This window comes from Manis pentadactyla, chromosome 6 (assembly GCF_030020395.1).
Source record: "Manis pentadactyla isolate mManPen7 chromosome 6, mManPen7.hap1, whole genome shotgun sequence".
NCBI lineage: Eukaryota > Metazoa > Chordata > Mammalia > Pholidota > Manidae > Manis > Manis pentadactyla.
This window is the reverse complement of record NC_080024.1, coordinates 98,896,205-99,025,408: the sequence shown is the minus strand read 5'-3', so window position 1 is coordinate 99,025,408 and position 129,204 is coordinate 98,896,205. Positions and strand designations below refer to the sequence as shown.

At 39.6% G+C, this 129,204-nt stretch overlaps 2 protein-coding genes and 2 long non-coding RNA genes across 8 annotated transcripts; 1 reads left to right on the top strand and 3 right to left on the bottom strand.

The window, feature by feature from the left end:
* Window positions 1-14,661: 14,661 nt before the first annotated feature.
* On the bottom strand, window positions 14,662-45,618 carry DSC2 (desmocollin 2). 4 transcript variants are annotated; one of them, XM_036885895.2, is made up of 17 exons: window positions 45,303-45,616; window positions 37,981-38,065; window positions 36,899-37,098; window positions 35,899-36,018; window positions 35,246-35,401; window positions 33,844-33,988; window positions 32,783-32,949; window positions 29,601-29,735; window positions 29,166-29,351; window positions 27,570-27,826; window positions 27,300-27,442; window positions 22,225-22,452; window positions 19,413-19,649; window positions 18,914-19,038; window positions 17,475-17,732; window positions 16,886-16,931; window positions 16,579-16,796 (listed from the first exon to the last, which is right to left on the bottom strand). In XM_036885895.2, exons 1-16 carry the CDS (start codon window positions 45,354-45,356, stop codon window positions 16,896-16,898), a joined length of 2,532 nt encoding a protein of 843 aa, XP_036741790.2. In that variant the 5' UTR covers window positions 45,357-45,616; the 3' UTR covers window positions 16,579-16,796; window positions 16,886-16,895. The 4 variants fall into 4 exon arrangements, with proteins under 4 accessions (XP_036741798.2, XP_036741783.2, XP_036741790.2 ...); XM_036885888.2 differs by lacking the exon at window positions 16,886-16,931 and having other exon boundaries at window positions 14,663-16,796; window positions 45,303-45,617; XM_036885909.2 differs by lacking the exon at window positions 17,475-17,732 and having other exon boundaries at window positions 45,303-45,615.
* Window positions 45,619-54,894: 9,276 nt separating this feature from the next.
* DSC1 (desmocollin 1) lies at window positions 54,895-83,310 on the bottom strand. 2 transcript variants are annotated; one of them, XM_036885869.2, is made up of 17 exons: window positions 82,974-83,308; window positions 80,423-80,507; window positions 79,000-79,202; window positions 77,694-77,813; window positions 76,701-76,856; window positions 71,941-72,085; window positions 70,569-70,735; window positions 69,992-70,126; window positions 68,357-68,542; window positions 66,647-66,906; window positions 66,361-66,503; window positions 60,796-61,008; window positions 60,125-60,367; window positions 58,997-59,115; window positions 58,040-58,294; window positions 57,245-57,290; window positions 54,895-57,163 (listed from the first exon to the last, which is right to left on the bottom strand). In XM_036885869.2, exons 1-16 carry the CDS (start codon window positions 83,034-83,036, stop codon window positions 57,255-57,257), a joined length of 2,529 nt encoding a protein of 842 aa, XP_036741764.2. In that variant the 5' UTR covers window positions 83,037-83,308; the 3' UTR covers window positions 54,895-57,163; window positions 57,245-57,254. The 2 variants fall into 2 exon arrangements, with proteins under 2 accessions (XP_036741764.2, XP_036741761.2); XM_036885866.2 differs by lacking the exon at window positions 57,245-57,290 and having other exon boundaries at window positions 82,974-83,310.
* A 480-nt stretch (window positions 83,311-83,790) lies between these two features.
* Window positions 83,791-89,347, bottom strand: LOC118912579 (uncharacterized). Its single transcript, XR_005024841.2, has 4 exons — window positions 89,205-89,347; window positions 87,649-87,840; window positions 84,433-84,504; window positions 83,791-84,095 (listed from the first exon to the last, which is right to left on the bottom strand). It is a non-coding gene; the product is annotated as an uncharacterized LOC118912579 (long non-coding RNA).
* Window positions 89,348-92,583: 3,236 nt separating this feature from the next.
* Window positions 92,584-105,866, top strand: LOC130684240 (uncharacterized). Its single transcript, XR_008998430.1, has 3 exons — window positions 92,584-92,646; window positions 98,257-98,358; window positions 105,560-105,866. It is a non-coding gene; the product is annotated as an uncharacterized LOC130684240 (long non-coding RNA).
* Window positions 105,867-129,204: the final 23,338 nt, after the last annotated feature.

Below are 129,204 nucleotides of genomic sequence, written 5' to 3'. Positions count from 1 at the left end.
AACAGTATTCACTTTGGGTGAGTTAAGGAGCTCATTAATCTCATTAATGAACCTGTTTGTGCCTTGATATAGCTTTCTCTTAATACTTAGGGAATACATCTTTGAACTGTTTTTCTTTATTCTAAGTAGGCCTGTAAGATAGCTATCATCTGGCTGTTCCCTTTGTGTTGTGTGACAGATCCTTAACCTCTGGCTGTATACTGGTTACTCTGAGCTTCCATTTTTAGCTTCTACAAAATAAAAGTTAGAGACAACTATCTATTCCAGAAATCCTGTAGGAGAGTATACTGGGGATATTTTTTTATTTGTATTGCAAAATTCTAAGTGCAATAGGAATACTGAATGGTAACTGGAAATAGTTTTAGTAACTATGTGGAAATTTCCTGTTTTGCTATATAGCATGTATTTCTCCATCAGGAGTAATAAAAAGTAATACATTTTATAATTTAGAGAAGAATGGTCATGGCAGTTGTTATAACAGAAATATGACTTGGAGGTGAATTAAAATTGCTTTTATTTTTCCCAAGTAAATTATAATATAAAATGAGTTTGTTGAAAGTTTGTTTAAAATACAAGCTTTGGTTAGAATATAGTTTGAACTGGATGCCTTCTGTAATAAAGTTGTTTAAGTCTTCATAAGACTCCATAAAGCATAAAGAGTGATTCTAAAATATCTTTATTTTAATAACTACCCCCCAAACTGCCAAGTCATTTGGGAGTCATTACTAAAGGGATGATGTACAAGAATGGGAAAGAAACTTAATGTTTTACCTTGTCATTTTCTTAGTTTGAAGGGCAGCAATAATAAATGATCAAAAACAGAAAGCAATTGTAAACTGAAGTACAAAAGTTCACAAATCAGGTAAATTGCAAACTTTTCAGTAGAAACCCAATTTATGATTATTAAGAAGATTTCTCTGTACCTACAGGAATCTCTGACCACAGAAAGGTTAATGGCCATAGGAGGTGAGAACTGCCTTCCGGCCCACTGAGATGGCTGCCTTGCACAACTCAGAGCCAGCAGCTACTGGTCTCACATACCTCCCTGGCTTACTGGGCAGTGACATGGCCTATAAATTACAACCAGAGCCACTGTATGACACTCAGAGCAGATCTGCTAGTGAGGAAAAAGAAATTCCTGAAAAGATGCTTAAGTTAAAACCAAGTAAAAGATTAGTTTTGAATAGTCTTTCTTCAGAAACAAAACAAATCTGCCATGAGTTGTTAGCTCAGAAGGACTTTTAGAATATTATTGAGGATACATAATCGCACAATTCCTTGTTGAACACCAGTAACAAACACTCTGCAAATATGCACTCCAAGGCCAGGAGCCATCCCAGACTGTATTCTTAGAAATTAGCTTCCCTGACATATCCACCTACTCTTTTAGGGAAGGCGCTTCCCTCAGTTTTGGAGACCAGGCAGTCATAGTCCCCCACCCTGCTACTGCCACTGGGGCCCCGGGAGACCACGCTGCTTCTCTTGTAGCGCCTTTCCCCAGGTGCGACGAGAGGCTCTCAGCTCATCTCCTACAGCACCACGGATAGCAGCCTTGACTTTCTGGTCATTTCAAAAGGCTTCTGGAGACTTGGGAATGATAGAGCTTTGAGAAGGGGATTGAGGGGTATTATGTTTAGTACACATGGTATGGAGGATCACAGGGAGAACAGTGTAGCACAGAGAAGGCACATAGTGGTTCTGTGGCATCTTACTGCACTGATGGACAGTGACTGCATTGGGGTATGGGTGGGGACTTGATAATATGGGTAAATGTAGTAACCACATTGTTTTTTCATGTGAAACTTTCCTAAGAGTGTATATCAATCATACCTTAATAAAAAAAATAGAGCTTTGAAGCAGAGAGTGACCTGTAACCTATAACACTGCATGGCTGCCCAGACGAGCACCACCCCAGAGCCTACCTTCCCCTCTTCTCCTGTCCTCCCTTGGCCAGCAGCCTCCCCCCTCCCCACGCCAGCACTTCCACCTAGTAGAGAACCTTCAGGCAGCCAAGAGACTGTCAAGCCTAGACCCAAATTCCCGTGGTCTAACAGGGAAGAGAGGTTTCCCCTTCCCCTGCTCTGTGTTGGGTATGCAGATTCTCAGGTCTCGTTTTACGATTCATTTCTATCCAGAGTGATTGACCGGGGCTGTCCATTCCCCTGAGGAGAAAACTCACTCCATCCACAGATCTGTGGTCTTTCACTGTAACATTGGTAACAATCATACAAAATTCAGACAGCTGTATGTTTCTCAAATTCAGAGGTGTCCAGTTTCAATCCAGATAGACTCAGAAAAGTTTCCATTCAGTCTCTCCTTATTAATTAACAATTCAAGAACTGTTAACAATGGTTTCCCTCTCCTCCCCTGAAATCTTCAGATGCCCTTACAAATACCTTCTTCTGAAAACAGGTTTATTTAAGGAGCAGGGGGTGGTTTCCTAATAACTTCTCACCAGGCTGAAAGGGATGATTTCCTCAGAGGAACAAAACCCCATTGTGTGAGTGATAACTTTTTGCAGTACCTCGGCAATAGTAGCGTAACAAAGCCCTGACAGGGTGAAATCTTAGTCCCTCCCACCTTGGAATAATCCCAATCCTTCACTTCGGTCTCCCCAGAGTGGAAATGTTCTGCCACTACGAGGCTGTAGTTTCCCCGGATGTTCTCATGTCCCCAGGAGTTCACTGTGTGTATCTGCCTGGTTGACGGGCGTTGCTCAAGCATGCAGATCCCAGGTGTGAGTGGGCTGACGGCCAGGTCCCATGTGTCATTCATCCCCACGTCATCCTCTGATTCACTGCCCCATCAGCCTTCTTTCCCACAGGTGGAGAAGGACCGTCCCCGACATCAGCCGGGAAAGGTGTATCCCCCGGCTCAAAGGCGTCAGTAGCTCAGAGATAGAAAAGCAGATTTTCCCACCAGTTCCCTATGGGCACTCGATTATTTAATTCAACATGTATTCATTTAGTGTTGTGAATGTGTTCTTTTTCTGTCTATTAGTTACCTATTTGTTATCTGTATTTATTCAAGACTTGTTGACCATGCTCGGTCTTTTCTTTTCAGCCCACCCAGGTTCCCAAGCCCTGTCGCTAGGTGAGGAGTTCTCCCCCCACTGGCTGCTCAGGGCTCCCTAGACAGCCTTGCACTCAACAATACCTGGTTCTCTTCTCGCGTTGTCTTCAGGCATCGTATTTGGGTGCGCTTTTAAGGGTTATAATAAGCTACACACTTTCCTAACTGATAAACTCTAGTCTTAACTTGCACACATATGTGTAAGGTTATACCAGATCCCAGCCTCTGAGACACAACCTTAAGGCAGGGGTCCTGCCTGAACTTAAAAAAAAAACAAAAACAAAACTAAGGAGCTAATAATAGTCCTAATAGGCACATGCCTGAAAAGTAGTTCCATTGCCACTTCCTACTTCATTTGCAGTGTTCTTTACATGTGTCTCCCAGGTTCCAAGTTCTGTTTAGATGGTGATCAGAGAATTTCCTAATCATCACTATAATACTTCACTTTGAAAATGAGAATCTCTGACCAAAATCTCCCTGCCAGGACCTAAGGTAATAAATAGGTGTTTGTTTGCTTTGTAAGTAAGTCTCAGAATCATTCCAAACTCAGAGACATCTATCAGAATCTCTTTATTTCCTACTCTGGATAACATTAAGCAGTGATCAGATCTGGAACAGCCTCTCAGCCACCTAATGATGTATTATTTCAACTCACTCTGAATTGTTCCAAACATTTAAGTAGAAACTGAAAGCCACTGCCTCCCCCCACTCCCCTCAGTCCTAGTTGGGTGGACAAAACGTGGTGGGGTACAGACAAGCACCGTGGGTACTGGCTATGACACCCTTTCTGCGTATGGTGCCCTGCCTTGCTGCACTGTTCCCAGGGCACCTGATGTGCAGTCATCCGGTCTCAACTTGTCCTCCCTCATTTGGCTCCCTGAGAGTCGGGTTTTCTCTCTCCGGAGAGAGAGTGGAGAGTGACAGGCACACACAAGCTCTTAGGAGATAATGCAGGACAACAACACTCTTCTGCCACATTAATATGCTATTCCCTGAGAGTAAGGCAGTCTGGGCTTGCTCTACCAGGCTCCCTCCGTGGTCACTTTCCAAATTCATCTGTTCACCAAGGAAGCCACTGTTTTAGGCAATGGGCCAGGAATACGCCAGTTTTTTTTCATCCTACCCTCAATTCCTTCTTGTAATTTTGAATAAATAGGGCAGTGCTCTTTAGTTCGAAACAAATCTTTGTCCTTAGCCTTTGTTGAGGTAAAAAGCAAAGATTATTTTGGCAACAACATCATACTAGGAAAACTAAGCGGTCTGCGCCCCAAGGAACAAGGACTGATTCAGCCGGACCCGCTCCTCCAGCCCCATCTGTTTGTTCAGACTCTACCTGAAGGGTTTAGATTGTCCGCTAAGGTGTGTGACATAACTGCCCTGGAGCAGGTCCATGTAGCTTTCAAATCTCTGGCTGTTCTACCTTGAAAAAATATACAATTTTGGAAATGATTTTTCCTTTTCCATTCGATTCAATCGCAGTGATCTGTACATCTGAGCATATCCTAATTTACCTCACCCAGGTGGTTAAACAGTGATGCTCCTGTATCTTTTTTTCCCTTTATTGAGGTATGATTTGCACAGAGTGAAATTCATAGACCTTAAGTGTGCACTCCCCTGAGCTTCAGCAGACATATTCATTGGTGTTACCATCATTCACATCAAGGTGTGCAACATTTCCTTCACCCAGGTGAATACCCATCCCCATCCTGCAGCCCCGTTGCCTTCGTGCTCACTACTACAGCACCATACCTTATTAATCAGGGGCTTAGCCAGTCTTGAAACATAACCCATCTTCCCTTTAAGAGAGCTCTGTTCATCTCTACTGAAGGTTATGGGTTTTGTTTCTGCTTTGTTTTCTGTAAACTTCTTCCTGTAGCTCATTCTTTGCCTTCCATTTTGTCTTTCCATCCTGCACTCTCAGTTGGGACAGTAAAACTGTTCGCAGGCCATAACTGACTTTGATGAAAGCATGTTTCCCGAAATCTCGACCTTCTCTGCCACCCAACCCCCTTCAAATGGCCGGGTAGGTGCCTGTTGCACTGAGGCGACCCGGGGAAGACCTACCGAGGGGACCTGTACTGACTGACAGGAGGGACCAGCGGCCCTGCGGGGGAGCAGGCCAGCCTGAGAACTGCTGGTACAGAGCCCGGGCAGTCAGGCGCGGCACAGGCACAGAGAGAAGCCAGCAGGTCCAGAGCGGAGTGAAGGCTGCTGTCGCGTGGTGGGGGAAAGGAGCAGCAAAGAAGGGGAAAGAACTCCTAACTCCGGATGCAGAGTTAGTTTTTGTTTTAATCTCACCTGTTCCGAAGAAGCCGTTGGATGACTCTGGAGCAGATGGGTAGGCATGGTCTGAATTATTTGTTTTATAAATTCCTTCAACTGCTGCCAGAAAACAGACTGTAGAGGGCAGTGCGGGCAGACACAGGGCCCAGGGCAGGGGTAGCGGTAGTTTGCGCCGTGAAGGCAGCGCTGGTGCCAGTGACTACCTGTGCCGTAGCTCAGAACTGGCTGATAGGGCGGGGAAGGCATGTGAGACAATGAGAAGATTCAAGAGTGCCTGCCGCAGGCTTTGCACTGAGCAGCAGGGTGAAGTGAATGAATGAATGCGGAATATTGGGGGAGGAACTGATTTGGGTTAAGATATCCAGAGTTTTTATTTGGACATGTAAAGTTAGAGATGTCTGTTATATATCCAAATTAAGAAACAAGAACAATTGTAACAAATTGTAAGCAAGAAGGACGTTGGGGGAGGGGGACACGTGACCTCTGACCCTGCTCAGCTGTGGGTGAAGCTGGGCCCTGAGGAACTCTGACGCCTCTGACTGCCAGCTGCACCCACACGGGGGTAGAGATGCTGCCACCGGGCTGGAGGTGAGCCGCCGGCAGCTGCACGCACCCGGTGGCCTCGGCCCTGCTGCAGTCAGGAGCAGAAGGCTGTGGCGTGAGGCTCCCCAGGCCTCTGCTGTGGCACCGCCTAGGCCTCTGTCACACAGGTTTCTCCATAAAGAAGACCAGAGCAAATGGGGCAATGGCTCAATGAGTTTAGGTCAGCAAGGTGCACAGTGACTGTGAATGTGGACCCCGAAGTCAGACTGTCCAGTTCAAATCCTGATGCCATCACATCCTAGGACCGTGGCCCCGAGCTCTTCATTTAACATCTCTGTGCCTCAGTTTCCTCATCCATAATCGAAGACTAATTCCTAATTTGAATGAGGATGAAAAGAATTAACATATTAAAGTTTTTACAACACGTTATGGCATATGATAACTATATGTGTTAAGTATTACTTTTATCAAACATTTGTTTATTCCAGAGAATGATAAGAGGCAAGAGCGAATAACTGATGATGCAACAGACATGTTTTATTTCATGCACAGAGATCATGAGAAAACAAAAAAGGCCGTGGGAACCAGTGTAGCAATGGACTGGTTGCCTTAAAGGGAAGCAGAGAAAGTTCAACCATGAAAAAGGACAGAATTCAGAGCCTGTGGTGCAGGTGCTGGAGGCCCAGGAGAGCTGGTGGAAAGATGAGGGAGTTAGTTCTCTTCTGCTTCTGGTTTTGTTATTGAAATGGACGGAAGGTTTTCTGCTAAGTGAGGAAGGTGGTTTGAGGAGGGTGTCTAGGTATAAAATAGAAAATGACTGGGTCAACAAATTGAATTACTTATGAATAAGAAACATTTTTAAGATATAAATATAAGAAATATTTTTATATTGAAATATTTTTAAGACTATAAACTCGTATACAATTCACATACATATAATCTGGAACAAACATTTCACAAACATTATTTACTATTCTCGTGTGGAACACACTCTAACAATTTCTGTTCTCTTCTAATTCATTAATAATGCAGGTTGCCGCCCCTCAAATTAATTATGTGCCCCAACAATGGGCTGTATCTCCCAGTTCCAAAAACCTTGAACTTAGGTAACAGAATTATGGGTCAAGACTGAGAGTCAACATGGTTGAATGCTCTTCTTTAAGCCATGTTCCGGGGTTCAGGTGAGTCATGAGCAGGTGGAGAGTCTTGCCAAGTGGTTGTAAAGAAGAGAGGGGAAAGGGATGTGAGGGATATGGGGCAATGGATAAAAGCAATGAATAAATAAATCAACTTAAGCTGACAAAGGAAAAGAAGGGTGAGATCAATGAGACTAAGAAAGTGGTAGGGTGCTTGAGTTTTATTGAATATTCAGATTAGAAATACTAGTGTAAAGGCATTAGAAAGCTAAAAGGAGGTGCTCAGAAATCATGCAATTTACATTTTGGGTGTGGTATAGTTAAAGGTTATGACAAAATCAAAAGTTCAGCCATGAGAACGGGTAACTGAAGAGGGATTGTACAAAAGGTCATGGGAGTTAAGCCACCAGAGAATTTGGGTGGTTACATTTTGAAGAAAAGCAGAGGACTGGTGGATTAAACCAAAAAGGTGAGCAAGCTGCTAAAGTACTTAACAACTAAGGAGTGTCTAGCATTGAACGGATGCCGGATGCCGGCAGGAAGGTATGACGGATGATGCGGTCCAGTGACTCCCGCACTGAAGAATCTGAGATTCGTGCTGGGAAGGAGGGAGGAGGACGGTCCCATGGCCAGTGACAGCGATGGGGAAGGAGGACGTCTGCCCCTCTCAGGAGGTGGGACAGAAAAGCCAGCAGTCGAACTTTGGACAGACCACACATGGGATGGCCTGGAGGGTCCCTTTCCAGAGTAAGAGTAACAGGGTGAAGGAAATGTGCACCTGGATTAAAGATCTAGGGTGGTAATTTTGTTCAGACAATGAATTCCCAAGGACAGAATGGAAGCATTCATGGGACAGAGAGTGGCAGAGGATTGGACCATGGGTCTCATTTTATGCTGGACAGTCTGGGTTTATTAATGTGATCCCAGGTTATTTGTTTCTTAGAAGTGACCCTTCCGTTCTAAAAGTTTTCTACTTTGGAAGATAAGTTATCTCATCACACTACCTGAGAGGATACGAGTGTTCGAGGTAATAGATAATCTGGGAACTTTAGACTTTGGTGGTGAAGGGCCTGGCGTGGGGAACCTGCAGATCCCTTAGGAAGCTTGAGGGTAATGTGTTCGAATTCCAGTTTCCTCCTTGGGACAGGCCTCCTGCGCAGCTGTGGCGTGTTCTCCCTGCTCCTTCCTTAAGTCCTACAGTGTCGAAGCTCTGGAGGGAACATCTGTGGGTTCTCTCTAGCTGTGGTTCTCTCTAGCTGTGTGGTCTCCTGCATTTCCTACTCTAATCCTAGCAATTAGAATATTGACTTGCATTACGTAAAATATAGAAGTGTCACACACAGGTGTTAGAATATTAGTTTTATTCTTGTATCTTTGCTGGTTTGTATTAGCAGAATAAAAAAGAGTTGATAACAAGAATGGACTAACAGGTACCAAAGGGAAAGGGACTGGGGAGGATGGGTGGGTAGGGAGGGATAAGGGGGGCGAGAAGTAGGGGGGTATTAAGATTAGCATGCATGGGGGGGTAGGAGAAAAGGGAGGGCTGTACAACACAGAGAAGGCAAGTAGTGATTCTACAACATTTTGCTATGCTGACGGACAGTGACTGTAAAGGGGTTTATAGGGGGGACCTGGTATAGGGGAGAGCCTAGTAAACATAATATTCATCATGTAAGTGTAGATTAGTGATACAAAAAAAAAAAAGGCAGTTCCTGTGTGGAGACCTCCAATGAGTTCTACACAAGGGTATAAAGGGCATATAAAAGTGTAGGCAAAGGGTCTGTTTGTGTTTATACAGAGGATCAAAGCCTAATTTGGCTACCCCGAAAATGAACTAAGATACGATATGAAAAAGAACTTCCAACATCAGCACTCTCTGGAAGACTCATGCCAGAAGATGATCAGCAAAAAACCCCAACAAAGATCCACGCACTGCTACAGCTGTAGATGCACTCATCCCACCAGCTCCTGGACTTGCCATGGGAATGAAGGAGATATCTAAGCTGGCCTGTGCATACAGTAAAACAACAAATTTGACTGGATCTATACTGTCAGAACTCAATCAAGAATTAGGAGATGTGCAAATTGTAGCGCTCCAAAATCTTACAACTACAGACTATTTACTGTTAAAAGAACATAAGGGATGTGAACATTCCCCAGGAATGGGTTGTTTTAATTTGTCTGATTTCTCTCAGACTGTTCAAGTTCAGTTGGACAATATCCACCATATCATAGATAAGTTTTCACAAATGCCTAAGGTGCCTAACTGGTTTTCTTGGTTTCACTGGAGATGGCTGGTAATTACAGGTATGCTTTGGTTATGTAACTATACTCCTATTATGTTAATGTGTGTGCACAATTTAAGTAGTAGCTTAAAACCTATACATGCTGAAGTTACTCTACAAGAAGATATGTCAAAGAAATAATCAATCTTCCCATGTTTTCTTCCGCCTGCTACTTCTATAGCTTTTCTTCTTCCTTCCTAATTACAACCCTTAAATAGAATTCGTGCCTCATATCAAATTTACCGAGTATCATAATTCTTCCAAGTGGTAAAGACACCTCAAGACAAATGCTGGGCATAGAAGCCACAGGGCATAAATCTGCAAAGAAGTAAAAAGCTAACCTTTTCAAACAATAAGGCTTCTCTCTCACTTACCAACTTTACATTTCCCTGTATGGCCCCGGAAGATGACTGGTTAGCCAGAGACGGGTAAGATTCCTCAAGGAAGGAACAACCTAAGACAGGCACAGTCGCAGGGGGGCCATCAGGTGAGAAATTGGGGATCAACAGAGGTGAGGCTTAGAACCTCACCCCCCCGTTCTGAGAGAAATCTTCTGTATACGTGGATGTTTTATTGCCCTTGTCTAGCTTGGATTAACACATAGTCTACAGGCACACACCTGATCATCTACATTTGCTCTCTTACAACACTAAACTATGTTTTCTACCTTTATCTTGTATCTACCTACCACTTCAGCATTTTATTAAAAATAATAATAATAAAGAGAGAAATGTGGTATTCACATATAAATCAAGTATAAAAATCAAATGAATATTCATATTTGAACTGACTGTTTATAGTTCATAATGCATGAGCAAAACCGAAAGTTTCTGTGATGACTGCCCTTGTACTGTTCACCATGTAACTTATTCATTATGTAAGAATTTGTTCTCCATGTAAGAACTTGTTTGTTTTGCCTCAGAAGTTTGGAGACTGATGAAAATTAGGCTTGGGCTGGATTAATGATTGTGCATTGAGCATTGACTCCCCTATACAGAATTTTATTGTTTTTAACAACCATTTGATCAATAAATATGAGAGATGCCCTCACAAAAAAAAAAAAGTACACACTTCCAATTTTAAAATAAATAAGTAACTGGGATGTAATGTATAGCATAAGGAATATAGTCAAAATATTGTAACAACTTGGTATGGTGATAGCTGGTACCTAGAATTATCATGTATATAAACATTGAATCACTGTGTTGTACACCTGAAACTAATGTAATGTAATACTGTGTGTCAACTACCCTTCAATAAAAAATAATTATCTACAAAAAAAAAATAGTTGATAAACATTTTGTGTATTTATTTTATGTCCTACTTTTTAAAAAGAAAGCTTACCAAGTTAAATTATATAAAGCACATTTTTGAAATAGGGAGTGGAGATGAATTAGTTACTACCAGTGAGTCCTGAATTCTGCTTTAAGTTCCTGGAGATTCAGGCAAGTAACATACTTTTAGTTTTAGAGTTACATATACAGTTCTCATTGTGCAATAATGAAAATATGGAGGTTCCTCTACAGTGTTAAACATTTTAGTATTGTTTTAGCACTCTAAGAGAACCAGTGAGAGTAACATAACAAATCTGGTTTTCAAATATGTTTTTCAAAAGCTTTGGAACACTGAGTGTGGTGTTCCAGTACTGCACATCATTAAATGCAGAGGGCTTTTACCCATAACCTCTGTTCCATGTCAAGTAGGGTGACCTTTGAGTGTGGGGCCACCTGCCCTACAGTACATCCGTTAGCATGGGAAGCTCTGGATTACATCTGATCTGCTGGAAAACCAATCGGTTCCTCCTTTCTGAGTATAATCAGCTTTGCAAGTCTTCACAGAACTTGGGTCCTTTACACTCTTTAAAGGAAAAATGGTAAAATGATTAAATAACATGATAGAATATTGCCATTTTAAATTTCCCATAAAAATGCCAAGATTCAAGTGAGGTACCTCATATAAATTACAAGAGGATAAAAATTACCAAAGATAATATTGGCAATTTTATTAAAGGAACTCAAAACTAACACAGCAAAAAGGAGCTTCCTAAGTCATTTAGTTTCAGGTGAGTATCCAGACAGGTAACATAAACCAAAGCGTCAGGAGAATCCTGGATTCCAGACAGACTATCTGTCAAAGACGTGTTCTCAGGGCCACTCACCGGCTTCAAGCAGACAGGGAGCTAACACCAAACTATAACCCTTTGACCCTTGACATTCAGCCCCACATACTACAGACATATGAAATGCAGTCTGATTTGGCAGAAGTCTGCAAATCAAGGTTTCACCAACACTGAACTGCCACTCACTCATATTTAATTAACAGAGAATCATAGAAACTTATAGTTGAGAATGACTATATAATTTGGTCTAACTCATTTTTTGAAGAAACAAAAACCCAAAGAACTTAGAGTCATGTGACACTTAAAGATGCAGAGCTGAGTTCCAGGAAGGTTGGGACAAAATCCCAGAATTTTAGACCCTAGTCCTTTCTCTGAAAAAAATCTTATGGAGATAAATGAATCTGTTAATCAAAACTAAAATGGCTGTGACCAAAAAAAGTTTTTGTCTTTTTCTTTCTGTTTAACCCTAAACTGCATTGGCAGGGTTTAAATTATTATTCTGGAACAAACAGTACACCCAATTATAACTGTAGAATACTGTATCTTACAAGTTAAATCCTGTCCTGATTTCTAGGAAACTATCCAAATTCTATCACTGTCCTAGAACTTACTTTCTGAAGTCTTATTAATAATCAATGAGCCACATGGAGAGTTTTATAAATATTTTATTATGTAAAAGGTTTTTAAAATTATATTTATTCTCAGATTTCTATATATGCTATGCAAAAAAATAGGATTTAAATTAACTGATGTTTCTATTAAAACTTTGAGACAAGGTAAACATTAAAATAATTAGAAAATGACTGCTACTTTTCATCAAGAAAAATAAAGACATTCCCAGCTCCAGACCAGACCACAACGATGGTGTTAAACACTAAGGGAGACTTAGCACGGTATTCAGGGAAGTAGATCTTCAGAACAGTCTGTTTTACAGAGACACAGTGGGTGGCGAGTACAGACACTACCAAAGGCAGGGGCACTGAGAGAGACAGAGACAGAGACAGAGGGAGAGGGAGAGACAGAGACAGAGAGGAAGGATGTGGGGGGGTGGGTACAGGGACATTGGTATTTGGATCTGATTTTGCATCTCAGATTTATTCTCTGAAACTATGGAAGGTCTAAGGGCAGCAGAATGCCACGATTTCTCTTGTTTTTGATGGCAGCTGGAAGGAGGGAAGAGGGAAGAGTGGAGGCACACCCTCATCGGAGCTGGGGGATGCTGAGGGTTTGAACTGGGGTACCAGAGCAAGGAACACACGAGAGAGGACCGGGGGCAGCAGGAGGCACTGTTCATGCGCGTGAACACGTGGCTGGGGCGCAGGAGGAGCACTACTCCCTCACAAGAACAGCACAGGTTTTCTGCATCACCTGTATTCCTTTTCACATGTATCAAGCACACCCTATGTGCCGTGTGTCACGCGATGTCATACAGGCATGGACCAGTCCCTACTCAGACCCACTCCGGACCACTGTCTAGTCTCGTACTGCAGTGTGTGTGTGTGTACGTGTGCATGCAGGGGGGCGGGAGTAGCTGGCTCTTGCACCTCCTCACACCGGCACAGTCTATTAGGAAGGTCTTACAGGCTCTACTGGTAGAGCATTAAATGACTATATGCCAAAAAGTGAATGGATGAATGAAGTTGTATTTAAAATTCTCAGAAAGTTTGGTGGTTTTGGGCAACAAAAAGGGTGTGCTATGCAAACAAGAGAAAGGGATGAGGATTCTTGATTTCAAGTCTAAGTAATTATTTACATAGGAAACCCAGAAGAACTTGATTTGATGTTTGCATAATAAGTTTAAAGTACTAGAAGGACAACAAGGATATGTAGAAAAGCTGAGTAAGAGCTGTGGCTCTGCACAGGTGTCATGTAACCTCAAAGTGACTGAAAATATGATGGCTGGAGACACACGGAAAGCAAAGTGCTGTAATCTCAGTATGTTACTGTCTAAGGGGTTGGCCAGGGCAAAGCCTGGTGTCCAGACTTCAATGTGGAGCCCAGGAAGACTGGAGATAGAGACTAAAGAGGAAGCCTGTAGTCCAAGTCAGATTTTGCACAAGAGCTGGGAACCAAGATAAAAACTAGTCTTAAGATAAGGGATAAAAAAAAAAAAGCAAAAAACGATTACAAGGTAAGTCCAAATACAGACCATACTGAACTAACAGCAGAGCCCCGTTGCCTTCCTCCTTCTGAGAAGCACTTTGCATTTGTTAGAAGAAAACCCTCGAGAGGGCAAAATACAGCTGATTGTGGCTGATTAGGGATTTCATCTGCTTTTCATTTAAGTCTCAAGATTTATCACACTGAGATGTGGGCCATGAGTTTAAGATATAGCTCCGTGAATAGCAAGAATGAGAGACCTGGAAACAACATGAGCTACGAAGTTCCCAAAGGCCGTCACAGGCCGGTGATGGTCAGGCTTCTGGGAAAGACGGATGGACAGAAGTCCATAGCAAGATGTCAGCTGCAAAGCACAGTGGAGACAGGGGCTATGACTACTCCCAGCTGAGGTGTTCTCTTCTCATGCGGTAAGAATAGCACCTGCAGTCTGAGTGCTAGCTCTGTGACAACTCTTTTCATGAATTAACCCTTTCAACTCTGACAACAAAACTATGAATTGAACTCCTACAACCCCCCTGAATATAGGTTATACAAGCGAGGAAATGAGACTCAGTGTTTAAGTGACTTCAGAAATCCCACAGCTAGTAAGGTGCAGCACGGATTTGCTTTAAAGACTCTCTCTGGAGTCTTTGCATTTACGGTTACCATGGAGACTGCCAAAGAGCCTTCAACTCCCAAGCAAGCAACTGCTTGCCTCTGCGGCAAGGCAGCTGGGAGAGAAGGCAAGGGAGGCTGAACAGGGCAGCGAGAAAGCATACATGATCACTATAAGGCTTTTGAGTTCATGCCCATTTTAAGAAGTGGATGTTCTGCTTTCCATCCAATTTGAACCACATGGTTTTGTAGTATTTCAAATGAGGCAGTCCTTTATAGGTGCATCAGCAATCTTTGACTTTGCAATATATGTTCTAAACCACTGGATATGTAAGGTAAGACCCAGTCATCAGGGAGTCTGTATTACCAAGACATATCCTCAATTGACAAACTATTCTAAAGTAGAAACAAACGAGCAAATAAAAACCTTTCAATTATCCTATTTTTTTAATTGACTTGTTACTATGAAATGGGTTGCACATGCAACTTATTTTAAATCATTTAGCATTTAAATGTGCCTTTTAGGTGGACCACGCTGTATGACTTTCATGCTTAAAAACCATTTTTTATTCAAATGTCTTAGAGCCACCCAGGAAAGGACCTCTACTAATACCCCCATGTTATGCTAAAAAAAGATAAATCATGCAACTTAACCAGTATTCCATCGAATAACAGTCTTTAGATTAGCAAGATTATGTAAATATGTGATAATGGACCAGCAACAACTCAAAATCAAACTCTAAAATTCTAAAAAATGTAGAATAAGACTCTAAAGAGACACACTTCTTTAAGTAAGACAAATACAATCTTACAAACTCCTATAAAACACATGATTAACAAACACACTGATTTTTTTAAAACTACTTGATTTACTTCATCATAAGTAGCAATATAGAAGACTTTTGTACATCTTTTTTAAAAAACAGCTTTGAGAAATGGTATTTTTCACTGAGCAGTAATGAAACTATTGGAAAGATAAATTGATTATTGAATAACTACCCAGTGTCAATCCTTAAAAACAATTGTTTTAAACCAATCTTGTGAATCAAAGGTACACACATGAACAATCATAAATATTAGAAATATGTTTAAACTGTCCATATGGTCAGCATAACAGAGAACAGTCATGAAACCTGGTCTGGAATTCGGTTGCTGTTAAGTTTAATGTTGCCTTATTGTTCCAAAATTTAAATAGTTTGGACCATTTCCATAGTCATTGAAAACTGTAGTCTCAAAATATTAAAAAAATAACTTTATAAACACATAGATATGTTTAGCCATTTCACCTAAAAAGTTATACAATAGTTATCTACAGAGCTTTCAGAAAGTCTGTATTTCAAAGCTTATTTCAAAAACCACCACTATTTTGCATTTATCAACCATATGTTTGCCTTAGAGATAAAAAGTATAAAAATGCTATTGTCTGAGAAATATCCACCTCCCTGTTTTAATTACACTATCATTTTTTTGTGACATAGAATGTTGTATCTTAGAAAAGTATGACATATTTCTACAGCTTCGATGATAAAATTATAGGTTCTTTCTTGAGGAGATAATGAAGCAACCAAGATATTTGCAACAATAAAGTCAACATATCATTGCTTTTAAGAAATAAAGAGCATATACACATACAGCAGAGTAACTCACTTTATAAGAGAAGGAAAGAGAGACTTTTTTAAAGTATTTTTAAATTCTCCAACCAAGTAGGAATTTTTAAAATAAAGTGGAGAGAGAGAGAGAGAGAGATCATAGACCAAACCCTGAAAGAGTTAAAAAATACATTATTAAAGCATTTTTTAAACTTAAACTTCACTCATAACGTAAGTAACAGAGGAAATGTAGTATCAGCACAATATTTTATATCGAATAAAACCTGGCAACAAAACTCCAGAAAATGGAATTGTAGTTACAGGCAATGCCTGGTTTTGGGGACTCTCCCTTGGCACTTGGAGGAAAGGCCATGTCATATGAACAAAACACTACCAAGAGTGCAATGTACACATTTTATAATGTTTAGCAGACAACAGTTTTCTAGCACCACACAAATAATTAATTGAAACGGAAGATGATACTAAAGCAAGGTTTCTCCAGTTTTCTATTAGGTTATACTTCAAGGAGTCTACCACACAGACTCGCATTAAAAACATTTTACTGCACTATAAAGTGGCTGTTGTCATTACATCCAAATGTAAACAATAATGTAGACTTCCCTAATTTTCCTATCTGTGGGTCTCCTTGGATGGATGATAAGTAATTCAAAACTATGTGAAAACTGGAAAGTTGTATACGCATTTACAGCATTTCTCTGTAAATATGCATTTGGCTAAAGAGATCCCATCAAAATAAAGGTGGAAAAGCCCAAACATAGCATCTTCTATTTTAAAAAATCTTGGCATGTAATTTAAAACAAAAGGTGATAAAGCCAGTTGTGGACTTAGAACACATTCATCTCTTTAAGCATGCATCTGCGAGTGTCCTAAATTTGGGTTCCAAATGATCCAAAAATTCCAGCCCATCTTCTTCCTGTCGTTCACTGCAACAGCCTACAGAACCAGCCGCTGATCCTCCTCCTTCATAGCTGTACGGAAGGATGTAGTCTCGTGCATGCTGATGGCTGTCATCCTGATTACACAACTGAACCTTCTGCCGAGTAGAAGAAACACAACATATTTTATTATTATTATTTTTAAACACCAAAACTTACTAACATAAAAATAATTGCTTTTATTTACCTTTCATTGTTTAATTTTTAATCAGAGTGTGTCCTCTAATGGATTCCTACATATAAAAAATGCACATGATTGGTCTGTATCATAAATCACACTATGAATTCACTGTAGAGCATGTTTCTAAAAGTCACACATTTGGCAGCAAATACTTAAGTGTTCATTTTGCATAATCAATTCCTTTCCCTTTCTGAAGTGTGGCTACAGCGAATTGTACCCACGACCTTAACCCAAACTGGTGTGGGCTCGGATTCTTCCAGGCAGGCACAGTAGCTGTGCAGGCTGCAACTGCCTGAGGCCACACTTGTGGTTTTAAGACATGACTGGTCAGATGGGAAATATGAACACAAAGTTATGAGAAAAGTAATTTAAATATCATCACATTATTTCAGTAAGAATTAAAAACCAAACAAAATACATGGAAAAGTAAATTTCCAACTCAGTATCTGAACACAACTAAATCAAGGTTAAGGAGAAACAACTTTTCAATTAGTAAATTAATAGCTGAAAACAAAGATCAGGTCACTAAATTGTGATCATTTAGAAAGTTGAAAAGACATCAAAATAGATTTGTGGGGCCCTGCAGGGAACTCACTTCACCGAGTCGGGTCTGAGTGAAATTGTGCCACTCCGAGTACGAGTATTTACAGCCGTCCACCTCCACGTGCCTTCCCCTGCAGGAGTCCAGCGGGGGCTGCTGCCCGGCCCCATGGCACGAGCCCAAGGTCTGGTGCCCTCCCTTCACCATCTCGATGGTCTCCTGCCCTCCGTTCTTCACTCCCGATCCCAGCGTGCCACAGATTCCCTGAGCTGAGCCACCCACAGCGTGGCTCATGAAGCCGTTCGTGGAATACTGAAATGAGAGGAAATGAACAAACTGTGCAGACAATGCCATGACTTTCTGGGCTAGAAGGTTAGTTCTCTGAGGCAGGCACTAAATCTGTTTGGCAGTCTTAATAGTTAACCACTGTGACCCCAGCATGTCATGGAACATCCAATCTAAGAAGCAAATAGCAGACATCAATGGGTCTGTACTTTGGAAGTCAGAAAGCTTAATGTATATTCCTTCTTTAAAAACTTCTTAAGATACTGTGCAACTTCATTTGTTAAATCCTTCCAGCACTTCACACCACAAAATCAAGATTCCATACTACTGTCTCACATGTATTTAACCCTGCTTAGTTTAAATTCATTCCCTTCCCCTGACTAGAGCAGGAACAGAAATAATGATCAGTATTTTTTGTTCAGTGTCTAACCTAGTTCCCCTTCAACTAAAACAAAAAGAATAGGAAAAAAGTGGCCATAAAAATCCTGGCTGTAATAAGTCTCTGTGATGGACAGAAATAAAAACAAGTTGGGGAGATAAGAACACCAAAGCTTTGGCTCTGTTGTGTTTTTGCAGGCAACTTGAAGTTTGATTTTTTTCTAATACCTTCCTAGATGCCAACATCTTATTGTTTCCTGAATCTTTAGTACTCTAATCATCACTTATGCTTTTTGTGGGGAATTGATTTGTTCCTCAACCACATCCTAGGCTAGAAATCAAAGCTAGATCCCTATTGTCACTTGCTAGCATTCTTTCTACTTCAGATAATAGACCTCAGGCTCCTTTCTAACCTATATTAGAGCCAGAAAGACTCCATTAAATTTCTTCCCACGTGGATCAAAGCTTGCAGTCATTTTACTGCTGTTACCAGAAAAAAAAATTAAGACAATTATGATGATCTGTGAATAATTAAATGAAATATTTTTATAGCACTAACAGCAGTTTCAATATACTTAAAAAGAATTTAAAATCATGAAATATTTGAAGTAGTAAGTAATAATGACATGTTGAAAGATCTTTACTAGTAAGTAACACTATATGGCCAAATTAAAATGCCATATATTACTTACCATGGGTGTCAACATCATTTTATCTGTTCCATGGAACCAATGACCTTTTAAATATTAAACTTAGTTCCAAAAAAATAATTATAGGTGGTCAGACCACTTTATCCTTTGTATTCATTTACAAAAAGACAAGCTGCTCACCACTTTGTCATCTCCCGGAGCTTCTGTGTTTGACACAATGAGGTTCTGCTGGGCTAAGTCATCAGGAAATACTTTTGGCTGTTTAGCAGCTCCAGATACCCCACAGATTAAAGTAAACAGGATGCCTGGAGGATGAGAGAGACTCCTTCAGCTTATCATAAAACAGTGTGAAGTGTGAATTAGGATGATAATGCAAAAGCAACTTTCCGGAAAAGGCACGTATGACGGCCGTGTCCAAACAGTGCACAACAGAAGTCTGTTCTAACCACATCCCACCAGACACACTAAATGCAGTACTAAAAATGTTGACATTTATGTCTATGCTAATATCTAGAACTATATATGAATGCTCTTTCAAGATAGGAGTCAAATCTGTGTGTGTCAAATATAAATGCGGCTTTATATACAAGTGAACAGCTATTGATAACGGGGTGGGTTCTAAGAATGCGTCTTGAACGTTATTGTAAAGGCTATTATTTCCAGTCACAAGGGGACTTACAAAATAGCAACGCTATGCCCAACAGTATTGCGAGGATGGCCCACTTCCCGAGGGCTACTCCTCCGCTGCCCATCCTTGGAGCGACAGGAAGCACACAGCCATTCTCAGTGACACAGTCACACAGCACAACGTTTAATGGAGTGACAAGTGACTCTCCCAGTCGGTCAGTGACCCTGACAGGCACCCTGTAGGACCCAAACGAAAGGTCGTTCTCATAGAACAGACGTGCTGCTGTGTCTGAAAGAGAAAAAAACCATGTTCCAGAATGCCCCTGATTTCCCCCAGAGTGTAAGTAACTCCAGAGGATATTCACTGGTTCCCCTGCGCAGGGGTGCTCCTGATGCCGCGGGGCCTGCGGCCAACTGCGTCGTCCTGACCATGGCACCCTCGGATGCGCCTCCTCGGGCAGTGGGTGTGCGGCCTTCTGTACAATCGTCTCTTGGCTTTTTTAATAATATATTTTGTCTCTATATACACAAAGCCTTCCTGTCACAAGCAATAGACTTGTTAAGCAACTGGTTTTATCACATCCTTAAAATTTTTAATCTAGCCATTCAGTGTAGATTTTCTTGTATCCATGATTCAACAGAGAGTAATAATCTGAAATTCTGGGTGTTTCTCCTTACTTTGTCTTCATATACCGTGCCACAAAGGCATAAACAACTGTGACTGGGTGTCAGAGACCGATTCTGACACCCCGGGACATCGCTGACCCCAGTCCGACCAGCAGGCCAGAGTCCTGCTGAGGCAGCCTCGTCGCCAGGTCCTCTGGGACACTGGCACTAATGGTGCATTTGGGGTTTTGATGCACTTTTTTTTAGGTCCAGGGTAGAATATATCTAGGCCAAAACCCAATCCAGTCTTTGGTACAGAGCCAAAGATATAACACTGCTCTGAATGTAGATGCCACATGCCTGTGCCGGAAATATCCCTCCCACTTACCTGGCCCAGGGTGACGTGCTCATTTATTTTTATGATATTTGAAGCTCTAAACACAAATGTGTATGTCTAAGTAAAGAAGTTGTTGGATTAACTCAATTTTAAATGAAAGCATGATCAACCTGGTTAAGTCTGTGGGTTAGAAATAAAAAGACTAACAAAACGAAAATTTGTCATTCATAATCCCAACTAATCCCATTTTACACGAGTAAACTGATACTCAGAGGAACAAACCACATGGCCAAGTTTACAGAACCAGTGAGCGGTGGAGCCGGCATCCGACACTGAGCCTATCATTTCAGAGCCTCTTCAGGGCACACTCTTAACTTGGTGTTTCTCAGACCTTTGAATTATTCAGCAGAGTGGTAAAACTTTAAAATGACAATTTTTTTTTGTTTGTTTTCTTTTCTTTTCTTTTCTTTTTAAAATGACAATGTTCTGACCAACATAATGCTGCTGCAAATGTTTTATTGTACTAAGTAGGAATATTTTTAAAAACTACTACCTCCTTCAACACTGTATTAAAAGACATGATACTGTGACACAAAATAAGAAGGAAGGACAAAATCTAAAGTTAAGGTTAGTTCTTCCCAGGAAAGAACAGAAGATACCTTACACGCAGACACCCCCACTGCCTCCCCTCCCCCAGATATTGCTGCTAAAAGATCTGAAAGCGCTATCAGTTCCCGGCAGGATTTGGGGCGCAGAGCCTTAACTTGCCACTAAAACTTCCCTGTGCCCTGTTTTCCTTGCCTGCCCTGCTCCCTTTCCGACCTTTCCTTTCCAATTTGTTGTTGGGAAATTGTGGAATGTTCATTGGAAGCACGGGGTTGAAAACCGTCCAAGGGCATTTGAAGGCAAACCCCGTTCTGTTCACACGGGGTCCTGAGTCCTGGAAGTCAGGTGGTGAGGGAGACCAGGGCATCGGGGCCCACAGGTGGGACCCTAAGGAGATGAGGAAAGGGCTGGCGGGTGAAGGGCTGATGGGGGGAGTGAGCAGTGGTAGTATGGAGCAAGGTCCCTATCATCTTTGCTATTCCTGCCACCCCAGATTCTGCCATGGGAAAGTCAGGGGTGCTGACCAGGAGCCAGGCAGGAGAGCCCCAAGTGGAAGGCACACGCAAGAAGTGGCCAGACACCAGGGCAGTCCGAAGAGAAGTGGCAGGAGGCGGACGCTGTGGGGCACACCCCGGAGCTCTACAACCAGTGGTGCACCATCACACCTTTGGGGGCTGCCCGCACCTCCCGAGATGGGGCCTTCCTGCTGAAGGGTCACCCCGGGGCAGCCAAGCCCACTGACTGAGCAACGACAGAGTGCAAGGCTCCACGTGGGGCCACGTCAAAGGGCCACTGAGCTCAGACCCCCACTGGGTTAGCTATGGCTGACCTTGGCCTCTGCAAGTTGACTGCAGAGTTGACTTCTTTTTGCCCAATTCTGATCTTCCTTTCCTACGTAATAATGCCAAGCAAACTCCTTAATAAACATTCTGCCCGCGAAACTGCCTTAGAGTCTCCTTCCCAGGGAACAGACCCGCAATGCATGGGGCTTCCCTCATGACCTAGGAACCGTTCACGTGCAAAGAAGCCATGTAGGTGGGAGGTGCACAACTCAGGAAGGGCTTCTAGTAGACCCAGCCTCAGTGGGTGTGTGTGCTGTGGGAATGAGCATTCACACAAAACCTGGGGAATCTCGGCACAGGACTGACTGAAGACAGGCGCTAGGGAGGCCCACTTCCCACTTCACCAAAACTGAGAAGCTAACCTCTTATTGGTGGTTCAAACACAGTGAATTATTCTTCTATTTCACCAAGGAAAAAAATATTTTAGACATCCTGATGTTGAAGAGGACAAAATAATGTTTCGAAATACATACCATTAATTGTTGTCAATCTCCACATTCTCTGCATGTCTGAATCAGAGACAGTCTCCAAACTGAAGTCAAAAGGTGGCCCGTGTGTGGGTTCATCGGGATCAACCGCAACTATCTCGGCAGATGACCTGACAGCTTTGCAGATTATCACTGTCGTTCTAGGTATGAATGGGCCGTTATCGTTAACATCTTCCAGTATAATTCCCAGTGTCCCAGTACATGATCTTCCATCTAAGAATTTGGATATCAAGTACAGTTTTTTAATGTTTTGAGTTTTTGCTGGGAAATTATACATTGATTGAAAAAAAGGCCCTTGTAACATATAAATGACAGTGATAAGCATAGTCATAGGCTATGTCCTAAGGGAATGTTAAAAGAAAACCATCACTTTCAAACAGGTTGTACAACTGTTGGTGGGAATGTCAAGTGGTGCAGCCACTGTGGAAAGCAGTATGGAGGTTCCTCAAAAAGCTAAAACTAGAAATACCATATGACCCAGTAATTCCACTTCTTGGAATTTACCCTAAGAAAACAAAATCTCTGCTCGAAATGATTTATGCACCCCTATGTTTATTGTCACATTATATACAATAGCCAAGATATGGAGGCAACCCAAGTGTCCATCAATAGATGAGTAGGTAAAGAAGATGTGGTACATATATGCAATGGGATATTATTCATCCATAAAAAAGAAAGAAATCCTGCCATTTGTGAAATCATGGATGGACATAGAGGGTATTCTCCTAAATGAAATAAGCCAGGCAGAGAAAGACAAATACCATATGATTTTACTTACATATGGAATCTAAAAGCAAAGCAAAACTAAACAAAATGAACAAAACAGCAGTAGACTCATAGACAGTGAGAAGGCACTGATGGTTACCATGGATGAGGGGCTGAGGTGGGTGGGGAGAGTGAGGGGGATAAAGAGTCCCCAAATCTGTCATGATATAAATTAGTCATGGGTATGAAAGTACAGCATGGAGAATATAGTCAATGATTCTGTAGTTATCTATGTTGACAGATAGTAACCATACTAGTTGTGGTGAGGATTTAATAGTATAGATACCTGTTGAATCTCTATATTGTATACTTGAAACCAATATAATATTGTATATCAACTATACTTCAATAAAACAATTTTAAATGGGTTATACAGACAACAATTGCTATTTAATGTGTTATTCATTTATTACATAGTTGCAATAGACATGGAAACTTTTCTGGGGTGAGTTTCAACTAATTTTTGAAAGAAGAAAGGAAGAGAGCATGAACAAGGGCACTTTTGGCATATTTAAGACCATAGGAAGATTCAGGAGGGCGGGCGGCCCCATGTGCACTCCTGCAGGTGGACACAGTGCGGGGAAGGCAGCCTGGTGGGACCTGACCCTGGGAGGAGAGCCAACAGCCCTTGGAAGCGGACCTGAGGAGCCTGGAACCTACTACACGGACAGAGAGCACCTGCAGTGACTGAGATGTGGGTGACACGGATTTGGGAGATCAGAACAGAAACAGCACACGAAAATGTTCAAAATATGAAAGATGCCAGAAGGGTCAAATCAGTTGCAAGCCAATATAATCACTCTGGGTGGAACCTAAGGAATATACCAATCTGTAGAGTCAATAAAAACTTACTACTTTATATAGGGTACTATCCTGGGAAATCTGAGATCCAAGATGAAGCAGTCATGGGTCCAGACTACAAATCAGTCATATGGTTGTGAAGTCTGAACACAAGCCCAGGACTTCTGTCTCTAAATCATTTATTCTTTCTCCTTAATAAGAAGGTCTTGGACATCAGGGGTGAGGAAGAGGATGAAAACCCCAAACCACCCTCTGCCCACACATGAAGCTGCCAACTAAGAAGGCTGGGAGACCTGGCACAGCCCTGCAGGACCTCAACCCGGGCAACAGGACCCATAGTGCTTCCAGAGTCGTTATGAGTCATGAGCCACCGCCCACCCAGGTGAGAACTGGTTCTGAACTGGTTCTGAAAGGTGGGCCTCAGGAAAGGACGAGGGGGAAGCAGCTACAGGATTGCTATCGGGTGAACTGTCAGCCAGAAAAAACCCAGAATACGCGACACCAAACACCTCCCACTTAACATGAGCTTGTAAATGAAAATACCCGAGTGAGCAAGATTCATGTTAAAAGGAAAACCAACAAAATCACCAATTAGAAAATTAATTCACTCCATGCAAGTCATCTCTGAAACATGCGTATTTAGTATCCTCAAAGGCAGAAGAGCAGCTGTTTAAACAAGAATGAAATTATAACTTAAATTGCAACAGAAATAAAACAGCAACATTTATCTAATTAAGAACTCTGGAAGAAGAGACTGAACAGAATGGCCCAGAAGCAGCATTCAAGAGATCATTGCTGACAGCATTGAAATAAAGAAAAACAGGGATCTTCTATTTTAAAATATATTCTAACCACAGTGTTAGGTTAAGTAAAAATAAATGCACAGCATAAACATTATACTGAAACTACAGACTGCACCCTAGGAACTATAAAAGTCACGTGGATGTATTACCTACAAAGGGACATTAGCTAGATTGACAGGAGAATAAAGCAGCAGGAAGAGATGTCAGAAGTTAATGGATTATACCCTCAGTGCAGTGCTGAGGGAAGGGAGGGGTTAATGCAAAGGTTTAGACCAAATCGGGTTACATATCAAGCATGGAAACACTATTAAAATATTTCTCAGAACAATAAACTGACTGGGTTTATCACCCACACAACCCCATTGGAAGAACTAGTAAAGGATGTACTTCAACAGGAAGAAAATGAAAACAGGAGAGAAGAAATGAAATGCAAGAAACAATGGAACTATATCTCATTTTGGACAACTTTAAAAAACGATAGAGACAAAGGAAGCAAGGATATTTTTATTTTCTCTACCTGTCATGCTTTTCTATCAGGGCAGAATTATCTCACCTCTCAAACTCTTATTCTCATACTATGTGGTGTTTTCTCCCTGGCTCTGAAAAACTGGGGCGGCTGATGTCTTGAGCATTTCTTTCCATTTGGGTCCACACTCAGGGTTGAAAGCGCATGTCTCACCAACTGAATCTGGCTAGTAATATTAACTCGAAAAACCGACTCTACAGTGTGTCTGCTACGACTATGCTAAATACTTGGATTCCCCTTCCACCCAACATTTAGAGTTGCTCAGCAAACTCCATATTATGCATATTGTGATCAGTGTTGGTATAGAATAATTAAAACACAGATTTCAGGCATCTAATTCACAGTGTTTCACAGCTCTGTTTTTCATCTGTTGACTAAATAAATAATAGTACCCTTGTCTGCAGTGGGTGTACACATGCAATGTACAGCTTCTAACATTAATATAATTCTGTGTGGGTGAGTGGCAATCCAAATACAACATCGTGGCAGGCAGACTCCCCGTGTTTCCAGGATTTATGGACACGTCACCCTCCTGTTAAACATTTTAAAATTTTGAAAGCATATTCCACCCCAGAAGCTGGAATAATATAATAAAAATAGAAACCCAAAACTCAGCTGTATAAAGCAGATACTTGAGTGAAAGTGCCAACAGAGTTTCGATTGAGAAGAGCTGAGAAGAAAAGAGAATTGAACCCAAAGCTTAAGAAATGGCCATTTAGGAAGGGGAAAGGGGTAAAACCAGAAAGCATACAGATTAGAGGGGAATGTATACAAAAACTTAGACACAGCAGTCTTGGAGGGAATTTTAACAAGAGGAAACTGAGTGCTATAAAGATGTAGGAAGGACAGGAAGTGAGAGGCAGGTGATGGTTGGGTCAGAGGTCAGTGCTCCTGAGGTGAGGAGCATTTTGCATTAGGAAGCAGCAGACAGGGCCCAAACGGAATGAGCCAGCATAGCTTTTAGAAAAAGATAAACAAAAAACACATCCTTTTGTATGACCACATAGAATTTTACAGTGTGGTAGTATTTATCCCCTACCCTTTTCAAAAGATATGAATGAAAAAGACCCCATTACACATTTATTCTATACCTCAAACATGATTAACAAAGTCCCTCATCTGGAATCCATAAAAATATTTAACCTAGCAATGATTTTATCTCCTCTGCAACAGATAATATAGAATAAAGGTATAACCAAAATCACAAATTTCAGTAACTTTTCTCTTATCGACCAATAAGCCATTTGCCAAGCGCTATTAAAAATGTAAAATAAGGATTTGATTTTCATATTATTTTTCTTTTTTTCACTTGCCTTTGACCAAAACAATCACAACTTTACCAGTTCAATCTATAGATATGAATCAATAGATATGAATTAATTCTCACTAATTAAGAGAGATTTGGAATGCTTAAAACATCTTCCAAACCACTTCTAAATTCTAATTGTGCAAGCTGTAGTATAATAATTTATGTTGGTTACATTGAATATTTATTTTATGAAGACAGAACGTTCAAATGCATATTATGGTAAAATTATTTTTCATGCACTACTTGGGTCTCAGACAGAATCAGAGCACTCATATTTCACTCAGTTTTGTAGGACTCACAGAACATGATTTTACATTTTAGTGATTATATGACTGCTAGTGTTTGCCTCTCTAATTTTAAATATATTATTAATCATGACAATGATTTATTTTCAGATAATGTCCTTAAATCAGAATTCTAACCCCCAAGTCTATTAGTTTTCTGTATGGAGCTAGAACTGTTTTCTAGGAGTTCACTATGGAGCAGTAAGAACGTTCTCTGTAACGAATTGTCTGCCAACATGAATATTTTAAGAGATATGACTGGAGAAATTGAAGCTAATTTTACAAAAGCAATTTTCTCAATTTTTAATGATTATTGACCTTTAATAAATTATGGGCTCAAGTATTTCTAAGACTAAATTATTTTATAATTACATCTAAAATGAAGGGTTCTATTAGAAAGCAGACATGAGTTACTATTACAGTAAACCTCTCAATTACTCTGTATGTCATCTAGGAGGAAATAAATTTTAAGAATATATGCAGCTGACTTAAAAATGTATGTTGTTGGCTTAAAAACTGAGGATGTATGTAGTTGAGGATGTATTCAGCTAGCTTGAAAATAAAGTTCTTACCTTTGTCTGATGCAAGGATTGTAACATTATATAAGGCATTGCTGACGGCCTCTGCCTCTCTGTCTAGGCTTCTGAAAATCATGATGGATCCTGAGTTTTCATCAACACTCACCCACCCTTTCGGATCACTTAATTTCTTATACCTGTTAATAATGATTAATTAAATAACAAAATGTATTATCAGGCAAATTACAATACTGGTATCAAAACAAGCTATGAATTTTTTTAATGTGGTACATTTTGAGCTAACTAAAATAGAATTATAAATACCTTATGCCACTGCTACTCCGTGTTTCTGGGTCAAAGGCTTTATAGCCACTGCTCCTTGTCTTCACTGGTGCGTTTTCCTTAATTCGAACAGTTTGCACTGCAGGGCTACACTCAGGACCCTCATCCTGATTTTTCACATTCACAGTAACTGTCACTGTGCTCATGGCTGACCTTGAGGTCGCCTCTTTAGAATATGGAGCTTCATTGACGACACCAATTTGCAGGTCCACCTGTTGTTTTTCTTCGTAATTCAGTGGCTACAGAAGCAATCGTGTTGCAAATCAGAACAAGGCATGTAATGTTTTTTGCAAAGCTAACTAGTGTACGTAACTTAGGTGGGTTTGATAAGATGTAAGCACTGTGTTGGGAACAGGCGTGAGAATGTCAAACATATACCCAGAAACCTAGTGGTGGTGGGAGGAGAGGAATCCTTCAGCTATTCAGTATTTTTGTGGGGACAGCAAAAAACAGGAAAACAACATTGTTCATCAACTGCAAATTTAACCCAAGGATTCCAGCCCCAGATGATGATGTCAGAAAGGATTCAGCGTAGGTACTTTAAGGCCAGTACATGAGATACTACTGAGGAACTCCATACCTTAACCAACAGTTATTTACTATTCCATTAACTCTGAGACAGCTTGTCCTACTCTCCTGAAGTGAATAAAATTTTTAGCACCTAGTTTGGGGCAGAAAATGTGGGTCAAATTTTATAAAATGTTTTTAAGAAAGGAGAGACAAGAAAGCTTATGGACATTACACTTTCCTTTTTTATCTCTTCCACCCCAATTACTTTCTAAGAAGCAGTACCAAGTTTAATGGAAGGTTTTTATTTTGCTTGATATGCAGTTATAATGAGAATGGATGAAGCTGTTTCCTAGAAGACAGGAATTCTGTCAGGTCTTGCACTGCATGGAGATAAACTTCCATCTTAGAATACCAAGGATTAGGGCAAGGGGTGGGAGGAAAAAGAAACAAGATTAAAGGACATTTCTTTGCTGTTTTGAAACAGAGAAATTCTGCCACAGGCTGCAGCTAAATTTCATCATTATAAGAAAAAAAGATTTATCATTTTTGATCCACACTCCCTGCGAATATGTACAAAAATGGAAACTACTTAGTCCCAAGATGGAATCACGTTCTAGTTAAAGCTGCATCAGAAACAAGCCTCTGCCTTCGTCCAAAGCCAAAAGGGCTCAGCTCACATTACGGGCTAACGGGTTCCTGAAGCAGCAGGGAGGTCTTCTCAAATGTGGTAGAAGTATTTACATCTCTGAAGGGTTGAGGATTCCCTTCTGAACCAGGGAGCTAAGGATGTTATATGCACTGGATATAACCAGATGTGTGTGTGTGTGTGTGTGTGTGTATACACACACACACACACACACACATATACATACATACATTTTTTAAATCATGCTTTTACAGAAGATTCCAGGAAATTGATATATTCATCCCATTACATAGATGAAGAACACAACATTTACCTAATTTTATCCCTACATTTACCAGAATTCCTTTTCCTATCTTTAAACTATAGTATGCTAATCTATGATATCGTAAGATACAAATAGCCATTTACTAACTTATTCTTACCTTAACCACACACAGAATTCCCTCATTGGTTTTGGGATCTGTAACAATTTTAAAATTTCCATTTTCATTGCCCTTTAAAATGGTATAATTAGCTCTCCAATTAGCAGTATTAACTAAATCTTTATCCTCAACAGTAACGCGCAAGACTTCCACGTCAATTGTATTTTCTTCCACTGATGTCACATACTAAAATAATAGGAACATAAAAACTTAATTAGTAACTCTTCCAAAGATAAAAAAAGATATGTGAAGAAAGTCTGATTCTTCTAATTTCCAGTTACCACATTTACGTGATTTGACACTCTACATCCAAACCACAGTCATGTTGATGGGGGGGGCACTTCATTTGAAATCATGGGGCACTGATGGAGATGTGCATATTTAACAATTAACACTGAGTTATACATTTTTCTCTTATGAGTATCATGTGCTTACAGAAGTTCGGGTGAATGTTGGCAAATTGTCATTCACATCTTCAACATGAATAACGCAAGTTGAGGTCGTTTGCAAACCAAAATATTGACCATCCATGTCTTGTACTTTTATTTTCAACTGGTATTTATCAACTAGCTAAAAAGAAAGTAAGAAATTAATTATTGAGTAAAAGTAGCATTATAAGTAAAATCTTAGTTTACACTCTAATTCCCTGGTATTAAAAATTCAAGAGGCACACTATAAAATTTCATAATTTTTATATACCAGCAAAAGAATAATTTCCTCACACTAGTAAGTTTCAATTAATTTAGGAAAACAAAATAGTTTCTCAAATTTAAAGTGCTACTCATAGAATACAGAATCATTTGGTTTTAGCTTTACTCAACAGAGAAGATGTAGCCAGAGAACATTTTAAATTGCCCAGTAATTAATCAAAATCATCATCTCCTATCCAAAGTGCATTCTATGTTCAAAAATACATAGCAATGACTCTTATTGCAGCCTCCTAATAAAATGATGAAGTGAAATATCCTCCTGTGAAAATGGTAGATTCCAAATATTTACATGTATAAAAAGATCCTCAATTTAGCATGGAAACAAAGATCAGGAACAATGTAGTATTTTTCTCTACGTGGAAAATAAATGAACTCTTAGAGATGAAAAATAATGAACTTTTTTCATTAAAAATGTATAATCCTCATGCTAGTATACTTTTTGGAGGGAATACATGTCTTTTTTTTAGTGAACTAAGATTTACTGGGAATAATCAACTGATAAAACAAACAAAAAAAGAAATGAGGTTTTGGACCTAAATATTAACTTGTGATATCTTTAGATGGAAGACAAACTCTGATGTTTCTAGAGTTTAAAGGGTCCAAGGCAGCAGATGAACACTGGCGTCCTGGGGTACTCAGGCAGCTCCCAGGTCCTCAGGAGAAAGCAGCCCGAGCCACTGCCTTTAGTCAAGGGCTTCCAGCTGATTTATCAGAAGGGCTTATTCAAGACTTGATGCTAAAAGAGGATTTGGTTTATAATCTGTTTTCCTGAGCACATAAAACCCCATGAAGAACCTGTGTGATTAGTAGGGCTGTGACTCACTCATTCACTTATTCAGCAAATGGTATTATATTCTTCATTGGCACATACTCGCAGTAAAAAGTAAATGAATTATATGTAATAAAATAAAATTCTACTTAGCAGTGTCCTTGCAGATGCAGAAAAACGCTTAGTTTCACTGAATTTTATTAAATTTCAGCCCTATGTGAAGAACTGCAAGCTGTATGCTGAAGCACGATTGCTGCATCGCACGGTATGATGCTCTTCAGGAAACACACTTGTGTGATAGGTTGATTTTAGAGCAGAACTAGCTGGGTGTTTTTCAGAGAGTATCATTTTTATATGAATGACATCTGTAGTTATTCAGGCTACTATATTTGGAAGATATTTTGTCATACATGAAGTGAATCTGTCACTTCAAGGAAAACAACTATTTGTTGCCAATGATCACTGAGTTTCAAGCAAAAATAAAAATTCCAGAAAACTCTTATCAACCATTGTGCTATTAATGGAAGTGAGGAAGAATTTTCCAATAATGTTCAATGAAATGTGTCAGTATTTGGAAGGTCTTCATAACTCAAGTGAACCAGTATCTTCCAAATGAGCAGAGCATGATGTTAGGAAATCATACACAGGCAAATCTATCCATTCACAGTAAAAAATAAACCAATAGATATTAATGTAACAAAGTACACAAGATCACTGATAAGGTTTCCTAGTGCATATTGCAAAGCATTTATTAAAATACCTCTTGTCAGGTTTGGTGTAGTATCAAAAAAGAATATCCATAAACGATCTGAAATTACTATTAAAATACTCTTTTCTCTCACTTGAAGTTGGATTGTCTTTTTATATTTCAGCAAAAACTACATATTTTAACAGACTGTAAGCAGAAGATATGAGCATCCACCAGTCTCATATCAAGCCAGGGAGTAAAAAGACTTGGAAAAAGTGATAAAATGTCATTCTTTTAATTAAATTATTTATTGTTGGGAAACGGTAATTATTTTTATTAAAATGTCATTTATGTTAACATGTAATACATTTATCATTATTTTAAATGGGCAAGTAAATGAATATCTTAAACTTTTTTTTTTATCAGTTTTAAAAATGAATGGAGTAAATGTTGATAAATATAACCCACATAGGCAAAAGGTCTTTGGAATTCTCAATAATATTTAAGAGTGTAAAGGGGTCCTGAGCCCAGAAAAATTTGAGGGCCACTGCTCTAGTCCACAAGGACTAGGGAGAGGGAAAGAATATGAACTTCTGCTTGGACATTTCAGGAATAGATGCAAACCTGCCCAATATGTTTTAGCATATTTTAGGATTAAGGATTATAAACATAGTAACTAGGCCAGATAAACTGTTATCAGAATTCAGATGAACAACTCTTTGGTGAAGGATCTAATAGCTGACTAACCAAGTGAATGAATTACTAAATTAGGATGGTTGTGGTAGAAACAGGCAGAATGTAAACATAAGATGACTAGAGGTAATAACAGCATGCTTGAAAAGATTTGATCTAAGGGGCCAGAGGAGGCATCAAAAACAATTCTGAGAACATAAACCCAAGATAACAACATAAAATTATAACTAGGGAAAGAATATATCAATGCCATTTCAACTAGCAATCATGGCCAGGAGAGCATGTCTCTGAGGAATTTTAGATGTTCTGCATCTCAGGCACCTGTGAGATACCTGAAAACGGATTTCCAGCAGTCAACTGAGAATGCTACACAAGCCTCAGAGAGATACGAACTTTCTTTTAACCTATGGAATGGAGAGAATGCAGGTGAGATGGCGTGGGGAGAAACCCAAGGGCAGTGTGCATACCTGTTGGTGACAAAGTTGTGCACAGTTTCACTTCCATATTTGACATTGCTTGTTTTTATTACTGTAAAGATGTTTATATTAGGAAATGTCATTTTATAAAACATACCAGTCAGAAGCAAACAAATTAACAGTTCCAAATTAGTGCACTGCAAGGCATATGACCTTCACCAACAGACTTAAAATAATTTTCTAAAATTAGATTCACAACATGCTTTGCAAAAACACAACCTAGGTGACACAGAGACAGACAGAAGTACGTGGTAACCAGGCTTTGTTAGCATTTGTGTTACCTCTCTGTCGAGCTGAGATGAGGAGGTGGTGATCACGCCTGTCGCTGGGTGCATAGAGAACAGCGTGGGGGACGCTGGGAGCTGCTCCATGATGGAGTACCTCAGGCGTGTGTGCATTGTGTCGGGCTCATCTCTGTCGGTTGCACAAACCTGTCCCACAGTAGAACCTACATATTGAAGCATCCTCGTCAGTTTAGAAAACTTGCACACTTTCAACCTCCCTTTCATTTCACTCCTCTCCATCTATTTCAAAAAAGTTTTTGACCATTTAATTATATATCAGATTGAGAGCTTTTATAAATTTGAAGATTTCCATATTAAGTATCACTTCCTTTTAAATATCCTATGTTCTAACATTTTGGAATTTGGTGACTACATCTGTATTTAATGTATAATTTTATAAATGTTGATAATATCCCTCCATGCCCTTTGTATTTGTGGACTAAAGAATTCTAATTATTCTTTAACCTTCTTCTATTTGTAAGCCTGCATTAAATTGATCACACAGATCAGTTTTCCCTGAAAATTCTTGGCTTAGTTAGAACTTTCTAGAGGAAGATTCAAGAATTTGCCTTCTGACTTCCAGGTGAAATGGCCGATTTTCACGGGATTGAGAAAAATGTTTATATTATTCTCAAGAATCTTTATGATGATGCCCAGAATATTGTCCATCATTAATTCACTATAGAACACAAACAGATCACTTCAAGGTTAAGACTTTGGTGGCTCAAAGACTTATTCTTTTTAGAGTATGTTCTCTTGAGAGTATGTATTTTATCTCACACAGGAAAGCAAAGTAACATATAAGTAGCTCCAAGTTCTCAGGCACTGTGTTCGGCATTCCAGGTGGATCATGGAATCTTGGTAAGAATCTTGCATATTGATTTCCTGTTTTATAGATGAGAAAACTAAAGCCTCTCAAGATGAGGAAACATGCCCAGGGTCAGAGTGCAGAGCTAGTGGGAGGCAGAGGAAAATGCCACCCACAGCCGCCTCCCCTGTTTTGGACCCTCAGCTGCTCTTAAACCTAAGTCACCATGATTGCGGATGTAGGTACTCACCAATTCTGCAATTTTCAAGAACGGTGAAAGTATAAATTTTTTCTGTAAAAATTGGGTAGTTATCATTTTCATCCTCAATTCTGATCACTAGGGGCAGTGGGAGTTCTGGAGTATACCCATCCGGAGTCACAGCAAAGGCAATTAGCTGTGAAGAGAGTAAAATCGGGAAAAAAGCAAAACCACAATGCGGTTTCAACTTCCTAGACTTCAATTCAGAGACTGTTCAGCATGCGGTGAGTTAGGGTTGAGGTCCCCACATGTGGACATACCCTTAACACCATGAGAAGTGGATAATTTCCTGATGTAGTACAGCACCATATGTTACGTTTATCTGATAACATAGGTAAGTCTCTTGTCCCCTAACTGCTGTGCTGTTGTTCTTGAGCCTAACAGTCTTTATTATTATTTTCCCAAAACATTCTTGAAGATTATTGTGTTTGTTTTGTTTGACAGTTTCAGGTGCATGGATTTTAAATACAACTTTCTGGATCTTTTTAAACTTACAATTCTCAGGATTCCCAATTCCCCAGACACGTTAGCTGGGGTATCATCTTACTTCATACTAAATAGGATGTTAGGCATATTTATAGTTCTATTTAGATAATTCTCTTACTAAGAAATTTAATTTAAAAAGGGGGAGTAAGAAACAGAACAAATGAATGGCTGTAAATTGTGTGTGAATGCAATTAATTTCTTTTGATTTTATAATATGAATTTCAATTTCAATTTTTCTCACAACAGCTACCATAGAGAACAGCACAGACCATGATAACAATTCCCAATTTAAATATTTAATTCAAAGTTTGCATGTCTCTTCAGTTCATTTAGTCTACTGATGAATAATTAATTCATCCAAAATAGATATAAAATAATTATAATTGAGTTAATGAAAATGACAGTGTCCTCTTGGGAAACTGATATGACATTAGGCTAAATTCTTACATATTAACTCTCATGTTACCATGGGAAGTTAACGAAATAATGAAAATATTGAATAACCTTAGCTAAGCACCGTCTACACTCCTCACTTGCTCACCGCAAGTTAACTTTCTCCCACTGCAGACATACTGAGGTTCGAGACTTCTGCACCTCATTTACCTCCCATGGTATCTCTCTCTGGAGCATGAAGAGGTTCACAGACCTTTTCTGCCAACTAAATAACTGTTCCTCAAAGGGCTACTCTCTTTTTCTTTAGAAAAAAAAAATAGTAAAACTATAACACCAAGGACAGACTCTAAAGCTATTTATTCTGTAAAGTTATTTTTGCTTCAAGTCAAATCTGTATTATCAGATACAGCTAAAGCATAGATGACAAACCCTAAAAGCAGAAAAGCGTAAATGACTTGAGAACAAGATAAAAGCCTAACAATTATTAACATGATATGTAAACTTTAAACTTTACCTCAAAAGATTCATACTCCTCACGATCCACAGGACGCGTACAGTACAAGTTTCCAGTATCTCTTTCTACATAAAATAAATTCTTAGGCTCTCGATCAACTCCAGGCCCTCTTATGGAATAGTATATAGTGTAGTTCTGCGCAGTGTCAGACTGAATCTAGAAAGTGAATATTATATACATAAGACAAGTTTTTCTTTCAGCAAAACTTTCACCTATGTACTTATGCAATCACATTGCCATTTTTATTGCAGTAAGTCATCACTCCCTCTTATTTATTATTATGTATGAATAAAAAGCAGCGATAGAATAAGAAAGTCTAAGAATTGAGAAATTTCATGAGCAAAGGCATGAGGAAAATAGTGTGGTAGCATCTTACTTTACCAGAATAACTAAGGAATACCTTAAAGGTGGCATGGAACCTACAGGGACCAAACATTTAAGACTTTTCCTGTCTTAGAAAACAAAGTATTTTGAGCATGACCAATTATTCTTTTCTCAAGTTTATATATTCATACCGCTACATTGAAACATGACACACATACTCATTCACTCATATATTCATAAACCACTATTTTTTAAATAACTCCATATACATTGCCCAAAATAAAAATGTAAACCATGGGCTTTCACAGTGGAAGGAAAGTGAATCCTACCTGTTGGAGAAAAAGTGGGAAGGGGCCCAAGGAATTCTCTTGCATTGAACAAGGAATCGGAGCCCATCTCCTCTTGGCACGTCTTAGAATTTTTTCTTTAGAATGTCTTTTCTTTGGTATCTCAATTTAGAACACAGGGAAAAAATATTAAAGTCAATGACTACTTTATTCTCAAAACTAGAACGTGCATACATTTCCTGTCATGAGGATGAGCTGGTAATGGTAGTGCTTGAAAACCAAATGAAATGTCAACACTACGGAAAGATAATGAAGAGGTGACTGCCCTGTCACCACAGCGTTCCTCTGGAGAAAATAACTTGGTGGAAGTATGGAAGAAAGAGGAATGAATCGGAAGCCTACAAGCAAAACTGAAAAAAAAAAGTACTGTTGTCATATTGCCATGCAAACACATGGGAGGGCAGATATGCTGAGAAAATAAAGAGAGTGTGCCTTTCTACATTGAACATAAGCGTCTTCCACTCACCAGCAGCTAGGTAGAGCCAGGGGACCAACAGAGAGATCTGTGTCAGAATGAGGAGGGAAACATGGTGACAGCTCTCGGACTGAGGCAGTGAGTCACAGCAAGGGTCAGTGTGATCTTGGGTGGCACAAAATAATAAGCATGCTTGAGGTCCAAAGCTCAGGCTGAAACAGTCATCTACTCTCTAAGACTATCAGTTAAGCTAAGATACATGAGACCTGCTGGGACAGAGTTTCAAATTTGTTTTGGGAAATCTGTTCTACAATAAAGAACAAGAAATGCTTATTTGTACCTGATCGCAGATTCTTACACTGCAGCATATCCCAATTTCTCCTTTTACGTCCCAAATGCAAAGGACTTACAACCTGTAGCTCCTGCCTGGCACAGCCCTTTCCTGTTTAAACACTAAGTTGCATCACAGTGGCGGTTCTTTCCCAAGCTGAACTATCCCATTTCCTCTCTGATTCCGCATCTTCCCTGGTTATCTCAGTCACACCATTTTTACAGTTTAGTATATACCTCTGTTTGCTGCTCTAAAAGGACAAGCATTTTCTTCTCTTCTTGGTTCTCAGTGTTGGAAAGTAATATGGTAAAATTTCTCTTCTCTGATGACAAAAGAATTGCATTTGTTGTATAGACGGAACCATCTTCTAAAATTTGGAAATCACGATCACTTGAATGAATTAGATTTGCAGATGTAAAACACTGCTTCAGGTTAACTGTAGAAAATATACATAGTGATCATTTGTAAAGTAAAACAAAATAATATATCATTTTGACAGTAATCTATGCATTTTGGGAGGAGACAAAAACCTTAAAATAAATTACACTGCCATTTGCAAATTTTGCAGTTTTTAAAAGGATATGCAATACTATACGGTCTTTGTTTTGTTTAAATATATACATCACTTCTAATATCTCCTTTACATCCTTGTAAATAAGAGATGTTTGTCCTGAAATAAATGCATGTGAATTTCAGTGCCTGAATATGTAAATAGACGCCAAAAAAATTTTCCTTTATTAACTGAAATCAGCTATGCTATAGAGGAACACATGAGAACACCTAATGCAAGTTAAACTGAATCGAGAGGATTAAAATTAGCAGTTACTAAAGTATTACTGAACTCATTAGATCTATTGTTAAATAGGCATAATGTTCTGATTCTCCTTGGTCTGATCTTTACTTATGCATTTGAGTTATGGGAAAAAAATTAACTGATAAACGGCAATATATGAAAATAAATATCAGTAAGAGGCCATGCTGTTTTAGGATGAAAATCCAAAACCTTTAAACTCAAGAAATAGTTTTAAATCTATTTCTCAGTTTGACAGAAGGATGTTATATATAGCATATCCTTCATTGAATGTAAATCTTAATAATCATTTTATTACTCAAATGAAACCTTTTTATCTACTTCATATAATGTTTTTTCTGTAAGGAACAATATTCCTTTCACTGCAATGACACCCATGTATTACAAATGACAATGGGCCTTTAGTTTTAACTATTAGTTCCAGTACAGTCATCCTTCTAGAAGTTACAATCATTTTATAAGATCATACCAAATTAGGATGTACTACATATTTCGGCAGTTCCTTACCTCTACCGACAAATTTCTTGGCGTCTAGTTGGGAGGGAACATGGAGAGTCACTCTTTTGCAGGCATCGCAGGTGAATGTTAAGATCTAAAAAACCAAATCAATATTATGCATAAAAAGATCCTTTTAATATATATGTAGTTTTAATTATAAATTTGTATAATTACAAATTAGTTTTATAATTAGCAAAATAAAATTAAAAACATACATTGGAGTAAGAAATCAGAAAAAACATTGTAAAGAGGTATAGAATACAACAGCATGCTGAGTCACGGCTCCCTGGTTCAAAAAAACATGTAAACTCTGAGAATTCTTAGCCCTCTTGGGCTTTGTTTCCTATTCTGTAAAATGGAGTTAGAGGTAATTTCATTAACTAACTCAGTGGGTATACTGAGGAATTAATGACAAGCTATGTGACAGATGCTACAAACTATCAGGAAGGCAACACAGATGTGTAAACAGGAAAGAGAAACAAAAACAAATTAGGGAGACAGCAAAATGGTTCAATTATTTGTCAGTTACTTATGCGCTATGGCACTAAATCAATAATAATCTAAACAAAAACCCAAGGCTTTTAAAGAGAAGCATTAACTCCTTGCCATGGAGTGACAGAGAATTTTTATGTATGACTCACACAAGCAAGCATATAACTTTGAAACATGCATTTATTTTGAAGGTGCATCTTCTTATAAATGAGGGTTAAGGTCATTTCAGAAAACATTTCACTTAAAAATTTTTAATTGAGCAACTGATGGATGGTGAAGCAATTTCAATACAACACATATTTGAATACCCTGAAAATTTTATTTCTGTTCTCTCTGCAACTTTACAATGGATACTTCTGAAAGACCCACAGATTTTTCCTATAGTTTTGCAAAGGCCTTTGACCAAAAGCAGGATAGCTAACAAGCATTTACAGCTATGTACAATGTCTATAAGCATAAAATAATCAAAATTTGGATGAAAATTTGTATTTCCAATACACATTTAATTATCCAATTTAAATTATATATGGAGAGTTAGGCAAAGCAGAGATTACATTTCACTTGGGAATTAGGATGGACATAATGAAGAGACTATATCTGAATCAGAAATTAAAAGTTGAGGAGAATTTTCACTGACTACATAGTCTAGAGAGACTAGGAGTAGAATAAGATGGCTAAGGCATCCAGCTTGGGGTGACTGAAAGCATATTACCTAATTATTCATTCAACCCACATTTATTTGTTGCTTATGAGGTGCCAGGCAGTGTTCAAAGGCTACAGGAAACAAAGTAAAATCCTTGACGTCATGGAGAGTGGGTTATAGTGAGATAAAAATATAAACACTCGAGAGTTACATAATGGCAAAGTACATCACGCATAAAGGTCACCTAAGGCCAAGAGATAAATGTTATAAGAAAAATAAAGTAGGGAGAGAGGGCGACAAAGGCAAGACCAGAAGCCTGAAAGAAATGAGGGAACGAGCCAGCTCCCTAACTAGGGAAGCGTCTTCCGCGTGGGTAACAAAAGTCAGAACAAAGGCCCTGGAAGGCGACTCCACCTGGCACGTTGGAGGAACAAAAAAGGAGATCACAGTAATAACGCACAGTGAGGGGAGAGGGATGTGAGATGATACTAAGGGGATGATCAGGGGCATACCACATAAGGTCTAAGAGGCCACGGTAAGGAGTGCAGATTTTATTCTGGGAGCAAAGAGAATTACCAGTAGGTTTAGAAGCGTGTGGTGGCATAATGCGGAGAGCGTTTACGTAAAATCATTCTGGTGACTGTGAGCAGAGACCATAAAGGAGCAAGGGTGGAAGCAAGCCGACCAATGGAGAGGCTGCAGCAGAAATCCAAGAGCGGGAGAACAGGCCCTGAGACTAAAGAAACAATGGAGGAGGTGACAAATGGCCACTTGAGACAAATAATATAACAGTATCCTGGACATCCATCCATTCACGCCTTCGACAAGTATTTATTGAATGTCTACTAGGTACCAGACAAGGAGCAGTAAACACTTACAAAACATACACTTCAACGGTAAGACATAGATGTATGTAATTTGAATAAACTAGGATAAATGCTATGAGATGGATATATATTTTTTAAATATCCTAAAACATCTAGAAAAAACAGAAGCTAAAACTAGAGCAGAGTGGTAACCAGAAATGACTTCTGATCTGAAAAGATGGGATTCTAGCTTTGTGGCCTTCACAGAAGAGAGTGAATCAAAGCACATGCCCTAAATCTAAGGGAAGGGTCGCCCAGGGTAGCCCGGGGCCCCATTGCAGAGCGACCTAGCTGGATGGGTTTGTGATCCAGCTTCGCATCACTCTCTTGGTCTAGGATCAAATCTGGGAACCCTAAGCCTTTCGTCAGTGTAAAGAAGCCTGGCATGTGATCATCACCGTAAATGGTGAAAGACATCTGACCATGCCCCCTTATGATTAGCATGTATAAATGTGGGTGTGAGGGCACAGGGAGGGCTGTGCAACACAGAGAAGACAAGTAGTGATTCTACAGCATCTTACTATGCTAATGGACAGTGACTGTAATGGGGTGTATGCAGGGGAGTTGGTGAAGGGGGGAGCCTAGTGAACATAATGTTCCTCATGTAATTGTAGATTAATGATACCAAAATAAAAAAATTTAAATTTAAATTTAACAAAACAAAACAATGCCCCCTAAAATAGGGGTTGGTAACGTCTTCTTCAATATGATTTTTACATTATTTTATAATCACAACATCACTGAGAAAGCCCTAGTGGCCGCCACACTGGACTCAGAGACAGGAGAGGCTTCCAAGGGCATCAATACAGCCCGCATTGCGGGAACTGTGTTTGACAAGAGGAAGGTATCAGATGGTATACGAATTGGAAAGAAAAAGGTAAAAAAATCAAGTCTCTTTGTGTTCAGTATGACTACCTGGAAACCCAAGCAAATCAACCAATAAATTACTATAATAAGGGAGCAGAAATAATTATTAAAATACAGAAATCATTAGCCTTCATACATTCACAATAAAACCAGTTAAATAATAAAATGGAAGAGAAGGAGTAATTTTCAAAAGCAATACCAAGTTACAATGCCAAGGAGTAAAGTTAACAAGAAACACACAGGGCCTATTTGAGAGAAATCTGAAACCATTTCTGAAAGACACAGAAGTAGATTTACACAAAAAGAGAGGGATATGTCAATATTTAAGGTTGGGAAAATCAACAACATAAATGTGTCAATTTTCACTAGATTAAATTACACATTTTGTGATCCCACTAAAAATCCCAACAGTATTTTTTCTGGAACTAGACTTGCTGATTTAAAAAGTCATAAGGAGTGCTGGGCAGGATGGGGGGAAAAGAAGACAGCCCTGCCCTGTTGATGGGAATGACAACAGTGCAGCCACTATGAAAAACAGTATAGAAGTTCCCCCCAAAATTAAAAACAGAGCTACCATATGACCCAATCTTCCACTTCTGAGAATTTACGCAATGAAAACAACATCACTAATTTAAAAAGATACATGCACTCCTATGTTTATTAGCATTATTAATAACAGCCAAGATATGGAAGCAACCTAAGTGTCCATTGATAAAGAATGGATAAGGAAGATGTGGTACATATACACAATGAAGTATTACTCACCCACAAAAAAGAATGAAATCTTTCCGTCTCCAAGAACATGGACGGACCTAGAGGGCATTACACTAAGTGAACTAAGTCACACAAAGATAAATACCATATGGTTTCACTTATATATGGAATCTAAAAAACAAAACAAAACAAAAACCAAATAGAAATAGACACAGCAATACAGAGAATAAACTGGTGGTTGCCGTAGGGTAGGTGGCGGGGGAACAGTGAAATAGGTGAAGGGAATAAAGAGATGAAACCTGCAATTATAAAAGAAATAAGTTGTGGGAATGAAAAGTACAATGTAGAAAATATAGTCAATAATATAATAACTTTGTATGGTGACAGGTGGTAGCTATACTTATAATGGTTAGCATTTCATAATGTATATAATTATCAAATCAGTGTGTTGTACACCTGAAACCAATATAATACTGTATAACAACTATACCGCAATAGATAAACAAATAGTCATAAGGAAAGATAAATAATTAAGAATGGGAAAATTACACAAAAGCAAGGAAAGGATATTAGCCCTGGCAGATGTTAAAAGATCCTGTGAAATCTCAATAATTAAAGCAATGAGGTACTGGTATATAAATAGATAGAAAGATAAGAGATGCATACAAACTGGAAAGGAAGAAATAAAACAATTTCTATTTGCATTTGATATGACTGTATGCGGTCCATAAAGGTTGTAACTGTCACAAAGTCTCCAAGAGTTTCTATTTCCCCACATTTTTGCCTACATAGTGTGCTGCCACTATTGAATGTCTGCCAAATGAGAAATGACATTTCAATATAGTCTCTTTTTATGGGCCACTGCTATTATTTTATAGAAATTTTTCTTGCCCATGTTTCATGTTGGACTTCTTGACTTATGAGTGCTCTTGATATATTAGACTAGCCTTTTAAAATATGATCTGCAAATATTTTTTCCAGTTAATAAGTTATCGTTAACTTTGCTTATGATATTTTGGTTTGGCTTAGTTTTTTGCCATAGATTGTGTGTGTGTGTGTGCGTGCGCGCTAATATAATTGATTTTGTCAATTTTAATAAGTAGCCTTTGAAATCTGAGCCATAAATAGGTCTTCTTTACTCCAAATTTAAATAGGAATTCACTATGTTTTCTTCTTTTATCTGTATGGTACTATGTTACATTTAAATCTCTCATCTATTTGGAATTTTCTGTGATGTCTACCTGAAGCATGAACTCAATTTTATGCTTTGCCAAATGACTGCCTAGATTAAGTAGTCTCTCACATTTGATAAGTACTATACTGATATAATACTATACATATATGTGTGTGTGTGTGTGTGTGTGTGTGTGTGTGTGTATACACATATATGGAGATATATATCTCCACATCCTCAGTGATGTGAAAACAGCTTTCAGTCGAATCACATAAAACCTTTATGGAGGAAAGAGGGAAGGGAGCTGGTAATATCTACCAAAATTATAGTCATTTATACTTTTATCTGGCCATCCATTTCTGGTAATCTATTCTCCTGATACACTTGCCCATATATGAAATGACATATGGACAAGTTCACATATTTGGGATATTATTTGTAATGGCAAAAGTAGCAGAGGTGATGGATAGAACTAATGATATCCACGAGATATTTCTTAATGTAGATTTAATTGGACTAAATGATGGATTAGGGGAGGAGTGCAGTGAGGAAAACAAACAGCTTCCAGACTTCTTACCTGAGGAACAAGGTGTATGGTAGTGTCATCTAGTGCAGTACAGGACACTACTAGAAAAGCAATATTGGGAAATTAAGAGCTGTGTCACACATCATGGAACTTAGAGAAATATAAAGGCCTATTGTTCAACGAAGGCAGCCAAATTCTGAATGGTCAGGAAGGTCAAAGAAAAGATGCATGAATTTCAAGAACAAAGGGGCAATGTACAAGGCAGAATTGTATAGGGAATGGTTTGGATTTAGCAATGGAGATCCCTGACTCTTTTAGAGAAAGACAAGTTTCCTTAGGTGTAAGCCAGAGTTCAAGTGGTTAAGACATGTGAAGTGAAACAGTATCAGGAAAGTGGGAGCAGCTCATTTGTGGAATGGTGAGGGATTACTTGGGCATATGGGGAGGGGAAAATGAAGAAGGTGCCTCCCCAAGTCATTCTTACTTAATCATATCTTCTACACAAATGTTCTTTACACATGCACACACTTGAGGCCTACAACAGGTAACCACCATCTGAGCCTGGCAGGGCTTTGCACAAATACGCACATAAGCATCAGAACACCTTGAATTCACTCCAAGCCTTCCAGCTGTCATGCACCAACAGGAGGGATGCAGCCAGAGCCAACACTTTTCTATCCACCGCACTTCTGGCCTATCTAGCAACCAAGCATGGAGAATTATTCCATTTTGGTTTATTCACTTATACCCGATTTATTTTATACAGGATCTGTAATAACAGAAAGTTCTGTGTGTACACACACATGCAAAGTAATGTTTACTGCCCAAGATAATCACCCCTTTCCTTCAAAGAATGGCCAATAGTTTAAAAAGAAGTGGCAACTTCGTTAGGAATCTAGCCAAAATTCAGTCCTTTGTCATCAGCTATGTATTTTATGACCGTTTTTTATTTCAGTCTTGGTTTCCTCAACTGTAAAATATTCTCCACTGTGTGCCTGGTTATTCTCTGTAATTAGTGGGCCCTGGGAATGACAAGGGTTCGAAGTCCATGGAGTCCTCGGTAGAGACCTTCTAATGATATTCTACAACAACCACAATTCCGTTGGAAAGTTAGGGCGGAGAACTGGAAATCATCCGAATTACTTCAGCCTCCATTCCCACCGCTCCCTGCAGGTTCCGGTGTCCGTTCTCCAGGCTCGGCCCTTATCCTCCCGGGTAGAGCTGAGCCCCAGCGCCCGTGGCTCAACGTCAGAGTCCCTTTAGCTCCCGGTCTGTTTAGCTTTTCGCCTCCCGGGGCCTCAGAAGTCCAGGCTGGGGAACCTCTGACCCCAAACTCTCCGAGGGCGACCTCCCCGTCTGCAGTCCCGGGCCTACGCGCCCCGCGGTGAGCTGCCGGTCCCTCCGCCAAGGGGGCCACCCGCGGTCGCTCCTACTTGGCGGGGTGGGGGCGTCGCAACCGTGTTCCCTGAAGTGGGAAAGAGGCTCCGGCGGGAGGGCAGGGCCGGGAGATCCCGACCCCCGCGGGCCAAGGATCCGGACGAGCGCCTCCCCGCGGGGACGGACAATGGAGACTAGGAAGGGTCACCTGGGCCCGCCACCTACCGCCCTGAGGAGCGGGGATCGCGTTTACCCCCTCCCGCCACCTTGCCCTCCACCCCCCACGCAGAAAGCGGTCACGGGAGCGGCGCGGGGCCCTCCTCCGCCCGGGGCCGTGCGCTCCCCGCGGCTGCGGCCGGGCGCCCGGGCAGCAGCGGGCGGCGCGCCCCCGGGACTGAGAGGCGGGGGACGGGCGGCGGGTCGGCGTGATGCGGGGGAGGGGACGCGGCGGCGGGGCGCGGGGGAGTCGCGGGGGGAGCAGCCGGGTGCGGCTCCCACGGGCGCTCCGAGGCCGCGGCTGTGCGCTCGCGTCGGCGGCCGCTGGAGACCCCCTCGCCTGCCTTGGGGCCGCCGCCTCCCGGGCCTCCGCCACCAGCCCGGGGCTCACGGAGCGCCCTACCCGGCGGCCCTGCTCCAGCTCCGCGCCCCGCGGACGGCCCGGCGGCCACTCACCGAGAGGAGCAGCAGGAGCGGCGGGCGCCGCGCTCCGCCCGGGGCGGCTGCCATGGGCGCGGGGCTCAGGCCGTGGAGAGGCCGAGCTGAGCCGCGAGCCGCGAGCCGCTGGTCTGGCGCGCCGGCCCCCTCTGCGGGCCTTTTCCCCAGCCGGGGGTGGGGCTCCGGGCGCGGCCCCAGGGCACCTGCCGGCCCCTCCTGGGAGCGGCCTGAGACCTCACCTCTCGGGAGTGCCTGCGGGCGGGCCGCCGCCGCCCTGGCCCTGCGAGCTGCGCCCCCGCGGAGCCCTGTGCGCCGCTCCCCGGGGCTGGGGGCGGGGGTCCAGCCGGCAGCGCGCCCCGCGGCTGGCGCGTGACTCCGGGCGCCGTCATCCCCGGGCTGGGATCCCCGAGACCCCGGGGGCGGCTCGGGGAGAGCCTGCAGCAGGGCACACCTTTCTCTGGAGGCTGGTTTTGTTCCTGTGCTTTTTAGAAACACCGTGGCCGGTATGTCGATGATACAAGAAAATTACCATCAAAGACAATAATTAATAAATAAGTAAAGGGCCTCCTGGCTACAAGAAAATAATAAAATCGGGGTGAGTTGCCCCGGGAAATGTATCTCTTGAGGTCCTAGTCTGGCTACATGCGGGCCACCGATTCCGTCCGAGACCCTCCCCTGCCTCAGCTGAAGCCAGCCGCCGGCCTTCTCCTGACTCATCACCCGAAGCGGACCCCTTGCGGCTGCTGGACTCCTCTTTCTTCCTTTCCTGCCACCACAACCAGAGGTCATGGTAAGAAAATGAAAAGAATGGGATAAAATTGACCTTTTGGGTTGACGTGTACTTAAACTGAAGGAATAATTGCGGCACTTAACCTGGAAGATGGAGATAAAAAGGTGGTGTGTGTGCAGCTCTTCAGAAAACAATGACAGGCCATTCTGACTCAGCTCCTGCAACTCTTCAATCACTGGCTGAAACCAGGAAGTCTGACCACCGAGGAGAAGTGTGTCTTCTCCCCTTTGTTTGGTTTGGAGACACCTGCCCGAAGAGTCAACGCAACACTCACACCCTTTCCGTGGTTGAAGGCATGCACCATCCCAGCACCATTACACAGAGCCAAACTTATTGTAATAGGGACCATATGTTTCAACTCAAAAGTAATGCCAAACAGTACATGACTTCCAGTCTATGTATTAGTCCCATGTTCTATTTGTTAGTGAGTAAGATATAATGAGCTGACTGTTGCCTCTAATTCCATAAAATTTATCATTGAACCTTTGCCAGTTAAATAGACCCGGGTGGTCAGCATGAGACCATAGCTGATGACATGCTTCTGTTCCCGTGTTTTTAACCCTCATGTTTTCTGGCAATGATTTCATGAACACACCTCATCTTCTTCATCTTATTAGTGATGATGTCATAATCTCTAATGCAAAGCTTTCCAGAGAACACAGAAGCAAGCAGTTTCAGGTTGGAGAAATCTACTCAGGCTATCATCATGATCCTTGACAATAGGACATTTCCAAACCCTTGCCTACCCTTTAACCCCTAATGCCTTAAGGGTGGCTCATGTTTTTCCTCATTCCAGAAAAGGGTGGAAGAACCATTTGGAAGGAATTCATCTTAGGTATTTTTTTTCATCTTTCACACTAGGTAACTGACTGAGGCTATTAAAATGCTCGTATTTTTTTATTTTTATTGTGAAATTGGAACAAAGGAATAAAATATAAACTACTTAACACTAAACAAGCGGCCCAATTTATCCAATGTGTTTCAAATGGATTCCTCTATAATACAATTTTGAAACAACAGGTAAACTTGAAGACAATAAAATGTAGGTAGGTAATAAATATCTTGAGGCTGTGAAAACGATTCTGCTGACTTGAGCTGGTTTTTCATTGGGCCATAGGAAAGGACGCGCCAGACAAAGTCAGGAGTAACTTCCAATTGTTCAGATCAAAACACCTTGTGGACTTCCTTACTTTTCTTTTTCTCTTATGCTCTCAATCCAATCTGTCAGTAAATCCTGTGACTGGCTGGCATCCATCCACTCCTCAGCATCTCCCTCCTGGTCCAAACCACTGGCATCTCTCACCCGAGTGACTCAAACAGCCTCTTGATTGCTGCCAACCCTCCTCACTTCAGCTTGTTTCCAACCCGGCAGGCAGATCGTCAACGGTGATAATTAACGTTTCTCTACCTAGACTCCTCCAGAATAGTTCTAAAATGAAAAGATTTTTTAAAACATCCCCCACAGGCTTCTCATTTCATTTAGATCAAACCAAAATTTTCCCAGTCGTCCACAGGGCCTTATACACTCCATCACGTATCTCTCTTGACTGCTCCATCCTACCATCTGTCTCTTGTATTTTACTTATTTTTTTTTTCTTGTTCTGTCTGTCTGTAGTAGAATGTCATTGTTACGAGATTTTCATACATTGGTCTCTATTTCCAGGGCCTAAGCTGTGCCTGTTGCAATGCAGACCCTCAGTAAATATTTGTTGTGTATATGTGTATATATATATATCTCCTATCCAGCTAACTATATAGAATAAATAACAAATTACGACGCTTCTTTGAGATAATCCTAAGTAAAATATTGGTTATAAGCAAACCTGAAGTTTACACTACACCATCTGGGAAGGAATTCCATGTAGAGGCTGTTCTCCTTCAGAACAATTGAAAATAGGACATGAGAGTTATATGATATTTCCAGTCGCAGAAAGCATATGAAAAGCATTAATAAACAGAGGTCACAAACAGGAAGCTTAAACTGAAAATAATAAGTCCCCTAATTCCTAATTACACACACTGATTTGCAATTAAGCTGCATTTCATACGAACAATTCAAGATACCTTGTGCCAGAGAAAGTAATAGTAGGGTTTAATTTATTTAACTATGGTTAATTTTTCCATCTCATCAGCTTTGAGGAAGCCAACTAACACATATGAATAGATTTAGAGGTAGATAATGATAGATAGGTAGACAGATAATTATAGATGATAGATAGAGCAAGCCATAGGTATAGATAGATAAACAGATGAAGATTAAATGGTTACCAGGGCAGAGAGGTAGCGTAGGTGGGAAGATGCTGGTTAAAGGATAAAATGAATAAGCTCTGGGGATCTAATGTACAGCATGGTGACTATAGTTAATAATACTGTGTTGTATACTTGAAATCTGCTGAGAAAGTAGTCTTCAGCATTTTCACTATACACACACACAGAAAGGTAACTATGTGAGTTGACTGATTTGTTAAGCAGATTATGGTAATCATTTGATAAAGTGCATGTATATTAAATCATCACATTGTGCACTTTGTATATATAAATTTTACTTGTCAGTTATACCATAGTAAAACTGAAAAAGAAAAGTAAAAAAGAAAAGAAACCTAAACCCAGTCATTCCCCAAACATGTACTGGCCGGCTGCTGTGTTCCTGTTGACAGCCCACCTGCACCCGGGTCCCGTCTCAGCAGGGTGGGCTTTCTAGGAGCCACAGGCAACAAGACAAAACCCTACTCAGCACTTCGGATCTCCTCCAGCCTTTTCAGGAGGCATTATTAATACACAGCAACCATCCCTAAAATTGTTTCTTCCCCTGGCTAACCACAGTGTCCTTTGTACAGTTTCTAGCTGTGCCTGAAAATTTAAATGCACCTTTTTCCTACTGCTCAGTTTCTGTTTCTCAGCACTAGCCATCACCATGTGAACTAAACTAAGTCACCTTCTCGTTCTCTTCACTCTCCTTTTCTCTCATCCCTTCTTTGCCGTTTCTTACACTTGAAATGTAATTTGCATCCTTCTTTCTCACAGTCACTTTATTCCTACTCAGTAGTAGTGCTCACCAGTGTATTACCGATTAGCTTGATTTGCATAACAAAACTGTAGTCTAGCATAAGATTTAGGGTGAAGATGGGGACCATGGGGGGGGAGGGAAGGAAAGAGATGTAGGGGGAATGTCCCGCCTATCCTCAGTGTGCAGAGGAAAGAAAAGATGCTTTGAATATTCATACAGAAAAAAACATATTTATACTACTAGTTGCTTGGATGGAGGGCTAAATAAAAAGCTGTTCCTGCCCTGAACAGCTTCTGGGATTTGGGATGGATTATGTGGATAATAAGTAATAGGGAGCAGGGGGTGGGCAGCATCAAGTCCGTCCTTTCCTTCCAACTGCAAGACAGGACGTACCTTCCTGGGTTTCCCACAAATACCTCACGTTCAAAATGCCCCAACCTGAAGACCCTATCTGTCCAGAGCAACACGGCTGTGCCTTTCTCCTTGTTGCGGTTAAGTTTCTGAACCCCGCTGCCTGCTGAGGAGGAAGCAGTGCGTCACCCTGGAGCCCCCCTTGCCCGCTCCCACGTGCCATCTGCCCCAGGCTCACCGCTGTCCTTGATCCTCACCCTCACCCTGACCATGTGCACTGGGCTTCCAGGTCACCACGCCTCCAGCCCAGCCTCCAAAACAATGATTCTCAAATTGCGGTTTGTGGTTCTCCTGTTTCCTGCTTGTTCTGTTTTGCTTTCGGTTGTTTGTTTTGCCTTTTTTTGCTTTGGGCAACCTGACTTCCCCTTCGCCCAGGATGCCTCCTTCCACCCCGCTCGGGGCGCCTTCCCTGCCGCCCCAGCAGAGGGGGAAGGCCTTCCAGCCTTCTGCCAGCGTGCAGGTTGGAGAGGTGCCTCTGCCATCCGTCAGCGGACCAGAGGGTTGTGATGACTTAGTTCTCACACAGGTCTCTCTGGAGTGCTTCAAATTTGAAGGCCATCTGGCCTGAGTATGTAATCAAATTTTAATTTCTGAATAAAATTGCTGTTTAATTTATGTGACTTTTCAAATAAGTTTTTGTTCTGCAATATCTTACACAACTTGACAAATGAAAGAGCATATATACAGTCTGCTCCATATATTCCCTTAACTGTTATACAAGGAATTAATATTTTGCTAAGAATCATATTCATCTAGAAACATTGATGAGAGATAAGAGGCAGTATTCTTTCTGTATATTTGCCCCCAGATTATCTCTTAACATTATTAAACACCTTCCTTAGTATTACGGTTTCCTGATTTGTTCAGCTGAAAACCATATTTCTCACATTTTCTTGCACATAGGGATGGACATGTGACTAAGTTCTCCCAATGGTATGTAGGCAGAAGTTGTTGCAAGGAATTTCTGAAAATGCCTCCTCCTAAAAGAATGTCTTCCCCTTTCCTTTTTTTATGCTCTAGACATAGATGTGATGTCTGGAGTGGCATTAGCCATCTTATGATTGTGAAGCAGTTTGTACAAAGAAGAGTTGAGCAGAAAAGTGAAGGCTCCTGGGACACTGATGACATTTTAAGAAGACTCCAAATTTCTTTTACACTAGTGAAAATACTTACCTTGTTTAACCAATATTATTTGTTACCATGTAGCCTAATGCAAATTCTAGCCAGTTCACTGATATCATTCTAAAAATATCTTGTTATATAGCCTCTAACTTGGAAGAGCAGAATTCCAACCAAGTCAGTTAGGTTATGGAATCACCATTTGTCATACAGCAAAACCGTAAAATTGTCTTCTTTGTCACATGATGAAACCTCTGCAATTTCCTATTTGCTAAACTCATCTTTACTCATTCTGATGTCTATTTGAGTTGGAATAAGAAAAGTTTTAGATTGTGGTGGATATTCATTGGCTTAATTGATAGGGAAACAAACTTTATTTACTTTTATTTACCCATATATTAATTAGCTAAAAAATGAGAACATGCCTCAGGCTATGAAAATGCAACCAAATACCAAATCCCTCAGACTTAAGGGGACACATCAATTTGATCACCCAATTCGCAGGGACAGATGATGAAGTAGTGGAAATAATATGCTACATTTTAAAATGTATCTTTAGGAAAGATGTTTTCATTAAAATTTTTAACTTAATGTGGCAACTAAATATTAAACGCCATGTATATATACTAAAAACAAAACAAAGAAATTTTGTCAAGCACACGTGTAAGGGAGAATACAATGACAAATAGTACATCATCCCTGCATAGAAGAACACTATAGTTTGACTAATAAAACCAACAAATAAAATATTTTTTATAGTTGATGGAGTTATAGTAAATAAGATTCAATGACTTGCTAACAATCATACAAGTTAATAGAAGAATCCAGGTCTCTTTACTCCTAGATCAGTGACTTCCTACAAAGTCAGCCTTCTGACTTTAGAGAGGGTAGAAGAGAATATTTTCAAGTGACCCAGAAAAGGCACACTTTTTTTGATTTCCATGAAATAATGAGTACTTCATTTACTCAAGATGGTTTAGAAAGCACTGAAATATTTTCAAGACTAACCATTTTTGAAATCTTAGCCAAAAGAAAATGAGTTTCCAGGGCAGATTAAATTTACTGAATCATGGTTTAGATAAATCAATTATTTCTATCCAGTTCCTCTTTTTTCCCTATATCAGATTAGATTCATCTACATTTAAGAAAAACTTAAAATTTAAGTGCTTAAACACACAAAGTTTTGCTCACTAGAATGAGCACATCTAGAGGCAGTAAGTCCAAGACAGGTTTGGAGTCTCCACATAGTACCAGGGGTCCAGCCTCCTTCTACCTTTATGGGCCACCATTCACGGCAAATGGCTCATGGCTTCCAATCTGAAGCATCACAAAATGGTGGCTTGTGTACCAGACCTCACATCTGTGTTCTTACAATTAGGGGAAGTACAAACACATAAAAATCTTCAGCTGAATCAACTCCTTTAAGACACCTACTCAGAAATCTTATACCCAGCATTTCACTTGCTTCTCATTAGCTAGAATTAGATGTGTCACACTTAGTTCAAGGGAGTTGCAAAACAGTGGTCTCTGAGCTAGGCATCCAGCCATCCTGAATGAGGTCAGAGCTCCATCTCTAATAAAGAACTAGGCTGAGGGACAGTTGGCAGACAGCCAGCAGTCACTGGCATGACCTCCACAAAATATCAAGGGACTTGTGTTTGTCAGCAGCAATATCCTCTTAATATTTGACTTTAAATATATTTAATGATAAAACATCAATACCAAATTAGTATTTTGTATTGGTCATTAATATTCAACATATTTAATAATTATTTATGTTATATATTTAATAGTAATTGATTATATATTGATATAAATTAAAATATTAAAATCAAAACAACTCCAGAAATGTCTTAATTTTCTTCTGCTCCATTTCCCAGTCAGAGACAAATAGAAGTAATCATGACAGAATATGGTTACTTAATATAACACAATTGGTTCTGACAAGTTTTTAGTCATACCTCTGACTAGGATACTCAAAGTCAGCTGCACCCAGAAAAATAAAGGTTAAACATGTACAAGGAGATAAACTGGCTTAGTAAGAAAAAAAATACATCAAGACTCCTCTTTGCCAAAATGATCTCAGTTTGTCAAAAACAATCAGAGTTATTCAGATTGTTTTTTTAACATAATTTGCTAAAATTTTTGGATAGGAGGCCAGCCAAAAATAATTAATGTCAAAATGTGATATTTCCCTTAATTATGGGGTAGCAAAATTAATTTACTAAGTAAAAATTGACCTAAACTTGGTTACCTTCTGTGTCATTGTATACCCTCCAATATATGACTCCACAGGGACAAAGGTCACAGAAAGGCAGTTGTCCAAATGCATAAGAACAGGAAGGGAGGAGGTTCCGCCTGGTGGGTGGTGGGTGCTCTTGAATTTGGGTCACCAGCTGAGATGGGACAAATTTCTTTATCATATGGTGGCTGTAGACCTGCCTGAAGGTACCTGGGTTGCTCACTCTATTTGGCTGATTGTGTTGTTCACCCATTAGTGTTTGCAGGTTCATCTCGAGGGATCATCTCTAGAGTGCTTATCAATTTCCTGTGCGTGTGGGTCTCCTGGGGATCTGCTGAAACACAGAGTCTCTTTCAGTGGGTCTGGGTGGGGCCTCACCAGCTCTCGGGTGGGGCAGACACTGAGTGGCAAAGTCAGAAACGAGGTGAACTTTTTAGCAAGTCAAGGACACCTGGAAGGCCTCACCCCCAGAGCTTCCTACTGAGTGGGGGGACCGAAGAACTAGCATTTCTAACCTGTTCTCAGTGAGCTGATGCTGCTGGCCCAGGAACCAACCATCCTTGAAGAAACCACTAAGTTAGAGTTTCATTATGAATTATCAGACAGGTGAGAAATATGGGGGATTAAGAACGGTAATGGAGAGCCCTCTCATGAAATCCCTACTGCGGACGAATTTGTGAATCTGGATTTTAAGTTTTATATACATGAACTGTATAAATGTCATCCAACCTTAATCTCTAAGCTTCCTATGTCGCACAGGAAAGGCAAAGCCAAAACAAGGAAATTGTTTCATTTCTACTTTGGAGTAAAAGGTTCTTCTTAGTTTTTCTTGAACTATGCCTGGCAGAAAATAACTCTTCCTGAATTTTTGTATGAATTCTGGGTAAACCTCCACTATCTCAAAAAGAGCCTTGAAGTTCTTTTTAATATTAATAATTCCATGTTATAACATTTAAAGGTCCCTAAATATGGATAAATAAAAACACTCTATAATTACAGGTATTGATTGTTGCAAACTGACAAATAATTTTAAAAATTTTGAAATCGTATGTATTCTAGGGCCAAATACAGAGGAAGGCCACACTTGTTTTTAACTTTTTTTCTCTTAAGTTAGGAAATAATGTCTAAGTCCATAGATGGTTTTGTCAATGGGCATACTATTCCTATCAACATAAAAACTTGCTTTAAGAAGTAGAGATTTTAAAATAATTTGAACTTCATGAAATCTATTTCATAAATGTACTTCACACATTTGTTTTCATAATGCTTCTTATACACTTAATCCATTATATATTTGAAAGTAGTTATTATATTTTAGTGATAAGGATTTGAAGCCAAGTGTGATTTTTATTTTTTATACAATACTATGCTTTCAAAGAGTTCTTGAAAATTATGCTCATTTAATTTTGTTCAGATTTACAAAATACACAAAGATCTATCTTTTCTCAGTAATGCTTTCTCCTACTTTTTTTTTTTTTACTACATATGTAAAAAGACAAATGCAGTGTCTGGCCAAATTCATGTTCCTTCAGATTTATCAGAGAAGCAGAAAAAAGAGACCAGAGGTATGTAGCAATATACATAGCTTACCCTACATACATTACCCTAATCTAATTGAGGATTTTTCAACTAGTACAAGACTTTTATAATTAACACATCACAAAAATGGAGTTAGCTTTGCTTTTCTATGGTAAAAAATCCTCAACATCATTGTGAATATTTTCCAAATAACAGCATATTCAATATTCTAAAAGTAAACAAATGCATAGATATCTATAAAATATTTCTAATAAACTCAGAATTAAGAATTGAGACAATGAAGAGCTTAGTAAAGTTAAGGAAGTATTTAACAAAGTTCACGGAATCAATTTTCACCTATTTTGGTGTTCCCATGGAATTTCTTCACATGAAGTAGTTTGAGATCTGAATCAAGATACAGAAAATTTAATTGTATATTTTCCTAACTATAGATTTCATTATAGAAAAGCAATTCATAAGGATTCACTTGACAATTCATTACCTATAATTAACTTATATGAAATAATCCATAAAATACAATGCTTTATTAACAAGCTAAATTTGTAAACAGTTCAGTGGAGTTTCATAAATTTCATCAATCATACAAGTACTATTTAATTTGAAGTGTAAACAAATGACTTTGAATTTCCCAAATAACTCAAAACACAGTCTTAGTTCCTCTGTGAAAGAAAATTTAATGATATTTGAAAACATTTTAAATAGCCAAAACTGCTTAATACGAATTCACTTCCCATATGTCCTGATTCCAGTGATGCTTTCAGAGTCTCTTCTCTTGCTGACCAAGGAACCTTCCTTTGGCCTTTAATTGTACTTCATGTTCAGATATAAACTCTCTTAATATTTAAGCAAATTTAAGAAATACGAAGATATAAACAAACATGTAAGTTAATGCTTGGCTAATGATTTTTCATTTCTCAGAAAACATTTGGTGCTTACATTGAACAATATAGCTCAGCATGATATTATGACATATTTCCAAATTTTTAATATTATATTTAATAACCTCCAAACTGGTTTCATTGTCAGAGTAACATGTACATCAGGCAATAGAAATTGCATTACTCCCCCAAAAATTGCTTTGCTCACAATGGCTATAAAAATCAAAATTTGGACACTTTATAAAATAAAATCTTACTTATTAAAATTACTTTTTTATTCTGCTCTAATATGCAATGTCATATTAAGAAGTGCCTTTAATTAAACACTATAGCTGAGAATAAGGAGACAAATCACAAATTTAAAAAAATACACCACTTATTTTTTTTCAACTAACTAGGTAATACATTAAAAACAGTTTTTGTCAGAATAAAAAATTTCTGTGTGATATACACTGCTATTTATAAATTTATAGAGTTTGGCACAAAGACTTAAAGTATTATTTAAATATGTGCTTTCTTTCTAAATTAAGGAAATATAATAGCTTATTAAAATGTTATATATTCAAAATAATTTATGAGCTCATGTGTTCATTGATTTATCCATCATTGAACAAATGTTTAGCAAATGTTGCTTTAATAAATTTATATTTTTTAACATATACATGCCAGACACTCTGTTTCTGATTTTCCATTTTCTTAGAGCAATTGCTCATGTAGATTGAATATTAAGTTCCAGTATGGACGGTCATTCAACTTTTAGCTTATTAAAGGGCTAAGCACTGCAGATCAAAGTTGCAAGTCTGATGTCTGCCTCGCTTGTCCACAAATGCTTGAACATGGTGGGTCTGTGTCAAACTAGAGAGTGTGTGTTCTTGCCAAGCTATTTATATTTTAAAAAGGTAATAGTGTGTCACATAGAACAATCAAAACATATCTGTGAGTCTAAGTCAGCCCATGGGTGACAAGGCTCCAGGTCTTTCACGGAAACCCTCCCATAGGATCCTCATAAAATCTCTGTGGCTCAGATTGCTGTGAGCTTGTTCTGGCCCACGTCTTTCCAGCGATCCCAGAAGCCATAGGAACCTGATAACACATCCACATGGGCAGAGCCCCCGGACCGAACTCTGAAGGCTCCAGAGAGTAGTCCTCGGAGCACCTCCTCAGGGCACAAAGCTTGGTGAGAAATGAGCTCTGATTCAGCAAATGGAGGGCTGCACCAAAGAACAGTTAACAATCCTTCAGGACACGGCACTCGGGTGGAGGAAACATTTCTGTCACCAAAGACTATATTTCTAAAAGCATAATTCTCCCCAGGTTTTTGAAGAAAATATTCAATTTTTACCTAAAATAAAAATTCCTTTTTCATTAGCCTCCACAATCCCCTGCTCTCCCACATCTTTTCCATAGCGTACAAAGTAACTTTAGTTTTCAAACAGAAGGTGCAAGAAAGCACATAGCACAGTGCAGGAGGGGGTAAAATATACATGCATATAAAAGAAAATCAACAACTGAAGCTTTTATTTCTAGAGAACATGGAAGTTATACCAATGAGGAGAATTTAGGAGAGCTTTGTATTTATAGTACCCTTACCTAATGACTCAAACGACATTAGAACAAACTCATTAGAAATGCTATCATTTTACGTTCAATAAACTCCTACATATGCATTTGAAGACGTTACTGTATTAAAATGCACATTTATTTCTTTACATATGTCTTTGCTAGCGTCCTAAATTTGGGTTCCAGATGATCTAGAAACTCAAGCCCCTCTTCTTCCTGCCGATCACTGCAGCAGCCTATCGAGCCAGCCACAGACCCTTTTCCTTCATAGTCGTAGGAACGGACATAGTCTTCAGAACGCTTGTACTCATCTTGTCCACACAGATACACCTTCTGTATTGAAGAAGAGCACATTTTATTATTTTTTAAAAAACACCTAAACATATTAGCATAAAAATAATGTCTTTGATTTACCTTTTACTGTTTAATTTTTAATCAGTGTGTGTCCTCTAATGGATTCCTACATATAAAAAATGCACATGATTGGTCTGTATTATATTCATTCTTAAAATAGAGCAAATATATAAATGCTCCTAGGGAGCACATTTACAAAAACAAAAGCTTATTATATTACACAAGTTACATATAATATCACATAAGTAACTTAGCAATTTCCCATTTGAACATAATATTTGTATAGTTGAAATGAATCTCTGTAGCTTCTTATTTGGGGAAACCAATATATGCTATGATTCTTATGTTTATACACTATTATTACCTAACTATAATAGGGTAATATATTAAACTGGCTACTATTAACCTGTATTTATTAATCCAAACACAAAACAAGGAACTAAAACCCAAAATTTAAGCTTAACAGTCTATCTGGTTGATGGTGATAGCCAGGACTTCATAACACACAAAGGATTCAACACACTAAAAATTATCCATATTTTATTATCTGTGCATTATGCTGTTACAAATAATTCACTCCAGGAAATTTTCCTGGAAATTTTTAGGGAAGAAGTCTTCTTATACTTCCCAAACATGTCTACATATGCCACTCCCAGATAGTTTAGTAAACCTTATTTTAAAAACTGAACTTTAAAAGATCATTTTTCTCTTAGGGTTTGGAGCTGACATCCATACCCACATAAGTCAAGATTAAAAAGGCGATCAGTTGCAGGTCTATAAGGAGTAAGGCTTTGGGAAACCCTGAGTTATAAACACCGTTTAACTCTCTGTGAGCCCAGAGGTGCTGGCACTTACTTCGCCAAGCCGAGGCTGGGTGAAGCTGTGCCACTCGGTGTAGGCACACCTGCTGTCATCTGTTGCTCCCTGACCTCCATCCTGGCAACATTCCATGGTCTGAGGTCCACCTCCTTTGCTGGAATCCAGAGTGTAGCAACCTTTGATCATCTCAAAGTTTTGCTGTGTTTTGACTCCCTGACCACCAAGAGTGCCCACACACATGCTTGTGTCACAAATGTTGGATGTCTGGGTGGGGAGTCTGATATTTGCTTCCTAAAAATAAAGTTGGGGTTATAAAATCAGTGAATCAATTGATATCAACCATTTGCTTTCCTTTCTTTCCCACCCTAGGCAAATCACTTGACCAGACGGGCCTCTCAGGAGCCCCTACATAAAATCAGGATAGTAACAGTACCCGTATCATAGGTGCTATGGGTCGAATTGTGCCCTCTCCCCTCTGCATATGTCCAAGTCCTGACTCCAGGGCCTCAGAATGTGATCTGATTTGCATATAAGGTGGGATCACTATAGGTATAATTAGTTACATTTAAATGAGGTTGAGCCCAATTAGGGTGGGGCCCTAATCCAAAAGGGGCAATTTAGACACAGATGGGCACAGAGGAGAATGCCATATGAATTAGTTTTATGCTGCCAGAAGCTGGGAGAGAGGCCTGGAATAGATTCCACCCCAGCACCTTCACAGTGAGTATGGCCCTGCTTACACCTTGATCTCTAATTTCTAGCCTTCAGAACTGTGACACAAGTTACTCAGTTTGTGGTACTTCATTATGGCAGGCTTCAGAAACTAACATGGTAGAATTATGAAGTTTAAATGAATCAACACGCAGGCACTTGGAGTTCTGCTTGGCAAAGTAAGTGCTCTGTATGCTATTGTTATTTACCATAATTTTGTAATAATTAACTGCCATCATTGGATCACCATACAACTCAAGGGAAAGTGAAATCTGATTTTACCGTCACTTCTTCTCCAGGCCCTTCAGTATTTGATACAATTAAATTTTGCTGGGCTACATCTGGAAAGCATTTTTTTACTGTTCTCTTAACAGTAACACAGAAAAGTGTGAACAGGATACCTAAAAAATAAAAATATTCAAGTAAAATAGTATTTTTTCATGCTGTTACATTACATCATTTGAATCATACTGTTCTTTTTTTATAGATTTCTTCACAGAACTTTAAAAATGTGTTCCATAAATTGAAGTCTCTCTGAGTCATAAAATTTGGAACAGAATGTTAACAAATGTATTGGCATATAAACCAGCTTTGTCCTAGTGAGATCATGTTAGTGAGATTATGAAGCTAAAGGAGAAACAAATCGAGTAAAAGGGATGAAGTGAGCACAGTGTGTTCACAGGTCTCTTCCCAGGTCCAGTATTAACTTAATGTTTTATTTCCTCTCCACTGAAATAGTAACTTCCTTTGATTGAAATTTAAGTTCGTGTTATTGGTATTTAAAACTCCAGAGAGAGCACACTCAGAGGGCTTAGAACCACAGAACAAACAGCAGTAGGCATAAATACAAAGAAGAAAGGCAAGTACATAAAATCAATGTCTGACTTGGAAAGTGTATGTCAAGTAATCTAGTGCTAAGGGGACCATCGGTGGTGCACCATGTGACTATTTGCGGCTCACTGGAGTTTAGGTGTCTGCTAAATCACTTCACTGATAGCATCGAACATAAACATCTGAGCAAATTTTGGAACTACTCTTCTCACTAATTCTGTGCGTTCACTACAGAACCTTGGCTGGTGGAAAGACTATAATATTTTGTGCAAAAGGGAATCTTAATATTCATCTTATCAAACCTCTTCATTTTACGTACAGAAAAATGAACTTGAAGAAAAGAAAGTGCTTTACCCAGTGTCTCACAGCTGCTTCTCTGAAAGTTACCTTAAATTTAATCTACTTTTACTGATGGGTTTTTTCTTCTGTGAGTCAGAAACCCAAGTCATATGGCAAATGCATGATTTCTAAAAGGACACATGTACTGAAGGCTATAAATGTCATTGATATAAAGAACCACCATGTATTTTGAGAATATTAGAAAAAAACAACAAACACATTCTAGGTAATTACACTTACATAACAGCAATGCGGACCCCAATACCATGGCGAGAATAGCCCATCTTCCAAGTATCACGTTTGATGGCTTGAGATCTCTCACACCTTTCACAGTCATGCTGCACTCAGAGGGAGTGGTACACTCGCACACTCTCACTGACAATACATGTTTTGCAGTCAAACCATGTCTGTCTTTTATTTGGATAGGTACAGGATAATAATTATAATCTAGATTTTGCCTTTGACGAAGAAAAGCAGTTCTACCTAAGGGGAAGAAAAAGACAGGACATTTCAACAGCAATATAATTGTAACTTAGTGTTTTAGGGCTGGGGTGGGAAGGTAAAGAATTTAACTTAGAAGAAAAGTCTAGTGGTTCATTTTTCTTTCTTAAAAAATGATTTAGATTTCTTAAAAAACCACGAAAATTGATACTACCCCACACCGATATTAGACTACACTTAATATGTTATTCACCTATTAAAATGGATTTGTGTGTTTCCTTAAAAGATAGTCATAAAAATAGTCTAAATGTAACATAAACATATTATTCACTGCTTTAAGAAAGCCAAGTATTATCCTTTTTGGGAATCGTAATATCCTAAAATAAATATTTATTATCACAAAGGTGAAAATCAAGACCATCAGCCATCTCAAGTTCCTATGGATTAAAAACTTTAGTAAAATTACACACCGTCTTTTGATTCTATAGTCCACAGTTTGATGGCAGAATTATCCAGAAAGAATTGAAAAGGTGGACCATTCTCAGGTCCATCCAGATCTTCGGGTTCCAGAATAACAAAATCACTATTTTGCTGACAAATTGTCAAGTCTCTTTGAATTTGTGGTGGATGATCATTATAATCTTCTAGGAGAACCATTAATGTCCCAGTGCAGGATCTTCCATCTAAGAAATATTTAAGAATAGGGCACTTAAAAGTTTATTTTCGACCGTCTCTTTGATACCTAGTTGACATCTGCTTTCTACAAGCTGTCTGAACTTGAATTTCACACACCTTCTGGATCTTAGACATCACTGCTACACATAGAAAAGAGGGACCTGTCACTTCCTTGAAGACTGATGGCTGGATCAGATGATACCTTGAGGTATTTTTTAAAACTTAAAGGTATAAGATATGAATAACTTCACCACAGAACAACCAGTTGAAAATAAAATTGAGTCCTTACATCTTTCTCTGTGAAGAACATATATTCATACTCAAACTTTGAAAACTTTTCATTAAACCCATTAGGTTTTCCTGTCTGTTTGGTACATTCCACTGCCACTTTTCCTCTTTGCCCTGAAAAAAATCTTATCATCCTTATAGAATCCACTCAAATATCACCTCCCTGTAAAACTTGCTATGACTTCTCTGGACAATATTCTCCTTTGATTTCTCAGAACACTTGGCTCATCAGTGGCTCACACACTGAACTGCAAACATGTTCATCCCAAAAGCAAAGTCATGTTCATCTAAAACCAAAAGCCTAGACATCTGCCTAATATTTGTTGGTTAATTTAAGGTAAACCCTAATACTAGCACATTGAACCTAATGACTTACTATTCTTATACTCTGAAAGAAACTGAGTTGTGTAAACCATAAAAATAAGTTTGTATCCCAGTCTGATTCAGTTTGTATGTTCCTACGAATAGGGACCCTGATTTGTCTCTGCATGGCCACTATTACTGGCCTAATGCCAATAATACGTAACACATAAGTTACACTCTCACTGACAATACATGTTTTGCATGTGTTGCATGCAGTGAGAGTAAGCCAATAACACGTAAGTCACAATAAATATTTATAGTTAAAATAGTGTTAAAAGGATAATGAAGTATTTATTATTTGGGTTTGAGAGATAATAAAATTCTGGAAACATGTTCAAATCTTACCATTTGTGATGAAATAATAAACTAAAATAAACAGTAAACATTTGAAATCACACAAAAATAACATGATATTTCTAATTTTTTTGCTTCAAATGTTGTACTAAATTTTGGAGCATGTACGTTGCATTTATCATAAATAGTACTATAGATCATATGCAAATATAATCCATTTTCTCTTTTCAGTTTGAAATAACACATAAGCCATAGCATGTAGCATATTGCAGTGAATTTTTTTCTGTTGAGTAACTACAAAATTAATTTATTAACAGTAACTTTCAAATTCATTATTTATAAAAGGTAACTACTGCATATACCTATTTAAGAATTATTCTATCTGAACAAGTTTTACAAAGCTAGACATAAAAGAAGGATACAGTTCTTGTAAGAAACCCCTAATAGCACATAAATATTTTGAGACTGGCAGAAATTTGTCAGTAAGTCAGAATACAAATGACAACTTCAAAATCAGCACACTAAGAAAGAAGTAAGGGGAAAAGAAACTCTTTTTAATTAAAAAAAATGTAGTTACAGGCATTACAGTATGAACCAACATGTGGGCTATGACTTCATTTTTTAAAAAATTTAAGCAGAGAGTCATTTCTCTTTATGGAACAATAGACAGAAATCACACTTTAAAGACCTAATAAAGAAGTAGGGCGGCCATCCAGAAGCAAATTAAGACTCATTTAATTCCATATTCGGCCAACATTATCACATAAATTATTCTTTTCCATCATAGTCTTGGTTTTAAGCATGTTGTTAAAAAATGGAATGGCTGAAATTGCTAAAATGGATCATAGTCAAAGGTACAGGTGAAATAAAGTCCTACAAGTCTTCTAAAATCACAAAAGACTGACTCCGTGCAAAGAACTCTTTAGTTGATTGTTAGAAAACTTTTTGGTTCTTTCTTATCAAGCTAAAATATGCCTCCTAATAATTTCCAACAATTTGTTCATGATCTTTTTGGACTATATACATGAAACCTTCACCTCTTCCATATGACAACCCTTAAATATTTATTTTAAGAAAATTCTTTTTACAGCTAAATATAACAAAACATTTTGTAAACTTTCAAACTCAACTAACCATTTCAAAAACTAATCATGCACCTAGAAATGAAAAACTCTTGATAGTGAAATTCATAACTGAAATGGAGATGCATGGGACTCACAACAGAGAAATGACAAGTGTCAGCCCTTGTACCAGGCAAGCATATACCAAAGCCTTTGCAAGATGCTTGGTAAAGGGGTGGCTTAGCAAAGAAAAAGGGCCCTTATAAGAAATCTGAGTTGACAATCAATCTAGTTAGAGGAACAAAGTATGCACGAGGAACAGTGTCACACCCTTTCATAAAGAAAACACTTCACTGTGATAATGGGCATATTATTCCCAGGAAGGAGGGCTTAAAAGGACCTGGACACAGATGGGTAGAAACAGTCACATTAACCATTAACTTGAAGAAGTTACAGGGCCTGAATTTCAGACAGGAGGGACAGTGCTAGTCTAAGCAGAGGGTGTATAAAGCCATGCTTTCTGGAGTAACAACAGGGAAACCAGCCTGACTGACAAGGAAATTCATGCAAGAAATACAAGGAAGGCAGCTGGAGTCTGATAAAGGTAGAATAATATCTAGGTCATCATCTTGAAATATTTATGAGCATCAAAACTAAATGTTCATGTGGAAATATAAGTAATTACTTAAATATTTTGCCCTTAGAAGTATTTATTAATGAATCAAAGATCAAACAAAATCTTTCATGTCACCATATGGTCGTCCATTAAAATTTATAACATCCTTATCTTACCTAATATCTTTACTTCCAGAGCAACTCCCAAATTATCTGCACCTGGGACGTAGGTTCGTACAGTTTACATTTGGCGTTTCATTCCTTACACTATGGTCACTGTATTTACAGATATAGTCTTTGAGCACCAAAGGGCAAAGCTAATTTCTTTTATTTCTGTTCTCCATATTTTCCTTCTGTCCAAATAGTATTTCATTTTCCTATCACAGAGCTTCCACATTTCTGAGAAATTTCCCTTTATCCTTTCCTCTAGACAGCTCTTAACTGACTCCCCTTCCCTTCTACACATTTTCTTAAGATGTAAGTCATCATTACCACAGAACCTCTTACAAGAATATAATAATCCTATAATAATTGATATCATGTGAAAATTTGACCTTGTTTTATGTTTCCTTGGTAACTTACCTAGTACTTGGAATTTACTAGACAATCAAAATTTGTGGAATAAATAAGTAAACATAAATCCTTGTTTGACATCATATATGTGCTCTTGAACCATTCAGACTTCACTTTTACTCACATAGGAAGAGCAAATCACCCAGGATTACAGAGTAATGGCTACCTTACACTTCTCAGCTAATGTTTTCCCCATTGATTTTTCTACCTACATTGAAAGAATTATTTTCAAAGTTCGAGTGAGGGGCATCAAGGGGTAGGGAAGATAATACACAGATGGTTAAGTAAAGATATTCCCATTTAGGTTTTCTTTCAGTATTTCAAACTTAAGTGCTTTTGACTCATGGGGATAGTATTTTGAAATTGCTTAGTCACTGGTGTTTCCACCCCAAGGCAAAGGGAGGGAACCCTGAGTGTGGAAGAGAAAACCTGAGTGGGGAGATCTGTGAGAACGGATTCGTCCTCCCCTGCAAGCTGTAAGCAGCTGGCATCTTCCTCAGTTAGCCTTTGTGTCCTATCAGAGAATCCTCTTTTAATGGACGTGGCTTTTATTGCAAAGCTATAGGGTAAAAGTAGGGTTATAGTATGTGAGAAAACATTTGTCTTTATTTTATTATCAGACATCAAAGGGCAAAATGAATAACCATGAACCATGTCATGACTTACTCTCAGCTTTTGTTCATTGCCTGGGATTTGATACGTATTTGTTCATACACTCACTCATTCCTTCTAAAGAAATTCAGTGATTCTGTACAGACCACAGCACTGCTGTATCAGCTTCTTTGTTTTGAACTTATAGCATATAAATGTATTTAACCATGAAAATAATGGAAACCTTCTTGGATTAGGCAGATAGTCAAACGCATGGGCTGTCACAAAAGCCAAAGTTCTTTCGTCTTCATTATTTATGGAAATTTACCCCAAATGAGTGAGTGTAGAATTGGAATGATGGAATGTGATATTATAACTTCTCTTTATATTTTTAACATCTTCTTTTAATATCTTTTTGTGTGTATTTTTGCAGGGTGGTATATTAGCCTAGTAGTACATGTATATACATAAACATACTAGTCAATGTATGAAGGTGGTTGGGTGCTGGCCTTAGCCTATGGAACCAATATTGTGGCTCGATTGCCCCTGTAGGTCTTATGTTGATTGCAGGATGCCCTCAGCCATAACCATCAGGAAACTTAGAGGCGAACAAAGTGTTGTATTACTTACAAATCCTGGAAATGACAGCATCCCTGGGGCCACACAGCTTGGTTGTGGGAGGGATGTGGGGGTTGGAAAGAAAGCTGGGGTTCTGCTTTTTTTGGAATAAGAACGAGGGACTGGGGCTTCTCAGGCTCACTATTTATTGGTGAATTTGAAACCTAAGAGCAGAAATTGAAAGCAGTGAAGGAGAAAAGACATGGGGCCCAGAGGTAAGTTATGGAAGTCAACCAAGATCTCTGAAATGCAGGAGACTGGAGGGCAGGGAGGGTGGCCTGGCTCTAGGTATAGTCTGGCTGGCCAGTGTTTATTCTGATAGCCATCTCTTCAGGGGATGCTGGGCAAGCAAAGTTTAAGTGAGGTACTTGAATTACATAAAGAAAAGCCAGCATCAAGGCTGACACTACAATAGTTCATATTCAGAGACAGTTCACTGCAGGACTGTCTGTTAAAGAGGGTTTTGGAATCACCACTTTATGACATTGGAAGGATATTTCTTCACAAGACAGGTTCTAGAATTAATGTTGGAGAAGGATAGCAAACCAAGGCAAAGGCTTGTTTCAGTCATCATTCGGTCATTTCTTTAGGAAATAGGATCATTTTTTCCCCCTTAAAAAAAAGGCTCAGAAGAAACCTACCTTGAACCAAATCATAAAAATCTAAGTATGTACTACTGAAAAAAATGGAGAACCTCCACTACAAGACGTCACCTTGTCCAAGGCTTAGATCAAGTAATATGGACCTCAGAAGTTGAACTTTGGCCATTCGCCACCTCCTAGCTTTGCATTACTGATGCACTGGGGTCTAAATTGATGGTCTCCAATAAACTGAGCAATCATAAATGCAAACATTTTTTGCATTAAGTTTTTCTCTGGAAATAAACAAATTTCACCCCAAGACTTCCTTAAAAATATATGCTATATTTATATTTTATTTCTAGAAAATTGCACTCACCTGCATCCATTGCAACCACAGAAACATTGTACTGGTCGTTTCGTACAAATTCTGATTCTCTATCTAGCACTTTTATAGTCCTCAAGTCACCAGTGTATTCATTAATTTCAAACCAGTTACCGTCATCTCTTATCTTCTTATACCTAATTTTTAGAAATCAAATGCAGATGCTCAAAAAGTAGACATAATCTCAAAATGTCACTTTGAAAAATACACAGAACTTTCTTAAATTTGGAATCAATTTATATCACAATTAAAAATAAGGAACTTTTTGAAAAATACTTACCGTAAGCCTTCCCCACTGTGCGTTTCTGGATCCAGGGCTTTGTATCCAAGGATTTCTTTGCCTATCGGGAAGCCATCTCGACTCTGAATAACTTTGACTGGTGGGTGGCATTCAGGACCCTCGTCACTGTCTTTAACAGTCACAGTGACAGTTGTAGTGCACATAGTAGGAGTTTGTGAGTTCGTTGCTTTAGAGAATTGTACTTCGTTAAGTACACCAATTTGTAAAACCACTTGGCGATTGACTTCATAGTTCAATGGCTGTTGAAGAAACATGCTTTAATCAGTTGAATATATACTATATATAGAAGATGTATGAATCCAGTTTTAGCACAAAAAGAAGTATTACTTTTGTATATAAAATGCTACTGAAGGTGCTCATGTAGTTAAATAGTCATTAGCTTCCTACAATAACAAATTAGCCGTTAGCTTCCTATAATAACAAGCACTATAAAATGTAAAATTGTGGATTTTTAGATTTAACCAATTTTTCTTTTCACTTTTTTTCAGGAAGGCCCTGTCTACATGTTTTAATTTCATGTTTAAATATTAATAGAAATAGAGAGTAGATGTTTGAGTAAATTCAGATAGACTATTGATTGTCATTACTTCATTACTTGTCAGATGGCTCACACAGCGCCAACTCCCTCCAAGCAAAGAACATAAAATAATTGGAGAAGTTCCTGAGATACAGATTTGGCTACAATGGAGCAGTTCCTGTGAACGTCTGAACCAAAAATATGTGCCTTTTTAGCAGCATCTTTTCAAAGCACATTATATTTGGGTTTGCTTAGCTCCTAATCCAAGTTCTCAGTCCTGAACTGAATAATTAGAAAGAATCCTGAAACAATAAATGATTAGAGAGTAAAAATCTATCAAGATAACCAAAAAGGGAAAACAAGGGAAAAGAAACACAATAGCCCAGAGGAAAAGAAAGAAGGGGGTGGGGGGAGGGAGGGAAGGGAGCAGAAAGAAAGTGAGAAAAAGAATAGATAACATAATACAGGAATTTCCTGAAAAATCTTTGAGGAAAGTACAGTCTGTGCATATAGTGTCTAAGAAAGCACACTGTCTGTAAGAGATGCGTGAGGGCAGGAGGTGCGGCAGGACTCAGAAAGGAGCCGGGTCCGGCTGCAGTGATCATGCTGAGAGCTAGTAAGCGCAGTTGATTTAAAAATCCTGAAGCACTGCCTACCTCAGATATAAGGGATTCATGGGAATAGTTCCTGAATATTTAGTAAATTGTCATAAAACACATAATAGAGAAGTAAAACTTCAATTATGAGCATAAGAATTGAAAAGTCAAGAGGATGGATTGCAAATAGTGACCCTTCCATTTCTGTCTTGTGTCTATAAAAGAAGGGATTTGGATGAGTGAGTGTCTGAGACCCCTTCCAAGGCCAATATTCAATCACTAATTCACTATTTCTCTGCGGTAGTCCTATATAAAACAATCAAATTTTACCTGCTATGCCTTTCCTCTGAGAGAGAAAATGAGGGTAAAATAACAACACCACGACAATAGTTGTAATAACAAAGTTTATGTAAACAATGTAAATCATTTCAGCATGGCATTGCAATTCTCTGTCATATACATACAGGAATTACTATGTATACACACGCACGTACATCAATGCATGTATAGTACATATCAATGCCCAAGTGTAAGTTGGAATTTCTTAAAGATCTGTGTGATTATCGTTTTGTTTACCTTGAAGACACATAAGACTGCTTCATTGGTATTTGGGTCAGTGCTGATTTTGAAGTTTCCGTTTTCATTTCCTTGTAGGATCTTGTAAATAGCCTTTGAGTAAGGAGTGTTCGGCAAGTCGTGGTCATGAACCGTCATTCGTAAAATCTCAACGTCAATTCTATTTTCTTCTACTTCTGCAAAATACTGAAACAATGGCCTCTTGTTATTATAAGTTCATAACTTCCATATGATTTTCTATAAAACTTATACGGAAAGAGAAAGAATAAAGTGATACAAAATATGCAATCATGTATTGGGAAAAATTCATAAATTTAATACACAGCTTCTTTCTTTCCTTAATTGCTTTTTCAAATTTTATCCATTCATCAAAGATTAATTCATGTCTTAATTTCTCAGCTTCTCTGAGGTGATTTTCTTAATCATATAAGCCCTCAGATTTGTCTCTATCCTGAATCTCTACAATAATTGCAGTCTATGATTTATTTACAGTCTATTTACAGTCGATATTTTTAGACATAGCAAGTACCGAATAAATGCTTTTCATTAATATATGAAGCTTTCAATTTATAGATAATTATAAACCTACAATGATTTATTATTATAACCGGAAGACTTGTTATTAAGCCATTTTTTAAAAATTTATTTTTGATTCACTGGCAAACACTTAAAAAAGGTTTTCCTTTTTTGAGAAATTAAATCATAGTTTCCCATCCCATACCTAAAAAAGAAGTATGGTTATGGAAGCACATCATATTAAAAGACTAAAAGAATTAGCAAATCAGAGACTTTCTAGAATGTAAAATGAATTTACAGAAGGATGACAATCTTAGGGCATGACAGCATAAGAGATCTTGATTCTAATCCCAGTTTTTCCTCTTATGTGGTCTATATGTATGAGATCACGAGTCAGTTACTTAATTGACTTTCCATTTTCTCATATGAAATAGTGGGATAAAACGTATCTTTATAAGTTGTAGGAATTAATATAAAAATTGTTATAAAAAATGAATGTGCCTATCACTGAAGGCTTTCACTTCTTTGACTTGTACTCTTGTATAGATTAATAAAAAAATTAAGATTACTCAATAAAACTTCAAAGAATAAGAGCCATTTCCTGCAAACATCATCCTATATATGTATTTATTGTATTGTGTACTTTCTAAGGGGAAGTTTGCTCATACATAATACAGGAAGAGCCTGCAGATAGATGGTGGCAGACCAACCTGTATGAGTGACTTCCCAGCAGAGCAGAAGATACAAAGCTAGTCCCATTTTCATGTCAAGTTGAAGTGCAAAGGATACCAGAGAGGGCCTCTTCTCCTTCACCCTAGATAAGGAATTTAAATCTAAGGAATCTGATACTGGAGCTTGGCCTCCAAGAAAACACTGAATACATTTATGGCCTCAAAGGCTAACAAGTTCTTAGATGGCCAAGAGAGTAGTTCTTTCCCCAGAAGCCAGTAGAAATTGCTGCTTTAATTGTTTTTACAGAAATAGTATTTTCTGGCATTTGCTATTTCTAAGTGGTAACTATTAAAACCAAGATACATAATTTCACAGAGCTACCAAATTCCAGATTTGTTTTTTGAAAAAATAAATGAACTTGGTAAATGAGTACAGAGATATACTCACAGAATTTTGTGTAAAACATGGCGGATTGTCATTTTCATCCTCCAGCGAGATAGTAATCGTTCCTGTATTAAATAACCCAAAAGGTTGGCCCGCCATGTCTCGCACTTCCATTATCAACTGGTATGTATCGCATTTCTGAAAAAAAGGGAAATGGAACATTGATGAACACTTCTGTTTCCTTTATCTTGCAATTCTCATAGTCATTGCTCAAGTTTGGATTATTTTACAAATCCCCTTTTCTGATATATATATTTTTCCCCAAAAAAGCCACGGTAAGTACAAATATGGGACAAGAGATTGGTCAATTAGTACAATGGGAAGCCGTCTAACACAACATTTCAAAACGTGAAGCTATTTTCACAGCCACACATCAGGTCGAGTGCATGATCTTCAATGAGACCTCATCTACTACCTCTCGTCTGCCCCAAATCTCTGCAGGGACAAAGGACGTCCCCAGAGCAGCACAGAGGCGGGCGTGGAGACCTGCACACAGCAGGCCTTGCTGCACTGCTCTGGGGATTCATTATGGGTGTAAATGTAGCTTAGGGGCTGGGAAATTAATTAATCAATCCAGTACTTCTCTGTCCAATAAAGGGGAAATTGTGGTAATGACGCCTGTGTCCGGGTGTATGGAGAAATGCTTCGGATGGTCTGGGATCTGCTGTAAGATTCTGAACTTCAGACGAGTATGCAGGGTGCCAGGCTCATCTAGGTCTATGGCAGTCACTTGTCCCACAGAAGTTCCTGTTTAGATGAATCCAATATTGTCAGAAATTTTAAATGGCAATATGATTGAATTAAAAACAAAAATAAAATCAAACCATTTCTGTATATTATTCTCTTTAAATCAAAGTAAGTTAATTTTACAGAAACATGGAAGAGTGTCTGAAGGCTCGATTTCCAAAACTTTAAGCTCCCTTGATGGCAGCACTTCTGTTATGTGGCTGTTATGAATGACATGATTTGTATTCTATGTATATGAGAACACCCACCCCACTCCTGGTAGCAATGATTCTCAAATTCTTCCCCCAGCCACCGCCTCAGTTTATGGGCCATTTTCGGATGGGGCCTTCTCTGTGTATCTTGTTTCTTTTGGAGCCAAATTGATAATGTTAATTAGAGGAACAGCACAGCTTTGCAAAATAAGGGCCTTATGCTTTTATATTTTAATTAAAGGGCTCAGTTTTTAATACATGCAAGTAATTATTAATACACCTAAGACATGAACAGTATGCACCAGTCTGGGTGTCATCTGGACAAGCTGTGCACCCAGGAATGAGAGTACTGGAAATGTTTGCCTTAGCAAACCACTTATTGTAGGAGAACAACATTCAACATACATATATAATGGCAGCAGAATGGTGGAGGCATAAGAACCAATGTTTCTTACAAATTTTTTTTCTTAATGTATAATGTGACAGCCTTTTATATCCCTGGGTTTGCCTAAGGTCATAATGTCAGCTGCCTACAGCATCAAATCAGTTTAATTTTTTCTTTTAATTTTGTTTGGAAAATATGCCAAAAAGCAATGTATATGTTGTTGTAAGTCAGATAAGCATTTCCAAGTCGTGATATATTTCTGGGTCCTTGAAAATATATTGAAACTTTATAAAGATTCACATTACTTATTGCTTTATAAATGCATCTATAACACATATGTGTGTGGTCAGAATAGACAATGTAACCCACACTTGTCTGTTACCCTATCATATTCATTGTGGATTAACCTAACAGTAACTTTATGTATCAGCTGCCTTCACCAGCTGTATAGGAAAATGAGCATAAAGGATTTGCCTTTGAAGAGTATATCATCTTATAAGACTATAAAGATGTATGTAGGATATCCTTGAAATTCAATCATTTAAAAATGTTTTGCATAATTGTGTTCTAAAACACTGAGGAATTCATTTGGAGCAAAAACCTAGTGTTTTCCAAAGAGGTGAACTTACCAGGTCGGCAATTTTCAAGCACTTTAAAGATAGTCACTTTGCTTTCAAAATAGGGGGCATTATCATTATCATCTTCAACTTTGAACAATAAGGGGAGTGGGTACTCCGGGGCATAGCCGTCTGCAGTTGTTGCGTAGGCATAGAGCTGAAAGGCAAGCGGACACCATCAGCCTGTTTTCAAAGGACCAGCAACATACCACGTTAAACCAGCAGCTAGGGAAAGATGTAATGCTTAAAAAAGTCATACACGAAAGTCTATGTAGTTAAGGATGAATGTGAGGGGGCAATGACATGGTGTATGCCTGCCACATGGCTTCATTCCTGTTTCAGGTTCTCATTATTTTCCCACCAAATATGGGCACCCTGGCTGCATGGTGCCGCTCTGTCCCCTGCATTAACTGCATGCTGCTCTGCTTGTTGGAATGCACGTAGACCTCCCCCAGTTAGGCTAATATCAAGTATTTTTTAAAAGTTTATGAACAATGTGGTTCTATTTATTTACAGATTTGTATATACATATAAATATATAGCAACTATCTCTGAGTGATTCAATTATGAATTCTTTTCTCTACTTACCTGCATTTTCTCATTTTTCTATCATAAACATGTACTTCTTACACAATAAAAAATGCTCATAAAATCATATACACATTCTAAATTCCATTTCGAAATGATATATCTTGACCCCAAATACCTGGATTTAATGTCCTTTCCCTTCAAACACCATCAAATTATTTCTCCATTCTTCCTTTGTTGTTAAAACTGTCACTATTCAGCCTTCCTAATAATCCCTCCCTTTGTTTCAAAATATTTTATATGAATTTGAAATGAATGTTTGCTATGAAGTCATATTTGATATCAATTTTCCTTTCTCTAAACTGCTGCCACTATGAGATTTTTAGATAGAAAACTGCAATTGTTTTATGTCCCTCTTAAACTACAATTGTCCTCAGGGACAAAGCCTGAGACACTGACATTTGGGTGATTCTTCAATAAATAGCTTTTTCATTCAGTTCTGTCCAACATTCCCTTTTAGGAAGACAAACTATCCCTTAAGTTGGCTGTCTATAAAAAGTGTCATAAACATTTTATGGAATCACTTGTAATAAATGCTTCCACCTCATCACACTGGCATTAAAATATGTCCCTATCTAACTAACCTAAGTCCATTCTGCTATAATTTATACGCTAACTTTTGCTAGTTTTTCTCTTTATCAGAAATGAAGATACTCATCTGCTTCCTATTATATAAATACTTGTAGTTTGAAATAATAATATGTTTCGATATTTAACTACACATTAATATAATTACTTTACAATGCATTGATTCAGACATGGTGATTTTGTCTCAGGTGTGATTTCAGGGCACTGGTTTTATTTTTCTCTAATAACAGGCCAAGGATCTCCAAAATAAAAATCTCAAAATTGAAATCATTTGTGTGAAGAGGATGATCTAACCTAGGAATATAGCTAAACTTTAAAGCACAGCCTAGCTCCCTAGGAGAGCCTACTTATGTTCATATACTAAAGAAACTAATTATAAATATTTTCTTATTTAGTCACCACAGCAACAGTTTCAAAAAAACTCAGAAATAATTGTTTTGCAGTTTAGCTTCCATTATTTTATATTAAAAGCAATAATCATATACTTAAATACTTAAATATTATTATAAGTGTAATATAGAAGATTATACTTTGAAATTGGTCATATTTTTAGCTGTTAGAAAAGCATTATTTAAATTTCATGTGTGTGTTATTGATATATTGTTTCTCACTTGAAGCCTTGTAGCTTGAAGAATCTCATCCCTTTTAGCCCTTTAGCACTATAATTTGCTGAAATTGCTCTTATCCTTGGGAAGATGCAAATAGTTGCCAATAAGAGATGGAGCTTGAGCTTGGCCTTGTAGGAAGAGATACAGTGTGGACGAAAGAGAGGAAGGCAGAGAGCATGACGCTGAAGCTGAGCAGGAACAGAATGTGATTAGCAACATGTACATAAAGACAATGGGTAGACTTGTGTCTGGAAAAGAATCGTATGTTGCAAGATAGTAAGACTCTGGCTGGATAGGTAAGAAGGGACCAGATTGAAATCAATTTTTCCCTGTGGATTTATGAAAGGTACAGATTCTCCTCAACACTCCAAGGGAGTGGTTACAGCTGCTTTCTTTCATTGGCATTACTGAGGAAAACCTACTTCTTCTGCAATTCTTTGAAAAACTTGAAAAAATGTCCTTATCTGAATCCCTGAAAGATCAGATGAATTTAATAGTTAACTGCAATAATGGTGTGATTCACCCAGAAAAATCTCTACAAGCCAAGATTAAACAAGGCAACACGGGGCTAGAGAGAGAATAGGAGTTCAGTAAGGGTATGTACTGAATTAGATCCATGGCTGCTGTTCTCAATAATCAGTGAGATTAAATAACATATATACGGGTTAGATGAAAGTAAAGAATTGGGAAATCCCATCAAAATCCCCACTTTTGAGGACAAAATTCTGGAGTATGTGTTTTTGTGTTCCATCATTACAATATCTTTAGAGAGCTTTACAGTTTATGTAGTGATTTCACCAACAGCGTGGCATTTAATGATCACCCCAGCTCTGACACAGGTAAGACAGCCCATAAAACAGAGAAGAGGGGCTCTGGGAGGCTGTGACCTGTCCAAGCCTAAAAGGAAAAGTGCAGTTACTGAAGATCTACTGATTTCCAGAGAAATAAGCTCTCCAGCATAAAACAGTAAGTGAAATTGATTTGATAGAAAAGCAGACACACTTTTAGCTTTAGCACAGAAGGCCCGCATGCTCTATTGCTCTAAGTGATTTTATGACACGTCTCACATTTCCACCTGTTACACTTCCTTCCGTGAATTTTACTAGTTCGCGATGTGGTTTCTCTCAATATTAATTAAATCTTAACCAGGCTAATGGGAGCAAGACAAACATGGGTAATTCTGGAGAAGAAGTTATTCAAAAGCCCAATTTTAAGCATAAATTCTAAACCATGGTATTCCTTTGTCCTTCCAAATATGTCAAAAAATAACAAGTTACTTATTTTAATGATAAACTATTTGCGCCCCCTTCCCTCTGGCAAGGCTCCCATCAGAAGCCAGGACAGACACCAGACTGATGAGTAGGAAGCAGCTGAATCTCAAAGGTCCATAAACAGGATGTTAGCAGCAAAATAAGAAATGAGGAGTCATTCCAGCACACAGCGTACGCAGCTTTTTATTTCTCCTTTAGAGTTATTTCTAGTGTTATATCTTTTCTTCTTGAGCAGGAGCTATAAAAGTGGCACAGAACTTATATATTTACATATATATGAATGTATATATATATATGTGTGTGTGTGTGTGTGTGTGTGTGTATAGATATATACATATATATTTATCAATGATCTGGTTTCTTGATAGAGGATCAAAATATTTGTAATAATGCTTAGCATACCTCTCCTATAAAAGCCTACATAAAGTGACAATTCAATATTATTATGAGTAAAGTATGTTTATCTAGAGAATTGGATGAGGGCATAAAATTATAGGAAATATGTCATTCTAATCCAACCACTCTAATTATGAATACCTAAAGTGCAACATTTATGTTGTTTCAAAAATTTCACTCCTATAAATAGTGCCTTGACATCCTTAGGTTAGGGTCCTTGGCATGAGTTTTAAGGTCCTTCACCTTTTGGTCTTTACTAATGGGCTCCAGCTTCACCTTTCTCTCCTTCTTAGCTGCAAACAACACTCCAGCCAAGGTGTGTTGTTACTCTCGTTAATTTTCTGTTTCAGCAAGGGCCCTTCTACTGCAGATGGCTCTGCCCTGAACACTTGGCTATCTACCCCGCCTCCCGGCCCCTATCCCCGTGACCGTAACTCCTTCATGACTGCCTCATGGGGCTACCAATTCCTACTCCTCTTTCCAGTGTCTGCTAAGATGGTACTTTTGGATAATTTCCTTTTTATATGCTACTTTAGCAAAGAACTCCTTTCCTATACTCTTTCACAATTCAAGATACCAAGTATGTAAAGAGGTCCATTCACCATCACTCTGGAGCTCACTGTGAATTTCTCTTGTACGTCAGATGAGACATGTGTGGTGTTTAAAGAGATGTGTGATGTTTAAAACAGAAAAAACAGGATTTAATTTTCAGAAGAGTTAGGATATTTCTTTGGGTTACTGAGCTTAGATAGAGAAGATGAATTGGTAAGTTTATTTCGGACTACTAAAGAAATAAAAATCTAAGGTTCTCTTTGCCAAAGAACAGACAGCAGGAAAGAAAAGCACAATGTTGCTCAAGAGACTGACTGACCAAATCTCAACCTGAGAATAGACTTAGAATCACCTTGGGTGACTGCAAATTTTCAACTGCCTGGGCCCCATCCCACAACAATCAGAATTTCTGGGAATTGGCCAGAGCATCAGTGTTTTTAAAAAAGTTCTCATGTGATTTATAAGTACAGTCACAGTCGAGAATAATAAAAGCGTTATTAGTCACTGATTGTCCCAGGATTCTACAGATCAAAACCTGTCCTTTGAAATTCTGTCATTTTTTTCCTACAGCTTTTCTCCCCTCTGATAGCCATTATCTTTCCTTCCTTATCAGTAGCATTCATAGAAATTTGAGGTTTATGTTACACATGAACAGCATTTAAAATATTAAAGCAAATAATTGATTCTTCCAATATGCAAAGAAGCAGCAATAAAAATATCAAACCAGTAAGAAAAAACATAATTCTGAATAAATAATCCAATAACTTACCGAAAACTGTTCATATTGCTCACGGTCTATGCTTCTTGTACAAAAGATATCCCCCGTGTCTTTATCTATGAAGAACAAATTGAAGGGCTCTTTGTCCACCCCTGGCCCACTTATGGAGTAAAAGATGGTGTAGTTTTGTGCTGCATCAGATTGGACCTATAAAGTAAGTGACAGTTTAGGAAAAGGACAAATACGCCATAAGTATCTTCAACCCAATCTCTTGTGATGGTGTGTTTTCTCACTTGCCCTCTTTCCTATGCATCTGTTGTTCCTTTTCTCTGCTAATCTACTCACTTTCCCTCTTGGTTTTCAAATTCTTATTCCTATTCTACAATGTGCAAAGCCTCGATCTATCATCTTTTGATCCCAAATTCTGCCAAGTTATTGGCATGTTTATGGAAAAATCATGGTGTTGAATATACTTTTGCAATTCTTAGTCAACTATTCTTATTCCTATATAAAGTATATTAACAATTTCAGTGAATTCGACTTATTTTGAATGCAAAGTTCTGTGATCAAAAAAGTACAAAGAATGCAACTTTCCTTCCACAGTTAGTTCTTCAAGAATTGCAGAACTTCAAAGCTTGTTTATATCTACACACCAGCTATGTAACAGTGACACCACTTTCTTGGTAAACAGAAATAAGCGCCTTTTCTGTGAGGATAAATGTTAATTAAAAGGAGTATCAAATTACCCAAAATCTGTAGGCATGTCCTCTGTACATGAATGCTAAAGTCTGGTAGAGTGTTCAGGAGAGTCTGGATGTAGACCTAAGAGCATCAGAAACTCAAAATAGGAATATTGTTTCTAGATGCGAGCTATGAATTCTGGAGGAAAGTGATCAAACCCGCAGGCTGTCTTATGCAAGACCCTAGCTCTAGGGTATAGATGATACTTATCAGTACCAACAGGGGAAAGCCCCCATTCCATTCAAATGGAAAGTGCTAAAAACAAAGTGATTCTAACGTACAGTCAAGCAGGATGACATGTACCTGTTGAACATGTTGTGGAAATGGACCTAGTGAATTCTCCATCAGCGAGCATGGAATTGGAGCCCACCGTCTCTTGCTGCGCTTGAGAACTGTGTCTTTAGCAAGTCTCTTCTTAGGAAGCTGGATTTGATGAGAGATGAAGAAATACAGCATTGCCGATCATTCTAAGAGCTGTGACTGTCACATACACACCAACCAACATCAAGAAAACAAGTGTTGTAGATAACAATATTGTGGACAATACCCAAACCATATCTACACACACACACACACGCACGCACACACATACGGGTAAGAACCAGTTTCACCTATTTCCTTATTAACCAGTTGATCAAGCAGAACTTTATAGGGCATTGATAAAAGATATCATCTTGAAAGAATAAGCCCCCTAAAAATAGATAATGTACTAACAAATATTTAAGAACTGGTTCCATTCCTCTAGGAGGGGACAACTGGAATTTGTTAAAACACTGGTTAGTGTGCTGAGCATTTGTAACCTACATAAAGACACAGGTCGGCACTTGTTCAAGTGTATTTTATTTTATGTGATGCGGAGACTTTACAGTTTGGATGCAAAATGATGTTTCGAAAGTCTTCTCCTAAATGTGTAATATATGTAATGCACATGTAAATGTAAGCATATTCTAAACTTGAGGAGTTCTTGTAATTGACAGGAGTTTAGCTGGGAAAGTCTCTCATAGATCGAATCGTTTGTTGATAAGTTATTTCATGAGACCAAATTCATCATGCAGAGTCTGCCTAAAGTGAGACATATGGGATTCCAGGCGCCCTCTCTCTTTCCCTCCCTGATCGCCCCCACGCGCGCGAGCCAATGGCCTGGGCACGCGGCCTGGCCATACTCCATGCTCTGAAGAGGGGGACCCCACAGAATTTTCTACTCAGATGCAAACAAGCTCTGGGCAATCTCTTCTCTTCAGTAATGAGAGACTCAAAACCATAGTTACTTGGGAAAGAGCCACTCGGGGTGGAGCCCTGCTCTCTCCGCCTGCCCTTGTTCACTGAGCTCAGGCCTGTCCCTCCCGCGGCCTTCGGGGTGGGCGTCCGTTTCGGGGTAACTCCTCAACGCTCAGGGGCTCTGACTGTGTGCCCTGGCATCAGTTGTTCCTTTTTACACCATTTTGTGAGGAACTGTAACATTTGTTAAAAGAGTCCGTGTCTGTGTTGACTGCAGGGGATGGATAAACAGAGGAGCATTCAAAAATGGTGATTTTAGCAACGAATAAAGTATATGAAATGAAGGACTCTTTTCGGCAGGTTATTATGCTCAAGTCTTTGCCTAATATACCTTCTTCTCTCTTGCTTCCAGTACAATTTCTATCTCTTTCTGGTCCTGCTTCTGGCTGTCAGAAAGCAAAATGTAGAAACTCTTCCTTTCAGACGACAGAATGAGGTCACGTGTTGCGTAAATCGAGCCATCTTCTAGAACTCTGAAGTCGGGATCACTTGACAGGATCAGGCTGGCCGACGGGAGACACGCCTTCAGATTCGCTGCAGGGGAGAATTGCACAGTCATTTGTAAGATAAAGCAGGAATAGAACAAGTTTTACAGGAGTGACAACCGTGAATTGTGCAGGAGAAGCGGAAAGAGGGTGGTTACACCAGGAATGTGTTGAGTACCTGCTATTCTAAAATTTAGGGGCCCTGAAAATTAAATAAATTTATGGAGTCAAATCACACTCCTTTCATCATAAATTAATTTATGAATAGACATAAAATACTTTCTTAGTGTCACTGGATTTATTGTTTCTATCTTAACTCTTAATGTATGGGTTTGTACATATATACACAGATTTGTTCTTTTCTGCAACATGTAGTATAACTATGACATCAGAAGATTCTGAATTTGATTGCAATAATCTTTAGTAGTTAAAACTGTTTTTCAAAAAAAATAAGAAAACTGGTCTATACTTTGATAATACTTAGTATTACCATGGCATTGTACTTACCATCAAAACATTTCCTTTACAGATTCATATTTAACATATTTTGCATATTTATTATGTGTCTTTAGAGTCAACACTATATCTTAACAATGTTTTTAAAAGATACAAGGAAGGGATTAATTTAAAACCTAAAAGCACTGGACTAAGTCTGTCCTGGGGAAGGAGCCCACTACTGCAATAAGGTGTATTTTTCTAAATGTAAACTTAAGACCACTGAAAAACCTTATGAAAGGAATGTTACTCTTGGGCTTGGAAAAACCAGCCTGTGCTTCAAGGATGGCAGTGAAAGGAAGACACTGAAATTTTATTTGACTTTCACAAGCTGTCGTATGAAATACACCACATAAATTCTGGGTGGATACTTGCTCACAGGAATCAACCTCAAGCCCAACTTTTATTTCAAAACATTTAAATTTTGACAAACCTGTTTTGTGTGTAATCAGTTAAAGAGTATTAGAATTTTGGCAGCAGATTAGTCAATATGAATTAAAATACGTTTGAGTTTTGGTGACTTGCTGTGTTTGAACTGAGCTAAGCTAATTGAGCTCTCTGATGTTTGCTAATTTTTTTGGCAAGAAAAGTATATAACTAACTTGGTATTTTAATCGTCTCTCACCACTACTGGAAAACAAATAGTCCACCTTTCATTTGATGTCAATTTCAATGCCAAGTAGCTACTTTATGGCTTTTATCCCAAATTTACAAGAGCAACTTGAAGCTAAATGTAGAAGCTGAAACTATGAAATTCTTAGAAACAGTTCTCACCTTTGCCCACAAGTGTGTCAGCCTGAAAATGAGAAGGAACTTGAAGAGAAATTTTCTCACAAGCATCGCAAAATAATAGTAAAACCTCAAGAAAAAAAGAAAAAAACAGGAATTATATTTGGTCACAAACTTTTACAATGCAGTTTTGTGCTACTGATAAAAAGATTTCAATTTCAAAAACAAACTAATCTTCTAGTTCTTCAATATTTGTCAAATTTTTTTAAAAGGAAACAGCAAGGAAAGTAGCTGTAAGGGCACCACAGTCATTTAGCCTCAATGAAAAAATTAAAGTGGTGAGCAGTTCTTAAAACCTAAATCACATTGTATAATTTCAAGAAAATGTATTGCAAACCATTGTTTTTATATAGGGGTTATCATCTCTAAGGTCATTATATATGTCATTCTGATTTTTTAGCATAAAGTACTTAACTCTGGAATGTAATAATCACATATTTGTATACAAATCATTTTCACAGCCCCAAACAATTTGAGGGTACAGTTGATTAAGTCTAGAAAATATCTGAATTTTTTTTTAACCTCAAAAGAACCAATGCTCACAAATAGTCACTGATCTCAAATCACTCCTTGGACTGGCTTAGCATAAACTTCAAAGTTTCAATGATTTCAAATTTAAAAAGTAGTCTAAAAAGAAATATATTTCAAAATACAGAAAACAGCTTTCAGTAGGGGAAACATTTTTAATTAAACTCAAGGCACAACTATTATTTTAAAAAGCTTGGTAGTTCAAGGAAAGAAGACAGAAGCTACCTGAAAAAGAGAAACTATCAGTTTAGAAGTCTCTATAAGTACAAACATATTTTGCTTCTTTTTTTGGCATTTTCCATTTATTTCCTACCTCTTCTTTTTATCAAAATGACTGTTTTTTGATTATTTAAATGTGAAATAAAGTAGAGCTAGATTTCCCCAAAACAGGTTAATGTTATGATTAATTTTTCTCTGAGGACATATTACTAACTAGGGGACCCATTACTTGGGGTAAGGAAAGACAGAATTTTCAGCCATAATATGGGGCTACACTTCTTTTCCAACTCAAATCTGTTGGATATATTGTATCAACCTATTTAAATAATTTGTAATTTTACAAAAACTCTTTTAGGTGGATAATATCAAAACATGGAATTTAAAAGTTACATATGTATTCAGTTTTAATTTAAATAATCTCTTCTTAAACCATAAGTCATTTTATTTATTTGACTTTCTTAAATGTTCATTCCTAGTGCAAAGGAATGAACTAACATACCTAAATAACCTTCTGAGCATAAAGAATTTTACTAGTAATGGTCTAAATACATGATGTGGAAAGAGAATTGTGCCATTGGATATATACACGCACACACATGTATGTGTATATACATATACAAATAGGTACACACACATTATTCTCAGAGGATACACCCACATCCCACATTCCCACTCCCCACACCCATCTTCTTCCTTCCTGTGCCAGGACCTCCACTTCACTGGTTTGTCTCTGCAGGTAGAACCAATGGAGGTTTCCAGAAATACTGCTTCAGTTCTTCAGGTTAAATCTGCAGCTGGGTGATTGGGAGGGAGTTGGAGCCCGACACCCTTTTAGTCATTCTGGCAATCAAGGACGGATGGAAAGGGGATTCACCAAAGGGTGGGCAGAGCAGAGACCAGAAGCAAAAAAACCAGAATGACTCCTTTGGAAAGCTTTCATCACATTTTACCTAAGACAAACACAAGATGGTCTCTGAGTATTTTCCCCTCAGGCAGTTACACGATGAAAATGTGACCACCAACCCCCCCACACCATATATTATTTATATGAAGAAAATATTTATTCCCTTATGGTAAAATCTTTAAATTCTGAAAATATAATTTGAAAAAATAAAAAAGGACTCTCACAGCTCAGAAATGCCAGATGGAGCTCTGGGGTGATTCCCTTCGCCCCACCAAAGAAAAATTAGCACCTGAGTACACAGTTACACAGCTATTAAAAACGTAAGTGGAAGCCAAATTAATGGTATTTTTTCAATGGCTGTGCCATTTTCCTTTATCATTTTCTCTCAAGTTGAGCCCCTTGCATGAACTAGGAGTTTTGCCCTTCATTTAGCTCCTCATGTGTAAAATTAAGAAAGTCCTGGATAATTCCCATCATTACCCAGAATCGTTTCTCTTCTTGCAGTTCAGTGGAACTAAGCAGGTCCCATAACTACAGTTTATTCAATGACTAGTAGCAAAATCAGCCTCAGAACCATTCTGGCCAAATGCCTCAGGAATGAATTCATCCTACTACTCCTAAGAAAACAGCCCAGTGCGACTGAACCAGGATTCCCGTGCAGGCTTTAGCCTCCTGGCCCCAGGGCATCTGGAGGGTAAGCAGGACGCTGCTCTCGCGGGTCACAAGTCCCCCCATCTCCCTGGGGGTTTTCTCAGATCTGTTTTTGTTTCCCCCGTGTATCTTCTCTGCCTTCCACTCCCACTCCTACCCTCTTCAAGCCCAAACTGGAGAGAGGAAGCACGTAGCAACATGCCTGACTTCCCTGAGCTGCTGGCTGTTACTCACCAGGAGAGAGAAGAGGAGCTGCCTGCAGAAGATGCTCCCAGGGGCAGCGGCCACCGCAGCCATCAGGAGCGGTCCCAATGGCCAGGGATGGTGACTGGGCACTAGGCAGCTCGGGCTCACGGGCGGCCTCAGCAGACACCCCGACAGCTGGCCCCGTGTGGGGTTCCTCCTGCCGCCGTGGTGCAGGAAGCAAGTGAGACACGACAGGAGGGGCAGGAGACCTGCTTTCCTCCTGGTCCCAGGTCAGTCCTCCTCCTTCCGATTCTATTGCCTCTGAATGTAAAGAGGTTTTCCTACAAGTGGGGAGGGTGGGGTACAAAACAGCCCCAAACCCAGTCACTAGCTCCTCCTCACAGTTTTCAAAACTTCTCCTGCCACGTAGCACATGGGCAGCAGCAAGAGGGAACGCCCTGCATCCTCAGCCCTCCGCCCACCCCCCCAGGTGGATGCTCTGAAGTCCTCCCCACTCATTATGCACTCCCACACCCCCCTTCTTCGTGGCCTTATTAACCTGTCCTGTCCCTGGGTACAAACGTAAATTGTGCATGAACTCCATGCAGGAAAGTGATGCCTCCTCAGCTGCTATTGGCACATGAGGAGACACCTGCCTGTGTGATCACATCCATCAGAAGCTATCTTCCCATCTAAGCGTTTAGGTGTAGCCTGTCGCCCAAGAGTTGCCATACTGCCAGATCTCAGCTCCACTCCACAGCAGCAACTTTATGGACCATAGTGTCCACTCCCCGTCATTGTCCACGGTGATTGATCCTCTAGGTGTCACAAGAAACTTACCAGAGGCCTCATGACAGTAAGACCTGGGTTGTAATTTTCTTATTGCATTCTTTCTGTTACTTAGGGTATTTTTTTATCTTTTTTGGAGAACAACTACCATCTGAGACAATTCTCTTTAAAAGCGCTCCATTCCATTACATGCATATCCCAGCCAAAAAAGTGCAGTATTCCATTGAATTCAGTGTTTGACTGAACTAATGACCCTTGTGGTGAAGACTTCAGCCCCGTTTCTCCCGGCACAGCTCCGCGTGTCCGCTCTCAGCCGCACACAATGGCAGTGATGGAAGTTAGGAAAGGAGAGTACATGTTTTCCAGTGATAATTGCTTATTCTGGGGAATAGAGAGGAAACCAAAACTTGTATTTATTGAACCACTGCTAAGAATCAGGAACCGTGACAGATATTTCAGTGAAGCCTCCCCACCAGTCCAATGAGAGCTTTTTTTAGATGACAGACCCAGAGAAGGTAGCCCTCCTGCACCCATCACCCCTCAGAGCGTGGAGAGCGAGCCCAAACAGCCACGGAGTCCCACACCCTCCTCACTCTCTCCTGCTATTTTGGTGATAGATATATAACAATATATTGAAAAGGACCAAAACATGATGCTTACGCATATAAGAAGTCTGTCTTGATGAACAATAAGTCAGAGACTAATAAACCGTACTTACAAGTGTGATGACCATACTTCTTCATCTGTTCTAGAATGCTGTGGACATCTGGAGTCTTTTGCAAGAGTAATTCTATAGTTAAGTAAAATGGCTGTTAAACTAACTTATAAATTTTTATATGTGAAATTTCTCTTCCTGCTCTTGCTACTTATATCCCTACCTCATGTTTAACTGAGAAGTAGAGGTACAGCCAATGCCCCTTGGCTGAGGAGGGAGGAATGAAAAATTTTCTTCTGCTTATCTGACACTAGGAGCAATTCCCTCCTGCACATAGGGATAAAAATAAAAACATAACTTTGGCCATCCCCCCAGGTTGATGCTCTGAAGTCCTCCCCACTTATTATGCACTCCCACACACCCCCTCCTTCTTGGCCTTATTAACCTTTCCTGCCCCTGGGTACAAACGTAAATTGTGCATGAACTCCAGGAAGTTGGGAAGTTGGCCAGGAAGATTTGGGAAATAAAAGACCCTGGGACGAGAACTAAAAGATAACTTGCATTATTTTATGGCCAAAGGCACAGCCACTCAAAAGAAAATAAAATCATGGTAACTGGATCTCTTAATATTTGATATTTTGGGAGAAAAGAAAAGAATTCAAATATAGAAATAGGACTAATTACCTATGTGTATCTGTGTAAATCTAAGTGTATCCCATCTGTGCATATGTTCAAGCATAGTTGTCTAAGAGTATATCTAACTATACTTGTAGCTCAAAGAATTCAAAGGCTCAAGCTCCCCAGTCCTTGAAAGTGGGGATACACTTTCCAGTTAATGAAGTCATTATACCTACATACTTTCTGACATTCTCCACTGAAATGGGAAAGACCACATTACAAAAATTAAATTGGTAATACTGAAAAAATTAGCACATAAAAGCCTGCTGAAGAGATGCAAAGCACCACTAAGTTAAGAAAATTCAGAATACTCCCCACAGTTCTAGAAAATTGATTTTCTGGATGCTACTTCTTTAAGCCTGCCTGCTACGTGTTGTTCTTCTCACAATGTCTCTCATTCTTGAAAGTAATAGAAAAACTTGTACAAAAGTCAACTCTAAGTCATTGGTTTGCAAACTGGTCTTATCAGTAGTATTTCTCCCATACTTGCTTCTTATACACAAAGATTTCCTTAAAACCTAAGTACTTTAATAGGAAAACAATTTATTATAATAAAATGGATTACCTTAAAATCAAGTTAAATGAAACTAAATCTATCTCTTCCAATTTCCTCTCATCAGATTATTCAGGATGAGATCTATTTTATTTTTATGTGTGTTTGCTGTATTTTGTTTATTTTATTAACAGCATAATTGAGTGATAGTGTAGTTCAATTCTTAAGGGCTTAAACTCCCCAGCAAGACTATCCAGGTTCAACTCCTGGCTTCACCACTTATTAGCGATACACCATTAGGCAAGTTACTTAACCTTTCCACGGCTTCATCTTTTCATCTATAGCATGAGGATACTAAGAGCTGCCAAAGTATAGGTTAGTATGAGGATAAATGTGACAGACACTGAAAGCACTTTGACCAGTGTCTGGCCCATAGCAAGTACCAATGTTTAACACCTTATAATTGCTAAGGTGTGCAATCAAAAATTAAAGAGACTGTACTTCAAATAAAGCAGACAGAATCACTGCAAATCCAAGGTCTCTCATGTAAAATCTATCTAAAGATACACAAAGAGACTTATTCACTGAACAAATGTTTAAGGCTCCATGTGATGGGCATTACTTCTGCTGGGAGATGAGCAGAGAAAGTAGTCCTTCTATAAACAGAAAAAAAAGAAAACAGAAATCAAAATTTTTTTTAAAGGCACACTTTGTGGAGAAGAACACAAATACAGGTCTCTTTCTTATTCAAAATATGCAGTAAAAAGAGGCACTGTAGCTATTATTAACTATCTTAACAAGTTAGAGAGACATTAAGCATAGACAATGATTGCATTTTTAGTGCAAAGACTCCTATAGAAGTGAAGAATTTATAATAAATATGTAACTATTACATATCCTGTTTTACAGCACATATTTATGGTCATACAGAGAAATATTTAAATCTAAAGCCTCACATGACCTTGAAGTTCTTTAGTTTTTAGCATAAGGCATGTCAAGAAAGCATGCCTTCCTATGATTACGGAAGTACAGTGACAAACTTCAGAAGAGATGTTAGTGCATAGCTAACTTGCAGAAAGTGATGTTTATGAATAAATTCAAGGCCTCAGAAGAGCCACTTACTGATAGAGTTATTATCTCTATCAGGTGACCCAGGTTATTCTAAAAGATCAAACAGCAGGCCACTCGTGGATGGGTAGGAATGGTGTACACCTTGATGAATGCATAAGGCACTTTGTGTTAAATACATATGACCGAGGAGAACAGAAACTCTAGGCATAAGACAAGGTGGGTGATTTTAATATGGGAGTATGGAAGCATGTGAACAAGAAAAAAGAAGTGTTAGCTATACAACACATCTTGAGTCCCAAAAGTTCAGTGTATTGCAGTGGAAAGCCCCTTCAGTTCCATCAGATTCACAGATGTTTATCTGAGTAAGGGTTATTAAAATTGGAAGGAACCCACAGGCACTGATGATTACTGGCAATGATTTCTTAAGGCCATTGCATGGAATGCTCATTGATTTTACATAAAATGACCCTCTCCCATTATTATCAACTGTTGGCAGGCCTATGAAAAGAAATCTCAGCATACATCTCTGTACAACTTAGAACTCTGTCTAATCAGCACAGACACCCAACTCACACTGGCTTAAGAGAAAAAAACAAACCTGAAGTACTGAGGATAAAGGGATTGGTTAGGTCATATCATTGGAAAGTCCCGGACATCCTAGACGCAGGCTCAGCTCAAGCCAAGTGATCGATTGACATCAGCCAGACAGAGGCTCTTTCCATCTCCAGCTCTGCCTTTCTTAGTGTTGTTTTCACTGTCATTCCATTTTCTCAGTGTGGAGGCAAAGATGCCACCAGAAACTCCCAGATTACATTCTACTGGTTTAGCAACCCATAGCTGGAAGTGCTAGGTATGTCTTGTTCCAGTTGTTCAAGCAAAACAGTCCCACTGGCATTGCACATAAACCTAAATAAAGTCAGACCACATAGGCAAAAAGTAGTGGGGAAGTCATTGCCCAAAGACAACTGCAGGCTATTGACAGAAAAAGGAGGGACAGTAGCTAAACAGGCAAATCCAAAGATGTCCACCATACTGACCTTTTCCTTGTTGTCCTTCCAATGAAAACCAGTTGGTGATCCATCGTTTACCACCTTCTATACTCTAACCACTGCCCACGGTGCTGATACATAGCTGAAGCAGACCGGATCTCTGCCTCGTGGAGCTATGATCCACTGTATTTTTTCGAAATTAGTTAAAGTGTTTCATCTGATGTGGTCAGGATTAAAATCCTGGTGAAATGAACATAATGAATTTTTCAGACTTTTATTCACTTCCTCACATTTCCTTCAAATATTATTTTCTTTGGTGGCCTTCAAAATTAAATGTTCAAAAGGTGTTTTTTATGATAGATGGACTTTTACTGTCAATTATTTATCTTACATATTAAAAATCATATTATTAACTATTGATTATTAAACATAAGAATGCATATTCATTACCTAAACTTTGTTAAGACAGAAAATTAGGTGGGAAAACTCTACCCATAATCTTAAAGTAATCTTCCAGGGTGTAATTTCCAGTCTAATTTCTGAGGGTAGAATTTTAAACATGGTTCTACTGTGCGATAAATGTAATTTTGTAGCATGCATTTTTGACCTTTATAATATAAAACCTTTGTCTTATGTCACGATAAGTCCTATGTAGATATGTTAGTGACTATATTAAATTCCTTCAAATAAACGTATTACAACTGATTCAACTACTCCCTATTATTGAGTATTCAGTTGTTTCCAACTTTTTATTATCATAAAGACTATCTGGATAGATAAACCTTTTTCTGGATCATCTCTTGAAATCTCAATGATCATTTGGATCAGTTCCTCATTTAGGATTATCCTACAAGTAGAAGTTCTGGGTCAAAAGATACAGGATTTAATAACTCTTGTTATATAAGGCCAACTTGCATCCCAAAAGCAGAGTACCAATATATGTCCTTACTGACAATGAATGCAACAACAAATATCTGAGCTGAATTGAATATTACCATTTCATTAAAAATCCTGCTATTTTGAGGACATAATTTCAATCTGAGTTATTTGCCTGGTCATGCTCTTGAGCACTTTTCACAACTGCCAAACATTGCATTTTTCTAATGCTGTATAAGCTCTTTTAATATATTGGCATATATTTGGAACTGTAAGGAAAATGGCACATTTGAAATAAACCGAATGAGTTAATAACAAAAACTCTCTACAATGATGGTTCTTTTTTGAGATAAGCATGTTAACACTTATATCTTTGTGATTAAACCTGATGATAGTGCAAATGTATTTTTGCCTAATAAGCCCACTGAATGCTGATCTTCCCTGAAAACTATTGGTATTTTTTGAAGTAACAATCACAAAACTCATCAAGAGGTTTATAAACTGACGTGTTGGTGAGATTGAAATGTAATTTCAATTCAAAGTAGAATGTTGCCATTTCTACTGCAAATGTGATACATACTCAAAGGAACCATTTATAATTTAAAAATAAAAATAAAACCAATTCCCCCACAATCCAGCAGCTTGTTTTGCATGTAACAAAAATAAGTGTCTTATTGATCAGATTCTATACAGTACTGCATGAAATGCCCCGAGGAATTTACTCTTACCTAAGCTTAATTGAACAAAGAAACTCATCTCCAAGGGTCCTGCCGTTGCTCTGACATCTGCGGGTGAGGATGTGGGATCAGACTGCTGGTATTTGCAATGGCTGCTGTGAACCACTGCTATTTCTGAAATGCTGGAAGAAAATTACAAAGAGGAAGTGGGAAGCAGAAACTTCTCTGCATGATCAAATAATCACTTCCTCCTGTGTGGATAGAGAAACATTCTGTTAATTGTGTTGTCTTGTGGTAAAAGTTTGCCAAAGATATAAAACACAGAATGGAAATAAATCTTTTTTACACATCTATATGTCTATTTTCATTACTAACGTATGTAAAATATGTTAACTTTCAGATAGGGTATATACTGTATAAAATAATTATGGGATGGTGAAAGAGAAACAGTAACCCATTAATATTTTTAAGCTAAACTATGTTAAAAATACACCTCTACACTTACATTTGTGTTAACTGTTGTCTCCTTTATTCCTTTCCTGGTTAAGAGTGATTAACATTAAACAAGAGAAAGTACACCCTTTAAAGCATACTCCCTTTTTGAAATAGCCTTAATTAGCCACTGGGCTCCAATTAACATCGCAATTATAGGTGCTTCTGCAATTAATTGGTAACAAACAGTCCTGCAGAGGGATAATTTAGGAAAAGTGAATCTAGAAAATGATGAGCTCAAGAGCTCCCAGATTTAGATTCCTAAATTTTCACAGTTTGGATTTAGACTAAATAGGTCCTCAGAGAGTATGAGTCTAGAACAAGTCCACAGTGTGTTAATGAGTATTTGTTAATCTGTCCAGCACACTGCCTAAGGAGGTGAGAAAAAGAAAATGAATAGGGGAGAACAGTTATGCCCTAAAAATGTTTACAATGCCATTAAGCAGACAGAATGTATATGTTTCAAGGAGAGAACAGAACAAGAGTATATAAAGTATACAATCACATGCTAAGTATTGGTATCAAATTTGAGTGTTTACAGCCTTCAGCAAAAGAACATTTAATGAAGAGCGGGATAATCAGAAAATAAGGCAATCAGCATGTCTTAGTTGGCCAAATGCTAGGTGACTTGTGAGAAATACAAGCACAGAGTAAGATCAGGGTCCTGAGCTCAGACAAACTAAAAGTACATTAACACAAGGGGAGACAAATTAACGGCATCTTGCCAACTGTAAGTGAAACGGAGGTTCCCAAGGGGATCAGTGTATCCTGTGAATGGAGACTTGGAAAGAAGATGGGACTCAGATATGCTGAAGCACGACAGGGGCCACCTGAAGTAAGGGAGGCACAGGAATATGTATGAACGGGGCCTGACCGAAGGGCTGAGCAGGAAAAGCTAGTCCAGGTGGGCCCAACTTTATAACCGATATGTCTTTATAACATGCCCCCTCGATGTGTCTGGTGCTTTTCTAGGTTTCAGGTTACGAATGTGGGCTCTTCTCACAGTGTAATAAAAGAAACAAATGAGGAACAATATTAATACACAACCTGATGAAGTAACAAACACCATGTGAGTGCAGAGAAGCCAGAAGTCATGCACATGGTGGATACAGAAAGCAATGTTACTAGGGTTGGTCATAGCGACAAGGCACTGTTTTAGTTGTTCTTGAAAGAGAATAGGAATTAACCAGACAAAAGAGTCCAAAAGAAGGATAATCTTCAGAGAAATGTACAGTCAAAAACAAAACATCATGAAAGACCAATGTTTATGCAGGAAATGATCAGAAACCCTATCATGGAGACAGAACTTTAAGTTGTATCATGCAAAGAACAGTTAAATAAACTAGGAGTTTTCACCTACATAAGAGGATAGTGGTCATAGTATATGAAATTGTTTTCAGCTATTTATCACAAAGAGGAAGCTTATACTTGTTTCTGTTGTTATTGCTTTGTTTTTATGTTTTAGAACAGTTGCAGATTAACAAAGATTGCAGATAGGACAGAAAATTCCCATACACTTCATATTCCCAGGCCTCTGCTAATAACAGTTTACATTAGTTTGGCACAATTAATAAAGCTGATATATTATTATTAACTAAGGTCCATACTTTATTCAGATTTCCTTATGTTTACCTAATGTTCTTTTTCTGTTTCAGCATCCCATCAAGGATACCACATTACATTAGTAGGCACATCTTAGTTTCCTCTTGACATTAAGAGCCTTTCAGACTGCTCTTGTCTTTGATGGCCTGGGCTGTTTTAAGGAGTATTAGTCAGGTACTGTGAGTCCTACTGAGATCTGTCTGGTGTTTTTCTCATGATGAGATTGGAGTTAAGTGCCATTTTCATCCCATCCTATCAAGGGTACATGCATCAGCATGACTCGTGTTTCACTTGTTCTGAAACATGCTAAGAAATAGAAAAACACTCAAAGGTAGCAAATTAAAGAACAAATTGAAGGACTCGGGACCAGAGAGAATGAAGTTCCTTGCCTGAGTTCACATGGCTAACAAGTATCCAGGCCAGGACTCAAACTTTATCCTGACGTTAACTTCAGCGTTTCTTCTTTCACTTCATCAAGTCGTAATGGATATGAAAGAGCAAATGTCAGTAACGTTCCAGCCAGGGGTGGGCTGAGGCTGCATGTCTGGGTTCTCCAGAGCCAACTGTGCACAGATCTTCAGAGACAGCTGGACAGTAGCCTGAACCGGCCACGGCGGAAGTATTTACACCGTGGCAATCGTTACCTGTTTCAACTCAGAGAGTTTTTCAAACTTTCATTTTTTTCTGGGGAGTCAATTTTTAAACAACCAAGTATACCATCGATTGTCTATTGTGTATGTTTTGTTTTGTTTTCAGACCTGGACAATCTTATTCTATTTCCAGTTATATAGGTTAAAAAGGAAAAAAATATATATCAATTTGATACATTTCACTTTCTCACAGAAGAATTAAAACAAACATGAGCCTAAGTAAAAAAAAAAAAAAAAAAAATCTAATTGCAGAGGATTTGATTATCTAAGTGAAAAATATCCAAGCTGAAAATTCAGGGAAGAGTATAGTAAAGAAGGAGAAGAAAGAAAACCTCATTTGTGTTATTGTGTTATTGTTGATGATACTGTTTTATTCTTTCTTGTTTGTTCTGTCTGTTTGCTAAATGGAAATCATGCTATGTCTCGAGCAACAACTTGGTATTTCCCAATACAAGCTACAAAGAGATCTTTCTAGGTGAAATGTGTATTTCTAAACGTGTATTTTCAAGCTGATTTCAGAAGCACCAATGTGTGTAACAGATGGTGTAAATGAGCATGCTGCATATAATACTTAAACTATGAAAACACTGTAGTTCTGTCATCACTACCCCACCCACCTGGACTTGGGCGGTGCAATCTGATCCCCAGGTGAAAGATCCTGTCTAACGAGACAGCTTTGCACAGAGCCTCATTGGGCAGAGCCACCTGACGAGGCTGGTCAGCAGAATGGAACTCTCCCCCTACTCCGGGTCAGTGATGTTATCTCCCAGATGAGGGTGAGGTGTTGGGGGAAGACTGGAAGGAAACTGAAGGAGATGTACTCGCTTATATGCATTCTAGACACAGTACCATCAGGCTCTGAGAATGCCCATTAAGAATCCAAATTCATTTGGATACAACATGGTGATTCAGAATTGCTGAGGGAAGTGGCGTCTCATTATAAAGGAAGAAATGCTCCCCAAAGAAAACCATCATTTAAAAAGGTGGCTTTAACATTTAGAATGATTGCATATACACAAGTATTTTATCACTGTTCCATTCGTTGTTTTTATGTTGTGTGGATTGTGAATGCATGTGTATAAAATAAATACTGCAGATCGGCCCCGAATGCCTTGGAGAGGGAATGATAGGTAGTTAAACCAAATACACAGGTGCGCACACACATAGAAGCAGTAGAGAATTTTAGAAGGAACAATTTTTTTTCAACAAGAGGCAGTAATAAGGAGTTTAAAGAAATTTGGTGGTAAAGCAAAAAACAGGCCAGTCTAGCTTGTTTTGCATTTTTATTGGGTGGCCCAGTGTGTCTCAAACTTGGCTAATTAGCAGCAGCCCCAGGATGTTTGTTAAGGCAGATTCACTTGGTCCACCTCAGATTTAGGGAGTCGGATTCTTGAGGGAGTGGCCTGGAATCTGTATGTTTAACAAGTGCCCCAGGTAAGTCTGAGGAGCAGTCAAGCCTGAGGAACACTGGCCAGACCAGGGGCTCGGTTTCGCCCGCGCACCTCAGTCAGCTGCAGAGTTAAGACAGAACCGAACAAAAAACTACTGATGTCTGCGCCCCACCCCAGGTCCACCAAAGCAGAATCGTGGAGCTTGGAGGTCAGGCACAGTCGTCCACAGAACCTCCCACGTGACAGTAATGTACTGCAGAACGTGGGGACGCTGGGTACCCAAACCGTAAGGGGACAGAAAGCTGCCCAAAAAACAGGAGCCCGCAAAACTGTAATGAGGAGACGCCGACTGTCCAACCTGCGGATATCCGCAGAAATTCAGAAGAAAAAGGAGCAAATTTGTGACATCTCCGGATGTTTTGATGATGACGAAGAGGGGAATCCACCCGTTCCTGTTGTCTGTTCATGCGTGTGTTTTTGAACAGCTAGAGAAGTGGAAGGGAGGAAGCAGAGAACGTGGCAGGATTGCCCTGCATTCTCTGAGTACTTAAAATCCCTTGGGACATCTCACGCATTACCTTAACAACTTAAAATTGAGCAAATATCTACGCATACACACGTCTACTTGTTATTTAAGAATCTCCTTTTTATTTTCACTCTCCAATCTTGTAGAGAGGACACATTCTCCAATTTTAACAAATTCCAATAAACCTCTAACTAAATAAAAGAATATAATCAAATCTCCAAAGAAGTTGTTCCCAAATCTCCAAAGAAATATTCACGATTTGCCGGTCCAACTAAGTGCAGCAAACTAGGCAGCTAGAACTTGGTTAGGGTTCGTATTGTTGGGGAAAAAACATACCTTTAAAAAAATTTTCATGTTTTACTTCCAGTTTACAATGATAGCGAATGCCATTGTTACTTAAGAAATAAAATATAGAGTTGATGTAATTATCAGGTATCATTTACAAAGATGGCATATTTGCCTGTAAATATTTCCTTTGAGCAGACAGGAGAATTGTCACATTTTTATTAACTATTAGGGATATGTGCTTCACTTTCACACACTTTGTGGTGTATTCTAAGTTACAGGCTGTATAAAAAAATGTTAAAGTGTAGCATTTTTTTAAAAATGGCTTTATTTTTTAGAGCAGGTTCAGCCTTACAGCAGCACGACTGTAGAGAGGAAAGCACAGAGATCTTTCACAGTCCGCCTGCCTTCCCCCCCATTATTGCATCACCCATTGTCAACATTCCCCACATTTGTGGAACGTTTGTGACAACTGATGACACATTAGCACCTCATTACCACCCAGAGTCCACAGCTTACACTGGAGTCTGCTCTCGCTGTTTTACATTGTTTGGGTGTGGACACATGCATGATGACATGCATTCATTATTATGGCATTATACAGAGTAATTTCACTGGCCTAGAAATCCTCTCTGCTCTGCCTAGTCATCCCTTTTCGCTCCCAATCCACGACAACGGCTTACCTCTTAATTGTCTCCATAGTTTTGCCTTTTCCAAAACATCATACGGTTGGATTTGTACAAAACGTAGACTTCTCAGACTGGCTTCTTTCACTTCGTAATGTATGTTTAGGTTTCTTCCATGTCTTTTCATGATGTGATAGTTCATTTCTTTTTAGTGCTAAATAATATTACATTGTCTGGGTGTACACAGTTTATTTATCCCTTCACCTAGTGCAGGACATGGTTTTGGCAATTATGAATAAAGCTGCTGTAAATAACTGTCTGCAAGGAAATATGTTTTGTATGGAATATTTTGTATGGAAATATGTTTTCAGTCCCCTTGGATAAATACAAAGGTGTACAACTGCTGAGTCGTATGGTAAGAGTAGTTTGGTAAGAAGCTGTCAAACTGTCTTCCAAAGTGGCTGTATCATCTTGCATTCCCACCAGCAATTAACAAGAATTCCTGTTGGTCCACATTCTCACTAGCATTTGGTGGCATCAGTGTTCTGAATTTTGATCATTCTAATAGGTGCGCAGTGGTATCTCATTGTTATTTTAGTTAAGATTTTCCGTATAGTATGGAGTGTCTTTTCATAAACCTATTTGCCACTGTAGATCTTCTTTGGTGAGGTCTTCTAAATTCTTTGGCCTAATTTTTAGTTGGCTTGTTTGTTTTCTTATTGTTGAATTTTAAGAGCTCTTTGTATATTTTGGACCACAGTCCTTTAGCAGATATATCTTTTGCAAATACTTTCTCCCAAGGGAGTAATGTGTGTGTGTGTGTGTGTGTGTGTGTGCATGTGTGTGTGTGTGTGTGTGTGTGTGTGTGTGTGTGTGTGTGTAGATACTTTGAATAAGTTAAAAAACTTCTCTGCAAATCTGAAATTTCATAGTTAACTTGAAATAAATATTTTAAAAAAACCTTTTTCAGAATAGGTACATGTTTGTGAACTTGAAAGTATTTGAAATTGAATTTCCATTAACTTCACACAAGGGTATAATATTCTTGGATCTCAGTTTTTATGTATTTTTCCTTAAACTTAATTGTGTTTTATTCTCTCTTAATTTTTATATTTCTTCTCAGTCTTTTAGGATTTTTTTTTTTGTCCTGGACTGGAACAATTTTGCTACTGTATCACTAATATGGGTCTCTCTGAAATTATTTTGCCTGGAAAGGAAACAGCTCCAATGATCTTTCTCTATTATAACCTTTGGGCTGTGTTCTCTTCCCCTTTTTAAATTTAGTTTTTTATTTATAACAAAGTTTGTAAATATCCAGTCCACTGATTAAAAAATACAACAATTTGTTCTTTTTCCCTAATTCAATTCTCTCCTTAAAAGCACCTACATTCAGCTTTTTAAACCATTTATTCTGCCATTTGTCACCACATTGCTAAATAATGTGCTTATACAGAAACTGTTATTTTCCAAATTTAGAATATTATTTATTGATTTTGTACTATAAAAAATATCTTTATCTCTCTTACATACCCTGTGTCCATAATTCTCTGCCTGCCACCCAGCTTTCTTCACAAACTTAGATCAAACCAATGCCAGTTTCTACCTGATCATGACTGTCAGTGAGGTCAGACAGGGCAGCAGTTGTTCTGCTCCATTTCTGTCCTGCAGGCACTGCTCCTGAATATCCCCATCCTCCTGCCCCGCGCTGGCCTTGTGGTGCTCTAGGCCTTTAGCTCAGCTGACATCCTGAGGCTTCTCATCAATATCATCGTAGGAATTTCTTTCATCAGTTTTGTCTCTTTTGTATGTTTCTTTTCTCAGGAGCCTCTAATGCCCCAGTAACAGGGTGCACAGCCTGCACCCAGATCTTGATTTCTAAATTTCCAATGGCAAGATCCAGAAATCCTTGAAAACTTCTGTTTGCAGGTCTGGGGTAGTAAAAGCACAAAGTGAACTTAGAGCATCTGACAGCATCAGAAATAAGGGAATGGCCAAAAACAGAAAAAGGGATGGTGTTGCACCATAAAGGCCTGGCAGCCAATTGCAAAGAGCTCCCCGTGGGCAAAGTTAGAACAATATGATCAACCAAGTAATGACACATCACTGCACTCTAACCCAAAGAATAAAATAACTATCACAAGTCTGTGCTGGTAGAAACAATTAGACAAGAAAATAGATGGGGATAATTAGACAGTTATTCTTTATAGATGAACTCCAGTTAATAAATGTAGAGGGAAAGTGCAAAATAGAAAATTACCTTTAGAATACCACAGAAATTGTCACAGGCAAGATCCACCCACAGATGCTAAAATGTGTAAATTAAAGTTGAAGCATAATTATTTGCATAGCCTTAAAGAGGGTCCCCCAAACATTAATTATAAAAGGAAAATTATGACTTAACAACAGAGAATCCTGTCAGAGACCACCTTAATCATGCAATCAAGGTTCCCATCATCAATAATGCACACGTCAGCTCTATGTATCTTTTGATAGAATGTCCTGAGAAGGGAATATGAATTCTGTGGGCACCTTCAGAAAAATGCAGAACCTCAGTCTGATCATGAGCAAACATCAGAAAAACAAATTGAAGGACATTCTTCAAAATAATTAACTGGTATTCCCCAAAATGCTAAGCAATGAAAGATAAAGGAACTGATACAGATTGGAGGAACTGAGCGACAGGACAATTAAATCAGTATCTTGTACTGGATCCTGGAACAGACAAAGGGCACTGCTGGAGAAAGTGGTGGGACCCCCTCCTCCCCTGGTTCTGTACTTCGGTTAATATTATTGTGCCAAGACAACTTTCTTAGTTTTGATAATGGCTCTATAGTTATGCAAAATGTTAATGTAAGGGAGAGCTGGGTACAGGATATACGAGAATGCTCTGTACTATTTGCACAACTCTTGTGTAAGTCTAGATTTATCTCACAAGTTTTCAAAAAATCAAAAGCAGAGCCAATAAACATAGACACCAATGCCTTGCCTTTTTGAATAGCTAGCATACAAGTCAACTAGTCAAGGCATTTTGGCATCTTCTTCAAATACCTGTAGATGATCCTAAGGAGCATGCTTCCCAGCAAACACTACCGTGATGTTAGGTTACAGGGTTTTGGGGTTTATTTTGCCTCTTCGTTTGTATGAAAGAGAACATTTTAATAAAAACCCGTTTGTCTTCTATTTATTTTATTAAGGGTATTAAATGTTAAACTCAGGTTTTAGCTTTGACTTAGTGGAATCTCATTAATAAACAGAGTTAAACAACAGTCTTAGGATGTTACCTGTTTAATATAATCTTTCCAATAAAGAAGCTGCTGCCTTTGCTGGGAAAATTGTCTTTTAAAAAGATGCTCCCACTGTTACAGGCTAGAAGTCTGATAAAATCAATATAAACAAATGCAAGGTATAAATACCCAATTCTCCTCCACACACAATATGGAGTTATTCTTATTCAGATTCTGCTTATACTCAATGCTAGCATGTGTTAAATATCAGAAAATAACAATCACATCTTCTGAATAATTTATTCAGGACTGAATTTAACTCCAGACCTGTGTGGTGACTGAGATGCAGAAGAAAGTGGCAAGAGGCAGTCTGAGTGAGCAGGAAAGAAGGTCGTTTCTTTGCATTCTGGTAAGTCAACCAGGAGCTGGGCAGCCTGGGGGAGATCCCAAGGGGAACAAGGGACATGCCTACTGCATCGCGTTTTTCTTTCCCATGAGACTTTGAGCCAAGAATAAGGATCGTTCATGTGCCTCTTTGCATTTCTAGTACTTCATACCTCATAGAAAGGCCCCCAAATGGTCCTTGAGCGGATTAGTGTTGAATTGAAGTAATTTCACTAGAATTACCTGGTGTGACATGAGGAACAGAGACCCGCTGTTGGCGAGCAGGGGACCAATATCAGATTTGCATTTTTAAAAGTGCATCTTTAGAATGTCTTGCAGTTGTTCAGCCTGAAAAAGAGAGGCTGTAAATGAAGTGGTAACAGCAGGAGAGCAGAGGGAAAGGGGAGAATCCAGGGGGCCCTTGGTCACTCGCAGATAGAGCAGGGGTCGGAAGTGACTCAGGTGTGACGACGGTAGTCAGTTTATCCAGGTCATGTGATAAGTAGGGAGCCAAAAACTGCATCTGGAATTTAGGATTGAAGGCTTAGGTGGCACAGAGAAGCTGGAACCATTTGCATTAAGACCGAAGTATTTGACGCCACTTACACTGATGAGCTCAGTCAGAGCAAGAGAAAATAATGAGAGAAAGACGATCCCGGAAAGGCACAGAGAGGCTGGCAGAGAGATCGGGGAACTGGAATGGGACGAGCATTCCAGTAGGAGCAGGGAGGGGTGTCCCCAAGGGAAAGGGAGTCCCAGGAAGCAGAAGTGGTCACTGTGGTTGTTAAAATTCCTGGCCCCAGACAAGGGAAATAGACACCAGCCAACAACAGACACGCGCAGAATCGGCAGGAACACGGACGAACCCGGCTTGGAAAACCTGGGGGCTTCGCGGCTGGGCAGCCCGGTACAGCCCCGCCTGTCGGACTGAACCCCGCCACCCGCCTGCTCTAGGGGCCCGGCGGAGCCTCCATCTGCTGGCGCCCCTCGGCCTCGTCCCCCCGGCACAGGTGCTGAACCGAAGGCAGGGAGAGGGCATCTCTGTCTTCGCTCTGCCTCCCGCCGAGTCTCTCAGTGGGCATACGCCCTCCGTCAAGGAGGGTAACAGCTATTTCTTCGACAGCCCTTTGTATATTCTAGGCCCTTTCCGGGCACTTCACAGACAGACTCATCCCTACAACCGCCCTGTGTGATAAGTATCATTCGTTTCCATTTTAGTAGAGGTCGGGGTCTGAATAAATGGCCTCCCAAACACCACACAGCTAGAAGGTGGCCGAGCAAAGGGGGAATGCCAGGCAGTCAAGGCCCAGAGGCCTTTAAAGCGGGTCTCACACGTGCACTGGCACATCTAGGTATCAGCAAGTTTTTGATCTGCTGAAGAAGAAATGCTGGATTCTTTAGACAGTGGTACGAAGTGTCCTCTGGGATGCGAGGGAACAAAGGAGAGAGGCACAGAGATGCGCATATCTGTGTATATAAGCAAGGAGCCAAGGGTGGTTTTGAGAAATCTTGATTTCAATTTTCATTAAAAAATAAGGACATTACTGCACAAAAGTGAGATAAGGCTGGATGCCAGTGGCAAATGGCAAACCCTTGCGATAACCACTGTGTGAAAAACAGCACTGTCACTCCAGCCAAAGAGAGAGACCATGGGTAGATACGAGCCATAATCTTCTCTTTTTTGGCAATGCTACCTAACTTTGCTCCAACAGTCTCATTAGGCTATAAACTCAGGTTTGAAATTTATTGGTCTACACCAGCGAAACACTGGTCAAAGGGGTGAAGAGGTAAGAGAGTAGATGAAGCGATGAACTGTGGTACCTGAGCTAAACAATATCATCGTCTCATAATCACCATAATAATCACAGCTGTCATTTACTGACTGGTTCCTATGTACCAGCCACTGTTAAGTGTTTTACATGCATTGTCTCTTGTCGTGTTTATAACAACTACATAAAATTGGTACTGTTATTATCCCATTTTATAAGCAGGAAAACTGAGGCCTAGAAAGTTTAAGTAAGTTCCCCAAGGCCAGAGAGCTAGTAAGTGGTGGAGACAGGATTAAACCTACTTAAAGCCAGTAGGGCACGGTGCATGGGACTAAACGTAGGATTCAAAGATTAGGAGTCGAAAATAAGGTAAAATAAAGGAGGTAAGAGAATTGCATTGCAGGAGATTAGTTATGGTCAGAGAAGAGAAGGTTTGAGTTTACTACTTCACCCCCCAAATAGCTCCAGGTGGCAGGTCCCAAGGTGCTTTCTGGTGCCCATGTATGCACGATGCGGAGCAGTCTCCAGCAGGGGAGGGTGTGAGCTGATGGATAAAGACTTGCCCATTTCATCCCCTGGCCAGAGACTTCTGGAAGATGTTTCATAAGCTCCCTGTGCATCAGCCACCCAGCTGGTGACAGACTCAGTCACACACCTCCTGTGCTGGTTTCCCTCTCCCCAAGCTCTTCACCTTGCCCTTCATCCTGTTCCTTGGGGTTGCTTCCTACATAAACAGCCCAGATGAGAGGCTCCACCTGGCCTCGGCTCTGCCTGTGGGGGAATCCAGGCCCAGACAGTGGGAAGGAGCCCTGGCAAACAAGCCCTCAGGGCGAATACTCCTTGCTGGAGGTGAGCGGCCTGTGCCAGGTCTACCCGACTCTTCCCACCTTCTTCAGGCCTGTAATCAAGTTTAAGGCTTGTGCTAGTCAGAGTGCTCCAGAGAATCAGAGCCAACAGGACCCATATACATTCAATATGGTATGTGGGGTGTGTGTGTGTGTGTGTATGTGAGAGAGAGAGAGAGCAAGAGAGAGATTTATTTTAAGGAATTGGCTCATGCAATGGTGAGGGCTGACAAGTTTGAAATCCGCAGAGCAGGCCACCAGGCTGCAAATTCAGTGAGAGCTGATGTCTGGAGTCCAAATTCCACAGCAGCAATCTAGAAATTCAGGCGGGGTTTGTAAGTCACAGTCTTGAGCAGAATTCATTCTACTTATGGGAAACTCTGCCTTTGCTCCTAAGGCTTCCAATTGATTGGATGAGGCCCACTCATCTACTTTTTAAGCAGTCTGCTTTACTTAAAGTCTACTAACCAATCACATCTAAAAAACCCTCACAGAACAGCTAGAATGACACCATAGCCTGGCCAAGGTGACGCATAAGCTGGAGTGTCACAGATCTCAACCCAGCTGGATGGGAAAATACAGTCTCTGCTCTGGAGGGAAATAGCTGATACACCAAAGGAATTAAAAATGCTGATCCATTTGCACCAGCAGGATTTGTATCACATTTGGGAGCTGGCATTGAACTAAGCAGACAGAATATAAAACTCAGCAAGGGAGAATTTTTTTGATAGGAGAGCACTCTTCTGTGAGTAAGGATTTCACATCTGGCACAAGCACTCGGAGTCTGTCCTGATACGCTGCTGAGAATGGTCCTTGGAATCCAGGCATGGAGAAAGTCTAGAGTAAATGAAGTGGAAATGGTGACTGTTGGGGGTCAGAAAGTTTGCCAAGTGGGAATATTCTAAGCATTCGTTATGTTTGCTCGTAGAACCCACCATCTGATTATGATCCTTCAGAGAGCCTAGAGGACCTGACCTGAACTAAGGAAATGAGGAATGTGTCGGTGCAGGGACAATGGCACTTTGAGAAAATTGGTAGTGATGGTCTATAGGTTGATTTTAGGGTACAAGATGTTACAACAGCTTCCTACTGGCACTGGAGGTGATGTGATTCCAGAATGGCAGAGGCCAGGTGAAGGTTTGGCATAGTTATAATGAGCATTGAGGCTGGGGGCAATTAAGGTGCCTGGACCTACGGGTTGCTGTGGTGATGGGTAACAGGTATGGTGTTCTGAGAGTTGACATGGGTGTTCAGCCATCAGGGTGGTGTTTTATCATGACGTGGGCAGCAGAAGGCTGAGAGGCATTGTGATGCAGAAGGGGTGGCTTCGCATCGGGTTCGCAGATGTGAGTGAGCTACAGCCCCGTGGCCACTAACTGAAGGGCACACTGGGTCTCCCTGAGGAAGGACCTTATCCTGCAGCTGAGTCTTTCCATCATGATCTGGATATTATAAAACCCACCAAGACCTAAGAGCTTGGTCTCACTTGTAAGAGCATGAAAAATTAATTAGGTGATGGATATTACACATTTGAGATTCGGTCTAAGAAGGCCCAAAAGATACAATCAACTATATGACCAGACGGCCCAGATCTTACGGCACCTACTTCTTTTGTATTCATGTCTCTCCCTAACTAACATGTATAACCTCATGGGGCCTAATCTTGATCAACTAATGAAGTGGGGAAAACAAAACAGAACCTGCTCCTGGCTCACAAGTGGCTCAGCACAGTGGGTTGGAGCTGATTGTAGGTGGATGTCTGCCATATTACAGCCCCAGGCAGGGGTGGCCCTGGTGGTAAAGGGAACCCCAACGGGTAAAACCAAGTGCAATATACTTGTTTTTTCATGTTGAAGGAAGGAAGAAGTGGCCTGAATTACAGACATTCATGAACAATTCATGTGACTAGCATTTAGATAGATGGTCAGCAATGAATGGCCAGGCTGGTTAGTCAAAGCCCCCAAAGAAACAAGATTAGAAAACTGGGACATGCAGGGTGAAGGGTGACGGTGATGGCAATAGTAGTGGTGAAAATAAACAACGGTGTTTAGACCCATCTGCTAATATTAGTTCCATCTTGTTAGCTGAGCAGGATTCATCTATTTGTAATAAAAGCTCAGCCTTTTAGCTTTCTTCTTTCTTTCCTCTTTGCCTATAAGGATTCTCCATTTGAGAACCAGAGCTGTTTATATAAAGCTGGAGAGCTGAAAAGGACATATATGGGTTGTGTCGTGGTCAATAATGAGTTTTCTGATCCAGTAAACAGCATTTGGATACCCCCTCTGTTGCAGAACACAGTATTTTCCAAACACAGGAGTTTGCAAAGTCTGTAAATATTTTCATGAATAGTTGATGCCTTTGAGATATTTAATTTTATATTGATCAGCAAATTTTTGCAATTTTCTTCATATAGATTATGGATAGATCTTATTCAGGTAATTCCTAACTATATTGTTGTTGCTAATGAATTCTCTTTGCAAGAATCTGCTGCTCACAAATGGGTAGGCACAATATGTTGGCACTAATTGTGGAGGCACTGCTGCCACACTACAGTCCCAGTTGGGGCTCAGGTGTACCCTAAGTGAGGTACCTAGGGAAGATGAGTGGGAGATGAAATGGGACCACAGTCCTCTCCCATCGTCGGTGCATCTGGGCTTGAAACCATGCCCGCCAGAAGGAAGGGCTTCTCTGTTCCACACAAAAGCACCTCTTGGATCCCATGTCATGTGTATGTGTGTGTGTGTGTGTGTGTGTGTGTGTGTGTGTGTGTGTGTGTGAAAGAGAGAGAGAGAAAGGTTTTAATCTAATAGTATTTTCATTTTAAAAAACATTATTTTTATATATCTCTTTCCCTTTCAATCTTCTGTAACAAGCATATTTTTAATAATTTTTAATTATTCTTTTCCACCAAAACCTAGTGTATGTGCTCAGAACAAAGGTTCGCTGGGACAGAAATACTAGCTGGTGGTGCTTCCATTCTGGGCATCAGTATTTTGACTTGTCAAGTCCTTGTATTTGTAGCTAACAGTACCCAAAGGGGTAAACTCGGAATTGTATAAAGAGGGTGAAAGAATTTATAAACCTACATTCTGTCTGTGATTAGAATTGTAGTCAGCTTACTCTAATCATTTCTACCACATGAATTATAAAGATGTTTTTCACAAAGGGCCCTGTGAAGCACCAATAAACAACCCTCCATGAGGTGTTCTCTAATTTCATACCCAGTCATGTGTTGATTGAAATATTACATGCAAAGAGCAATGATTTTTCTCTACTTTTTTCTAATCCTTTCCAATCTCCCATATCTTTCTCTGTTTTAGGTCTTGTTACATTTGTCAGAATAATGTTAAGTGGTAGTGAGAGGAAGTATTTTTCTTCCAGTTCTGAGTTTCCCTGGAGCAGCCCCGTTTCTCCTGTGCCCCCACCTGCTCTCGGTGGAGCTGGTCTTCACACACACGGTGGCAGGGTGGGCAGAGCGATCCTGGCTGTGAGCGAAACTCAGGCTGCGGCCCTGGCTCTCTATGGCCTCCACCAGCTCTGAGCCCCAGCGGGGCCTCCTGTTCACACCTGTTTCAGTTCCCACTCTCAGGCATCCCAGGCGCTTCCAGTTTTCATGTTTCACGCACAACCCAGCTACATCCTTCCACCCCAGGCCTTGCGGCCTCACTGTTGAGGGTCACACTGCGATCTCCAGCTGGCGGCCTGCTGCCACACCTTGTTCTGACGGCTATGAGCTGTGCACTCTCGGACAAGTGAAAGAGCCTGTCTGTGCCTCGGTTTCCCATCCACATAAAAGCATAATAACAGCCCCTCCCTGACTGGTGCTTGTGAGGCTTTCACAACAATACGCATGGTGCGCTTAAGGGCTGCACGACATGTGGCATGCTCACCCTCTCTCTGCACATGCGTGTGTCATCTCTAACTGGGAAGGAAGGGGTCCTGCCCACCCCTGCCTCAGAGCAGCCCCGTAGCTGTCTGTCTAGGCCCTGTCAGCGGGCGTGGCTGACAACTCTCCCCTGTGCCTCAGTGTCCAGTTAGCCACATCTTCCTTCCAGATCCAGCCTTACTGACCACAAAGCCACCCTCCAAAACTGTGCAGGCATCCCAGGCTTTACCAAGATGATGAGCAAGTGGCAGTGGGAACTTGGAAACAACGATAGAACAAAATAAGGCAAAACGTGATAATACTAGACATGCTGCTCCTTAAAATCCCATAATTTATCCAATCACAGGAATTTCTCAGTAGCTTCTGCCATTCTCAGGCTCAGGCCCATTCCCTCTTCCCTCCTGTCCTCCTGTACGCTCCACTCTGCAGGCTGCTCCCCTAAATCCGTGTTCATGGCTGATGGAGAGTGGGGTAGCCATTTCTTTGTTTCCTGAACTCTTTCCAGACTTTGCTTCAAGTCCTGCCCTTATGTCGCCAACAAGCTTAGCAAGATATGTCCTTAAACAATGATATTTCTCTCTTCTAGAAAAGCTCTGGGGCCAGATGCTAAGATGACATCACAGCTGTCAGCCACCCGTGGGGACCCTGATCAGGCGACAAGTATGAGCTTGCCCGTCAGGCTGGGAGAATTTTGTCAATAACACGACAGTGTGCTTCACTTCCTAGATTTAATCAACAATAATGTTATTAGAAGCAGCTGCCAAACCACGTGCAGTGTCTTCTGAGGACCTTCCGAAACACCTCCGAGGGGACATCTACACAGGGGTGCAGGAGACGCAGCTTCACGCGCAGACATCCTGCTTCTGGTCGTCACAGCTCTGCAGCCTCTTTAGGTGGTTACTACGCCTTCTTGTGTTTACTTGTGTTTATGGAGAGAAGCCAATGGTTCCTGAAGGTCAGTGGAAGGAAAACTCTTCCTTTCCCTAAATCCAAGACGCAAAACCTTTCTCAAGATTCATAACAAGTCTTTAGTTCTAAGATAACTGGTCCACTGGCTTAAACGCAATAAATAATAAGTAAACATTTATACAGCTTTGACATTTCCTTCATATCGCTCTGTTTTATATCTGATATGTTTTACTCTTTTATTCACTTCTCATGACAGTTCCATGACATAGATGTCATTATTATTCCCTTTTCAAAGATGACAAACTTAAGGCATGAAGGGACTGTCTCAGGGCACACAGCGAGCACACGACAGAGGCAGAATTTGAACCCAGGTAGCCTGGCTTTACCTGCTACACTGACCTTCCTCTCTAACACAGATGAGCCATTGATGAGGAACTTATTTCCCCTATTATGGCAAAAACACCTTCTTTGAAAGAGCCTCACTATAAGCTCATGTCAGTTATCATCCTAGAAGAACAAAGAGAAATAGGGTCTCCTCTGAAGTGGACATGGGGTGGAGAGAGGACTTGGGGGAGGAGCTGGTGAGCAAGCAAGGGAAATGGCCGAGAATAAAACATGACAGCTTTGGTGCTGTCCATGCCTCTCCACCACCCGGCCCAGGCTGCAGGAAACATAGTCTCACTACCTTCACCACACCTGACTTCATTCACCAGCTACTGTTCCAGCCCTGACAATGGCAACCAGTGTTCTCAGGGTAGCGTCAGGATTACAAGCATTGGGAAACGCCCAGGTGCTTGGTAAACCAGAAATTCCTGATCTCACCAGATGGCTCTGTCCTGGGACGAGGAAGGGAAATGCATATTTAGCGAGAACCATGGGTCACTTATGCACACGAAGGTTTGCAGCTTTCCTGCATGTTCATCTGGGGGTTGCCCACACTACTAAAATAACTGCAAGGTGATCCTTTCTACCTATATTCTGCCTCGGCCTCTGGCCCAGATTCTGCAGAACAAAGACATAAACAACGGGCTTCTTCACCTTGAACTCAACTTTTCCTTTGATGTGGCAAACAAGCAGATTGGAAAATGCAAAAATCTTTTCTTCTCTGAAAGAAAGCTAAAGTTATACCTCAAAAAGATTGGTATAAATAACCTAAAACTAATAAATCTATAGGCAAGAACTCTACAAAATGATAAATTTGTTAGTCTACTCTTCTACTATCTTCTGTTAGTAGTTCTAGGTGCTCAAATATATCTTTCCTCATTTATGTAAGAAATATTTGTACTCACTGTACATCCTCAGAACCAAATAGTTTGTTCTTGAAGCAGGCTTCATGGTTGAGAATATATTTTCAATTGCAAAGCTATAAAAATATTTATTTACTAAAGCCAAGATATGCAAGCATCCCTAAGTATCCATCAATAGTTGAATGAATAAAGAAGATGTAGTATAGATCCAGTAGAATATTATTCAGTCCTATAAAAAAGGAATGAAATCTTGCAACAACATGCATGGACCTAGGGGACACTAAGCTAAATGAAGTAAGTCAGAGAAAGTCAAATACCATATGATTTCACTTATATGTAGAATCTTTAAAAAACCAAAGGAACAAAACAAAACAGAAACAGACTCTCAGATACAAGAACAACCTGGGGGTTGCTAGAAAGGAGGGGATTGAGAGGGATGGGCCAAATAGGGGAAGGGGACTAAAAGCTACAAACTTCCAGTTGCAAAATAAATAAGACACGTGGATACAATATACAGCATAAGGAATATAGCTAATAATATGTAAACAACTTTATATGGTGAAAGATGATAGCTAGATTTATCAAGATCACTTCACAATATATATATAAATGTTGAATCTCTGTTGTACACCTGAAACTATAATAATATTGTATGTCAACTATACTTCAATAAAAAAAATTCATAAGCATAAAGATCTGCTAAGTAATGTAATTCTCCCACTTATCATAGCACCAAGACACTTTGGACTGTCCAAAATATAATTAAGACAAAAGAATAATGTCCCAAACCTATAAGTTGATGAAAATTAAGAAAAAGGGATAAACTGAATATCAAATCATTTTTCCACATTGAATTTTGTAATTTAAGTCTTTAAATTTCATAACAATTAATAAAATAGAATACAGCCAGGTCCAATTTCCTTACTCATTAGTTCAAAACATAAAGTGACAATTAATATTCCTTTTAGGACTTGAAAGTTTTAAGACAGTAAAGTAAAACTGGGCAAGATTCTATTAATTTGGCTTTATCCAATCTTGAATCATTTTGGATAATGCTGACAAATTTAGTCTTCTATTTGGTATCTGGCTCTTCTAAGGCATATAATTGAACAAGTTTCTACCTGTATTATTAGTGCTTATCCCAACTCAAAATATGATTCAGGCTGTGTGTGCATGTAGAACAAGTTTTAGTTTCTTATTAAGTAAGGATCACACAGAGCATTTCTCACTATGAATTGACTACATTTGCTGATCCAAAATAATTAAAGTCATTAGAAGATACTGTCAAATGGATGTTCAAAGTTCATTTCTTCAGATGGAGTCCATGTTGAGAAGGTGTCATTTATAACCCAAGAACTCAATCCCAGGGTCTGTTTATTATAATGATATCTTATACTATCAAATCATCTTTCATCAGGGAGCTCAAAGGGGTTCTCCATAAATTTCACCTTTTCCTGAGATATGTCTGGATAGCAATTGCCCAGGACAGCAAATGTTGGAGAACAGCTCCAACCTGTTCAACCCTTGACAGATGGAATGGATGGGAGACCTAATGTGAGTCTGACCTCTCATAATGAGCACACCACCGTGTGAGGCTGAGCTCTGCCCCAGCTTATCCTGGGAGAGTTAGAGAGGTCCTCTTTCATTTGGAATTTTGTCAGAGACTCGGATGAATATAGGTGAAGATACATCCCTTATAAAAATGAAAAAACTGAACTTCTTGAGTGGCTATTGATATAAGAAGATACTTTCTCATCTTGTGCACAGAGACAGAGGCTGTGAGAAGCAGAAGCAGAAGATGCAATTACTGTCATCAAGGCCCTGAGCTACAGTACTCCTAGCTAGGACCTCCTGGTGACTGAGGGTGCCCCTAAATCATGGTGACAGTGGTCCAGGTTTACTCAAACAGTTTATATCCCAGTTCATATTTTTCATTGGGACATAACTAGAACACTGACCACCATCAACCTCAAAAGTATTCTGGAGAATGTATATGATCACTAAGCTCCCCTTACAGCAAGTGCATATCCTATGCTCAAAGGCCTTCCTTTAGGAGAAAGAAATAGAAAGCCACAGTGGTAGAGAGAATGCTTAGCTCTGCTCATCCTCTCTGAGCCTTAAATTTCTCATAAGCAATATGGATAAGGATTCCTGCTCCACGGTGTTGCTACGAGGATTAGCGCAGTGATATAACTAAAGTACCCTCCACACCCACACATACCCTCACAGGGCCTGGAACGTGGTAAGCTCTCAAAAACTAAAGTTTCAACCCATTAACTTCCCTCTTCCCTTTTTCAAAACAGAAATTCTAAGATGGAGTCTATTGTTCCAAAGAAATGTCAAGGAGGTAAAGTGTCTTCTTCACCTTCCAGAGTCCCCAGGGGCACAGGAATTTCCTGACAATCCCAGAATGCCTCAAGGTCCCTAGCTTTCCTTTCCAGGAGGGATGTAAAATGAGAAACAGGAGCTCAGTTCGTCCTGACAAGAGTCAGATTGTACGACCAGCCTGCAGATGGTAGAGGCCCAACTTTCAGTTCAGATTAATCTCAATTAAACATAGGAAAGAAACTTCCAATTAAACTGAGATGGGATAAGTACCTCACAAGGTACTGAGTTTCTTGCCACTAATGAGGACAAATATGAGTTTGTTAATCAGGTGTTATAAGTGTAAAACAGGTTTTACACTTATATCCCAAAATACATCTGAAGGTTTCCACTTCAGAGAGGGATTAGCCCAGTACTGGGAAGGTCTTCTTCCTTTTTTCTGTCTGTACCTGTCACGCGTTTTGATATTGTACAGTTTCTATGTTTTCCAAAAAAGCAGATCTGGTCTCTATTTCTCCTTCTCTGAACTAGGAGTGAAGAGGAGAATTAATCCCTGCTGTTTTCTGAGGCTGTTTATGGGCACTAACTCATGGGGCCATCAGCACGGACTCGTCCACAGCTCCCATTTCAAACGCTGAGCACTGGCGGATGCCCAACAGATTACTGACCAGAAATGCAGACACATTCCTGCAGAGATTTTCCCATGCTTGTCATAAATACAGATGGACACGGAGTCAGCATCACCTTTGGCCATACAACAGACTTTTCATGTCTTCACATGAGGCTAGAAACCCGGCATTCAGCAGCCTCCGAGCATGCACTGGCCCTTGGTTATGACTCAGACTTCTGACACTGGAGACTGAAACTACAGAAAGACTGTGTCAACGGGCTGATGATGAATAAAAACACAATCTGCCGAAACGTTACAGTATTACAAGTGAAGCCTGACCAACTAATAAAAAGTATATATTAAAAATAGTTAAATTGTTGTTCAGTCTATAAGACATCTTGGGATACTTTGTTTGAAAGTTTGAAAATGTTTAATATATTAGGTTAAATATAAAGCAAAGCTAAGATCATAGATAAAATAGGATGAAAGTAACAATCTGGCAAGAACATTGGCCATTGTTCTTGATGATCACTTAGGAGATTTTGTTAATGTAATAAACCAATAGATAAAATCTACTTGAATTGAAGAAAAACTTATCTAACATGACTGGAACTTACAAATGTATTAATAATAAATTTAGATTACTTGGGAAGCTGTTAACTAAATCACTGGTATTTTGGACTTAAAATACAGAATCAAATGTAGTCTATAAAAAAATGAAGGTATGCAAATATTTGCATTTATGCAAAATGACAAATACAAAGTATATTTAACAATAACTACTGAAGTCTACTCTCATCTATCATTCCTCTGGTGGCTTAATCCTACATTTTCTCATAGGCTTCTGTTTTATTACTATCTTCCCATTTTTCCAGAGAATAGCCAGAGATGACAGTTCATACAAGAATAGCCAGCACAAAGTTGCCTCTGTCATCATCCCTCCCCAACAAGTACATTATAGGAGAAAGTCAAATTATGTGAATTTTCCCTTAACCATACACAAAATTTAAGGGCATTTGGGGTTTTTATTGAAATGAAACTCTTTTGGTTTGCAAGTCATAGGAACCTAACCCAAACTGGGTTTTGAGGCCCCCCCTAAAAAAAAAACAAGCTTATGGACTCACAGAAACAAAGACCTGGGGGTGGGTCAGAGGCTCCTGGGGCAGTGTGGGCCCAGCACAGCCAGCCCATCTCCCTGGCCCTGCTGTCGGCCCTTCATCTTCATCTCCTCTGCAGGAGGTGGGCATGTGCCTCCCCCAGCAGAGCTGTAGGGCTTTTATCTTTTAACTGCCCTTTTAATCAAGCCCAGGAAGACCCTGTACACCCATCCTTGAGTCGTGTGTCCACCCTGTGGCCACATGAGAGGAATACTAGGGTTATGATCTGCCTCTGAAAATATGGGCTTTAAAGCAAAGGAAGATGGATGCCCAGAGTAAAGGGCCAGGGCTCCCCAATTGGAGCTTTGGAGAAACCACTACAGATTTGGAGAATCTTGTAGAGCTTTGGAGAAACCACTACAAAACCAAACTAATGATTGTCCTTGGGGGCCAAGGGGTCTGGTCCTGGCCCACTTGGGACATCAAAATGTGACACTACCTGAAACACGGCTCTTGCTCCTTTAATTGTGAAGCTCTTTGAAGTGGTGAAGAGGTCTACAATTAGGCAAAGAATGGAGAAGATCTTGGAATAGTGGAGTTTATCAAATCCTATGTGAAGTATGCCCTCTGCTCATCAAGCGTGGCCTGAGATTTTGCCTGATACCTATGGTGCCATTTGATTAATAACAGGGCCTAAGGTGCTCTGGTTGTTTTTGTTTTTGCTTTTAATGTTATTCTTGGGCACCAACTATGGACATCCTTATACCAATAAAAAAAAAAGTAGCTTCAGTAATTCTTATTGGACATTTATTTAGGATTTAATCAAAACATTGAGTTCTCATTTAAAAATCTTCCAACATTCATTCTGGCCATTGAGTCAGTTGTAAATTCCTTCATAAAAATGAAGTGGACATGTCTTTTAATAAAATTCCGAGGTTTTCTTACATATGCCATGAATGAAAGATGACAATGAAAATCCTGGAAAGAAACAGCTTGAAATGGGAAATTACGGGGTCTCCCCCAAACTCACATTTTGCAATTGCATTCCTAAGTAGCTGGATACTTTAGCCTAGTTCGTATTGAATCATCCTGGAAAGCCAGTAAGTGCCTATTTAACACACACTATTTTCTTAAACACTGACCACACTTAAGACTCAAGAAACACCTGGAGAACTCTCTGAACCGACTAATGCCTGGTCCAACCCCACCAGACTCTGAGTCAGTAGGTCTAGGATGGGTCCTTTAACTGTTTTATTTTGTTGTTGTGTTTTTTTAATTTCCCAGGTGATTCAGAAGAACTGCCACTTATTTCGGGAAACCATGAATTTATAAACTCAAATGCCTAATCTCTCTGCAGATTTCATTAGCAATAATTTGCAAAGTACATTCATCTTCTGTAGCTCTGTTCTGAAATAATTCTGCTCTGAAAAATCAGAGCATTAGTAGAGGAGACTGGATTTTTGTCCTGGCAAAAAGCCAATCCTAGGTGACAAGGAATAAAAGGCCTTTACTTTGCTCATCTATAAAATGAAGGGTTTAGATGAGATGATTCTTAAAGTTCCTTTAAGCCATAAATTTATTTAACCTATGTAATCCTGCAGAATTAGAGGTGAAAAAGAATGTAAGTAGAAACATTTATTATAACTTTCCTCAAAAGTGTATGGGTTGCATAAAAAGGTGAAAAATGTAAAGCAGATCAAAAATCCATAAATAAATTAGATTAGTTCTTCAATTAAAAAAATTCTATACACATGGCTAAATCTATCAGAAAGGTCAGCTTGAGAGTCATTCAATCATTTAAACTGTCTTGGTCAGCATTTTCATATAATTTCCTTGCCAGTCTGGAATAAGCATGGTAACATGTCTAGAAAGAAGTTGGCTGCACGCTGAGCTCGGGCAAAATACAGTCTCCAGGATGGGTGGGGTGAACTTTTTTTTTTCCCCTGGTGTGATGTCATACCTGTCTGATTAGGACGCCATGAGTCATGGCATGTTGGCATATTCTCAACTGTAAGAGAACTGCTTTTCTCCCTTTTGCCTCTCCTTCACTTATTATCACAGGAAAAGATAACATCCACAAACTAGAGATTAAGATATTGCTTCTCAAAAGAAACACACCATTTTGGAAGCACATATAACTTCCCAGAACATTACATTGCTTGGATTGTCTTCAACCTAAAAATGTTATCTGTGATAAAGGCTCCAAATTTTTGTATTCTCTCCTATGCTCTGAAATTGTACTGTAAGCATATTTACTTTCTGTCCCATTGGGAAATGGTTGCAAATCAAGTATCAAATAGTCATTGCTGAATTGTAGTGCTCCAAAATCTTACAACTACAGACTATTTACTGTTAAAAGAACATATGGGATGTGAACATTCCCCAGGAATGGGTTGTTTTAATTTGTCTAATTTCTCTCAGACTGTTTAAGTTTAGTTGGACAATATCCACCATATCATAGATAAGTTTTCACAAATGCCTAAGGTGCCTAACTGGTTTTCTTGGTTTCACTGGAGATGGCTGGTAATTACAGGTATGCTTTGATTATGTAACTATACTCCTATTATGTTAATGTGTGTGCGCAATTTAAGTAGTAGCTTAAAACCTATACATGCTGAAGTTACTCTACAAGAAGATATGTCACAGAAATAATCAATCTTCCCATGTTTTCTTCCGCCTGCTACTTCTATAGCTTTTCTTCTTCCTTCCTAATTACAACCCTTAAATAGAATTCGTGCCTCATATCAAATTTACCGAGTATCATAATTCTTCCAAGTGGTAAAGATACCTCAAGACAAATGCTGGGCATAGAAGCTACAGGGCATAAATATGCAAAGAAGTAAAAAGCTAACCTTTTCAAACAATAAGGCTTCTCTCTCACTTACCAACTTCACATTTCCCTGTATGGCCCCGGAAGATGACTGGTTAGCCAGAGACGGGTAAGATTCCTCAAGGGAGGAACAACCTAAGACAGGCACAGTCACAGGGGGGCCATCAGGTGAGAAATTGGGGATCAACAGAGGTGAGGCTTAGAACCTCACCCCCCCTGTTCTGAGAGAAATCTTCTGCATACGTGGATGTTTTATTGCCCTTGTCTAGCTTGGATTAACACATAGTCTACAGGCACACACCTGATCATCTACATTTGCTCTCTTACAACACTAAACTATGTTTTCTACCTTTATCTTGTATCTACCTACCACTTCAGCATTTTATTAAAAATAATAATAATAATAAAGAGAGAAATGTGGTATCCACATATAAATCAAGTATAAAAATCAAATGAGTATTCATATTTGAACTGACTGTTTATAGTTCATAATGCATGAGCAAAACCGAAAGTTTCTGTGATGACTGCCCTTGTACTGTTCACCATGTAACTTATTCACTATGTAAGAATTTGTTCTCCATGTAAGAACTTGTTTGTTGTGCTTCAGAAGATTGGAGACTGACAAAGGTTAGGCTTGGGGTGGATTAATGATTGTGCATTGAGCATTGACTCCCCTATACAGAATTTTATTGTTGTTAACAACCATTTGATCAGTAAATATGAGAGATGCCCTCACAAAAAAAAAAAAAAAAAAGTACACACTTTCAATTGTAAAATAAATAAGTAACCGGGATGTAATGTATAGCATAAGGAATATAGTCAAAATATTGTAACAACTTGGTATGGTGATAGCTGGTACCTAGATTTATCATGTATATAAAAGTTGAATCACTGTGTTGTACACCTGAAACTAATGTAATGTAATACTATGTGTCAACTGCCCTTCAATAAAAAATAATTATCTACAAAAAAAAAAAAAAGAAATTACTGTCAATATCAAGAATCCTTAATAAAAAAAATTACTGTCAAATTAAAAAAAAAATAGTGATTGCTGGAATTTCCGGTGGCAATATTATAAATTATTTCTTAAACTTTTGAAATTTTTGTCTTCACTCTCTCTTACACCCTTCAAAACCCACAGCAGGACAATCCTTCCCTTTCTCTCCTAATTAATGCTATTATACAGCTATCGATCCCACAATGGACAAGAAAGAAGAGAAACAGCCCACGTGCATGTGTTTTATTCAGGGTAAAAGCTTCATCTAAGTCAATTCTCTAAAATGTTGAATATTGTTGTCCCTACTTTTCCTTTACTTTAAGAGTCAAAGTCAGTTCCTTCTGCATCTTTCAACAAGCATCAGATTCCTCACTGCAAATTTACCTTTGGACCTTGGTAATAAATTGCCTTCAGTAAGACAATCGCATTGGAAGTGTTCACTCCCACCCAGTCATTGATCCTGTTATACAGATCTAGATTTCCTGTCCTGGCATCAGAGCAACTCTGATATCCCCACATGTCCCTGCTCTGAAGAGCTCGGGAAGCTAACACTGACTTGTAGATTTACACAGCAGATAAAACCGGATTTTCTTCCAAGACTTCAGCTGCCTTCTGGCACTCTTTTCATAAGTGACTGACTTCATTGTAGAGCTCAAGAAGGGGCAACAAATCCAGAGTTGCCAGGTCAGAGGACTAGGCCACCTCTCTCAGCAGCAAAAAGTATTCTTCTGGTAGATTCAAACCCACCTTGAGTTATGGAGCTAATAGTGTGGGCAAGATAAGAACGCATATTTACTAAATGTACCTTGAGCTGTACAAATCCTTCCAAAAGCAAAGCTTTCAGACTGTGTGAAAGCTACAACACCTGACACGTGTATGGGGTGCATGGATCAGAGTTTAAAAATAAATTACAAGATTTAGGTATATGATTAATATTTACTTGGAAGGAGGCGCTGAAGTTTCTGGCCCACTGCCAGCGCCCAGCCAATGCCCATTTGCTCAAGAGCAAAGCGGCCATCAGCTGTCAGAGGAGCCTCCAGTTCTCCCCCACGTCCTGCTGGTGGCGATTTCTGTGCACCCATCCATGTACACCTCTCCACCCTGTACCTGAGTCTACAGCTCCTCCTTGTTGTGACTTACCCTATTAGTCTTCTGAGGTCAGACTAAATTCAGGCGAAAGTCCTGATTGTTAGCCGAGATAATCTGGAATAATTTGATTGTGTTTTGCAATATCTCAACTGGGTGGAGGTGGTGGTTTAATCATTATAATTGCGAGATCTCGTAACACCTTCCTGGCAATCAGTATCCACACCCCGGACCTTCATGTTTACCTTGACACTACAGAATTTGCCTTGAAAGCTGAAATTCTGTGAATTTGAGGAAGTCTCGAATCATGAGAGTTTGACAGCTCTGTTAGCATTAGCCTTGACCCTCAATTTAGCAGACAAGTCTCTTTATTGCCTCCTGGAGGAAACAAACCTTCTGTAAAGTGTCTGATATTATTAAAACACAAACATAACAATAGAAGTGAGTTTTGCAGCCACCGGAGCTCATGAGCCTTCAGTTATGTGTCCAACCATAAAATCGGATTTCTTTGAGTGGAGCTAACTAAACTGTAACAAGATTATATACAAAATGCAATTGAAAGGAATGGGGAAAGTGTCCTGTCTTTTACCTTTGAATTTCCTAATAAGTAGCAGAGCAGAACAAGAGGCTCTTTGCAAGTGCGCACACTCTGTGAGAGGTAGACTCTACCAGGGGAATCACTATGACTTAGGCTCAAGTCAATAGTTGCTTATTTCAGTCCCAAAATTAAAATTGTCAAATCATGAACTGTCCAGAAAGGAAGAAGTAGTTCAAGTAATCTAAGTTATTTCTTCATTTCTTTTATAAAAAGTGATATTTTAATGCAATTACAATAAACTATTAGCAATGGATAAGTAAAATGGGGTAAAGCTTTCTATTAAAAGTATCTGATTTTGAGATGCATTTACTACTATGTGCTCAGTACTGGGCTTTAACAATTTCCACACCCAGCGAGTTGGCGAATACCTACTTAATGTGAGGAACCTGAATTGCAGAGGAGGCTAAGTAACTTGCTCAGTTCACACAGTTAATAAAAGATGGAGTCAAGATTCAGATCAAGACATTTCAGTCCCAGAAACACGCCATTTTGCTAAGCGTTGCTGATGGTGAGCTTGGGTATATGCACCCGAATAATGGAATGAAGCTGACACCAACTGTGGTGGAATTACAGGCTGGGGGCTCAGGATCCTGGGCTCAGTTAACAAGGAGCCCATTGCTGTTTCCTTGGTAGGTTGGAAAGAGCATTGAGTGCTCACGCCAGCCTGACCGACACAAACTCCCTCTGGGATCTTGAGCAAGCTGCTTCCCTGTCCTGGGTTTTGATATTCTTTTCTGTAACATGGGAGATTTAGTGTGGCCCCCTATTCAGGGTTGTAGAGAGGATAATGTGAATACAAAATCACTTGCAGCATAGTCGTTCTATCCATACATGCTTGTATCCCTCCTTCCTTGTGTTCAAGGGCCCTGGGTGGTTGATGTGTGAGATAGGTAAGGAACTAAGTGCCTGCTTCACTTACACACACCTCAGACATGCAAGAATATAATAGTTCAGAGACACTGACTTGCAAATATGCTTTTCTGAAGCAAAATATCTACAAGTAAGACAAATAAAGACTATCTGTGGGAAAAACATATTCTATAACCAGGAAAGCCTATCCCCTACATTTATCTAGCTGGCATTTTATCAGTTTCTTAATACTGTCTCTTGCAATTGTTTCCAAATGTAATTATCTATGGGATCAAACACAGTGTTTACTTAATTTATACTTGGAAGATGATTGTATGTTCCTTCTTTATGTTTAAAGTAAAATAATTTCCTTCATTTCCACATTACATTGTTTTTTAAAACAGAAGTTCCCAATCAAGCCATTTAATTCTAGAATGTTACTGTCATAGCTTTTAAACAGGAGCCATCTACTGTCATGTTTAATATCACTTGTTTTTGTAAATTGGCACAAATGCTCAGAAGTTGCAGAAATAATTATCCTTCAAAAACAATAAATATAAAGACAATAATATGCATGTTTGTAGTATTGTGACTGAATACAATTTTCTGGAAAGCTCTGCTAATAAACACTTTTTCTGAGAAGCTGGCTCCATGAACAGTAGAAGAATCCTTTTACGTGTTTACTCATTCACCCAATATGAGTGACACACCTGGTCTGCAGTTGGCCCTGGGATAGAGTGGCGGGCAGGTGGGCTGTGATCCTTGGGGCGGGGGTCTCAGCGAGGCAGGCAGATAAGTAAACAGCACTGTGGTGTATGTGGAGGGAGCATGCCAGGGAAAGGGGAGCAGGCTTTGGGAGCACAGACCAGGGGCTTGCCCCGGCCTCATGAGGGTGGCTGGGAGGGCTACCTTGTGGGGATAACCTACAAGCTACTCTCTGAAAGATAAGAATTACCATCTAAAGGGAAAAGTGAAGGAAACTGCACACGTGAAGGTCTACAGGAGAGATGCTGAAAGACCTGGGACTGAGAGTAGTCTGACCTGGCCTGTGCACAGGGTGTGAGGTGGAGCACACGGAGAGATGAAGGTAAAGAGCTGAAGAAGAGCCGGTGTCGGCAGGGTTTTTCTAGCAATACTTAAAATTGTAGGCTTTCTTCTAAAGGCAATGGATTCCGACCAGTACAGCAACGTGAGAGGGCTGGGGGAGACTGAGAAACCACTGATGCCCACTGTGATGGCAAATTTCTTAGACTAGACTAGGCTTCCATCTATTCAGAGGCTACACAAAACTGCCTGGCATGCTTTTATGTGGATGGATCTCTGATAGAATACATGGATCATGGCCAGTGCAACCACTTCACAGGGAAAAATGAAACCGGCGCACAACCGTGTGCTTTTCAACAAAGCAACTGACTCCAACAAGAGAGGCCACATCACCACCAGCTCCCCCAAGTGTCCTCCCTCTGTCACTTATCTTTTGGCTGCTCCTGAGCCACTCTCCTCTCTGCAAGTGAAACTGGGGATTGGTTCTGGGTGGTCAGTGCGGCAGGGTTGAGAGGGTCTGTGAAGTCTCCTGAGCCGAAACGACCATCCAGACCCACGCTCCAGAGCCACGTTAGTAGAAGTAGAATTCCTAGTGCCTGTCACATGGCCAGGCAATAAGCTCTCACCTGAATGGATGCTGAGCAGCCACCTCGCTTCCTGTCTCACTGTGTCCTTGTGGCAGTTTGGAAAGGGCATCCGGTTTGGAAGTCCAAGACCTGAACCTTAAGGCCAGCTTTGCTACCTAGCAGTTCTATGGTTCCAGCAAGTACCTTGGGGAAGTAGGTTTCCTTGGTAGGTTGGAAAGAGCATTGAGTGCTCACACCAGCCTGACCGACACAAACTCCCTCCGGGATCTTGAGCTTCTTCCCCTCTTCTGTGAAGCTGGAACCTCTGTGAAGCTGGAACCGCACTCTTACCTCAATGGCTTTGAAAGGATATGTGAAATCACTCTATTCAGAAAGCACCTAACATAAAACAGAATATGCAATAACAGCCGGTACTAGGTAAGTGTGCACTACGGCGGGCAATGTCACATCACTGATCCCATAATGCCCTTTGATAGATGTTACTGCTCAGCCTCCACAGGTGAGGAAAATAAAGCCTACAGAGGTTAGGTAACCTGTGAGAAGACACACAGCTGAGTGGCAGCGCTGGGATTCGAACCAGGCTCATACCAAAGCCATGCTCTTTGCTCCAGTGGTCCTCTCTCCTCTTCCTTCCTATTTCTCACATGTCAGCCACATAAGCACAGTATGTTCTAATTCAAAATATTGAAAAAAACTTTTTTAGCCCCCAAAACCTAAATACGTACTTGTGTATGTATCATGCACACAATTTCGTGAGCAACACGTTTTCTGCAATGTAATTAACTCAAGTAATAATCCTGCCCCACCCTGAGCATATGCATGCCCCATCCTCGATACTGTCTTCCATGTCCCGAGAGGTGCAATCCTGCTGTGCTCGCTTAAGTGAAACAGACCCGACTGCTCCCGCCTCTCGCTCCCGGCGGCATGAAACCTTCCATCTGAGTAATGGAGTGACTAAAGCCAACAGGGAAGGCAAGCGGGGCCCTTTTAATAGAGCTGCAGCATAAAGGAAGAGGCTCAAGCCAGTTTCAGCGACTGCAAATGATTTATTGGGAGAGCCCCACCCCACTGGGCCCAGCAATTTCCCATTTGTCCTCCCCCAGTGCTGCCGCTCCCTCCTCTCCACCCTCCTGTGCCTGCCCTTCCCAGGCACCTCCCTCTTTTTATGGCGGTTGGTCGCACCTCTCCAGCTAACAGCTCGTAGCCACACCCTGTCTACCCACTGGCTCCGTCTCCAGCAGGTCCGCCACGCCCCTGGCCTCAGCCCCCAGCTTCTGCCCTCATGGCCTCCCATGAACGTGCCCTCCCTGACTCCTCCCCAGGCCGCTCCCAGCTGGATCCCTCAGCCCAGCTTCCTGAGTTTCCCTTTTGCTTTTATGGATCCTTTCCAAATTACTCCAAGTCACAAGCAAAGCAGATTAGCTGAGGGAACCTCCTGGAGGGCTCCCACAGACAGATCATCTTACATGAATGGGCTGCTGGGCACATAAGGCGTCAGGTTAGCTGCCCAGGCCAGGAGGCAAAGCCTGAGGTCCGTCTGGCGCAAACAGACACTCACTAACTGCTGACCAGCCTGCTTCCTCCCGGTGACCACACGCACAGCTAGAGTAACACCCTGCGCCTCCCTCCATCCTCCTGCCCATCCTGACAGGGGAGGTGCTTTACCCAAGGGTGCAGATGTGCAGACCAAGGCGGAATGAGGTTAGGACCCCCGTTTGTTACCACATGAAGTACCTGAAAGAGCTGCAAGCCCAGTCTCCCCGAGCGGAAAGGCTGCCTGCGCCCCTGATGCCTGCGACATCTCACCCGGGAGCCTCGTCCTCTTCGTCACACAGACTGGAACCTCACAGTCACCGGTTCCTGCTTGCGCACCACTCTGCTGAAACAAGTCATTGCTGGATTCCTGCAAAGTTTATCTATTTAACACTTTTTCAGTCTGCCCTTTTTATCCCTTTCCCCTGCGTCCACCCTAGTTCAGGCTTCATTTCCTTTCTCCTAAACCATCGCACTGCCCTTCTGCCCGACCACACTGCCTGCCTGTCTCTCTCTCCCCCTCCCCCTGAATCCAGTCTTCACACTGTCGCATATGCCTCCTACTTAAAAAAAAAAAATTCAGTGTCTGTCTACTGCCATTTGAGTAGGGGAAACTTCTCACCCTAGCATAAAAAAAAAAGCAAAACACACTTTTATAAAAAGAGATCCGGTCTATGTTGTCACGTTTCTCTTAAGTGGTCATAGACTATAACAGGGGACATTTGGAAACAGAGACGAACCACACAAGCAGATTTAGGATCAGAACTGGTATGTGTAGAAGGACCCCAGCCCCAGAGGAGACTGTTGTTTTGCAGGAAACCAAAGCAAAACTTCATTCAGAGAGGCAGGAAGAGGGCAGGAAGTACTGAGGGCCGGAAACACCGCCGTGGCTGGAAGAGCATTCGGGAGGGACGGGTTCGCTCAGGAGGTACTGCAGACACGGGGCTGGCGCAGCTTAGGGACAAAGGAGGTGGTGGTGAGGATGCGGGGAAATGAATGAGTTTGAGTAATTTAGAAGTTACCAGTTACGTAAGAGGAAACCCGAAAGAGGACATGTGACCTAAAAAGGCAGGAATTCTGCTGTGGACATCCAGCTCTAATTTACCCTTGATCTTGAGATGATGAACTTCTGGTGCAGCCGATGTGACCTGGGACACCTACCAAAATGATCTAAGCAAATATAAATTTTTGCCTTATTCATCCAAGAATTGTCTCATTTTTAAAATGGCATGTTGATTATAAAGATTAAACCCTGGATTCTGTACTAGAAAGAGACCACATTAGGCTTCAATGATCAGAAACCCACTGGCATACTTACAACTGCTTTTTGTAGTTATTATTATGATTTCCTTTGACTTTAAATAGTAGCCAGAGGAGTTTTATCCCAAAGCTTATTGGTAACATTAATATGCTATAAACCAGGAAAGGAGAGGCTCACCTCACGCCCCTGCCATTGACCTCCTGCACACTTTGAACTGAACTTTCATGTTAATATCTCTAGATGGTGAACTTAAGTTACTGAAGGCTATTGATCGGTGATAGTAGGTAATGAATAAGTATCCTAAATGAACATTTTTTGAAAAATAGCTCCCATGGTGCTTAAAACTTCTACCATTTTTTTGCTCTTTCTGTGTGTATGTGAAATTCTTCAAATAATTGAGGAAGCATTTCAAAGGGCTTTCAGAAATGTGAATAAAAGTGATTATAAATATGAATCACCAGCATTATTCCTCTAGAGAACAAGGCAGTACAAATTGGAGAGCTAAGCACATACTTTATGCAGATCATCCAGCCAGCAGGGCCCAGTCGCCGCGCACATGCTCAGGTAAGGGTGGTGCCTCCAGCGCACTGCCTTCTTCCTCATCACACCCACAGTCATTTTTCAGTGAATGAACAATCCGATGTCTCATAAGATGATGGGGAGAGACTGACAATGGATATTTGTGAGGAAGAGGCAAAAGACTAATCAAATTGTTAAGCAGTTAAGAAATGAGCAATTATTTTTTTAATTAGTAAACATTAGAATGCAATTCCTATCAAATCTGGCTGAGTCACAGGAAAAGAGAAAAGCTCATTCAAGTTCTAATTTAGTGTTCTCAGTAAGGGACGCCTGTTTGAGGAGGCACTTCCTTGGGATTTCACCCTGAAATCATTCAGACATTTACAGGAGTAAGAACAAATTTGTATTACATTTACAGTTTGTTTGGTAAACATCATCAGCCCTAAAACTACTCCAGTTTGATACTCTCTGTACAGCAACACAAACAATTCACCTCTTTTTTAAAAATGTATTTTTCAACTTACACACAGTAACATTTACTTTTGACAGTTGAGTACTAAGCATTTTGACAAATATATTGGGTCATATAACTATCCACCATCAAAATTCTCACCCCCCAAAATTTGCTCAGGTTGTTCCTTTGTAGTAAGCTGCCCCTCTCACTTTCAACCTTGTCAACTGCTGGTAAGCTCTGCACACCTATAATTTTGCCTTTCTCAGAATATTATATAAATGGAATCCTATGGTAGATAGTTTTCTGGGTTTGGTGTCTTTCACTTAACAAATGCTTTCAAGATTCTACCATGTTGCTTGTATGTATCAAAGCAGTTCCTTTTCGGAACTAAGTAGCATTCCATTGTGGAACTGCATCATGCTTTGTTTATCACCCACTGAAAAACATTTGAGTTTTTTCCAATTTTTAACAGTTACAAATAAAGCTATTATTAATATTTACATACAAATTTTTGCATGAACATACATTTTTATTTCTTTTGGGTAATCACTCAGAGTGGGATTCCTGGATCATATGGCAAGTATATGACTAACTTTACAAGAAATGACCAAACTGTTTTCCAAAGTGGCTATACTATTTTGCACTCTCACTAGCAATACATGAGAATACAGTCTGGATCTCTGTATTTCAGTTTGGGTAATGCCTATTGACTTCATTCCAATTAGTCTATTGACTAATTGTTTCCTCATCTAGAGCAAGTCTTCTAATGACATAATGTTATTCTTCATCTCCATTACTATATTTTCCATTTCTAACATTTCTATTTTATTCCATTTATAGTTTCCATCTCTCTGCTGAAATTGCTTATCTGTTCTTGTATGTTGTCAATATTTTCCTTTAAAGCCTTCAATGTATTAGTCATAGTTATTTTAAATTCCCTTTCTGATAGTTGTATCATCTCTGTCATTTCTGAATTTGGTTCTATTGATTGCTTTTGTCTTGGTAGTTTGTTATTTTTTTCTTGTCTCTTGGTATGTCTCATTATTTTTTGTTGAAATATCCCTACATCTTGTGTAGGAATAGAAACTGAGGCAGATAGCTTCTATGTTTGTGTATGCCTTTCATTATACTACACTTATTTTGAGGAATTGAATCAATCTAAGAAGTGGCTGAATGGCACTGTGGTTTCTTATTGCTATGGTTGCAATCAGTATACCACAGCATTCAAATGATTCTATAGAGACCTTGCATTTAGGATGGGGACTGATTTACAGAGAGGTTTTTCACCAATATCTGATTTACTTTTAGCACGAGGCCTCCAACTTCCTGCTGTGTCTCAGAGATGATCTTTCTTTCCACATTCTTGGAATTCTCCTAGCATTATTCCACTGTTACCTGTTACTCAATGCTCTTAGCTTGGTGGGAGGGAAGCAAGAGGGGTAGTCTCTTGTTATTCTGGTTAAGCACCAGGCTTTGCAGGCACTGTGCCCCTGGACATTGAGAATGTGGCTGTCTGGGGGTTCCTTTCCCACCTATAAGCTGTAGTTTCAGACTCCAAATATATCTCTGCCTTTCCCCAGAGGCTAGAGTTTTTTCTGTTCCCTGTACACAGATAGAATGGTTTTCCCTGGGGCCATAAGTGTAACAATGTTTGCTGCAGCCCTGCCTCCAGCTTTAGGCTCTATTCTATAGGGGAGATAAGCAGGAAAGATCTGCACACAGTTGCATGCTTTTCTACCGAGACTGCTATTCCCCATGGAAGGGCATGCAACCCAAAGTTGCTCTCTCAAGACTCTCACCAATCTTTACTGGCGAACCACGTGAGGTTCCTGGAGAAGAGTCTGCAAGACGGTGGGGCTTCCCTTGTGTCTGTGACCCCCAGAGGTTCCACATTCTTACCAGGTTACTCAGCTTCCACCAATTTCTTGCCTGATTCTTTAGCTGGATTCTTCTTAATAAGCTTGCTGCATCTACTCTAGGGGAACAAGTGCTCACATCTCTCTCACCCTGCAGGTATTTTTCATTTCCTATCTTTCAGGTTAGTTGCTCTATGACCTCAGCCTGCACATGATTCAAAGTAAAGTTACAAATTTGTTGTGTCACTGTGTGTCTCTCTCCTCGAGACAAAAATCCCATGAGAAAGCTGGAACATCTTCATACATTTTTGAGCAATTACATACAAATAAGATTATAAGCCTTGCCCTTCAATACATTAGCCTTAACACATAGGTCTTAGACACTTGCATTGTTCATTATGCAGAGTGAAGCTGATTCATGTAGCCAAAAGTTCTTCACTAATTTCATCTATTTTATCCCTGTGGAACCCTGATGACCCTTGAACATACCTAAATTGTCAGACTGAAACAGTAGCAAATGACATTAGAAATCAGGAGAACTGGTTTATCTAGTATCTTACTTAAAAGTATGACTTGGAGCTTTATTTTACTAACTTTTGATCTCAGCTTTCTCAAATTAGGAAGTTAAGGTAGATGGCCTTTATAATCTTTTCTAGTGTAGTAATTTTTGAAATAGTTTGTTATTTTTTATGTATTTTTAATGAACAACTCAGTTGTATCCCGTTATGCTTAGTTATTATGATGAAGTTTCCCCAGAGTAATAAGTCTGCAACATGATGGTTAAGCCAGCAAGCCCAGGAGTGAAACTGCCTAGGCTGAAATTCATATTCCACTACTCTGATACTCTATATACTTAAGCAAATTACTTTTTCTAAGCCTCAGTTTTCTCATATAGAAAATGAAGATTATAAGATAATACACAGTTATTTTAAAATAAAGGTATAAATTAGCACAGAACCTATAAGAGCTGAATAGGCATTATTTCTTTATTAAAGAAAATATAATTTTTTATTGAAAAATATTTTTGATGTAATCTTATATTAGTTTCAAGTATACAACACAGTGGTTCACCATTTACCCATATTATTAAATCCTCACCCCAACTAGTGCAGTTACTCTCTGTCAGCATAGAAGGATGTTATAGAATCACTGACTATAATCTCCATGATCAGTTTATATTATGATGGAGAATTTTTGTGTCCTTTACCCCCTCCCATCCCAATCCCTCCTCCACAGTAACCACCAGTCCCCTCTCAGTGTCTGTGACTGAATAGACATTACCTAATACTCCTCCAAAACAGTGGCTGGAAATCAGACTGGGGCCTGGCATACGACTGCATTCTAACTGAGGAGAGCCATGGAGGAAGATGGACTGACATTTCTATTGCACAAGTCCTAGTTGGAGCTTAATATCTGGGACTTTTTCGGAATTCACCTCACATTAAGAAAAACAAGACTATACCTTGGTACTAGAGTTTTGGAAAAAGACTATCCTTACCAAGAAAAGGTATGCTACCCCTGTATTCTTAGATCAATAATATCAAGTTGCTGGCCTCAAGAAACTGGCCACAGGTGTTAAGTGACAATCTATATTGTCCTCCTTTACATGTATCATTTTTAAAAATCTCTTTTGAATAGAACATTTTTTTCTTCTTGAAGTGTGCTTTTTTTCTAAATTTTAGAGTAATAGAATTGGGAAAACTAAAAAGGAATGAAATTGTAAATTTTGGCCAGTTCAAAAATGTAGAAATAGGTTGGAGAAGAACAGCAAAAATGCTTGATTAATTTATAATTTTTAATAACATCAGAGAAGCTGCTCTCATTTTTGTGGCTGCATCATTCCTTTTGGGGAATCTACTAAACACCCACATTCCAGATCCCTACCCTACTAGATAGTCCCATTCATTTGACCAGCTATGCCCAAGAAGTCTATTTAACACACTTTCTAGGTTATTGGGGTGTGATGTCAGGCTTGAAAACTGCTGCCAAATTACCAGGGTCATTAACCATCTTTTAAGATTAATGAATCGTGGTCGTGAAGATCCCCATAGCTGACCATTACGGAGTTGAGTGCCGTGTGTGTAAGGCATTCACAAAGCCATCGAGGCACCCCGAAAAGTCAGGAGAGTGGAACTGGGGAAAGCTACAGAAAGAATGTTCATCAAGCCTCAAGTCCTCTGTGTTGGAAGCTGGATGAGTCTTAGGTTCTTCTATCCTCTCCTGCCACTGAAGACTCATAATTCCTATGCTTTACCCTGACAGCTTTTAACCAACACTCCAAGATTAACCACACTTCCCTCAGCTGCAATTCTTGTCTTGATCTTAAGTTAACATTCTGATAATAGCTTCTGCCTTTTCCTTTATGCTGAAGCCCCAGATGAATACTTCAGTCTCTCTAGAATTGGTGATCTTGTTTTATTTATGCTAATTCCTCTCATCTCCTATTAGGAAATCAAGCACTCATACCAAACCCGGTGGCTGGGCCTTGTTGCCAGAGGGCAGGTGTCACTGATAGTGGCCCCCTCTTCTCCTACCCTCTCTCCATGTTAGTATTCACTCTTGGATCCCAAGACTGAGCTTTCCAGTCCAACAACCTGATTCAAATCCCAGTGTCCACATATGCAAACTCATACTCCTGGCCAACTTATTTTATTTCTCTGAGCACTCATTTCCTCATCTTTAAAATGGTACTAGCAATAATTTCCTCACAAACAATAAAGACTAGGATTACATATTAATTGAAATGCTAAGACTGGTAGAAGGTGTTCAGTTGCTACTAATTCATTCTCTAACAGGACTCATTCATTGCGACACTGTGTGTCCTTAATTAATAACTCTATTTTCCTCTGGATCTATTCTCCTCTCCTCAAAACTACTTGATTAAAATATGATTATTTTTACCCTGGAGAGCTGCGTTCATTAATCTTTTTCATATCATGGCATATATCCAAAGTGATCATATTTGGACAGAAAAATTAGGCAAGTGGATGCAATTGCTGATGAGCAGATATAGTCAGCCCAGAAGCTCAAGCTGCATGAATTACTCATGTATCAGTCCACCTATAACTCATCACTTAGCCAAGTTAGGAAATTTGCTTTGATGGGCATGTTCTGCACTGGACTATACTTCCTTCCAGTACCTACAACTGTGCCTGTTTCCTAATATCTACCACACCCAAGCAGGTGGCTCTGTTTCCAGACTCCAATTATTCTGATCAGCCCCTTACAGATAAATGGGGATCCTTTGAGAACAGACTCATTGGGTGAGATATCGGTTCGCTACCAATTACTATATGCATCACAGATACAGAACACTTTTAAAGACTTAGTTGCAGAAAGGAAAGTAACAGTATTGCTTGTAGATTAATACCCTATAGGAATGAGCAAACACAGACAAAGAGGTTTAGGTAAATACCCTATAGGAATGAGCAAACACAGACAAAGAGGTTTAGGTAATTGTGCATTAGTAATATCTTTTAGAGAATCATGATGGGTGACATTATGTTGTGGTTAGAATTGCAAAATGTATCAGTGATTTAGAATAACAAGATTTGTTTCTTGTTCCTGATGCGCATTCATTGCCGATAAGCTGGGACTCTGTTCCATGTTTAGTCTTACTCTAAGACCAAGGATAAGAGAGCAGCCCCTGGCTGCATTCTGCCAGTCACTGAGGCAGAGGAATAAAGCAACATGGAAAATCAGACAGGATTCTTAGGCTTCCACCTGAAGTGCCACACATCACTTTGGCTGCATTTCATTGGCCACCTGATGAGAAGTACAAGAGGCAGAAGCCTGTGTACCACCTCTGTAATGGCTTTCCCTCTGCACCCCCAGCCCCCAAGAAACTGGTTATAATAGGTATACCTGTTTATTTCCCTCTATTTTTAAGTAGACTTATTGTGGTATAATTATAATACAACATTGCCCATTATAAATATAGAATTCAATGATTCTGTTAGTCCATTTATAGAATTGTGCAACTGTCACCCCAATCCAATTTTAAGATATTGCCATCACTCTAAAAACCTCCCTGCTCTCATTTGCCTTCAGCCCCTGCTCCCACCCAAGCCCCAGGCAGCCACTGCTGCTTTCTCCATCCCTGCAGATACTCACTTTCTGGATGTTTCATAGAAATGGAATTATACAATATACTGTCTTTGTGCCTGGTTTCTTTCACTTGGCATATTATTGTTGAGGTCCATCTATGTTACAGTATGTTTCAGAAGTTCATACCTTTCCATTGCTGAATAATATTCAATTGTGTGGGCATACCACCTGTGTTTAGTCATTCACCAATGGATGGGTGATTGGATTGTTTCCAGTTTTTTGGCCATTACAAAATATGTTCCACTGAACATTTGCATATTTTCCAATTCAAAAGTTTCCATTTAGTTCTTTCTATTAGATTCTTTTCTTTATTGATATTGCCCATTTTTGAGCCATTGTCAACATATTTTCCTTTAATTTGTAAATATATGTGTACAGCTCCTTTCAATTCTTCAAACGTATTTGCAACATTCAATTTTAAATCTTTCCTAAATCCAACCTGGAGGTCCACTCGAGAGACAG

Coding starts and splice junctions, on each gene's coding strand:
- DSC2 (XM_036885888.2), bottom strand. CDS start 45,356: ATGGCAGCCGCCCCGGGCGGAGCGCGGCGCCCGCCGCTCCTGCTGCTC. Junction 36,019..36,898: donor TTTTAGAGCAGCAAACAGAG/GTATATACTAAA, acceptor TTCTAAATTGAG/ATACCAAAGAAAAGACATTC. Junction 32,950..33,843: donor TCTTGAAAATTGCAGAATTG/GTGAGTACCTAC, acceptor TTCAATATGTAG/GTTCTACTGTGGGACAGGTT.
- DSC1 (XM_036885866.2), bottom strand. CDS start 83,036: ATGGCTGCGGTGGCCGCTGCCCCTGGGAGCATCTTCTGCAGGCAGCTC. Junction 80,508..82,973: donor AGCTCCTCTTCTCTCTCCTG/GTGAGTAACAGC, acceptor TTTTTTCTTGAG/GTTTTACTATTATTTTGCGA. Junction 60,368..60,795: donor GACTATAGAATCAAAAGACG/GTGTGTAATTTT, acceptor TCTTCCCCTTAG/GTAGAACTGCTTTTCTTCGT.